The sequence below is a fragment of the Xenopus laevis genome, chromosome 6L (genome assembly GCF_017654675.1).
Source record: "Xenopus laevis strain J_2021 chromosome 6L, Xenopus_laevis_v10.1, whole genome shotgun sequence".
Classification (NCBI taxonomy): Eukaryota; Metazoa; Chordata; class Amphibia; order Anura; family Pipidae; genus Xenopus; species Xenopus laevis.
This window is the reverse complement of record NC_054381.1, coordinates 90,461,597-90,605,775: the sequence shown is the minus strand read 5'-3', so window position 1 is coordinate 90,605,775 and position 144,179 is coordinate 90,461,597. Positions and strand designations below refer to the sequence as shown.

At 39.0% G+C, this 144,179-nt stretch overlaps 6 protein-coding genes across 12 annotated transcripts in view; all 6 read right to left on the bottom strand.

The window, feature by feature from the left end:
• The window catches only part of serpinb1.L (serpin family B member 1 L homeolog), a 28,633-nt gene extending 23,753 nt beyond the window's left edge, over positions 1 to 4,880 (bottom strand). The window contains exons 1-3 of one of the 3 annotated variants that reach the window (XM_018266688.2): positions 4,721 to 4,880; positions 4,409 to 4,465; positions 1,267 to 1,441 (exon numbers count right to left, since the gene is read on the bottom strand). In XM_018266688.2, coding sequence (XP_018122177.1) covers positions 1,267 to 1,441; positions 4,409 to 4,465; positions 4,721 to 4,749 — 261 coding nt within the window. In that variant the 5' untranslated portion in view covers positions 4,750 to 4,880. 3 annotated transcript variants of the gene reach the window in all.
• Positions 4,881 to 12,570: 7,690 nt separating this feature from the next.
• Positions 12,571 to 31,384, bottom strand: serpinb6.L (serpin family B member 6 L homeolog). Of its 3 annotated transcripts, XM_041565257.1 has the most exons (8): positions 31,229 to 31,384; positions 27,291 to 27,467; positions 26,805 to 26,942; positions 25,097 to 25,214; positions 24,838 to 24,980; positions 23,441 to 23,608; positions 21,700 to 21,915; positions 12,571 to 13,020 (listed from the first exon to the last, which is right to left on the bottom strand). In XM_041565257.1, the coding sequence occupies exons 2-8, from the start codon at positions 27,456 to 27,458 to the stop codon at positions 12,832 to 12,834; spliced, it is 1,140 nt and encodes a 379-aa protein (XP_041421191.1). In that variant the 5' UTR covers positions 27,459 to 27,467; positions 31,229 to 31,384; the 3' UTR covers positions 12,571 to 12,831.
• A 31,882-nt stretch (positions 31,385 to 63,266) lies between these two features.
• On the bottom strand, positions 63,267 to 81,510 carry serpinb10.L (serpin peptidase inhibitor, clade B (ovalbumin), member 10 L homeolog). Of its 2 annotated transcripts, none has more exons than XM_018266860.2 (7): positions 81,400 to 81,510; positions 69,689 to 69,863; positions 68,135 to 68,272; positions 66,910 to 67,027; positions 65,264 to 65,406; positions 64,374 to 64,532; positions 63,267 to 63,833 (listed from the first exon to the last, which is right to left on the bottom strand). In XM_018266860.2, the coding sequence occupies exons 2-7, from the start codon at positions 69,851 to 69,853 to the stop codon at positions 63,435 to 63,437; spliced, it is 1,122 nt and encodes a 373-aa protein (XP_018122349.2). In that variant the 5' UTR covers positions 69,854 to 69,863; positions 81,400 to 81,510; the 3' UTR covers positions 63,267 to 63,434. The 2 variants fall into 2 exon arrangements, with proteins under 2 accessions (XP_018122349.2, XP_041422196.1); XM_041566262.1 differs by lacking the exon at positions 81,400 to 81,510 and adding an exon at positions 72,430 to 72,465.
• A 3,682-nt stretch (positions 81,511 to 85,192) lies between these two features.
• Positions 85,193 to 113,834, bottom strand: serpinb5.L (serpin peptidase inhibitor, clade B (ovalbumin), member 5 L homeolog). 2 transcript variants are annotated; one of them, XM_041566263.1, is made up of 7 exons: positions 113,722 to 113,834; positions 105,264 to 105,440; positions 103,285 to 103,422; positions 99,554 to 99,671; positions 90,008 to 90,150; positions 86,877 to 87,044; positions 85,193 to 85,687 (listed from the first exon to the last, which is right to left on the bottom strand). In XM_041566263.1, the coding sequence occupies exons 2-7, from the start codon at positions 105,429 to 105,431 to the stop codon at positions 85,283 to 85,285; spliced, it is 1,140 nt and encodes a 379-aa protein (XP_041422197.1). In that variant the 5' UTR covers positions 105,432 to 105,440; positions 113,722 to 113,834; the 3' UTR covers positions 85,193 to 85,282. The 2 variants fall into 2 exon arrangements, with proteins under 2 accessions (XP_041422197.1, XP_018122601.1); XM_018267112.2 differs by having other exon boundaries at positions 105,264 to 105,434; positions 113,722 to 113,833.
• Positions 113,835 to 115,816: 1,982 nt separating this feature from the next.
• Positions 115,817 to 122,859, bottom strand: XB5740036.L (uncharacterized XB5740036 L homeolog). The gene is made up of 7 exons (NM_001096152.1): positions 122,830 to 122,859; positions 122,086 to 122,175; positions 120,364 to 120,554; positions 119,649 to 119,828; positions 118,628 to 118,739; positions 117,798 to 117,934; positions 115,817 to 116,295 (listed from the first exon to the last, which is right to left on the bottom strand). Exons 3-7 carry the CDS (start codon positions 120,550 to 120,552, stop codon positions 115,945 to 115,947), a joined length of 969 nt encoding a protein of 322 aa, NP_001089621.1. The 5' UTR covers positions 120,553 to 120,554; positions 122,086 to 122,175; positions 122,830 to 122,859; the 3' UTR covers positions 115,817 to 115,944.
• A 2,783-nt stretch (positions 122,860 to 125,642) lies between these two features.
• XB5872372.L (pyrimidine-specific ribonucleoside hydrolase rihA L homeolog) lies at positions 125,643 to 143,359 on the bottom strand. Its single transcript, XM_018267733.2, has 6 exons — positions 143,074 to 143,359; positions 137,859 to 138,049; positions 132,260 to 132,439; positions 128,040 to 128,151; positions 127,778 to 127,914; positions 125,643 to 126,188 (listed from the first exon to the last, which is right to left on the bottom strand). The coding sequence occupies exons 2-6, from the start codon at positions 138,045 to 138,047 to the stop codon at positions 125,838 to 125,840; spliced, it is 969 nt and encodes a 322-aa protein (XP_018123222.1). The 5' UTR covers positions 138,048 to 138,049; positions 143,074 to 143,359; the 3' UTR covers positions 125,643 to 125,837.
• Between the last annotated feature and the right edge of the window lie 820 nt (positions 143,360 to 144,179).

Genomic DNA, 144,179 nt, shown 5'->3' with positions numbered 1-144,179 from the left:
CGAAGCCCAATTTGTAACGAAAAAAACAATATATAATTTTCCTAGTTTCGTGGAGGTTTTCCTACAATTAAACCTTGTTAATCTGAACAAGTACAAAATGCTTAAAAACGGCTGGCATTTCGCGTAACCAAAATGTGAAATTCTGCTGGCACTTAAAGGGTTAAAATGAATAAACCATATATTTATGTTTTTGTCCTTACAAAGACAGAAGGACGGCTTAGATCGTTTGCGTTTGTCACGCGTTATTTTTATTTATTTTTTTGGTCGCTCAGCGCAATACGAGCTGCATGATGCAGTTTTGTGGATATTTTTGCCATCCGAAAAACAAACACGTTTTTTGTGAATCTGTACGTGGCAACATTTTTTGCTCATCACTACTACAGTTAATAATAATTCCCAGTTTCGTCAATGCTGAAGATGAGGCCTTTGAAAGCATTGATTTGTCATTTGGACATTGATTATGTCCTGATTTAGACTGCTGAAGTGTGTATAAGTGACCATGCATTAAAATGGTTACACAGTTGTTTACAGTATGGGCATGGGATGTCCGTCACTGTGATATGATTGTTGTCCTTGGAAGTCTCACAGTGATTTGCAAAGCTTTGTATCAAAACGAACCCCATTTACTATTGCCATGTCAGCACTGGGTCAAAAAGGGCACAAAGTAGCACCCGTTAAAAACACCACGCATCTAAGGGTAGGCGCGATCTGACGTCAAATCGCATGTGACAGAAATAAGGTTAGTAATGGAAATGTCGGATGAAGTCGCAGCGTTGATCCGACACGACTGTCAGATGCAGCGTTCAGCGTCTGCATCCCACAGTCGTGTTGAGTCGGATCAACGCTACAACACCATCTGACAATGCATTCACTTAACTTATTTCCGTCGTATGCGATTTGACGCCGGCGTTTTGTTGCAGCGTGTCGGATCGCGCCGAAAACGTCCATATAGTCCTACCCATACACAGCATCTGCACCTAATTGCATTCAACAATACTTGTCCTGTGCTGTGAGCCGGTTTTCAAAGTTGCACCTTCTGCAAGATGCAGAGTTCCATACACTCAGGTGCAAAGAAGCCCAGCTTTGTGTGTTGCACCTTTAGCTGTCCAGATTGTGCTACATAAATCACATGTAAGTGAGAAGCTGGTAACTACCAATGTTTTACCCATGTGATGCCCCTTACATTACCTTGTACCCCACAATTGGTATCGTATTGTATACTTATCTTTGACTTTAGTTAAACTTTAAGAGAGCAATCTGACTTACCTTGGACATTTGCTCTGCAGTTTTACCTTTCGTCCCCAAAAACACCATAGCCAATGCAGTTGATAAACTTATAGGGGAGAAGAAGAGATTTCCAGTTGAATTGTTTTCATTTATCTTCTTGAACAGATCAAAACAGAAGTGGGTGCAGGCTGAGCTTAAATTCTCCATTTCTGTCCTTGAAAAGTAAAAAAGAAAGACTTTTATTTTCACAGAAATCTAGTTCCCGTGGACGTTTTTCTCCAGATATTCAGCATATATACTAACCACTGTTAAAATGAAGAATTGAGTCCCAACACCGTATATAAGTAGTGTACAAGGATCTTTATACAAATCATGGAAATCTGAGGTGACCAATAATACCATTTTAATGTACAGTACAAGATTGTAAATTAGCAGTTCACATCTGTTTATATTTACCTTGTAGTTTTAAAATGTACTTACTGTGCTTATTTTTAAAATGTACTTCAACGCTGGAGAGGATTTATTGTGAAATGTTAGCTGACCGTAGGGTTATGATTGCATTAGCAAATGTTTCTATCGCCTTAACTGTGAGAGTCTTGAAAAATGGGGTGTGGCAGTGAGTCAGTGAATGTTAGCGGAAGTGTCAGTTCTCTACTGCTCTCAGTTATTTATTGATCAAAGTAAAAAGCACTTTCACAGTTAAAGTCTACTGGGCTCCTTAGAAAAAACTGTTTTGTGGTAGCCTGGATTACACAAATCTACTGACATCCCCTCTGTGCCTACCATCAGCCAATCTGTTAGTTGAGTTTTACACTTTGGAAAGCATAGTCCATACATCCATGTTTTTCTACCTGCAACACAAGCCCACAATGTGACAAGCACAAATTAAATTATACCCCATTCTAGCCAAAAAGAGTGCTGTATTGGGGCACACTGTATGGTAGGAATAAAAGTAAACTTGCTGACTATTCTTACCCCATATGTAATAAAAGGCACTTAGTTTGCCCAGGAGCAGTAACCCACAGTAACCAATAGGATCTTTGCTTTTGAACAGGTGACCAGTAAATTCTATCTTCTGATTGGTTGCTATGGGTTACTGCTCCTGGGCAAACTTAGTACCTTTTATTAAATAGCCCCCTAGAGGCTTCAAAGAGTAGTATTCACCTATATACACACCAGCACAAAAACTAGGACTATTATGAAGATCTAATGGATCATTATTTTGTTTTTTACCTGTACTTTCTTCCACTTTCTTCACATGTAAAGAAGATTTTTAAGAAGATTAGAACTTAGAGGAGAAGGAAAGGAAAGTTGGTAACCACTTGGGGTGTCAGGTAAGTAAATATAATCACTTGGGGTGCCTAACATTTGGCACCCCCCAAGTGGGATATGACTTTCCTCCTCCTTCATTTCTTTAAACTAACCATTTTTTTCCCAGCTTGTATGTGTCATTCCTTCAGATACAGAAGAGTTTATGTTACACAATGATAATTTGAAAAATGTAAAATATCTGCTTCATCTTGTGGAAATAAGGGACATTCTAAATGTAATCATCTAAACATTCTGTAGCATTTCTAAAATACCCAAGTGACTTTCCTTGGTATAGTTTCCCTCAATCTATCTTCATGCAGGATAAATGTGTGAAAACAAGTATGAGGATATTTGCACAATTTGAGTGTTTTACCTGTGGCAATTCTCAGCCTCCACAATGGCAAGGTATAATTTTACTTTTGTATCATATGTTGACAACAATTTGTGGGAACCATTTATTTTTTTTTTGACGTTCCAGTGTTTTGATCTATAGTTCTTCCCAATTTGCAGTACTGGGTGTTTAGGGGTTAAATTATTATAGCACAGCTGACTCTGATAGGCGCTGCAATAAGAAGTGAAGCATCAGATGAGTTGTTATGCAGGCAAGTAATGTTGTCTAACAGGGTTGGTTAAAAGAGGTCACATGGGGTTCATTGGCAGGGTATAAATTTTCAGCCTGTGGGACGAGGGGCTCATATGATGGGGACTGGTCTTGAAAAAATAAAGTTTTTGTAGCAGCTTGGAGGTTTTTTTGTGTTATATTATATAATTACAAATTAAGATGATCCAGTTCAGGTTTTAAGGCAGAGCCAAGTGAGTTAAAAAAGGTGGCTGGAGGATTTGTTATTCTGGCTGGCTGGGTTAACATTTACAGTTATTAAAATGTAAGAGTCAGTATATAGATACATATAGATAATAAACATGCTACAGCTATCATCCACCTAACTCTGGTCTCTGTGTGATTTATTGGTATCTATTACCTCATCCAGCTTACTGGTCCCATATATTGGTTTTACATGTAAAGCCAGTTTACTGCCATATTGCAGAGTTTTACTGCCTTTATTTTGGCAGTAACCTGTATATATTTTGGCCTTCTACATATTGCTCCCTACAAGTTTTTTGCAGTGCAGATAATGAATAAAACATCAGTATGACACATCATGAAGAGATGGTATCCTCACTTGAAAAGTCTGACATCTATGAAATACTGTACATAGAAGATGCAGATATTAGCAATGAGTTAGCGATGGGGAATTGAAAGTGATTATACTCTTTATGTGTACCTCTTCCATAGCAAAGAATTAAACAGTGCAGGTATGATTAAAGCATGTGGCATAATTATAACGTGGCCTAAAAGTATTTTTTTTTTATTTCTACCTACCATATGACTAAACCCAGTTGGACTATTTCAGTGAGTTACTATATAACCAGTACACCCAGAGTAGATTCAGTAAGAGTCAGTTTACTTGCTCTTGATAAGTTTTACTCTCACTCTCTTTAACATTCATGCAGGCTCCGCTACCAATATAATCTTACCCCTGTATTAATCTTCTCAGTGGCTTGTAGCAGGGTTCCAGATGAATGCCTAAGAGGGGTGGGCTGGGGCCAACTGAAGCTGTTACAGGCTCATGAAAATTGTTGGAAGCAGTGAGGAGAGGGAAGGGCTTGAGAGCTGAGTCACAGCAGTAAAACAGCAAAGATAAACAGAATAGAAACAAATCATTGGGTGTGTCTGTGATTTGGTCAGGAAAGGCGCTTAATCCTGAACAAGTCAGTTCATATTAAAACAAATACTCATTTCTCCAAACCTTACAGGTATTTGCATTATATGAGTTTCTTTATTACTCATTATTTATAGTTCTGCACTCACTTGTTACCAGTGTCACATTGTTTCTTTCCCACACAGCCGTACAGATTTCCTCCCTTTCTAAAAGCAAACAGGAATATTAGGGAGTGAAAATAAAAGGAGAGGTGGATTAGAATACAACTCTATTTAAAAAAGGTTTAGTAATCTGAAACTTAACATTTTGCATAACAAAACTAATATATGGTTTCTATTGAATGTCATCTGTCCATTGCTGTTAACTTTCAGTGAGCTTCTTGTCTATGTATACCATTAAAACAAGATAGTAGTAGTCAGATCCCCTCCCAAAATGCCTTGTACACTTTGTAATTAACAGACCTGTAAAGAAGGTAACTGAAGCTCTCCATTGCTGCATTGTTTCAGTAGTCAGGACCAGCAGTAAAATAAAGACAGATGCTGCTGCAATAGCAATGAAGGGTTTGTTTCTCCTTTAAGGTTTTGAGGGGGTTATATTAAACTAGATATTAGGGAAGAACCTGTTTGATGGGATACTCAGCAGGACTCATAGTTGATACCACTGCTTATTTGCAACTATAAGACCTGGGCACTGTCTACATGGATATGTATGCTAATATCTGCCCTGGATACCCCTGAAACTGTTAACTGACTGAACTGTGGTTCTGGGAGTGTAAAATGGGTGTAGCTCATAAATGTTGAGTCTCCTAATTGATTCTCTGGTGGCTCAATTGTTGGGAGGTTCTTCATGTTAGTTTGTTATCATGTATATAGAATACATATATAAGTGTAAAGGCCTAAATATCAGGGCTCACTGGTAGAAATATGGGGCCTGGATGTACATACCCAAACCCCTGCTGCAATTCCAATGATACTTTTAAGGCTACCGACACACCAGGCTGTTTCTTCAACTGCATATAAATACAAGTGAAGAAACTGCAGAAACCCTGGACCAGCCACCACCTCAAAGCTAGTGGTAGCCCTATGGGGTGCCGTTTGTCCCAAATACATTCTGTATACAAAACTATCCCTAATACACAGAATGAATGTCTCTCATGTTATATAAGTATTTGTGACCATACACAGAGAAAAAAAATATACAAAAGACTTATTTCTATTAAAGAATGAAAACAAAATCTGGTTAGTGCACAAAAGCATGTCATTATATCACAAACTCCATTCTGTACAGTTTAACAAGCAATCTGTCTCACAAATGTATAACCTCCATGTAACGGACACACTTATGTGCAAAGTTACTTACAGAATGAATTATGTAAAAACAAAGTTGGACATAATATATAATAGTGTAACTAACTAGTGCTTGTCAAACTTTGTAAAATGAACATGGTAATTACAGGGTGTGGCCACAAAAATGGGTGTGGTCAAAAAAATTTGCCGTGCTACATGACAAAAAAATTTTTGTCCCTTTTTACTTCCAAAATGTTGGCAAGTATGACCACGCATTCTGTATAGTATGATGTGAAGGTTATATGAGCAGCCACTCCTGAGTACTGTGTGTAAACAAAAGGAGGTCATTTAGGCAGGGGCAATTTTAGGGGATCATAATCTATTTATATAGAAGCAACAAGCTGCACAATGCTTTATATTTATTTATAACAAAAGACTCTAATGATGCCATCCCTTACCTGCCCAGTGCTTAACCCTTTCACATCAGAGTGGGTCGAGGGGGGCACAACACTAGAGCAGAGAGCACAACTGTGCCCATGTCACATGCATGTCCAGGGCCGCCAGCAGGGGGGACAAGTGTTCCGGGCCTGAAGGGGGGCCCAGAAGTGCTGCATTTTTCAAAGAGCCGGGTCCCCTTTACGAGCGCCCAAGCCATGGGGCCATTTCGCATATTACAGAATGCGGAAGTGCCGAAAAGACGAAGCTGAAGTCCTGAAGCGGCGAAAAGACCCAAATTCACGAAAGGAGGTGAAGTTGAAGTCCTGAAGCCTTTTGTTTACACACAGTACTCAGGAGTGGCTGCTCATATAACCAACACATCATACTAAACACACTTTAAAAGGGGGTCATTTATCAACACTGGGCACATTTGCCCATGGGCAGTAACCCATGGCAACCAATCAGATTGCTGCATTCATTGTTCTACTTGCAGCTGGCTTTTAAAAGCTAATCGCTGATTGGTTGCTATAGGTAACTGCCCATGGGCAAATTTGCCCAGTGTTGATAAATGAGCCCCAATGTGTGCACATGATCAGTCCCAAGTCTATGGCTAAAGCTATTATGGAGTAGTTGAACTATAGCTAAGCACATTATTAAGAGACTACTACAAGCTAATTGGTGCAAGGTTACAGCTAGGAGGAGACATTGGAGTCTAACTATCATATACAAAACTTATAACTGACTCTGAGAGTCAGGCAAAGCAGCCAGACAAGCACAGTAACTTCTGGTACATTTAATACAACATCACAGGTGGGTGTGGCCTGTCCCATAATTACTCTCAGTTTAGACAGGAAGAGGAACAGGAGTGAGTCATAAAATAATGGCAAAACAGCAGGAATGCCCTTAACCAAAATGGCCACACAAGCAGGTTACTACAATAAGAATAGCCATATCACCTAAAATGATCATATTTATATAAGTTTTGCATTATATATTATATATTGCAGCATTATATTTCTCAGCCATTTGTAAAAACTTCCATTTATGAACCTGTAGTGTTTAACAGCAGCACTTTTAGGAAAGGTTTGTTCATGTTTATTACTATGCAGCACAGGGGACATTAGAGGGCGCCCTCTATAGCAGGCCAGATACTTTGCCTTAGCCATGAGGAGCAGAGCTGGCCACTTCTCATCTTGTTTGTATATGGCAATAAGCTTTGTTCTTATTGGTTCAGGAATGTGACTGAGAGTGTTGCTTCACAGAATGGTTATTTTATCTGTTTTGTGAAACAAAACTGTCATTTTGTGGAAAGAATGAATCCTGTACTATAAAATCTTGCTTTCTGTCACAGATATCTATTTTGTCAGTCAAATCTAGCTTGACAAGCACTAGTTAGTTACACTATTATATATTATGTCTATGTTTTTTTTACATAATTCATTCTGTAAGTAACTTTGCACATAAGTGTGTCCGTTACATGGAGGTTATACATTTGTGCGACAGATTGCTTGTTAAATGTACAGAATGGAGTTTGTGATATAATGACATCCTTTTGTGCACTAACCAGGTTTTGTTTTCATTCTTTAATATAAATAAGTCTTTTGTATATTTTTTTCTCTGTGTATGGTCACAAATACTTATATAACATGAGAGACATTCATTCTGTGTATTAGGTATAGTTTTGTATACAGAATGTATTTGGGACAAACGGCACCCCATATAGCCCCAGGGTTCCTACAGTGGTCTGTATCAATTTATGCAGTGAACTTGATTTGGGTGCAGAAATAATTTTGACCCCGAGCACCGGAAATGACAACTATCAAACGCTGAAGATTTTCATTGCAATTGTGCCCAATATGTGAAGTCGCAAGCACAATTATGCTGGAATTGTGGGGAAAAAACTGCATTGTAGGTGAAAGCATGGCAACATGTCCCTAAAATTGCAATTTGTATACTGCACTAATACATGAGCCTTTTGGTATTGTCAGCTCATCCTTTTAAAACAAGACACATATAAAATTCATATAGCAGTTGGCTAATTTTTAGTTTTAGCAACTTTTAAAAGGCATAAAAACATCCCCAATTAAACCAAAACAGAGTGGCTGTTGGAGAACAATAACTCACTTTTAGGGAGGAACTCCGCAATGCGTTCGGTGCCGACACGTTGCCATGCAACGAAATGCATGCGACGCGTCGGATATTGTGATGAAACAGGAAGTGAAGGAGAATCGCATGTAAGAACTACATTTATCCGACTATCAGATGAAATAATCTTAGGGTTATTGCTTTATCAATTACTTTAAAATGGCATTTTGTGACAAAAAAGTAAGGAGACATTTATTGATTTACACTGCTACTATTGATGCAGGCTACTATTATTAAGGCACAATATATCCCTGTCATGTATAGCTTACAATCCGCTGTTCTACCCCCCTATATGCAATGCACTGCTATCTATCCAGCTTTAAGAGAAATATACTTTGTAAACTGTCAGAATGAGGGGCCTATTTGCACTACCACAGGCATGAGCCTTACAGGCCAAAGTAGGAAATAAGTGCTTGAAAATGACAAAATGTCAGGGAACAAGTCAGGCTGAGGAACATCAGGACCTAACACATGCAGTGTGACTAAACTGCCAGGGTCCTTTGGTGACAGTGGTGCTATACCAAAGTCACTGTGCCGCTTTGCTTCAATGACATCATTGCAGCCAATACATGCAACTGCAACCTCACATGTAACTACTTATTATACCTTATTTCTTTCCCCCAAAATAGACATCAGTAAATAAGGACGTAGCTCTTGCATCCGTGATATGAGAAGTTGCAATGTTGCTGTGGGTTTTTACCTTGAAATATCTTCCATTTCTTGTCCATCTATCCAGGCTGAATAAACTCTTACTGATAATTAACTGTCATCATTAGAACAACTAACAACCCTATAGTTGGTGCACAATGTGTTTCAGTAATTCAGTGAACCCCCCCCCACCCCCAAGAGTGATGCTGCCAACTCTCACACTGGCAGAGATAGCACCCTATGTGCCGTCTGACTAAGCACCAATTACCAGCAGTAATACCCATAACTGTGTCCTCTGTATGCCACTTAAGGGTTAACCTATTTTTCTGCACAAGGCAGTCATTCTAAGATGCCTTCTTGGCTTTTGTTATGTTAAAGAAATTTACTTAATGCTATTCCTTAGCAGTAAGCCTGTCCAGACTGTAAACTTGCTGTTATAGTGGTTGTTGTAATGTTGTAATAAACATGACTAAAAGAATTACACAATTCTTATCAAAATCCGTTTACTTCATGAAAAATATTTGCACACATTTAGCAGATATCCTGTAACTTAGTGCTGTCCAACTTCTGTGGTACCGAGGGCTGGAATTGTTATGGCCTACATGATGGAGGGCCGATAATGGAATATTCGTAGAAACAGTGTGAGCGCACACACTAGCCTTCCTTATTCGATTGCCTGGTGCACTGTCCTCTAGGGAGACGGCACTCCCCGAAATCCAATGGAACGAAACGAAAGGAGGAATCGGCACACAGGAACATAATCAAAATGAGGTAAACCCCTTACGTGTTTATTACATCAAATGATGCACCATCATTTGACGTAATAAACACGTAAGGGGTTTACTCCATTTTGCTTATGTTCCTGTGTGCCGATTCCTCCTTTCGTTTCGGGCCGATAATGGAAGCCAGTGTTGACCACTGCAGGGATATTACTCCACTCATATGCGAAACAAGTTTATTAGGTCATAGCAAATCATACCCTAAAATCCATATGCCTCCTCCTCCCAAGTGAATAACTCAGCACACCACCACCACATAATTAATTGTTCACTTCTTTAAAGAGAACACGAAAAATCAATTGACATTATTTCTAAACACACACATTAACATTCATCTGACAAATGCACTCCTGTGGGAGAACTTTTATGTTCCCATAGAAAGCACACAATGTAATTAGTAAGTAGGCTCCATATGTATTTACACATTGATCCTGGAATATGGAAAGGCTCATTTACTAATCCAATGGGCAATTGCAAGAACCTTTAGGGTAATGGCACACAAGGCAAACCCAGACAAACCTGTGTACTTTCTCTTCGGAAGTAGTAGTATATGAACAATGGCTGCCCTCTGAATGCCTTGCTAGTTTATTTTATTAAATATTATATTTAAAATTATTTTGCAGCTTCCCTATAACATTTATAAAGCACATACAATGCTTTATCATATTCACCACTGAATTTGACCCATGAGCCTCCATATGTAATATTGCCTAGGTGTAATAACCCATAGCAACCAATGTTTGCTTTGAAACAGGTGCCAGTAAATGCTTACTGCTGATTGGTTACAAAACTTTGCACCTTTTATTGCATTTCAATATAGTCGGGCTACATGGTGACTCTTTCATTAGCAATGCGGTTTTGTACAAATTCAGTTTTGAGTCTGCTGACTGGGACAGAGACTGATGAGAATGATCTTTCTGAAGTCCTGCATAGAATGTCACTGCTATATAAACTGTGATAATATAGTGTGATGTAGAGGGTGAAATCATTTCTATTATTTGTGTTTTTATTTTTATTTTTGTTCAGCAGCTCAGCTGGAATTTCAGCACCTATCGGGTTACTAGCGTCTAAATTACACCAGCAACCAAACAACGGTTTGAATGAGAGACTGGAATCTGAATAGGAGGCAAAAATATAACAAAAAGTAATAAAAAGTAACAATAATAATATGATTTTGGCTGTTTTTTTGACTGCCAGGGTCAATGACCCCCATTGAAAAGCTGGAAAGGGGCAGAAGAAGGAGGCCATATCAGGCCTAGTGTATGTGAACATGCCACCAGAGCACAGTGCCTATAGCTAGGGGCATAGATATCAGAGCAGGTCTATACATACCACTGGACAGCTACATATTTATATCATTGGTGTTTACAAATATATGTGCAGATACAAATCATCATTATATCAAGGTTAATATTGCATTTAAACTATAACTAACTTTCAGTAATATTCTGTTTGCATGATCCTAGGCAGCAGTCCACCAAAGGACTCTCCCTATTTGTAAGAAGGCTTAATCTTACAACAATTTGCAAACAATCCATCTTATTCTTGTTTGGTATTGCATTAATTCAGCACCAAACTTATGTTTTATTTATTTATGTAGCTGTTTCCATTTCTGTTGCTAATTAACTTTATGGTGTTCCCTGTTTACTTATTTACATTCACTTATCAGATAAGGAGAGAGTATGAAGGTTAAAGTCTGTTATGAAACCCTTGGTTTTATTGAACCAGTCATCTATCATTCGGGGTTGTAAAAAGGTTTTACATGCATTTGGACTATGACCTATTAAATGACAGTGCTGATAAGGAGCTTGCATTTCACACTGCCCAGTTACCTGCACTGATGAGCTAATCCTTAGATGAGGGCCAGTATTTACTATAAGGATTTAAGAATACATCTAGAATATGCCAGTGTATCACATATATCAAATATGGAATAATGTTGGATACACATATTGTAAAACATAAGTCATGACAACTGACTGACATGTTCCATGACTATATAAATGTACAAAGCCACAGGCTGTGAGCTTCTATAGATCGAATTCTGATTTTAACTGACAATTCTGTTTTTAATGTAGGTTTAGTTAAGCATTACAAGTCACTGAGATATGGGAGCTTCTGCTCCACTACAATTCTTTATATGCCACCCCCCATTTCCCACCTGATCCCTGATCACTGTACAATGGAACCATGCAGCACAATTATATAAATGCAAAACAACGAGACAGTACACAAGGTTTCAGTTATTTAATCAAGTGTTAAAAAAAAAAAAGAAGCAACATAAGACACTTTCGTTGGAAAAAACGTTTTGACCTTATTCAACAGTGGGAGAAAGAGTGGGAATTTTATAGTTTGCACCAGTGCTCAGTGTATGAAATGAATTTCACAATTGTTTTTCACAATTTTTTCTTATTGATGCAATTTTTCTGTTTAAGGTTTTTATTAAATTCTCCCATTTGACTGCTAATTCGTACAAATATAGAACTTTATTATGACATGGGAAATACAAAACAATATCTGCAGGACTGTGGGGGTAAGAGAATGGAGGCTGCATGTGCAGTTTATATCAACGCTCCTTAATACATACTTGCTACCTAATATGCCAAATACATCTACAAAGAATGCCCTTGTTCAATTAGTTCTTTCTCAATAGTTTTTCTGCTGGCCTGTGACATATGCTCAGATGCAACCATGACTTTTTTTTTACGTTACTTTCAGTGAGGGGTACAGTATGGGGGTTATTTATTAAAGTCCGAATGTATCTCAATATTTTCTGCTACAAACTCCGATCAAATCCGCTCTGGTTTTTTACGCTTATTTATTATAACATTTTCGCGAACATTTGCCTTGCGGGTAAAAATCTGATTTTCGGGGTATTGCATGAAACCCAGCGCACATCAAAAAATCATTGGGACTTCTCCCGTTGACTTATATGCAACCACGACAGGTCTGAGATGCCGGATTTTCAGATTCAGACTTTCCATCCCTGGAGTATAATAAATTCTGAAAAATTCATGATTTTTAAAAAGTCAGAGTTTATTTAAAAAAAAAAAGTTTCGTGAAATGTTTAGTAAATAACCCACTACAAGTCTAACTGACCAAATTCAAGGTATAATTAAATAAGATCATGTCACCATTAGAGTAAAATGTCTTACGTTTTTAGTTGCGTTAATAAGTAAGTACTTTTGAGCAAAAGCATTTACCATGTTCTTAAGTTTATTCATAGTGCCTGTATAGAAGAGAACATGAAGCAACATATAAATCGCAAACTGTTCTTTAAGGTGAAGAGAATCTGCCAAAGAACAGAATGCTGCGGGTTTGCTTATGCATGATAAAGAAAAGGAACGGATGATTACAAGTGAATCTGGTGGTAATTCTAGCACAACGAAGCATCACTACAGCTGCAGTAGCTGCTGCAGCCTCTGTCCCCTCCTCATTCACTTCAACAAAGGATTTGTGCACCACCTTCGAAAGCACCAGATCCATATTGCCAGACATCCCAGACAAATCAGATGTGTTCATGTCAAAGGCATCTGGCATCCCCATGCTGCTGAGAACAGACTTAAGGTCATACTGGTCTTCTAACTTAAACTTAGGTAAAGACAATTCCACTTCAGATTTATGCATGTTTTCTGGGTTTGTCCATTCCAAAAACTTCTCATAGGTTAAGGATTGCTCAAGCTGTGAAGCAAAGAAAGACAAATCTGCTGTAAGATTATTATATATTGAACTGGTACTAGTTGTGCTGAGAAGTAAATATTTTTGAATTGGTCAATAATTGGCTATAATAAACAAATGCAATCCAGTTTCTTGACCCTCTGCAACAATGAGGTGTGTACGATCTTCCTTTGAGTTAATTTTCCATACAGTGGCATACTGTGACATGGAAAATCATATAATTTCAAATTATTTAGAATAAAACTATTTGATAAAAGAAATCATTTTCAATTTACCTTTTGGATCTCATTTAGTAAGAGCAGGCAAAAATCATTGGGATTCGCCATATGTGTTTTCCTCATAATGCAGGATTACCCGCCCCAGATTTCTAACATAATTGAGCTTGTTTTAGATGCAAGCAATGAAGGAATAGATACACGTAGGTAAGTTGATTTCACATCATTGTATGTCAATCAGGCAGGGCATACTGTAGGTGTTCTCTTGAAACTAGCAGTGCACCTGCTCTCAGTAAATGAGGCCCTTTATCCCTTAATAGCAAAGGATTATTATAACAGAAAACATGACCCTCAGTTTTAGCAGCCAAGGAGTAATTATAGAGATTCAACTAAAATGAAACCAAAGGGTAATTTTGCAAAACATTTAATTAACAAGCAATAATTTGAATGAGATTAATAATTCATAATTAATAATTTAATAATTTAATATTAACAATTTATACCACACATTGCAATTTTGATTTCTGTGATTTCTGTGAAAAAGTCATTTCTATATTAAGTACTTTCCCAGATCTGATTCATAAACATGTCTGAAATGTGGGAATTCATTGCTGGACACCATTACAGATGGTCTTTATGTTTAATGCCACACTTTCCACTGCCTTTGTTTTCCAGGCATTTTCTTCCAGGCAGTTACTTCTTTCTATGCCAGTCCAACTCTTTTCTAGTCTGTGGTAGTCTTATTTTCACTAAAAGCTTCCCATGCCACAATTCAAAGTTTTCCATTCCCAACTGGACTCCAGCAATGCCTTGCACATATTTAAATATCACAACAAACTAAGGGGGAAATTAGCAATAAAATGACTAATAATTACCAGTAAGCAGGCTTTACCAACTGGCAAATAAATTCTTACCATATCTGTTCTTCTGTAGATTTGCCTTGAGGGAAGCTGAACAACACTCTAGAATTATTACTATTAACAGAAAGTGTTTTGACTATGGAACAAGAGTCTGAATGTGGAGCACACAAAAAAAAGAAAATTATTACATACTTACCGAAATTTTCTTTTCCTGGTTAATGGATGGCATCATTTACAAGAGGGAGTAATCTCCACCCCTATATCTGACTGGACAGAGCACCTTGCAAGCAATTAAAGACTCTTAGTCCCTGCCTATATAACCTCGACCCCTCCCCCTTGATTCCTGTCTTATAATTAAGCCTCACAGGGAGGGTCTTGTAAATGATGCCATCCATTAACCAGGAAAAGAAAATTTCGGTAAGTATGTAATAATTTTCTTTTTTCCCTGGTTAATATGGCATCATTAACAAGAGGGATCTGAGAAGCAATCCTATACAGGGAGGGTTTTTAAAAGACAACTTCACTCTATTGTGCATGTCAACAAAAAGATGCTTTATTTAAGCTTCAAGCAGTTTGAACTGCACTTAGGACTCCTTGTCCAAATCTCGACTCTGACGTTGACCTCACGTCTAAGTGGTAATGTTTCAAGAATGTTGAAAACGAACTCCACGTTGCCGCTTTACATATATCCTCTGGAGATATGTGTGCATCAACAGCCCATGAAGCACTAACCGCTCTGGTGGAGTGTGCTTTAATCCCCTCTGGAACTTTTCTTCCCTTTGCCTGGTAAGCTTTTTGGATAGCTGTTACTATCCATCTACTTATCGTTGAGATGGCTGCCGCTTGACCTTTTTTCATTCCTGCAGGGATCACAAATAATTGTTGGGATTTTCTCCATGTAGCAGTTCTCTGTAAATATATGGATAAACATCTGACAAGATCCAGAGTATTCCATCTTTCTTCCTGACTAGAGCTCGGCTCTGGAAAAAATGAAGGGAGCACTATCTCCGTGTCTAAATGAAAAGATGTTAAAACCTTTGGCAGGAAAGAAGGATTCATTCTCAAAATAACTTTGTCTGAATGAATAACTGTAAATGGTTCTTGTGCTGATAAAGCTCTTAACTCACTCACTCTCCTTGCCGATGTTACCGCAATAAGGAGAACTGTCTTATAAGTGAGTAATGTATCAGATACGTCTTGCATTGGCTCAAACGGTTCTTCCATCAAAGCATTCAGGACTAATGGTAAATCCCATGAGGGAACCACATTCTTTCTAGGAGGTCGCAATCTGAAGATGGCTGCCATGAACTGTCTCATAGCTGATTCATAAGCCCAGGCTTTACCAGTAAAGGCTGAGATTGCTGATACCTGAGACTTTAAGGTTCTCATGCTTAGACCTCTATCAAGACCTCTCTGTAGAAAATCCAGTATATCTGCTACTGATATCTTTTCCACCTCTATGCTCTTTTCTCCAAGATATTCTATAAATACTCTCCAAGTTCTTTGGTAACTTCTATTTGTAGAGTTTCTTCTAGAACTTAGCATGGTCTCTACCACTCTTGCTGGCAATCCAGATTTTGCTAATCTGTTCCTTTCAAAAGCCATGCCCTGAGGGCTAATGCACTCCCCTGTGGGTGCTCTACTGGTCCCTGGACTAGTAGGCGTGAAATCACTGGTAGCTTCATTGAATTGTCCACTGACATCCTCTTGAGCAATGGATACAAAGGTCTCCTCGGCCATTCTGGTGCAATTAGAATCACCTTCGCCTGATCCTGTCTGATCTTCCTTAGCACCGCCGAAATTAGTGGGATTGGTGGAAAAACATATAGGAGACCTATACTCCAATCCTGTGCCAATGCATCCGTTGCTATCGCTTCTGCATCGTAAAATCTTGAATAAAACTGATTTACTTTCCTGTTTTTTCTCGTTGCCATCAGGTCTAAGACTGGTTGGCCCCACTTGCTGACAATTGTCTTGAACACTTCGTGATTCAATTCCCACTCGTGTCTGTCTAGTAGACTTCGACTTAAGAAATCTGCTATTTTGTTGTCCTTGCCTGGCACGTACATTGCTGACAAATCCTCCAGATTGTCCTGCGCCCACAATATTATTGGTGTAACTTCCTCCATCGACTGTATACTCCTCGTCCCACCCTGTTTCTTTAGGTAGGACATCGCTGTTGTGTTGTCCACTCTGACTAGTAGAGATTTGCCTTTTAAGTAGTGACCAAACTTCTGTAGGGCTAATCTCACCGCCCTTAGCTCTCTGATATTTGCTGGAAGCAAAGCTTCTTCTCGGGACCATCTTCCCTGTATCACCTCTTTTCTCCAGTATGCTCCCCAACCTGTTGAACTGGCATCTGTTGTCATCACCTCCCAAGAGATGTCCCCTAATCTCTTTCCTTTTGACAGATTTTTTGTCCTCAACCACCATCCTAATGAGTTCTTTACCTCTTGGGTAACCCATAACTTCTGATTCCAGTCTTGGTCTTCTATACACCATTGATTGAGAAAGCCTCTTTGAAGTATTCTGATGTTCCATCTTGCCCACTGTAGCATTGGTATTGTAGAGGTCAGGAGACCCATGACACTCATATATTGTCTTGCTGTACACGTCGTCCTGTCCATCATCTGGGCAACTTCCTCTTTTATCCTTTGTTTCTTCTCTTCCGGAATTGTTACCATTGCCAATCTTGTACAAAATCTGGCTCCCAAATACACTAAATCTTGGGAAGGGGACAGCTGACTCTTCTCCCAGTTTATCACCCAACCGTGTCTTTGTAGATACCATATCGCATGGTCTCTGTGTTGTGAAAGAATTCCTGGATCTCTTGCCAATAGCAGAATGTCGTCTAGATAGTGATAAATAGCTATCCCCTGTTTCCTCAGCTCTGCTATTAGTGTTATAAGTATCTTTGAAAACACTCTTGGTGATGTAGCTAGGCCGAATGGCAGGCAAGTGAATTGGTAATGTCGGTGGTACCCCACTGCAAAGCGAAGAAACTTCTGATGTGAGGTGGTGATTGGCACATGCAAGTATGCATCTTTTAGATCTATGGAAAGCATCCAATCTTCTGGTCTGATCTGTGGAATAATCGTAAATAGAGACTCCATCTTGAACGATTTTACTACAAGATATTTGTTTAATCTTCTTAAGTCTAGTATTGGTCTGAAGTCTCCTGTCTTCTTCTTGATCATGAAAATCGGAGAGTAAAACCCTGTTTTTCTCTGTTCTTTTGGTACCAACGTAATTGCCCCTTGTGTCTCTAGTTTTTCCAGGTAATCGAACAATATTTCTCTTCTTTTTCTGTCCTTCGGAATTTGAGATATCACAAAATTCTTTCCCTGTGGCAGCTTTTGAAATTCCAGTAAATATCCTCTTTTTATCGTATCCATCACCCAGTGATCTGAAATTGACTCTGCCCAGACCCTCTGAAATGTTGTTAACCTCCTGGGGATGTCTTTGATCTGGGCTGCCATTGTTTCAGAAATACTTTTTAGAATTTCTTGTGAAAGAGCTCTTTCCTCTTCCCGATCTTGATGTAGCTGCCTGACCTCTTCTCCAGCTTTGATTTTGAGTATACTCTCTCCCCGGTCTGTATGATCTTTGTTCTTTAAAGGACGATCTATTACCAAATGACTGCCTTTGTCTTTCTTGAAAAAAATCTGATGCAGAACCTTGCCTACGCTCCTGAGGTAAGAATACGCTTTTTCCTCCTGTAACTTTTTTTATAAGATCTTCTAGTCTTGAACCAAAAAGCATTTCCCCTTCAAATGGCATTCCGCATAAGTTTGCTTTTGAGGCCTTGTCCGCGTTCCAAGCTCTGAGCCATAGGGCTCTTCTAGCTGAAACAGATAGAGCTAAGGCTCTTGAAGAAGTCTTCACCAGATCAATGGATGCATCTGCTACAAAGTCTGTAGCTAACTTCATGTCAGACAAGGATCTTATGATGCTTTCTCTATCCACTCCTTGCTTGAGGGATTTCTCAATATTATGCATCCATGATTGCATTGCCCGCGATAGAGATGTTAGGGCTATTGCTGGCCTGCATGATGCTGCTGTTGCCAAATAATTCTTCTTCAAGATATTCTCCATTTTGCGATCCATTGGATTTGCAAAGGAAGCAATGTCATCCACTGGTAAGACTGTCCTTCTGGAGAGTCTGGCTACCGCTGCATCCACCTTTGGTGGCTTCTCCCATACTCTTTCCTGATCTGAAGAGAACGGGTATAATCTTTGGATTTTGCTTTGTATCGTAAATCTAGCATCAGCTTTACCCCACTCCGTTGTGATGATTTCTTTTATCACTTCATGCAACGGAAAAGTAGATCTGTCTCTCTTGAGAACTTTGAAGGGGTTGCTAGTGGAGGGCTGTGGCTCTTGTATTTCTGGTAATTTTAATTCCTCTCTTATTGCCTTTACTAATGGATCTTCAAATGCAAAATCAAATGTGGAGAACTGTTCAGTAACATCCTCCTCTTCATCTTCTGAAAGTTCGCCCGCAGAGGATTCTCTTACAGGAGATTCTTCCCTAACAAGACATTCCGTTTCTGTCACTCTTTTGCGTGATTGACCTGCAGTGGATTGCTTTGAGGCTTCTCTTATGCCTTCTGCAACTGCCTCCTTGATCCATGCCATAATATCCACTGATTCTGCTGTCTTTTCCCCAGACAACTTTTTTGAACAGGCTGCACAAAATTTTGAATGCCTGACCGGTGGATTGTCACATGCTGCACATCTCAACCTTTCCCTTGATCTTCTTGGGGAAGACACACTAATAATAAAAAAAATAAAAAAAAATTATTTCCTTCCTAACCAAAACACACCCTTCATTTTAATATTAAATTGATGGCCCACCTCCTTTCCTCTCTGCTCACTGCTTCTGGGCTGTGTGAATGCCGAGAATCCATAACCTGCTGCAAAAGATATTGTTACACTATCCGTTGCATGTGCTGACAAGACTGCTCGTTGCTTTAATAGGAAAATACCTGTAACCGCTCCGGTTCTGTCCTCTATGTCACTGCCGTGAACTCTGCACAAGGACTCAGACGCGCAAGCCTGCTACTTCCTATTCACGCAGCGTGCGTCCGGCTCCTCCCCTTAGATGACATCAGCGTGCCGCGTCACTCACAGGCGCGCGTCCTCTTGCACTCCGGCTGATTTCTGATCAGCTACCCAGCTGATCCTTCCTTTTCCGTGCACGCACCCTATACCATCAGGTAAGGTTTTTGCCATGCAGTAATACTATAGCCTAATAGCAAGCCAATCGGCAACGCACTGTAGGCTCTTCAGTAGGAGGAAAAAAGAAGGGTTTAAGAAAAAACCTTCCTACTGGTCTGATTTGTTTTTGGTGAATCACCAGATTCCCGTGGACCATCTAAAACACTCTGCCAGTCTTTGTATAGGACAGAAGAAAAAAGACAGGAATCAAGGGGGAGGGGTCGAGGTTATATAGGCAGGGACTAAGAGTCTTTAATTGCTTGCAAGGTGCTCTGTCCAGTCAGATATAGGGGTGGAGATTACCCCCTCTTGTTAATGATGCCATATTAACCAGGGAAAGTAAGTAGTGCTCAAATCAACTGTTGTGCAATCTATTTTCTTGCTCAAAGTATTATTATTAATATACCAATATACCAAGTGTGGATTTTGCAAAAACATGTTGATTTCACAAAAAGATGTTTATAAAAGTGCCATGTGGTTTTTTTAAACATCTTATGAAATTAGCATGGATGGAGTTTGTTGCAATTGGCATTTTATATAATTAATGATGCGTACGGCATCAATAGTATCAACATTGCACTTTGTTGTACTAGATTGTCCAGCAGACAGGACCAGTAAAGGGCAGCTGAAATCAAAACACATAATATCAGTTGAAGGTTCCAAAGAGTGCCAAATGAGCTTTGTTTTCTTTAGAGATATATGCACAAAGCACTGTTGCCAGTTAGTAATTATGTACACTTGGCTAATTGGGTGTATGCTCCCAACAATGTCTCCCAACCTGGGACTGGGACTTACTATACATTCCCACTTACAATGTAGGTACAATCTCAAATAAAGAAAAGGTGTTGTGTCCATATGAAAATTGCAGCAAAATAAATCTTAACTTACCAAGAGTAGTGTCTGCTTTAAGGATATTTGAGATGGATTATTCCCCTGCTACCCAAGAAAGAGCTTGTTGGACAGGCACTGCCTTTTCACTGGAAAGAATACACGTGGAGGCCTAATTATCAAAATCTGAATGTGTGTACTTTGAGTGTTTTTTTAACCTTAACTAAACTTACATTTTAAAAAAGGATGAATGTCTGCTTATTAAGAGATTCAAATATAAAATGCACTAGCTAATAAAACATTGAACAAATCCAAATAAGAATATGAAAATCTTGAAATCCTTGATTCCAAGAATTATTGTGGGATTGCAAACAAACAAAAAAACCCAGAAAGCCTCGAATAGCTCAAAGTAAACAAAGGATGTTGCAATTTGCAGTGAATAACTCCCATTGACTTCTACATGACATTGCCAGCTTTTAAATGGAGAAGTTTTGTTTTTGAGTTGTGCATGGTATTTACACTTCCCAAAGCCAGTTGCACAATTCTAAATAAGACACACTCTACAATGGCAACATATTGGATGGGGTGGAGGAGGAGAGCAATAGCGAAGAAACCAGTAAAATTAATTTTGGCTTGGGGGTGGTGGTGGTTCATTTAGACTGCTTTAGGCTACATAGCAACCCTCTGAAACAAAGTAAATTTTATATAAAGACTTAAATCAGGACTTTTGTTCCCCTGTAAAAAAAAAATCCAGGCAATTGTAATCTTAGCAGCAGAACATAACTGTTTAGCGTTGTATAACTTATTACCTATAAGAATCAGTGGCTCTTAAAATGGTAACATGGGAGTCCCAATTTATTTATCTTTTTATTTTTTTTTTATTATCAGTTGTTTATATACTGTCGATTCATTTACAGAGACTATACATTATTCACATCAGTCCCTGCCCTAGCAGAGCTTACATTCTTAGGTCTCTGTCACATTCACACACACTATGGTCAATTGTATCAGGAGCCAATAACTTGCCGGTTATGTTTTTGGAGTGTGGAGGATATTTTATTCATGAAAAAGAAGAACGAATTTGTATTGCCCACATACATTTGCACTGGAGACAATACCTTTAAATATATGTATCAGTTAACTGGCACCTTAATTCATGGTGAGGCAAATCTACCACAGAAGAGAATACTGTGATTTTGTCGGTGCATAATATAAAACAGAAAAGGATGGTCACAGACAATTCTTGGTATCCTCATTGCACAACGAAGCATCATTATTGCAGCTGTAGCTGCTGCAGCTTCTGTGCCCTCTTCATTTACATCAACAAATGATTTGTGCACCACTTTAGACAGAAATAGGTCGTTGCATCCACTCATTCCAGAGAAGTCTGCCCTTCCCTGGTCAAAGGCATCAGACATTCCCATTTTACTAAGAAGTGATTCTAGATCATAATCATCCTCCAGCTTAAATTTAGGTAATGACAGTTCCATTTCTGTAATATCCATCATCTCAGGATTTGTCCATTGCAAAAACTTCTCATAGGTTAATTCCTTTTCAAGCTGTCAAAAAAAATACAAAGCAAAGCTCTTACAGTTCTTGCATGTTCAAAAAAGTGGATTCAACCAGCGTTTTTTCTTTGATTTTCGGGGTTTGACTTGGAAATATAAATGCAGTTGCCAATTTGCATTCCACATATATAGGTACAGCCAGTGGCGTAACTAGTTGTTACTGGGCCCCATAGCAAATTCAATTTAGGGCCCCAAAATATTTATAAATCGGCCTATTTTACCAAGATATATTAAAATTGCTAATTAATTAGGGTCTCACTGGACCCCCTACACTCCTGGGCCCCCCTGCAACCGCAGGGTCTGCTTCCTCTATAGTTACACCCCTGGGTACAGCATGAATAAACTCCAGTAGTTAAGTTGGAACACTTAGATCCACAACAATGGTTCTTAGATCCGCAGATCAAGATGCAATTAAAATAGATTTGAACATGGAAGGAAACTGACAGGAGTTAATTTAGCAATATAAGGGGCATCTGTTTTTTTTTTTTGCTGGTTGATTGCTGGATCTACTTTGTGCTAAGAATTCACTTCTTTAACTTTGTTTTCTTGTGAAAGTCATCCAACCCTTTCTTGAATCTTTTTAATGTATCTACAGTACAACCATTTCATAGTGAATTTCACAGCTTCACAAATCTCAGTGTAAAAAAACATTTTTCATATTTTAGGGTGCGACCTTCTAGTCTGTATAGATGCCCTTGAGTCTGCTTGAGGGACCTACTGCTTCATAAAGATTTAGAGAACATATTGTAAGGCCTCATATATTTATATACCTGAAACCTTCCATGTCATTTACCAGCATTTTTACCATCTTTTTCTCTATTTCCATACTAGCACTAGAGACAAAACTTGCATTGTATATACAAGATGAGGCCTTACCAGTGCTTTGTAAAGATGAAGCATTCCCTTCTCCCAGACCTGTCAATTTGTGAATCAGTTTACTTGGGAGATGTGGTCTAACGACTCTTTACTGAGCAAGCACAAACACTGTTCCAACACTGCAGAATGTTTAGTGCCTTTAAAGGAGAATTCAACCCCCCCCCCCCAACTAATAAAAACCCCTACCCCACAAAGTCACCACTCCCTGCTCCCACCGTACAGGTGTTCACTCCTGTAAATGCCCATATCCTGTAATTACCGCTTATTGCAGAGTCAGCACATCAGAGCTTACAGGCGCCATCTTCCGGCACTTCGGTAATCTTCGGGTCTTTTTCCTTCCCTTCGGCAATATTCATCACTTTCGCTGTTATCACGAAGCGGGAGGCTGCTCCAACTGCGCATGTGCCAATACGGCGCTTACTTCCCGAAGATTATCTAAGAGGGGGGGGACTATGTAGGGTAGGGTTTTTTATAAATTGGGGGGTTGAATTCTCCTTTAAGGGTATAACTGCCTTGCAAATTTTTAATACCAAGGTGCATAACCTAATATTTCATGTAGGCATCTTACATTGTTTTGCCATCCCTCGATTTGACTTTCAAAGACCCAGCAGATCAACATTTTGAAAAAAAAATATCTTACCTTTTCCAATCCCGTGGTGCCGTCATTAATATCATCAGGGAGCAATATAATCATAGACAGTTCATTGTCAACATAGGGTATTTCTATAACCTTGGTGAACAATTCTCCTACATAGGTCATTGGGAACTTTGCCTTTTTGTACATCATCTGCACAGGCTTGGTTTCATTCTAAAAAACAGAATGTATTTGATACAGATCATTAGAAATTAAAAATTGCTCAGTGATTGGTTTACCGTCTACATCTTACCAGCAGTTAAGCTCGTGAGTAGATGCTAAAACTAATAAGTAGTACTGGCCCAAAGTTAAGATCGGGATTGTGCACCGGGATTTTCATTCTGATTTGTGTACAAAATTAAGCTGAATGTTGCTAGTAGATGCTATTTTCTTTCTTGAATTGTACCTTAATTACCTGGGAATTAAAAATTATACCTGTCTGCCTTTCTAAAGATATCTCAGTATAGGGTAAATGCTTATTAGTGTATATTTCTGTTTTTGTGACTAGCTTGTAACAGAATCTTGCTCTCTCAAATTGCACCAGCTTGAAGGGCCATGGCTTACTCAGCGTGGCTCATATTCCCACAGTGAGCAGTAATCCATGGAAACCAGTTACATTTCTGCTTTAATTATTATTCTTGCAGCTGACAGAAAAACGTTAAATAGTGCAGGTGCAGATTTGCCTCCTTTACTAAGATGGTTTTGACCACTGTAGTGCTCTCAGGAAGAACTGTGACAGCTAAAGTCCCCTTGGTTGATTGCAACTACATCCTATTTATTTAAATGAAAACTTGTGCTGTCAAAAAACAATTGATCTGGAAACAAAGTTCCTGTGGTCCTTTGAAGATTGTGCCATGGTAGATTATAAATAATGCCATAGCACAAGTATATGACCGGTTATGCAGAATGCTCAGGACCTGGGAATTTCCGTATAAGGAGTCTTTCTGTAATGTGTAGTCTAGTAAAAAATCATTCCAACATTAAAACCAAATTAGATTATTTTTTCTCCAATAAGGACCAATTATATCTCATTTGGGATCAAGTATAAGGTACTCTTTTATCATCAGAGAAAAAAGGTAACCATTTTTAAAATTGATTATTTGATTAAAATAGAGTCTATAAAAGGTGGCCTTTCCATAATTCAGATATTTCTGGATACTGGGTTTCCAGATAACGGATCCCATTCCTGTACACGTGTAATCATTTCATAGCCTAGTGTAGGATTCTTATGTAAAAGGTATTTGCTTGCAAAAGGCAGTATATAAACAGCAATTAGTGCCAACCCTTTTCATGTGAGCCAAACTGTACTCCGTTATGCAGCTCCTAGTTCAAATGTTAATTCCAAAAACTACACGGATTATTCACAAAGCAAACGGCTATTAAAATTACATTTGACCACATACCTTATTGAGCCGGAATGGCATTTCGTGAGTATGCTCCGGATTAAATTTATTTGCCCAGTTTCCTTTAAAGTAAATTGCATTCACAAGAACTAATCTAGTGAGTGAATCCACAGCACCAACAGGCAAGAGGTCATTTATTTTTCCTGAATGGATAAATACAACAGAAAAAGGTTTTCACTATTATTTTCCACCAGAAGTTAAACAGAACATCATAGGCAAGGATGAAATAAATAAAACTTCCTGGGGGGATCCCACTCACCTTCGGTTTTTTGTGCCACCCACTCATTGATTTCACCTCTGGATTCCTCTGCCTTCTTACAAAAATCTACTGCTCTGAGGTCTGCATGGTAATGTTTCTGAGTTGATCCGAGGAATTCCTGTAAATTCAAAGCAGAATTATTTGAAATATGTTTTATTTTGATAATCGTTTTTAAAATGTAAAGTTAATTGAGAACACAGAATAGATTCATAGAAAATTGTCAGAACAATAGGCATATCTCAAATACTTAAAAATAGACAAATAAAATAAAACCAGCCTCCTGATGGAGCTAGGAAGAATGTTTAGTAGGTAGTTATAGACTGGGAGACACCATTCGTTTTAGAGGATTAATTATCTGTATTTAAGTAGTTATAGAATGGACTATTCTAAGCAGCAGTCTTTTACTCAAACCACTGTCTGGTTTCTAGGGTAGATTGGACCATAGCTTACAAATAGCCGCTTTTGTTTCAAACTGAAGAGATTGAACAAAAAGCTAAATCATTTCAAAAACCACAAAAAATAAACCATTTGCAAATTGTCTCAAAATGTCACTGTAAAGATCATACTTAATTTCATTTATAGGTGAACACAAACATATTTAGTAGGCTAAAGTATGAAGTAGGTTATGATACTTCATATACACAGTTAAAACCATACGTCACTTATATTCATACTGGGTTAGAAAATGTACTTCCCATAACCATAATAGTGTTATCCTTCTGCAATCATTGACACAGCATACAGTGAATGAGCAGCGATAGATCATTTGGCAGTTTCTACTTTCAATGTCCATAGGCATATATGAAGTTTAGAAAAGCATAGGCTGTAATAATTGACATAGTCTTAAATATTGAGAATGCCACACAAAATGGGCAAGCTCAAGATTGTATTCGCAGGCATTTTAGTTATAAAAAAAAGTTATACAACCTGTAGTGAAATGTACCCTGATGTAATTTTTTTTATTTGCTTTTTCAATTAATGTAACTCAAGTTAATGCCAAATGCCCAAATTTGTTCCATGATTGGTAAAGCGAGTTCTATTTCTCGATCAAGTCCCTGCCTACATGCCAAATTTAGCTATTTCTTTGTTCATCAGCCTCCGGCTATTGCCACATGGTGTATGGTGCTGCTGTTCAGAATGTCCTTTCACTGAATGCATCTCTGCTTCAATTGGTATCATCACGCATCTCCAAAATACTGGTTGTGGGCCCCAACTCTCCCCCTACAAACACTTTGACATCTGTTTTACCGCCCAACAGGGCACAGCTTTCTCAAGAGGTTTTTGTCACCGGATGTGATCTCCTTTTAAGGGCAGCCTCACAGTTCAAATAATTTCCAGAGAAACTTTCCTTAGAATCTTTACGTTAAACCATATTCTCTCTGGTCAATTTCTATTTTGACAATCATAGCCATTAAAATATTCCTACAACTAGTATGGCAATTGCCTGCAAGCAAATTCACTTGTCAGGGTTTCTCACATGCTGCTGCATTTCTGTGCGGTCTCCTGCCCATCGAGCTACTAATCGCTCTATGACAAAAGCTCAGGATCACTCCATGTCCCAGTATGACTTACAGTTAATAATTCTTCCTTGAAAGAGCCAGTAAGACCAGAAACTCCCCAACATGCATTTTCACAAATTTGCCCCAGTACAGAGAGCAACCATGCTGCAATAAAAACCAGGTCATATATTTCTTCAATTTCCACTTACCTCAAGGAATGTATATGACTTCTCCCCATACAGTCGGTTGGCAGTCCTTAACAGGTAATTAGTGCCTGGCTTGTTGATCTCAGATATAAGTGATTGGAAGTTACAGTGGGCACCATCTAATTTATCAAATTTGAGAACCTGTAGATAAAACATGAAATTTTATTAACAACAAATTGGTTCTTGTTTTTCTATTCGGTTGATGTAGTTAGACAATACAAGGTATATTACAATCATTTTAAATATCTTTTAGATTGTATGCTCTATTGGGCATGGCTTTCTTAACCTCTTGTATTGGTTATTGGTTGATTTTATATGTGTTCTGATAAGTTTAATGTACATGTATATATATATATATATATACTCATTAATTGTAAAATGCAGAATATGTTGGCGTTTTATAAATACTTGTTAATAATATACATACCATTATCCAGAACATATATATTTAGAAGCAAAATAGGTGCAGTAACATGTGATACAACATACCTGAGACATTTGAGTAGCAGTGTTCCCTTTGGCACCCAGAAGCACCATGGCCAGAGCAGATGAAATACTCAGAGGAGACACAAATATATTGCCAGTTTTATTACTTTCATTTAGTTTGGCAAAGAAATTGATAGCAAAGGTGCCATTCGCTGCACTAAGGGAATCCATTGTTCAGTCCTATAATGGTAAAATATCAAATGATATGTTAATGTGACATGGAGAACACAAATAATGAGGGCCTAACATTGAAGGAGCCGATCCATAAGAATATTTAGTAGCTCCACGTTCACTATTGTAGAAGCATAATTAGGAGCTAAAACGGATGCACATTTGTTCCCGATTAAAATTCAATACACAGGAGACTAGATTAAATCTAGAAGTCAGTTATGTGAACAAATCATTGGTTTAGAATTACTTATATAATTTATTTTAATTGCAATTGTAGGAAAAATCACTGTAGTAAAGGTGATCATGGAGATCAATCCAAACAGTCTGAAGACCTCTGAAGAATCCTTCTGCTACAGGATAGCAGCGATTTCCAAGGGACGACAATGCACATTTAAATGTGCACTGCATACTCATAAGAAAGGGCAAATACAAGAAAGAAAGATTTTTGTTACATTTGCCCTTTGAACTAAACAGGGATTCCCTGTGTGATTATAATCCTAACAGAAATATTTTATGGCCTCTGTAATGATTCTGGTTAATCAACAACAGAGGAACAGAAAAGAACAATGTGCAAGTGAGATAAAGAGAACAAGATCACTCATCAGAAATGTAATGAACTCTTTCTTTGCAGAAGGCAATGATCCGTTTATGAATCTCATGCAGACCCAATAAATGTGATAAATCTGTGCATTAGGAGGACATCGGAACTGCTTTTCTGTAAATGGCACACTTGCAGGCTCTGATTCACTTACTGGCATTGGAATGCTCACTATTATCTGCAGGCTGTGCCACACCCTAGCTTTACAATTCTACTTTATTAGCTGCCAGATATAGTTTGTACATTATTTATTCTTAGCGCTGACACATAAAGGGCTAGGTCACCTTTACAAAATGTACCGTTTGCAAATTATACACCACAAATACTTACTTGTTTCAACTGTTTTTTCTTTTCTAGTTTTTTTTTTTTTGTACTGTTTTGCTAAACTTCCCTTCCCAGGGCTTAATGTAAATTGCTAGTCAGAAAACATATGCATTGCCTCTGCTTGTTGTAGCTGCTGCACAAGGCAACTTCAGGCTACTGCACAATGCATATATTTTGTCACTGGTGAATGTCATTAATGCCTGTGGGATGTGAACAATGAACATTTACGTATTCTGTGCTGAAGTGTGGGTGACATGTACTGTGTACCAGTGCCCCAAATTGTTACAATATATGTTACATCTTTACTGCCAATTTTAAGAAGTGCCTGTGTCAGTAACTAATGTATCAAAGGTAACAGTTTTTCTGGAACAGAATTTAGTAAAGTTGCCAATACAGCCAATAAATATAATAAAGTGGGTTTTAGGTCTTAAACAGGGGTCAAATGCCACTCATGGCTCTATTCACAGTGTAAACATTCTCACCACTATGAATACATTATTTATATTTATATATAAAATAACCCACATATTTATTTAGAAATATAGTCTAATTTTGGCATAATACTGTAGCTAACCTCCTGCTTGCTGAAAGTGTTTTACTACTTGGAATCATCTCAATCTATGCACTATGCAAGTGTGGTACAAATCCCATAAAAATTTCCACTCTGCTACCTATGAAACATTTACATATTCTTTCCCCATCTCCTTAACATCTCATGTTCAGCCCTGCACTAAGCACCACCCTCCTTATTGCAGAGGGAATTGGTTTTGACTTCCACCCTGTTACTTTGCAAAACAATATTTTGAGGTCAGAAACCTCGGCTAAAGTGAATAAGTTTGCATGTACAGTGCAACGGCGTAACTAGATGTTGCTGGGCCCCACAGCAAATAAATTTTAGGGCCCCCAGCATATCCAGTGTTTGTCCTGTTTTACCAATATATGTTCAAATTGCTCATCAATGAGAGCCTCATGGGGCCCCCTGTACCTCCTGGGCCCCCCTGCAGCCGCAGGGTCTGCTTCCTCTGTAGTTACGCCCCTGCAACTGCATATGGATAGACATGGCCAGTTTCATATTCTTGTGCCTCCAAGCAACAGCTGGGACTGCTGCCTCAATTGTTTTGTTATGCCTCTGTCTTGCTAAAACTTAACTTGTCTAGAACTAAAGTTTAACCAAAGAAGTAGCTAGACATGTTGTGTATTATGTTTTGTGCTTCTATACCAGCCCAAGGCAACTACAGCCCTTTAGCAGGGAAGATCTGTGTCTCATAATATTCCCCATTAGCTCCCCATCTTCTTTTCTGCTGATTTACTTCACATGTTCTGTGCTGCTGTCACTTACTGAGCTTAGGGACCCACTCACAATATACAGTACACATAGAATATAAATGTCACAATATAAGGCTGATTAGTAATTAATTCAAATATTTACTACTTGGCAACTCAGAAACCAGTGCAACTAGCATGAGAATTTAATAATCAGTCCTGTAGCATCAGTTTATATTATAAGCCAACCTAATTTTCTGCTTGATAATTTGCAACGACCCCTAAGCTTAGTTGCTCAGAGCCCACTGAGCATGCGAGTGTCTCCGACACTTTCCAAGATCTAAAAGTGAGAAGTTTAAAATCCTGGATCATTGCTGCTATTGAGAAGCTGAAACTTTAGGCTGGTGCAATGTTAAGTATATAAAATATGGCATTTTTAGACATATTCATTTTTAGGGTTTAGCTCTCCTTTAAGTGCTGGGATTGTGTAAGAGCTGAATTATGCAAGAGGAATCATAGTGCCCAAAACACTCAATGCTAAGGGGACTTATCAGTTTCAGGATGCCCAGTTACAGAAAAAAAATAAATAAATAAAACACCATGATGGCGCAGCTTTGACTTTCTTGCTGCTGCTGGGGTGATGTACCAAACAAAGAAAAAAAAAGAGAAATTAGGGAGATAAAAGTGCAAAAATACACGTGAGCCATGTTTTTTTAAATCTCAGTGAGGTAAGAAGCTGCATGAAGGTGAAATGTAAGAATGCACTTACATGCTACTCAATTGTTCTGATCAGCTGGTACACCACTAATCCCCTTATGTAATAAAAGGAACCACGTTTGCCCAGGAGCAAAATCCCATAGCAACCAATAAGATATTTGCTTTTAAACAGCTGACCAGTAAAGTGCTACCTGCTGATTGCTTGGTATTGCTTACTGCTCCTGGGCAAACTTAATGCCTTTCCATAAGTTGACCTGTTTTATCAATATAAATTAAAAATGATTAAATAACTAGGGCCCCCAGGGCCTTCTATGATTTTGGGTCCCCCTGCAGCCACAGGGCATGCTTCCTCTGTAGCTACACCCCATCTATAGGTGCGGCATACAAAGGAATACCCAATACTTAGGTCTGTCTTGGTCAGTTTTATAGTACATCTTGCCCTTGTATCTGAGCTGCTGTATACCTCAACACCTTGTACAGATGTGGACAAGGGCTTGTGTTTAAGGGGTTGGTATACTGAGCATTAGGAAAGTCACTGTGAAATGAAGTACAATGACACTAAAACGGTCAGGCGTGAAAATAATACTGACAGTCAGCCAGCTGCCAGTAAAGCACACATTTTTCATAACAAACTTCTTAAACTATCAACAATACACATGGCAATTATGAAATGGCAGCCAGCTATACAGACTATAGCATGATGAACACTATAAACATATGAGTAAGAGTGGCTCGTTTCTGGGAGCTGTAATTCTGTGTTTAGCACAAATTCAAATAAAACACACATAAGACGCACTCACATACCCATTGCTGCACATTTTTTCCATATACATAGAACTGTATGGGGCCGGCAGCAGACAGCACTCACCTGTTTGCAGAGCTAGGCGTATGTATGACAGACACGGAAACTGGTACACCCTATGGCTGCTGTGTGTATATAAGCACAGAGTGGTTTCCTACAGGAGGAGGGGAGTGGGTGTGGGGAGCAGGAAGCTGTCACGGTACCTCTGACTTATTCTGCAGAAATGCTTCTCCTCTGGGGCTGCAGTGAGACCTCGCCTGTTTAACCGTTTCAGGGAATGATATTGTTAATAACTTTCTGTTTCTCCAGCGGCCAGATTTTAGTGAATTGCAGAACTCAATCTATACAGCACAGGTGCTATTACATTATGTGTTTAAACAGCACTTGGTGTAACTATAAAATAAACATTGCATTGGCTGATGAGAACTTTTAGTATGACTTTCAGTATGATGTAGAGAGTGATATTATTGATATTCTAAGTCTGAGACAATTTGCAACAATTATTTTTTAATATTTGTGGCTTTTTATTCAGCAGCTCTCTAGTTTGCAATTTCAGTAATGCAGATTGCTTGAGTCCAAATTACCCTAGTAACCATGCATTGGTCTAAATAAGAAACAGGAATATGAATAGAAGAGGGACTGAATAGAAAGATCAGTAATTAAAAGTACCAATAACAATACAGTTGTAGCCCTACAGAGCATGTTTTTTAATGGGGTCAGTGACTCCCATTTAAAAGCTTGAAAAGAGTCCGAAGTAAATGCCAAGTAATTAAAAAAACTATAAAAAAAATTAAGACCAATTGAAAATTTGCTTAGAATTAGTCATTCTATATCATACTAAACTTCCATGTGTGTATATGAGAATGTTTCTGTGCAGTCATGTAGCCAGTATTTTATAGATGTCCATTTTAGTGTACTGTACAGTCTGGAAGCATTGCAAGAATAAGGGGCGCTAAAGTTTTATTACGTAAATTTACTTGATCAGGTGAAACATCTGTAACATGTTCTTGCAAATCTAGTTAGGGCTGCACTGATTTCATTTCATTTAAATCAATAAATTTGCAATCTGTTCAGACCAAATGTTCTGGTGACCTACCGTATTAAATATTTATATAGATATGTCATAACTACCCCTTCATGTTTATAATGGTCATTAATGAGGGCTATGCACCCACAGGCATTTTGAGGCAGAGATTCCCAAAACTACAAACCTGATTGCTTATTGAGCACAGACGTCAAATTAAAGGGGTTGTTCACCTTTGAGATAACTTTTAGTATTATGTAGAGGGATATTCTGAAATAATTTGCAAATTATTTTATTTTTTTATTATTGAAGGTTATTTATCTTTTTATTCAGCAGCTCTTCAATTTGCATTTTAAGCAATCTGGTAACTAGGGCCCAAATTACCCTAGCAACCATGCACTGATTTGAAAAAGAGAGTGGAATATGAATAGGAGAGAGCCTGAATAGAAGGATCAGTAATAAAATGTAGCAATAACAATACATTTGTAGCCTTATAGAGCATTTGTTTTCTTAGAAGGGAACAGCGGAACCCATTTTAAAGCTGCAAAGAATCAGAAGAAAAAGACAAATAAGTATAAAACTATAAAAAATAAAATAATGAAAACCAACTGAAAAGCTGCTTAGAATTGGTCGTTAATAAAAGTTACTTTAAAGGTGAACCACCCCTTTAATGTTTGTTATTTCCTATGGTAGCACACAGTAACCCACTGTATATTTTGTACAATAATCTTTTATTGTTTTCTGAAAAAAGAAAAGGGAGGTAAAGGATACAGAAAAAAGAAGGGGGAGGGGGAAAGAGGGGAAAGGTATACACATATGAAATCCATATCAACATCATATGCAGCATACTTATGTAGGGTTTTACACAATAGCAATGTAGTCTGAGTTTCAAAGTTATTTTTGCTTATATCAGCCTGAGTAGGAAAACACCTCACAGTCCTTCATACATATAAAGCGTGTCATCATCATGTGGGAAGGCTCAAGACAAAGAACAGTGGGAACCATAATGAAGATCCCCGCCGTGTGAATCTAGGAGCACAAGAACTGACAGTACTCGGCGGATTTCCTATACAAAAACCACCTAAGCCAGTTATCCCTAAAGCTGTAGTGTTGTTTCCCCGTGAATGTGGACAATTCCTCAAATTTAGCTAACTCATTAACTTTTTCTATCCATGCTTTAGGGGTCAGAGGGGCCGAGGATTTCCAGAGCCTAGGGATTAACAATTTAGCTGCATTAAGGAGATGTCGTTCCAGTGTATAGTCGGGGACCCCCTCTGTGTTTTCCGTATCCCAAAACAGAAGAGTACGGGCTGGTGAGACTGATAGATCTCTTCCTAGAACCTGGGAACAAGCCTTCAAAATTACCAGCCAGTAACGTGCCCACAACAGCGTTGCATCTCCAGCAAATATTACTCGTGGCAGGGTAGGCTCGAGGGTAGACTCGAGGCTCCACTGAGGAGTGTTGAGTAGGATTTTGATCCCAGGTACTAATTCCCAGAAGCAGGGACTAAGTGTTAGAGTGCGCTCTACTAAGGGTAAAGACTGAAAGCTGGGAGTACATTCGCAGATGCTGTGAATGCACTGTCCCATTGATGCTGTGAATATGTGCCTATCCACTGTTGTTCCATGTTCCAGTTTATCTCTACTTGAACTCCCTTGTGAATTATTCTCTTCAATAAATAAGTAATATTTTTAAGTTGCAAAAACAACTGGTGCCAAATTTCATGCATTGCATACATTTACAATTGCACAACACCCTGCCTCCACACCGAGGGCTCAACCCCTGAAAATTAAGGTCGCATCCGGACACATTGTTGGGGTAAAGCTACTATAGCCTTACACCTGTATAATGAGATTGGGGAAAAGAACAAGAGGTATTGTATTTATCAAAAGGTGAAACAGAAAAGGAAATTTCACCACTAGCTAGAAAGTGCCGCAGTGAACCATACGATTAACCAGAAGTGGCAAAATGTATTGTTTCAAAAAGGTAACACTCATGCAACATGAAAAAAATCCTTTAGGCATGCTTTTGAACAGGCAATAAAACTGGGGAGAAGAACATAAAGGGGCGAATTAATAAAAAGGTGAAACAGAGTTCATCACAGGTCACCAAATGGAAATCCTATCATATCCATTGTATGAGATTCTACTTTTACACTTTGATAAATATTCCCCTATAAATCACTTAGAAGTAGCCCCATTGAACAACTGAAAATGGTCTGAACAGTCAGTGAGGGCTTCTGAAATACAAAGTTACATGACAAGGATGAAAAATTCATTGTACGAGAAAACTGCCACCGCCACATATAGAATTATTCTATTTTACACCTTCTTGATAAATAAGCCAATCATCCTTGGATGTTTGCTCCAAAATAGTTTTAAATTAGTGCAGTTACATATGAAGCTTTTTTCATGTAAAGACATGAAAAAAATCCCCCAACTGGGTTCTTTTACCTGTACCCTGAAACTCTGACCTTAAATACACAGAGTTCATTGCTATATGATGCCAAATTCTAAAAAAATGGGCAGTTCTATTTAAAGTGTTTCATAAAACCTGGAGCACTGGGCAAGAGACCTGGTACATGTGCCTATGGGTGTTAGGCCTAACAATGCCTCTATGATCTGAAGTTATGTGTTTCTTAGCACTCCCAGCTAGGTCAACACCAGCAAGGTGGCAACCCTAACTGGCAGCAACAATGGTCAGTTTTTACCTTTTATATGACCATCTTGGTGGAATTTCCCTATGGTGACTTGCGGTAAGCTCTTTTTCACCTTTTGATGGCCATGACTGTTCCAAGGCCAAAACTCTTAAGGGGTTATTTATCAAAGGTTGAATGTTAGAGTTTGTTATACCTTGAATGAACAATTTGAATGGTATCTTATTTATGAAAAAACTTGAATGGGAAAATAAACTTGATTCTGCGAGTTTGAGTTGCGAAACCTGAAATTGATCGTGTTTTGACTAAAAAAACTTGAATCGCTTGGATTTTTCGAATTTTTCTGGGCAAAACCCTCAGAAAAAAAACTCGAACATCATGACGCCTAGATGACCCCAACAGGTTAAACTCAAAAAAACTTGAACCTTAATAAATCTGCCTGTTTGTGGCCAAATCCAGCAAATATTCCCATGTTTGGCAGCCCAGCTAAATTAGAGAACCCTTACATGTTTCACCAACTAGCAAGTAGCTACAATCATTTGAATCTAGATGGTTGAACACTGGTGCCTGAAAACTGTAGCAAGAGACGAGTTGGTTATTAGTATCCTTTTTTATTATATAACTGCAAAAGAGTAGACAAAAGGACATACATATCCATCACATAGTAACAGTTTTCCACACCATTACACATATGAAATACAATATGTGTGTGCTAGCTGGATAAAGCAATTCACACCAATACATTTGTGGACTGTGTCTTTAAGAGACATTTTGGCAGGCACTATAGAAAATTAAACAGCTGTATCTAATGAGAAATACCACATTCCCCAGTAATTAGATGAGAAAATGCTATATTTCTTATTTGTACAGAGATTCTTGTCCTAGTGCACAGATAACATATTATTTATATGAAGCCTTTTTTCCCCACATTGTCATTTTCTGGCAAAAGGCCAGATTGCCAAACCAGCAGATATTTGCCAAATTAAATGAATTGCTTAGCATAATGACAGTCAGGCAGAATTAAATGAGCAGCATACACTGCAGAACCAGAGAAAAGTGATTCCCAATGTGAAGATGGAAAAGCTGCTATATTAATCCGAGAGGGATAGACAGGTTGGGATTTGTGGAAAGGGCTCACACCCGGGGGGGGGGGAGTGGAGTAAACTGAAATTCAAATAAGAAATATTATTGGAATTAGATTAGAGTTAAAAGCAAGTGAAAATCACAAAATCCCTGATCCATTTTATGAGTATACAGAATTAGTAATGAATGGAGGGCACACCAGAAAAGTTCAAAGGTTAGTTAGAGGTGCAGAAACAATTGTTACCCCTACTTAAGGTAACCAAAATCACTGACTCATCCACATGTTCGCACACTCAGAGTAAAAACAACTTGGCAAAAAAGGTGGTTTGAAAATCAATTGAATCCCCTTGACAAAGGCCTTGGTGCCGAAACGTTGGGGCCATTCTCATTTTTCTGGTAGGTGTATCCGCTCCCTTGCTGTTCTCTTTCCCTGGCCCTCTCCATGTCCATACTTGCTGGGATAGCCCCTCCCTCTCCCTCATGAAGAACCCAACCCCCTAACTTATAAATTAGGAGGACCTCCCCCACCTCGGTGTCTTTTTTGGGTTCTTTCTTCTTCCTCACTCCTGTATTCAGGAGCTTAATTTTATTTTTCAGGGAAGGAAGCAGGGGCTGAAAAGCGTCCCAGAGACGAGGGTTTTTTGCCTAAAGTTTTTCCCTCTGCAGCGTACCTCATGTATGCGGCTCCCTAGTGAGTTGGCTGGCTGCGTCTCCCTGTACCTGTTCCGAATCGGCCTGCCTCACCAAGGGCGTCCGAAAGGAAAAGGGCTGTTCCTCCCAGCCTAGTCGCATCAGCAGGTATCAGGAGGGGTGGCAGCAGTCCAGGATTCGCGTAGGCGCCGTCTGGCAGAGCACAGGTAATTCAGCGTGTAGGTCGCGCACCGATGACGTCATCCGGTATGGAAACGAGTCTTGACACACATAGCGTTACTTTCCGAATGCGCTCTGCTTCCTGGAGGCGCTTAGCGTTTGGGAAGGCGGAATAGCCTCAGGCTTGGTTCAAAAGTCTCCGTATAGGCCCCTCTGTATTGCAAGGGCGTGAGGAGTCAGGAGGGGAGGGGCAATACCTATTTAGGTGCTCTCCATTTTTGCCTCGTGTTTGATGGCGTCCACATCACACGCTGGCAGTAGAGTGCTCTGCTAGGTAGGTAGAGGGATGTTTTAAAGGGGACCTGCTCAGAATCCTAGAGGTTCTGTTTTGTGATTTTTTTTTGGCGTTCCTTTTGCAGGTATTCTTTGCTCCAATTCATCCCAACTGCCACCCCAGATAAGTCTTCCTTCCCTGGTTGAGGTAAGAAAAAAAAAAAAAAAAAAAAAAAAGGGATCACTGTCTCTTGGCTTACCATAATTTTTGGTTACAGTGCCAACATGCGACCATCAAGGTCAAGAGAGAGTTCTAAGAACATCGCAGAAGATAGAGAGGAGGCACAACAAGCAGGATCCAAGCAATGCTTAGGATGCATGGAACCTCCATTACCCGACAAAAAGCTATGTCAGGCATGCCTAACAGCCGCATCGGGAATAGAGACAGGCACAAGCGCAGGAATTCTGGCTTGGATAAAGGAGGCAGTAGCTAGAGAAGTTTCCAGTGCTACAGCTTCTACTTCAAGAGGTCCCCAGGTGGAATTTGATCCAGAAATGGAGGATACAAGTGTAGGAATGGCGGAAGATATGTCTTTTTCTTCTGAGGAGGAGGAAGATATTCAATCTTCCTTTGATTTTTCCTTAATACAGCCCTTAATTAGAGCAGTAAGGGCTTCACTAGCCCTGGAAGATGATAATCAAGCCTCATCATCGGCATCTTTTTTACCTTGTTCCAAACCAAAGGGACAAACATTTCCTTTGCATCAGGAAGTTATGGATCTTATTAAAACGGAATGGGATATTCCGTCAAAAAGAAGTACCATGCAACCAAGATGTAATAAGCTATATCCTTTCAAAGAAGATGAAGTGAAAGATTTTTGTACCATGCCTAGAGTGGATGCACCAGTCTTGAATATCTCAAAAAACACGTTATTGCCGATTGAAGACCATGGGGTAATGAAAGACCCAATGGACAAGAGAATGGATGCGGATTTAAAAAGAATCTTCTCGGTAACTGGGGAAAGCCTTAAACCAGCAATTGCTAATATTTCAGTGGCCAAGGCACTGGAGGTTTGGCTGGCCAATCTAGAGATAGCATTAAAAGAGGGCCGGGATACATCTGAAATTCTGGAAGGCCTGAAGGAATTGAAGCTTGGTTCATCATTTTTGGTCAATTCATCGGTGGACCAAATAAGACTGGCTTCAAGGTCTTTGGCGATATCAGTCTCAACAAGACGGGCATTATGGTTTAGAGCTTGGGAAGCAGATGCAGCATCTAAAGCAACTCTATGTTCGTTACCTTTCCAAGGACAGGTTCTTTTTGGAAAAAAGTTGGAAGACCTCATATCAAAGGCATCAGGAGGCAAAAGTCAGTCGTTGCCTCAGAAAAAGAGACGTCAGCCATGGAGACAATCATTAAGAGGGAAAACTTCAACTAGAGGTAGATTCACACCATACGATCGGAGATCATTTCGGTCGGGAAGGGAAACTGCAAGGCAAGACAGTTGGAAGGCAGGACAATCTGGTTTCTTTCGTCTGCCAAGGGGTAAGACAGGAGAGAATACCCGCAAACCATTATGAAGGTGGTGCGACCCAGGGGCCTGCCGTAGGTGGGAGACTTCATCTTTTTCAGGCTGCCTGGGAAAAATCCATCGAAGACAGATGGGTTCAAGGAATTGTGAGAGAAGGTTACAATCTGGAATTCTCATCCATTCCCCCTTTTTCAGGATTCCTGTTATCCACTCTACCCACAGAGGTCTCCAAGAGAGAGGCGTTTCTAGTCTGCCTTGCCAAACTGGAACAGCAGCAAGTGATTGTTCAAGTTCCGCAAAACCAGAGAAGAACAGGAGTTTATTCTCGGTTTTTCATAACAAGAAAATCCACGGGGTCATGGAGACCTATTCTGGATTTAGGAAGAGTCAACAAAACATTGAGAATTCAACATTTCAAAATGGAATCCATCGGATCGGTGAAGTCAGCCATATCACCAGAGGACTGGATGTGTACCATGGATATCAGGGATGCGTATCACCATATCCCGATAGCAGCAGCAGACCAAAGATTCCTTCGGTTTGCAGTGAGAAACCATCATTATCAATTCAGGTGCCTACCTTTCGGGTTAGCTACAGCACCAAGAGTGTTCTCAAAGGTGTTAGTTACCCTAGTGGCTCATCTCAGATGGAAGAAAGTGCGAATCTTCCACTATTTGGACGACCTAATCCTATTAGCTTCATCCAGGGAACAGGCAATCTCTCACAGGGATCTGTGTCTGGAGACCTTAATAGCACATGGTTGGCTCATCAACTATACAAAAAGTCAACTCATTCCATCTCAAAGGATGACGTACCTGGGGGCAATAATAGATTCAATCTCGGGGAGACTGTCTCTTTCAGTGGAAAGGCAGAAATCTTTAATCATGATGGTGGAAAGACTAATGTTAGTTACAGAAGCATCAGCAGAAACATTGCTCAAAATCCTAGGAATGATGTCCTCGTCAATAGGATTAGTCCAGTGGGCCCACTGGAGGATGAGGCCTCTTCAATGTTGGTTTCTGCGCCAGTGGGACGGGAAATCCCAAGCGCGGAACATAAAAATGCTGCCTCAAATGAGAACATCTCTTCTTTGGTGGAAAGAACAAGTGAGAAAAAACACGGGTACAGAATTGTTTCAAGAAGCTTGGGTCGTCATGTCTACGGATGCCTCAGGTCTAGGCTGGGGTGCAGAACTAGGATCAAGGGTAGCACAGAATCGCTGGCCCTATCCATTATCAGACGTACCATCAAACGTCTTGGAACTAAGGGCAATTCAACATGCCTGTGTTTTCTTTCAAGATCAATTAAGAGGCACAAGACTAAAGATAAGATCAGACAATGTCACTGCCGTAGCTTACATAAGAAGGCAAGGAGGCACAAGAAGTCTGGACCTCTTGGAAGAAGTGTATCCCATACTACAGTGGGCAGAAAATGTCTTGAAGGATCTGACAGCAGTGTACGTTCCAGGGAAAATGAATATAGTGGCAGATCTGCTCAGCAGGAACTTCGCAGACAGACACGAGTGGAGTCTGAATCAGACAATTTTCAGGACACTAGTGCAGAAGTGGGGCCAACCTTCCATAGACTTGATGGCATCATCCATAAACACCAAGTGTCTTCAGTTCTATTCGAGGAGTTGGGATCCAAAGGCATTAGCGGTGGATGCATTGACACAGACATGGAGATTCCATTTAGGTTACATCTTTCCTCCTCTTCCTCTGATACCGAAAGTGATTCAGAAAATAAGAGAGGATCAAGCGGATGTGATTTGTATAGTTCCAGCATGGCCACGAAGACCCTGGTTTACAGACCTAATCCAGCTGTCAATAGACGAACCTTGGAAACTTCCAACGTCAAGCAACCTGTTGATTCAAGGACCATTTGTCCATCCGGATCCAGGAGCACTGTCCCTTATGGCTTGGAGGCTGAGAGGCAAGGTTTAGAAGCGCATGGGCTATCTAACAGGGTCATTCATACCCTACTACAGTCTAGAAAGCCCTCAACCAGCAACAAGTACGCGAGATTATGGGAATTGTTTAAAACACATTCTAATATGAGTTCCACAGAACAGATATCAGCCTCAAAGATCTTGGAATTTCTGCAGGCAGGTATGGATAGAGGCTTAAGCGTTAGTACTCTAAGAACGCAAGTTTCAGCAATTTCGGCTATCTCAGGGACAACATGGGCCCATCACCCCTTGTTAGTCAGATTTTTTAAGGCAGCCATAAGGATACTTCCGGCAAGACGGTTAAGATGCCCGAACTGGGATTTGCCGTTGGTTTTAGCTATGCTGTCTTCAGATCCATTTTCAGTCAAGCATCCTATGACTTTATGGAATTTAACTCTCAAAGTGGTGTTTCTAGTGGCAATCACTTCAGCCAAAAGAGTGGGGGAACTACAGGCATTGAAATATGGGGAAGATAGTCCTGATATCTTTCCGGATAAATTAATCTTGAGGTTTTGTTCTTCATTTAAACCGAAAGTCGTTTCTTCTTTTCATTTGAAAGACGAGATTGTAGTCCCTACATTTGTTCACCAAGATTTGGATATGGAATTGAAGGAACTGGACGTAGCTGAACATGTGAAGATGTACTGTGAAGCGACTTCAGCAATCAGGAAGTCAGATAGACTCTTTGTGGTGCCTGGAGGAGCAAGAAAAGGGGAAGCTGCGGCCATCTCTACAATTTCTACTTGGATTTGTTTGGTAATCAAGAAAGCCTATTCTTCGGCAAATCTAAAAGAACCAGAAGGAATCAAGGCACATTCAACCAGGGGTCAGGCAACCTCTTGGGCGGCAGAGGCAGGCATTTCACTGGAAATGATTTGCAAAGCAGCATCCTGGTCTTCTCCGAGCACTTTTATCTCACATTATAAGCTGGATGTCAGATCTTCTGAATATGCACAGTTTGGTTCAAGCATTTTGATATCGGCTACCTCAGCCAAATAAAATTTCAGCATAATGGCTTGGAGTCTTATTTACCCACCCAGGGACAGTACGCTTTTTAAGTCCCAGCAAGTATGGACATGGAGAGGGCCAGGGAAAAGGGAAGATTGTATCATACTTACCGTGATCTTCCTTTCCCTGGCCCTCTCCATGTCAGGTTCCCTCCCTTGGTTTTGGTAGAGTTTAGAACTTTTTACTAAGACACCGAGGTGGGGGAGGTCCTCCTAATTTATAAGTTAGGGGGTTGGGTTCTTCATGAGGGAGAGGGAGGGGCTATCCCAGCAAGTATGGACATGGAGAGGGCCAGGGAAAGGAAGATCACGGTAAGTATGATACAATCTTCCCTTTTCTTGCTGTATATAACTAATGGGTGGTTGATACTTATTTTTAAACATTGTGAAAATTATGCCATATTGTAAGGCATTGTCTGTATTAAATGCTTTTTTGAACAAATAGTAAAAATTGATTTTCAAACCACCTTTTTTGCCAAGTTGTTTTTACTCTGAGTGTGCGAACATGTGGATGAGCCATTTTATGAGTATGCCATTAAAATGTCACTTTAGTTAATTTGAAGTACAAAATTCCCCTTACAAATGTTAAGTACAACTTGTATCAATCTAAATTTGGTGTAAATCTTTGGAATAAAAACATAAACAAGCAAGGGTCAAAAGTTCATTCATGGACTATAGGATAAAAATCTTTCCCCTATAAAAACAGAACATTTGTTTTCAAGAAATGGTTTGAGTGTAGATGCTGGATGAACATAAACAAATTTGTGTACACCTCTACCTCTAAGATTCTCTATGTGGCTTTAGATTTAGGGCTCCAGTGTTGCATCAAGGCAATTATCCAGTACTTTTTGGAGGTCAACATATATACTTATACAGACCTAAACTAACATATAAAAATGTTATAAATACATACAGTATCTATACTTATTTTTTAAGGTTCAAATAGTGTGTTCCTCAAAAATTCGAGGTTATCTTTTGGTCAAAACTCAAATTTTCAGGTTAAAAAAAAATAGAATTTGTTCAGTTTTTTGAAAAAAAAAATAGAATTTTTCAGGATTTATTATACCCCAACCCTGGAAATAGCTCGAATCCAAAAATACACGATCTTAAACCTGTTGAGGTCATGTAGAAGTCAGTGGCAGAGGTCCCTTGAACCATTTGAATCTGTTAATAGCCAGCACGATGTTCGAGTTCGAGAATAATTCGAGCAATTCTATTTTTTCAGTGGAAAACTCGATTGATTCAAGTTTTCAGGTTTCGCATCTCAAACTCGTAGAGTCGAGTTTTTCTTAAATAAGATACCATTCGAGTTGTGAGTTCATTCAAGTTCGAGGTATAAAAAAACGTCAACCTTTGTGAATCTATGACCTTGGATATATTGTATTACCTTGCCAAAGCCATTCCACATTCCTCACTGCCCTCAACACAAAGATCTACCTACACTGCTTCAACTGAAAATTCAATTATTTCAAGTCTATAGGGGTGGCCTCTGATTCTTTGATCTTTTCATTGATTTTTGTGAAATACTGTAAGATACCCTGCTATCGGTCTTTATTGTCCTCTAATGTCGTTGTAAAGTGTCATCTTGTTTCCTTGCAAGCTTCTTTTCTCCAGAGAAAAAAACCCCAACCTTGATATCCTTTTCACATAAGAAACATTTTCCTTGAACCTTTTTACATTAGTTTTTATTATTTAGGATCAGTGGCGTAACTAGTTGTTACTGGGCCCCATAGCAAATTCAATTTAGGGCCCCAAAATATTTATAAGTTGGCCTATTTTACCAAGATATATTAAAATTGCTAATTAATTAGGGTCTCACTGGGCCCCCTACACTCCTGGGCCCCCCTGCAGGGTCTGCTTCCTCTATAGTTACGCCCCTGTTTAGGATCTTATATTGAAGCTTTAATTTTTCACCTTTTAATATCTTTCTAAATCAACACTGGGAAAACTGTGCTGAACAAAATCCCTGAGTTTCATTAAAGGACATTAGAGGACATTAAAGCAGATTGCAGGGTAGGGTATCTTATTTCACAAAAATTAATTAAAAGATCAAAGAATCAGAGGCCACCCCTATAGACTTCAGGAACAAAATTTTCAGTTGAAGTAGTGTAGGTGGTTGATCGTGGTGAGTGCAGTGATGAATGTAAAATGCCCTGCGGGGAGATGTTGTAATGGCATATTTTGAAAAGCCTTTAAAGGAACAATTCAGTGTAAAAATAAAAATTGGATAAATAGATAGGCTGTGCAAAATAAAAAATGTTTCTAATATAGTTAGCAAAAATGTAATCTTTAAAGGCTGGAGTGACTGGGTGTCTAACATAACAGACCAGAACACTACTTCCTGCTTTTCAGCTCTCTAACTCTGAGTTCATACACAGGCAGATAAAAGCTGCCGACAGACCAAGTTGGCAGCTTTTTGGCCCGTGTGTGGGGCCTTCCAAGATCGATATCTGGCTAAAAGTCGCATCTGTTCTTTGAGGCAGTCCCGCGATCCAACCGCCCATATTGCCTCCATTCTGATCTGATTCTTGGGCCATTGGGCCCACGATTGGATCAGCCCGATCACCCACCTCAATGTGGGCATATCGGGGACCACATGGGACATAACTGTTTAGTGAGTTTGTAATTGATCCTCAGCATTCAGCTCAGATTTAAAAGCAACAGATATGACCCATGTGGCCCCCCTCAAGTCACTGATTGGTTACTGCGTGGTCACCAGGGTAACCTGTCAGTGGAAACCAAGAGAGCTGAAAAGCAGGAAGTCATGTTTTGTTATGTTATATTACACATCCGTCACTCCAGCCTCACATACATTACATTTTTGCCTAAATAACTATATTAAAAACATTTTTTATTTTGCACAGCTTATTAATTTATCCAGTTTTTATACTGAACAATTCCTTTAAGAGTGGCTAGGATGATTTCTTGGGCATGTTATTTAGGGTTGCCACCTTTGCTGATGGCTAAACCCGAACAAGGGGGGAGGCAGGGCAGATAGCATTGGGGGCGGGGCAGTGATGTAGGAACAGGCATGATGACATCAGAGGTGAGCACAATGATATTGGTAGAGTTATGACCCCGGGGCGAGGCTATTGCATCACTTAGATGCCACTGTCAATGTTAAATTTTTGATGCCCAGTTCAAAACCACACAGCTGGCAACCCTATCTCTATTCTGCTTGATGAGTAAACCCAATCCTTTAATTACAGGTATGAGATATATTATACAGAAATCAATTACCCAGAAAGCTCTGAAATGCAGCAATGCTAATTTAGAAAAAAAAATCTTATTTTTGATTGATTTGCTTTTTCTATAATAATAAGAAATTAACTGCACTTGATAGTAACTAATTTATGTTGGGGGTGAGTATCTAAGTATTTAAATGTTTTTTGTGGCCAGATTATTATTCAGGTTTCATAAGGCTGAAAACCGAACAGAAAGTTGACACCCGAACAAGCCTTCCATAAACCGAACTGTTCGGGTCAAAACCGAACATGTGGCAACCCTAAAGGTATTACAGTATATCCAAGGTCATAGTGATCTCAAGATCCACAGTTAGTATAAAAACCATAACCCATTCTATTAACTTAGAGACTGACCATTTGGTTTATGTGTCCAGTTCTGATTGGCCAAATTTGAGGGAGTTGCACATGGATTCCTGGTGCACTCTGTTGAGGACAGAAAGGATTGGGTTGTACCCTTGATCATTTGGGAGGAAACTTGGCATCTGTATGTTAAATAGGGTGTGCTTAGGGCTTGCATTTGCTGTATAGTGACACTATCTAATGTGTTAATGGCATAACATCATAGCTGTCAACCTGGGCAAGTGAGAAACAAGGGGCTAATTTTTGTGGTGGGCAAGTTATGTAGAAATCTTGAGGAAAACCATGGCAAATTATGCAGATTTTTTGCAGTGTGCTTATCTCTCATTACTAAGTAGAGACAGCAGTTTTGTATAATAACATTTGTTATTTGAGATACTAGTTTTACTAGTGGCAAGTGATCCCTTTATAATAGCAATATTCTATTTCTCTGAGTTTCCTTGATGCCATTGTTATTAACAGTAATGGAAGATAAAAAGCTTGGTATTTTTTCCAGACAAGGAAGCAACCATAATTGTAGCTGCTGATCACCTTCTCACACTTTTAAGTATACTGGTTATATCCACTGGAACGGGGGGGGGGGTGGAGGGCATGGTCCATGGCCCTCCCACAGATCCATTGTTTCAACCGTGTCCACTTTATGAGCTCCACTTTTTACTCATGTTTTTATATGTTCTGATCCCATTTTCTGCTTAATGTTTCTCTCTCAAATCCTCATATACTTGTCTTTACGTTCCTGATTTTTTTTACCACTCACCTTTTATATTTTGTTCTACCTTTTTTATCCATTTTCCATGTTGGCCAATCCCTTACATTCTACTTTTCCCAAATGCTGTATATTTCATTTCCCTCTCTTTTTTATACACTTACCCCCTGCCCCCTTCTCTCAACTGCCCACTTTCTTTCCTTGTGCCACTTACATTCAGCTGTACCATACCCTCTTGTGATTTCTCTGTTCTTCTTCTAATCATCTCTTCACTATTATCCTTCTTAGGCGTTGCCCTTCCTGGAAGAATTCTTTTTAGAAAACCTTAAGGCAATATTTAGCTGCCATGTGTCAGAACACTAGTATATTAGGAAATAAGAGCGCCATAATCTGGAGGACTGCTTGACAGTTGTTTGAATCACCTACTGCCTATAATTGTTGCAGGCAGGAGTTATTCTGAACACTGAGGCGGCTTCTGTGATGCCACGCCCCGCCACCAGCACTTAACTTTCCTGCACCAGACGATGTCCACATCACTAGTGCAGGGAGGGCAAAATCGCTCTCTGCACTTGAAGAGATGACTTTCCTGTTTACAAAACAGAAATTGTGCTCCATTAATCTAGAGCTGCTTTTTGCCACCACATGTACTGGTTTGTTGCTGCTGCCTGTAGCAAGTTCATGGCAGCGGCGCCCCTTGTTCAGGCCACAAGGTACATTGCATACTGTAATATATAGGTTAACTAATGTATTAATTGTATCAGTGTCATCTGTATCATGTGTAAATGGTTTGTCCCCTGCTCACAGAGCTACAAAAGCTGTAACAGAACACCATAGGACCATTATAGTATTCCAACCAGTGTAGAAACATGACAACTTGGAAACAGGTTATGCAATTACAAAATTACACTAAAGTCCCTCCCCACGCCCAGGGCCGGATTTACATAGTGGGTGCCCCTAGGCCCTCTGCCGTTCGTTGCCCCCATCCCCTGCCTGTATTCGTGCAAATTTGCATCATCGGGACCAAAGCAATGGGGATTGGCGCATGGGAAATTTAAAAAACTATTGTATCTCCTGCCAGTCATCACTGTCTCACACTGAATACAATATGCTTGGTGTGTCAGTGCCCAGTGCTTTGGGCCACATTGTGCCATATAATATTACGGGCCATTGGAACAAGTGAGAAAAGTTATGGTTACAGCAGCAGCAGCAGCCACATGGAGACAAACAAAGGCAGGCACTATTTGCTACCCAGCCCTGCAACACTCTGTCTAGGCCAAGGTCATCTGCCTGGAATTCTGGATTTAGCATAAACCTATAGATGAACAGCACGCCTTCTGTTTAAAGTTTAATACCTTTATTTATCCACAGGCATAGAAATTAGGATTACGAATAACATTTCAGTGCTTTTACATGGGGCAAAATCCATAAATCATAGATCCAATCTTATAGGGAGTTATTTACAAGTGAAACGCAGAGTGCAAAAAAAACCTGTCCCAATCCATTTTTTTGCACATTTTACCAAGATTCTGCTCTAGTTAAATTGCCCCAGTTAAAAACATTCAAAACTCTCCACACAGCCCAGGAGCATAACTATTGAGGAGATAGACCCGCTGTTACTTGGGCCTGATGGGACATGGGGGCCTGACCTCTGGGTCTGCATCATCAACAGCTATCACACATCCCAGCATTTCAGCTGGGGGTAAGTAGCTTTAAATGCTGGGTCCCTCCAATCAAAAATATATTTGGGGGGGGGGGCTGGAATGTTATCATTACACTACTGCACCAGCCCCTTGCCCCCTTCCTGCTCCCAAAACTGACTGTTTTGCCAGACAACAACATAATATTACTGCACAAATATGGCTGTCTATTTACAGATAAGCATGTATAATCAGGCAAAGTAAAAGTTTTGACCAAATACCTTCAGGTCAAAATCATAAAGCACATGCTCAGACATTGTTATAATAGTTGAAAAAAAATAGTTAATTTCTCTATCTTTTTAACGCTTGCTATAGGCAAGCAGTAAATACAGGACTTTACATCACCTTGTACCCACTAATGTTCTCTAATTCAGGAAGTATTGTATTCTTGGGGAAGTGCAAGTCCATCAAGAGAGCAAAGACTTGTGTCTAGGATGCTAAGTGCAGGGCAAATTGTAGTATTTAATATGGCATAAAATAAAACCAGCTGCCAGAATCCATTACGAAGATAAAGAAACAATGAAATGTCTCTGCTGTAACTACAACTATTGTTCTAACTGTCAAGAAGGTAAATTTGCTTATAACTACAGAACAGGTGCCCTAATAGGTATCTGAGGCAATTTCTCCTGCTCCACAACTTATACAGTTTACATCATGTGGCATGATGTATGTGGGACAGATTTGTAGAAGTGTTCAGGACAATATCATGGATAACAAATCTGGGATTTACACATACTCATACTCTAAACTTTCTTACTCACAATGCTGCTCTGCATTTCACAGTTTGTCTATAATCACTCCATATGTTCCCATAAAACGCTTGTCTAAAGGCAGTTCACTTCCGTTAGTTTCCTACACCTTCCCCTTCCAACCCTGGGCACATTCCAACAAACATGCACAGTCCAACAATAGGGATGTAGCGAACGTCGGAAAAAAAGTGAACCCCATAGACTTCAATGGGAAGGCGAACTTTAACATCTAGAAAAGACATTTCTGGCCAGAAAAATGATTTTAAAGTTGTTTAAAGGGTGCAACGACCTGGACAGTGGCATGCCAGAGGGGGATCAAGGGCAAAAATGTATCTGAAAAATCTGCCTGTGTGTGCTTGGAAGAGATAGTGTAGGGGAGAGCTGTTAGTGATTTCAGGGACAGATGATAGTAAGTTTGCTGGCTAGTAATCTGCTTGATACTGCTCTGTATTGGAGGGACAGAAGTCTGCAGGGATTTGAGGGACATTTTAGCTTAGGTAGCTTTGCTGGCTAGTAATCTACTGTTCTCTTTAAACAACTGCCATACGTTGACCTTGTAGGCATTGTTTGCCCAGTTTTTTTGGACGCAGCCACTGAAGCACAGTTGCCATAAAAAATATGCCATATAAATGCTGAAAATAGTAATTTTTCGCCATACGTTGACCTTGTAGACATTGTTTGCCCAGTTTTTTTGGTTGCAGCCACTGAAGCACAGTTGCCAGAAAAAATATGCCATATAAATGCTGAAAATAGTCATTTTTTGCCATACGTTGACCTTGTAGGCATTGTTTGCCCAGTTTTTTTGGTCGCAGCCACTGAAGCACAGTTGCCAGAAAAAATATGCCATATAAATGCTGAAAATAGTCATTTTTTGCCATATACGTTGAGTCAACGTATGGCAAAAAATGACTATTTTCAGCATTTATATGGCATATTTTTTCTGGCCTCTGTGCTTCAGTGGCTGCGGCCAAAAAAACTGGGCAAACAATGCCTACAAGGTCAACGTCGTTGACCTTGTAGGCATTGTTTGCCCAGTTTTTTTGGCCGCAGCCACTGAAGCACAGAGGCCAGAAAAAATATGCCATATAAATGCTGAAAATAGTCATTTTTTTGGTCGCAGCCACTGAAGCACAGTTGCCAGAAAAATTATGCCATATAAATGCTGAAAATATGCATTTTTTTGGTTGCAGCCACTGAAGCACAGAGGCCAGAAAAATTATGCCATATAAATGCTGAAAATATAAATTTTTTGGTTGCAGCCACTGAAGCACAGAGGCCAGAAAAATTATGCCATATAAATGCTGAAAATATGCATTTTTTTGGTTGCAGCCACTGAAGCACAGAGGCCAGAAAAATTATGCCATATAAATGCAGAAAATATGCATTTTTTTGGACGCAGCCACTGAAGCACAGTTGCCAGAAAAAATATGCCATATAAATGCTGAAAATAGTCATTTTTTGCCATACGTTGACCTTGTAGACATTGTTTGCCCAGTTTTTTTGGTTGCAGCCACTGAAGCACAGAGGCCAGAAAAAATTAAACCAGTAGGGTTTGCACCCTAGTTTGTAACGGTGGCGGAGGGAGGAGGAGGACGCTAAAGGACAGCTGTGTGTGGAGTCATGAGGCTTGAAGAGAAGGACAGCTGCATAGAAGTCAGAACAAGTCTTCCGGCGTGCAGTAACCCTCCGAGATCCACCCCTCATTCATTTTAATAAAGGTCAGGTAATCGACACTTTTGTGACCTAGGCGAGTTCTCTTCTCAGTTACAATCCCTCCTGCTGCACTGAAGGTCCTTTCTGAGAGCACACTTGAGGCTGGGCAAGACAAGAGGTTCATGGCAAATTGTGACAGCTCTGGCCACAGATCAAGCCTGCGCACCCAGTAGTCCAGGGGTTCATCGCTCCTCAGAGTGTCGATATCTGCAGTTAATGCCAGGTAGTCCGCTACCTGCCGGTCGAGGCGTTCTTTGAGGGTGGATCCAGAAGGGTTGTGGCGCTGCCTTGGACAGAAAAACATTTGCATGTCTGACGTTACAGACTGGCCAAAGGGCTTTGTCCTTGCAGGTGTGCTCGTGGCAGGATTACTGGCACCTCTGCCCCTGGAATGTTGATGAGTTCCTGAAGTGACATCACCCTTAAAAGCATTGTACAACATGTTTTGCAGGCTGGTTTGTAAATGCCGCATCTTTTCGGACTTGTGGTATGTTGGTAACATTTCTGACACTTTATGCTTGTACCGAGGGTCTAGTAGCGTTGCGACCCAGTACAGGTCCTTCTCCTTAAGCCTCTTGATACGGGGGTCCTTCAACAGGCATGACAGCATGAAAGACCCCATTCTCACAAGGTTGGATGCAGAGCTATCCATCTCCGCTTCCTCATTATCAAGGACTGCATCATCCACGGTCTCCTCCCCCAGCCACGTACAAGACCAGGGGTCCCCAAAAGGTCACCACTAGCCCCCTGGGAAGCCTGCTCCTGTTGGTCCTCCTCCTCCTCCTCCACAAAGCCACCTTCCTCCTCTGACTCCACTTCTGGCACCTCTCCCTGCGTTGCAGCAGGTGCCTGGGTTCGTTCTGGTGATTCCGACCAGAAATCGTGCGCTTCCAGCTCCTCGTCACGCTGGTCTACAGCCTCATCTGTCACTCGTCGCACGGCACGCTCCAGGAATAAAGCGAAGGGTATTAGGTCGCTGATGGTGCCTTCGGTGCGACTGACCATATTTGTCACCTCTTCAAAAGGTCGCATGAGCCTGCAGGCATCGCGCATAAGCACCCAGTAACGGGGGAAAAAAATCCCCAGCTGTGCAGATCCAGTCCTACCACCCAGTTCAAAAAGGTACTCGTTGACGGCCCTTTGTTGTTGCAGCAGACGTTCCAACATAAGGAGCGTTGAATTCCAGCGAGTCTGGCTGTCAGAAATCAAACGCCTGACTGGCATGTTGTAGCGCTGCTGAATGTCAGCAAGGCGTGCCATGGCTGTGTAGGAACGTCTGAAATGGGCCGACACCTTTCTGGACTGGGTGAGAACGTCCTGGAATCCTGGGTACTTGGAGACAAAACGTTGGACTATTAAATTTAACACATGTGCCATGCAGGGCACATGTGTTAAATTGCCTAGTCTCAACGCTGCCAACAGATTGCTTCCATTGTCACACACCACTTTTCCGATCTGCAGTTGGTGTGGGGTCAGCCACCGATCGGCCTGTGACTGCAGAGATGACAGGAGTACAGATCCGGTATGGTTTTTGCTTTCCAGGCACGTCATCCCCAAGACAGCGTGACAACGGCGTACCTGGCACGTCGAATAGCCTAGGGGGAGCTGGGGGTGCACAGGTGTGGAGGAGGAGAAGGAGGACCCAGCAGCAGAGTAAGAAGAAGAAGAAGACGAGGTAGAGAGCGATGGAGGAGTAGAGGTGGTGGCAGAACCGCGTGCAATCCGTGGCGGTGACACCAACTCCACTGTTGTTGTTGAGCTACCCATTCCCTGCTTCCCAGCCATTACCAAGTTCACCCAGTGGGCAGTGTAGGTGACATACCTGCCCTGACCATGCTTGGAGGACCATGCGTCAGTAGTCATATGGACCTTTGGCCCAACACTAAGTGACAGAGATGCGGTAACTTGGCTCTGCACATGTTGGTACAAGGTGTGGTATTCCCTTTTTAGCAAAAAAATTGCGGCTGGGTACCTTCCACTGCGGTGTCCCAATTGCTACAAAATTGCGGAAGGCCTCAGAGTCCACCAGCTGGTATGGTAAAAGCTGGCGGGCTAAGAGTGCAGACAAGCCAGCTGTCAGACGCCGGGCAAGGGGGTGACAGTCAGACATTGGCTTCTTACGCTCAAACATGGCCTTCACAGAAACTTGGCTGGTGGCAGATGACTGGGAATGGGAACAGGTGGTCAAGGTGGAAGGCGGAGTGGAGGGTGGTTCAGACGGGTCAAGGAGAGCAGAGGTAGAGCAGTAAGATGCTGGACCAGAAGGAGTGTGGCTTTTAGTTTGCCTGTTGCCTTTGAGGTGTTGCTCCCAAAGTGCTTTGTGCTTGCCGCTCATGTGCCTTCGCATAGAAGTTGTACCTATGTGGCTGTTGGGCTTACCAAGGCTCAGTTTCTGACTGCACTCATTGCAAATTACAATGCTTTTGTCAGAGGCACACACATTAAAAAAATCCCACACTGCTGACTTTTTGGAAGTGTGCGATCTGGCGGTAACAGTAGAAGTTGGCGGCATTGGCGGCAATGGCGGGTGCGTTGGCCGGCTGAACACAGGTGCCGATACATGTTGTTGCCCTACTGATCCCTGCGGGCTGTCCTCCCTGCTTCTTCTAAGTCTTATTCTCCTACTGCCTCTCTGACTCTCCGTCTCTCCATCTGAACTACCCTCCTCTTGCTCTCTTCTACTAGGCACCCACAAAACATCAATCTCCTCATCATCATTCTCCTCAGATGCATCAATTTCTTCTGACACATCACAGAAGGAAGCAGCAGCGGGGACCTCCTCCTCATCACTCATTATGTCCATCTCTATCGTGTTCTCTGCCAGAATTAAATCTGGTGTAAGGTCCTCATCTCCTTCATCTTCTTCTGGCAATAATGGTTGCGCATTACTCAGTTCAAGAAACTCATGGGAAAATAACTCCTCTGACCCAGTGAAGAAGGGGCACCGGTGGTGGAGGAAGTGTTACGTGGGGTGGCCATAGCAGTGGAGGATGAGGAGGATGTTGTGGTAAAGTTAGAAACGGTAGAGGATGGGGTGTGCTGTGTAAGCCAGTCAACTACCTCTTCAGCATTTTGGGAGTTCAGGGTCATTGGCTTTTTAAAAACTGGGCAATTTGCTAGGGCCACAGGATTGCATAGCAGCACGGCCCCTAGCACGGCCTCTGCGTGGCGGCCTGCCTTTGCCTGGCATTATTTTTAAAAAAACAACAACAACAACAAAAACTCAGTTGGTTTTTCTGGAAACGATAATACACACAGCTAGATGGCGGGTTGAAGAAAACAGTGTGCAAATAATGCCTACAAGGTCAACGTATACACTACTACAGCGGTGGATACGGATTACGTAAAATATATGAATGCTGCTTGAAAAAAAGTAACTCAAGTGGTTTTTCTAGAGACGATAATATTATCAATATTTAGACAAAATGTGAACAAGCTCACACAGCTAGATGGCGGGTTGAAGAAAACAGTGTGCAAATAATGCCTACAAGGTCAACGTATACACAGGTGCCGATACATGTTGTTGCCCTACTGATCCCTGCGGGCTGTCCTCCCTGCTTCTTCTAAGTCTTATTCTCCTACTGCCTCTCTGACTCTCCGTCTCTCCATCTGAACTACCCTCCTCTTGCTCTCTTCTACTAGGCACCCACAAAACATCAATCTCCTCATCATCATTCTCCTCAGATGCATCAATTTCTTCTGACACATCACAGAAGGAAGCAGCAGCGGGGACCTCCTCCTCATCACTCATTATGTCCATCTCTATCGTGTTCTCTGCCAGAATTAAATCTGGTGTAAGGTCCTCATCTCCTTCATCTTCTTCTGGCAATAATGGTTGCGCATTACTCAGTTCAAGAAACTCATGGGAAAATAACTCCTCTGACCCAGTGAAGAAGGGGCACCGGTGGTGGAGGAAGTGTTACGTGGGTGGCCATAGCAGTGGAGGATGAGGAGGATGTTGTGGTAAAGTTAGAAACGGTAGAGGATGGGGTGTGCTGTGTAAGCCAGTCAACTACCTCTTCAGCATTTTGGGAGTTCAGGGTCATTGGCTTTTTAAAACTGGGCAATTTGCTAGGGCCACAGGATTGCATAGCAGCACGGCCCCTAGCACGGCCTCTGCGTGGCGGCCTGCCTTTGCCTGGCATTATTTTTAAAAAAACAACAACAACAACAAAAACTCAGTTGGTTTTTCTGGAAACGATAATACACACAGCTAGATGGCGGGTTGAAGAAAACAGTGTGCAAATAATGCCTACAAGGTCAACGTATACACTACTACAGCGGTGGATACGGATTACGTAAAATATATGAATGCTGCTTGAAAAAAAGTAACTCAAGTGGTTTTTCTAGAGACGATAATATTATCAATATTTAGACAAAATGTGAACAAGCTCACACAGCTAGATGGCGGGTTGAAGAAAACAGTGTGCAAATAATGCCTACAAGGTCAACGTATACACTACTACAGCGGTGGATACGGATTACGTAAAATATATTATGGCTGCTTGAAAAAAGTCACTCCGGTGTTTTTTCTGGAGACGGTAATTATTATGGATATTTAGACAGAATGTGAACAAGGTCACACAGCTAGATGGCGGGTTGAAGAAAACACTGTGCAAATAATGCCTACAAGGTCAACGTATACACTACTACAGCGGTGGATACGGATTACGTAAAATATATGAATGCTGCTTGAAAAAAAGTAACTCAAGTGGTTTTTCTAGAGACGATAATATTATCAATATTTAGACAAAATGTGAACAAGCTCACACAGCTAGATGGCGGGTTGAAGAAAACAGTGTGCAAATAATGCCTACAAGGTCAACGTATACACTACTACAGCGGTGGATACGGATTACGTAAAATATATTATGGCTGCTTGAAAAAAGTCACTCCGGTGTTTTTTCTGGAGACGGTAATATTATGGATATTTAGACAGAATGTGAACAAGGTCACACAGCTAGATGGCGGGTTGAAGAAAACACTGTGCAAATAATGCCTACAAGGTCAACGTATACACTACTACAGCGGTGGATACGGATTACGTAAAATATATGAATGCTGCTTGAAAAAAAAGTAACTCAAGTGGTTTTTCTAGAGACGATAATATTATCAATATTTAGACAAAATGTGAACAAGCTCACACAGCTAGATGGCGGGTTGAAGAAAACAGTGTGCAAATAATGCCTACAAGGTCAACGTATACACTACTACAGCGGTGGATACGGATTACGTAAAATATATTATGGCTGCTTGAAAAAAGTCACTCCGGTGTTTTTTCTGGAGACGGTAATATTATGGATATTTAGACAGAATGTGAACAAGGTCACACAGCTAGATGGCGGGTTGAAGAAAACACTGTGCAAATAATGCCTACAAGGTCAACGTATACACTACTACAGCGGTGGATACGGATTACGTAAATATATTATGGCTGCTTGAAAAAAGTCACTCCGGTGTTTTTTCTGGAGACGGTAATATTATGGATATTTAGACAGAATGTGAACAAGGTCACACAGCTAGATGGCGGGTTGAAGAAAACAGTGTGCAAATAATGCCTACAAGGTCAACGTATACACTACTACAGCGGTGGATACGGATTACGTAAAATATATTATGGCTGCTTGAAAAAAGTCACTCCGGTGTTTTTTCTGGAGACGGTAATATTATGGATATTTAGACAGAATGTGAACAAGGTCACACAGCTAGATGGCGGGTTGAAGAAAACAGTGTGCAAATAATGCCTACAGGGCAAATAATGCCTAAAAGGTCAACTTATACACTACTACAGCGGTAGTAAAATAAAAAAAAGTAAAATAAAAAAAAATGAATATTAAAAAAAAAAAATTAAAGTTGGTGCTGCTGAACTACTAGGAGCAGCAGATTAGCACACCAGTCCCACTCCCCAACACTGCTAGACTAATAGCACTGGGCTCTTATAGTAGTAGTAGTAGTAGTAGTAAAACAACAAAAAAATAAATAAAAGCAGTCCTTACAAGGACTACTGTTATTGCAGCAGTCAGCAGATGAGATCAGAAGCAGGACAGCTGCCCACTGCAGCTACATACAGAGCACTGCAGTAGAAGGTAGATTACTAGCCAGCAAAGCTACCTAAGCTAAAATGTCCCTCAAACCCCTGCAGACTTCTGTCCCTCCAATAACAGAGCAGTATCAAAACGATTACTAGCCAGCAAACTTTCAACTGTCCCTGAAATCACTAACAGGCAGCAGCTCTCTCCCTACACTATCTCTTCAGCACACACAGGCAGAGTGAAAAAACGCTGCAGGGCTTCGGTTTTTATAGGGAAGGGGAGTGGTCCAGGGGAGAGCTTCCTGATTGGCTGCCATGTACCTGCTGGTCTGGGGTGAGAGGGCAAAAAAAAGCGCCAACAATGGCGAACCCAAAATGGCGAACGTCGCGCGACGTTCGCGAACTTCCGGCGAGCGCGAACACCCGATGTTCGCGCGAACAAGTTCGCCGGCGAACAGTTCGCGACATCTCTATCCAACAAACTTAAGCCCAGATGTTGTGGCTGTAGAATATGCAAGATTTAAATTATTTGGGAACAATCCTGACAGTTCTGTTTGGAAAATTTGGATAAATACATAGGCTATGTTTACTGAGCAAAAATAGTGGCTAAAGCTAATATATATATATATAAACATTTTCCATGTAATTGGGTGTTTCTAAATCTATATTTTTTTTTACAGATTTGGCTAAAAAGGACTTCCTATAGCATTGACTATAATGTAATGATAATCGATTGTCTCATTCATTTGATGTGTAGTCACTAGGTGGCACTGTAAGACTGATGTATTTGCTACAGAATTATAGTTATTTATATTGTTATTGCTTACTGTGCTGTGGGTATGGTTTTCCTTAATGCTTAAGTCCTCTTTAAGTTTCAACTAAAAGCCCCATTCACCTTCTCCACTGGCCCCCCTCCCTGCTTCCTCCCCACATAGTGTTCAACACATTGGGCAGATTTACTAAAGGGCGAAGTGGCCGCCACTAGCGAAAATTCACCAGTAATCCCATCCACAGGCACAGTGCCAATTTACTAACAAGCATAGAGGACAATTTGCTCACGAAAGAGACAGTCGCTAGCATAGTTTCATGCCCTATCACCAGGTGAACTCCAGAACGTTACCTCTTTCGACCAGAATTCCCTTCACCACCTTAGACCTGGCGAACTGATAAGATGAAGCTACATCTTCCTCAATCAGTGACATCATATCCTATATGCCAAAAAGTCATAAAAAGGTCTTAAAAATGCTGGCATTTAAAGTGGGATTCTCTTCAAAAGTTCTAACTATTAAAGATTTTTGTGTTAACATTTTTTCCAACCATTTGAGGGACATGCCACATTTGTTTTAGGGTGGGCTCATGTCTAGGGCATTAGAGGATCTCTTTTGTCTTTATTTTGCTTCCTTGGACATTTGTAATGTTAGAGGAATGTAAAGGCAAAAAAATAAAATCCCATTTTTACTTTATTTAATGAAAAAAAAATCTCCAAAAAGTCTTCAATATACTTACTGTCCCCCTCCACCTTACTTCCCAGAACTCAAGCAGCTCTGTTTGTTTCCCTGTAAAGCAGCCGGCGACCTGTAGAGATTCGTATCCGCAGACTAAGTGCAGTCTGCATAATCTGATTATTAATCAGTCTTACTGTATCGGCTTCTCTGGCAGATATTATTTGACTTTTGCTGTTTGATAAATTATGATGATCCCTAAGCTTAACCTCCCAACTGAAGCCCAGACCACACTGAGCATGTGCATGGTCTTGGTCTTTCAAAGATATTTAAATGGATACTGTCATGGTAATAAAAAATGTTTTTATCAAAATGCATCAGTTAATTATGCTGCTCCAGCAGAATTCTGCAATGAAATCTGTTTCTCAAAAGAGCAAACATATTTTTTTATATTTAATTTTAAAATCTGACATGGGGCTAGACATATTGTCTGTTTCCCAGCTGCTCCAAGTCATGTGACTTGTGCTCTGATAAACTTCAGTCACTGTTTACTGCTGTGCTGCAAGTTGGAGTAATAACATCCCCCTCCATTTACCCTCCAGCAGCCTAACAATGGAAATTGGTGAAGGTAATGAGATAGCAGCTCCCTAACACAAGATAACAGCTGCCTGGTAGATCTAAGAACAGCACTCAATAGAAAAGGCCAGGTCCCACTGCGTCACAGTCAGTTATATTGAACAGGAGAAACAACAACCTGTCAGAAAGCAGTTCCATCCTAAAATGCTGGCTCTCTCTGAAAGTACATGACCAGGCAAAATTACCTGAGATGGCTGCCTACACACAAGTATTACAACTAAAAAAAAAAGCTAGCTGATTCAGGAATTAAATTTTATATTGTAGAGCGAGTTATTTGCAGTGTAATTACAGAGACGCAACTTCGCATTTTAGTGAATTAGCGCAGTGGTAACAATTTTACGCCTGGCAAAGTGGAATAAATACACACAGGGTATACATCCAAGGTCCAAGATTGCACAACATATACCCAAGGCCCTTTTTTGAGACCGGATATCTGTTATCATGGTGGTGTTCCCAAAAACATCATTCCTAATCTTTCTATTCTCTGACATTTGGGTGCCCTGAATACAATGATAATGCCAGAAGTTATATTGGAGTTGTTCTAAAAAGAGGGCAGTTGGAAGTTGTAGCTGCAAGAAAGTATAGGTCAATATAGGTTTGTATCCATTTAAGTAAAAGGTGGAAAACAGCCAGAGATTAAAGATCACACTTAAACATGTACATCCGGCTATTCAATGGATTTAGGTTTGGCTTTCAAGAAGCAGTAGATTGTAGTTGTTTGGCAAGTTTGTTCACTCTGTTACCTTGCCTAAGTTCGCCTGTATACAATAGTGGGTGACCTTTATTAGCTGTTTTTTAATAAAAACATTTTGTTACATTTTACAGCCCCATTTTCCAAAAAACAGAGTCGGACTGGCCCAATGGGATACCGGGTAATATACTGGTGGTCCCTATTGCTAGTGGGAAAAAAACATGGTTATTTTTTGCTGTGCTCACAACGAACTTGCTCATCGTCATTCTTGCACAAGTGTAAGGAACGTACCTGGTGGTCTAGTGGGGGGACGGCAGGGACGCCTGCCACCCCCTCGACGGTGACGCCCGTCACAGCAAGGAGCTTCTTTTAGGCTGCAGGCGCCGGCGTCTTAAGGTAATTTAAAGGCGCAGGCGCGCTGACGTAGTGACGTCAGCGCGCAATGGCGCGTAATTCAAAATGCTATTTAAAGGCCATTAGGGCTGTGGGAGTTTGCCCGTGATAGGTTTTTACCTGGTGCTTCTGAGCTTTTGCTATTTCGTATCCTGAACTTGTTTGATTCCTGTTTGTGACCCTTGCCTGGCTTTTGACTATTCTGACCTCTGGATCAAGACCCTTGCCTGATTACCGACTACCTCCTCTGATTAACCCTCTGATTGACTTCCTGGTTTGACCCTTGCCTGCCTGATAACGTTTATTCTCTGCCTGCCTCGACCCGGCCTGATCTACTCTTTTGCCTAAACGCCTTGTACTACGATCTTCTGTCCAAAGACTTTGCTTTACTGTCGTGCACCTCTGCTTATCCAGAACCCTCATCTTGCACCTCTCGTTTAAGTCCAGGTGGCATCCAAGTAAGCCGAGGGCTCCTCCCGAGGCCCAAAGGTGGTCACACTACTGGTGAAGCACAAGCCGAGACCAGGGTGCCTGGTGTTTTGTTCTGGTGTTGGGTGCCGACCGTGACAACAAGGCACTGTGATGACCTTAGCTTTCCCCTGAAAGGAGAAATCCGATTGGTCATATTAACAGAAAGGTCCAATCAGATAGCAACTCTTCTGAAAAAAAGCAAATTTTGTCAGTCTTAGCTAGCTATTTGTGAACAACAGTCCTTTGCCCGGGGTTTTTAAAATGTATTATAAATGTCTGATGATGAACTTGTATCAACACTTGTCCTCTCCTAAACACCCATTATTTATATGCAGAGAGCTGCCGGAGAGTTCTTTGTAGTTATTACAAATCAATGTGAATCCTGAGACAAATTTGGATCTGTTGTTTGTTGGAACTATAGCTGATGTAAATTTTTTTCATATAAACTGTAAGCCCGGAAGGACATCTTCCTAAACCCTTATATTTATGGCAGACAACTGCTAGGATCCCTATTTCAGAAATATATACATTAGCCATTTCTAACAATACCGTCCCTTCTAATACACCTTTTTTTGCAGGAAGGAGCAATGTTTTGGCCCTATCCTTTGTATCATGATCAAGTCAGGATTGATATTAATTGCAGGGAAACCATTGATATTTATATATTACAGGTATAGGATCCGTTATCCAGAAACCCATTTTCCAGAACGTTTCAAATTATGGAATGGCCTTCTCCCATAGACTCCATTTTATCCAAATAATCCAAATTAATTAGGGATGCACCGAATCCAGGTTTCGGCCAGGATTCGGCCTTTTTCAGCAGGATTCTGATTCGGCCGAATCCTTCTGCCAGGCCAAACGGAATCTGAATCCTAATTTGCATATGTAAATTAGGGGCGGGAAGGGAAATCGCATGACTTTTTGTCACAAAACGAGGAAGTAAAAATGTTTTCCCCTTCTCACCCCTAATTTGCATATGCAAATTAGGATTCGGATTTGGTTTGGTATTAGGCCGAATCTTTCACAAAGGATTCGGGGGCTTCGGCTGAATCCAAAATAATGGATTCATTGCATCCCTAAAATTAATGAAATGATTTCCTTTTTCTCTGTAATAAAAAAACAGGTTAGACACTTAGGGGGTTATTTACTAAACTCTGAATGCTTACAGGCCATTACTGAGATACTCACTAATTCTGGAAAGTACACAAAAGATTTTATTAATTGCACTATTGTTTTGGAGTTTTTACTCACAAATAATTGTTTCCACTTCAATGGGGGTTTTTACCTCCAGAGGTGTGGGACTGCCATGGGGGTATTTTTTGCCCCTTCCTATGCCAACCTATACATTTGGGTTGGTGGGAACAGCCCCACATTTTTGGATGTGACAACCCCCATTGTAAACATATTGTATGGTACGGTCGCTATATTGACAACCTTCTGTTTATTTGGAACTGAATTCCATTCAAGAATTTCACACTACCTTAAATATTAACAATCACAATCTTAGTTTTTCCTTGACACATAACGCACATTTAATTGATTTGCTGGACCTTAAATTGAGAGGGAATGCTGACTCTGGAAAGATCAAATCTGAAATGTTCCCGAAAATCTACACCTGAAAACATTATACTCAGAGCAAATAGTTACCATCCAAAACACACACTGTGGAGTATACCGTATGGCCAGTTCATTAGATATCGTAGGAACTGCAGCTCAGACAGGGCTTTTACTGAGCAGTTGAAGGAACTATCCAATAGATTACATAGAAGGGGTTATTCAATGAACCTGATTAGAAATTCATATAATAAGGCTAGACATGGGAGTATAGGATTGAGTGAATGTAAAGCAGGAGATAGGCCCAAAAGAAGAAATCCCAATAGTGACAAAGAAGATTTTTTTCGTAACAGCATACAGCAAAGAATTTAACTTAGTTTGTAAAATAGTGAAATAGTGAATTCCTATTCTGTATAATGACAGCCAACTTAAGGAGATATTTTCCCTTAAGGACATTAAGTTTGTATCAAAAAAAGCCCCCAGTATGGTTTCCTCCTCCGTGCCCAATATAGGGGCAAACTGGCTCTCCCTAAAGGGAACTTTCAAATGTGGAGCTACCACATGCAAAACTTGCAAAGCAATCACTGTTAGTCATGGATTTAAATCAAATGTAATGGGCCACATATATCACAACAAAGGCTTCTTCAACTGTAAATCGAAAAACATAGTCTATCTCTTAGAATGCAGGCTGTTCTAAGCAATATGTTGGTAGATCTTGGGAATATGTTGGGATGATAAATCCCCTACAGGAAAGCATTTTGCATCCTTTTCCCATAATGGTGCTCGAGACGTAAGGTGGCCATAGACGCACAGATAATATCGTACAAAACAAATTTTCATATGATATTCGGTGCGTTTATGGTGGGAAAGGCGGCGGACGATATCAGCAGAAGATATCGGTCGGCTCGTCGATCGGGCTGGGCGGAAAATTTTGATTGGGTGCTTTTGAAGGCACCCAAACATCGGCCATTGTTAGCGCTGAATTGTCAGATACATGTAGAATTCTATTGTTTTTACCTGTATATCTGACGATTCAGCTCTACACGTGTGTATTGAAACAAACAATCTTACCTGGAAAGATCTTTTCCAAGAAAGATCGTAATTGTTACGTTTATGGCCACCTTTAGGAGTAAAGTTATAGAACAAGTTAAAATTCCCCTTAAAGGTGGGGATGCCTTGCGCCCCTTAAACTTAAGGTTAGCCTTTTGGATCTTCAAATTAGACACCAGGGTTCCCAAGGGTCTCAACACTAGGAATGACCTGACATACTTATATTAATATTAATTTTGATCTCATGTATGCCTATATGTACTTTTGTCTTTCCGAGTAAAGTTGTGACCCTCCTGTGATGTCCCCTATACTATATATACATCTACACACTTTGCTATACATATTTTTTGTCCATAGTTTGTTAGGGCACTCCACAACTACTTATATTATATAGGGGCTTACTTATACATTTTCTCTGCTACACCTTCCTATCTACAGCTTGTTAGGATGCTGTATGCACAACTATATGGGCCCGCTTTGTTTGGATCCACATTTCCCACTCATAGTTTTTCAACATAATGGATAACTTTTCAATTATGTAAAAAATATTTTAAATTGGCAGGGAAATGGCTACCTAAAAACCCTTTCCCTTTTTATAGGTGGTTTTAAAATATGGATACATAATATCAATGTGACTGGTAATTGTAACATTATGGGCTGTTGATCTATGTATTGCCCAGCAGAGGTCACTGTGAGTTTAACTATTTAAGGAAGTGATGAATATCTTTCTGCATGCCTATGATTAAGGGAGTGCTGTCTGAACGAATTGCTCATTGGATCAATAATAAAGCAGTACCTTGTACTTGATCCAAACTAAGATAGAATTAATCCATATTGGAAGTAAAATCAGCCTATTGGGCTAGTATTTATATAATTTTCTAGTAGACTTAAGGTATGAAGATCCAAATTACAGAAAGATCTGTTATTCAGAATACCCCAGGTCCTGAGCATTCTGGATAACATAATAAAGTGAAATACTAGAGACGCCTGTAATATCTGCAAATCACTGTTGCAATTTATTTTCTTTTTTTTTACAGCAAAATATTTTTAAAATCATAAAACTGTATTTTAGGTTAATATCTAATATTTTATTACAGTATTTTATTACAGAAGAGAAATGTACATGCTCATATAAAAATAGATAATTAGAGTATATGCATTTGGATTTCTAAGCATCTTATTGTCTTTCACCTTCTGAAATTTTTAAGGCTTGTAGAATTTTCCATATAATAGTATGCAATTATTCTTGTTGTGTCTTATGAAAAAGTGGAAAGGACGATCTGCCTTAAACTCCTCATATGCTAAGCTGCGGATTGACATTACAGAACCAGTAGCACTGGCAGCTTCCGTGCCTTTTTCATTCACTTCGAGGAATGTCTTGTGATGGACATCAGATACATAGAGCGTCTGCTGTCTCTCCATTCCTGAGAAATTTGCCCTGCCCTGACTGAATGCACTTGACATCCCTAAGGAAGATAGAACTTTCTTGAGAGAAAAACTTTTCTCCATTCGGAAACGTGGAAGGTACACTGTCATGTAGTTTGGACTCATATTCTCACTTGTCCATTTGTTTAGTTTTTCATATGAAATCTCTCTATCGACCTGCAGAGAAAAGACAAATGTGACTGATAAACAATGAAAACACATTTTTTTGTATCATCTGTCATCTCTTTTTATTATGAAGGTCTTCAATTCCTTTATCAAACATGCATTTTATAAGGAAATGTAAACCTCAAAATAAATTAAAATCTTCTTCAAGATTTCTTGCAATTTACATTTTTTTCTAGTTTTAAAGTTATTAGCAAGATTGCATTTTTACACTGCTAATATAATAATTTGAAACAACAGATATTGAGATGATTGTTATGATTAGACAAGACAGCAGGTTGTGCTGTTATTTCAAATTAATTATATTAGCAGGGTATTGTCTATCCCTCAGATATGAATATACAAATAGGGGTTCAGGAACAGTGCAGTATTCACCTAAATGTTGTGGATATCAGTATTCAGACAAATCAAAAAATTCTGAGTTGTTGCATCCATGCTACAGTGTATAAGGTTACTATAAGGCTTACGGTTGATAGATGGTTTGATAGATAATTGAGAAAGAACAGTACACCAGGCATTGTGCCCTTTGCTTACCTTGGCTAAAACTGTGCTGTTATCAGGTAGCATTATGATCATATTCAGGTCTTTCTTGTCCCCATATGGAAGCTCAAGAACACTCATTCCCAGTTTCTCTATCCTGTTCATATTAAAAGTGTTCATTGTAGCCATCATATTCACCTTGATTTGTTCATTCTGTAATAAATGGAATTGCATCAAGTGAAAATGGATGAATTATGACTTTATTTTTTGCAGTCAAACAATATTGTGCATGCAGGGTCGGACTGGAGCCTTGGGGCCCACCGGGGCTGTAAAAGAAAAGGCCCTGCAGGCAGTCTCCGGGGGTCGCCTCCAGACCTCTGACTCCCTGCGCATGGATGCTAGGATGGGCCACGCAGTATTGTTTCTTTACAGGGCAGCGGGGGAACAGGGCTGAGCCAGCAAGGGCCTATGAGGGCCGAGGCCCATCGGGTTTTTTCCCAGTGTCCCGATGGCCCAGTTAGACACTGTGTGCATGGTATTTGTACATACATGTGATCACTTTTGCAAGAAGAAGTTATTAATATTGGCACTGTGTATGCATTGGCACTTTTTTGGGATTTGTCCAAATCTTTCAGAAAGTATTTGGCTGAATCCCATACAAAATCGGAACCATAATTTGCATATTCAAATTAGGGTAAGGAAGGGGGGGTCTGTGTGTGTAGTGCACAGAAAGTTTTTTGCAATCTCTTTATTTTATTATGTGTCTTAAACTCACATGATTTTAAGGGTTTGGTTTGGCTAGACATTTGGATTGTAAAAATGGTATTCAGGCCCATTTCAATGGTATTGATGTAAAAGTCTAGTATGGCGTACCATAAGTGACATCGGAAAAAGTAACCTTGTATGGTATGAGACAATATATTAAAACATCTTTCTAAACATACCGTTATTAGCGTGAAAGGAGCCTTGCTGGTGGCTTCTTCACTAAATTGTGTTGTCCAGTTTGCTAGAAAGTACAATGTGTTGGTAACCACCAGAGCAGTATTTGATGATATAGAAGTTTCAGGCAGCAGGTTCTGTATCTTTCCTTTTCAGAGAAATACATACATAGATTAATCGACCATTCCATATTCTCCAGTTATATTGACACTAAAAAGCTATTCTTCGAAATATTAATGTACATAAAAAGTTACCTATACTGTATGTCATTTTGATCATATTCCACTAAGTCTGCTTTTATAAGTAATGTTACTTGAAGTTCCGAACCCTGACTCTACCCTTCTCTGCCTCTCAGAGTTTCTAATGCTAACAGACTACTGCTGGTAGCCCATGCATAGAGGAACACGGGGCATCAGGTAATGTACCGTATATACCCAAGTATAAGCCGGGTCAGCGGTACCCAACCCGAGTAGCTGAGATTTCAGTCACTTTTAATCATTCCTATACCAACAGTACACTTGGGGAGAGACTGCAATATCCCACAATGCCCTCTGTTGGTTATATGAAAGAATAACAGTGCGCCCTCTGTTGGTTATATGAAAGAATAACAGTGACTGCAATATCACACAGCGCCATCTGTTGGTTATATGAAAGAATAACAGTGACTGCAATATCACACAGCGCCATCTGTTGGTTGTATGAAAGAATAACAGTGCGCCCTCTGTTGGTTATATGAAAGATTAACAGTGACTGCAATATCACACAGCGCCATCTGTTGGTTGTATGAAAGAATAACTGTGCGCCCTCTGTTGGTTATATGAAAGATTAACAGTGACTGCAATATCACACAGCGCCATCTGTTGGTTGTATGAAAGAATAACAGTAACTGCAATATCACACAGCACCCTCTGTTGGTTATATGAAAGAATAACAGTGCGCCCTCTGTTGGTTATATGAAAGAATAACAGTGACTGCAATATCACACAGCACCCTCTGTTGGTTATATGAAAGAATAACAGTGACTGTAATATCACACAGCGCCATCTGTTGGTTATATGGAAGAATAACAGTGACTGCAATATCACACAGTGCCCTCTGTTGGTTATATGAAAGATTAAAAGTGACTGCAATATCACACAGCGCCCTCTGTTGGTTATATGAAAGAATAACAGTGACTGCAATATCACACAGCGCCCTCTGTTGGTTATATGAAAGATTAACAGTGATGGCAATATCAAACAGCACCCTCTGCACATGGTAGTGGGACAGTGGGACAATGCACACAGTAATCCGTTTGGCAATTCTCTGTCACCATCAACTTTGCAAAGAAGTCCGGTTGATCGCTGGGGGGGTCGCTTTGGCAGAATGTGCGCTGCTGGGAGACAGGGCTGTAGTTGTGTCTAGGCTTATACTAGAGTCAATAAGTTTTCCCAGTTTTCGTAGGTAAAATTAGGTACCTCGGCTTATACTCGGGTCGGCTTATACTCGAGTATATACGGTAAAAGCATTTGGCAAATACTTTTATGGTAAAATTATAAATAGCATGCAAAGAAAATTTTATGATAGGTATAATTTATGGTCTCTTTAAGGACTATTGTTTTTGTCATCTCTGACACTAAACAAATCATATGTATGAAGACTCATTCAATACCTTTAGTCTTCTGCTGAATCCAAGCATTAATGTACTGCCGTGTAGCCTCTGGGTTAAAACTGAAATCAACCTTTTCAAGTGGTGTGCCATAAAACTTGTTGATGGCTTTTAGAAAAGACTTTCAATTACAATATGAAATGGAATAAGATTGAGAAAAACTGTTAATATATTATGATCATTATATAAGCATGATTTAAATTATTTCTACATTATATTCAAAAAGATATCAAGGATGTCAACCAATTTTCTTGAAAAACAAAAGTTTTTATAACTATAGTAGTGCCACCCATCACTCTACCAGATAAGGCAGAATTCACCTCTTACTTTCCGCAAATTGTGAAAGTGAAAACTCAAATACTTAGAGGAAATAAAACTTTTTGGGGGTTTTTGGGCAAAAAAAGAAATTTATTATGATTCAAGTTTTTGCTAAGTTTTTTCACAATTAAATTGAATCAAGTTTTTTTTAATAAACAAGCTAAAATCTGGCGTGGGAGTTGGGTCGAGCTTTTTTAATTAAACTTTATGAGATTATTTGGATTTTAGTAAATAACCCCCTAAGTGTTCAGAGCAGAATCACAGTACTGAAAGAAAAGGTAAAAGTGTTCAGCCAGTATCTCTAAACCCCTTGATACCAGAGGAAAGGCTTTTAAAGTTATATGTATTCCTTTGTTGTACACCTGGCTACTTATTACTCTTTGGGTAGCTTTAGACTAGTAGTAAGTATGGTTGTCACAAACAAACAGGAGTCGCGGCACTGCGATTTCCGAAGTCGCCTGAAGTTGCCTCACAAGGAAACTTCAGGCGACTTCGGAAATCGAATTGCCGTGAGTGCATTGGCACTGGAGTTTTCTCATTATAGCAGGGGGAAGGCAGTTCGGGGAGATTGTCACCCCACACAAGAGGCGATTAATCACCAGTCGACTAAATCTCCCCGAATCTGCCAGTGTGCTAGCTCCCTAAAATGTCAGTCAATATTCAATATTATGATAACATTCTTTCTGACAAAACTTAACATTCTTTTCTGACAAAACTTAAAAATCCTTAAACTACAACATATTTATAGCCTGTTCTTTTACATGCAAGATTATGTCACCCAATTAAGTAAATCCTGTATATTGTACTCGCTCTACACTACACTTACTATAACTTGGTACAGGTAGCTGCAGACACTCGCATCACTGCTTTTTGTATTTTTAAACAAAATACTGTTACCAGTCATACTCACTGGAAGAAAGTTGTATCTTTTTTCACCAAATAGTTTGTTGACAGTGGTCAGGGTGTAATCATTATTATTTTTCATCATCTCTTTCAGAAGAACTTGGAAATGAGTGTGAACATCTTCAATATCATCAAAATGAAGAGCCTTTAAATGTAAATTGAAGAATATGTTTATAATATCTAAGATACAGTTTCTTACTAACGTATTATTTGGATGGAGAAAAAAAATCCTTTGTTGGTAAAGTGATGACATATTTGTTTTTTTACAGCCTTACATAGCTGCTTGGTCATCCATTTTGGGTTTGTTTGTTTAGAAGTTTAGATCTGAATGGAATAATAGTATAATAATTGATAGAGGGCATCAGTGCAGTGAATTCATGTGTGCAATAGGACGTTTCTATGAATCAAACACAATTGCACTCAAATTACCCTAGCAACAATTTACTGATTTGAATAAGAGCCTGGAATATGAATAAGTTTTGGGCTGGAATAGAAGAATAGTAATATAAAGTAGAAATGAAAATTAATTTGTAGCCTTACAGAGCAGAGTTTTTCAGATGGAGTCAGTCACCCATATTTGAAAGTTGGAAAGACTCAGAAGAATAAGGCAAATAATTAGAAAACTATAAAAAAAATAATTAATCAATTGAAAAGTTGCTTAGAATTGATCATTCTATAACATAGAAATGTGTTAACTTAAAGGTGAACCGCCCCTTTAACTATTTTTTTTTTAACCACTAGGCTTTAAAATGACATCTGTGCATGATTCTTTCGGTGCATATCTGCAGCTCTTATTGATGTAGCTGGCAGCGGTAAGCCTAAAATTACCACCACTCTCACAGTAGCAGTAGCTCCAGGATTCCCCTACATCAATCTGCAAATCACAATTGTGTCTGTGTTCTCAAATGAGCCTGTAGGTTCCTAGGGTAGTGGGTCATGCTTTCAATGCATTTATGTGTATAGTGTTTTAGTTTACTTCTGCTTTAAAATTATACTTCTTTGTATAAAGTTTATATTTTTATATAATTTTTATTTTTTTTATTTTTTTTTTTTATATAATTTTTATATAATAAAGTGTGTGATTGATTTGTTTCCTAATGGGACTATCCTCAGGTGTATTCCGGGACCCCATTAGGTGGAGGCACAGCCAGAGAGGAGTTTCCCAGTACCTTTCACTTAGCAAAGGGGACTCAGGATCTGCATTGGTAAGAATTATGTGACGTATCACCATGGCACCAGGGAGTGGATGGGTCACAAGCCCTTAGGGCTGTATTCCAAAGTATGATACCTGGAGATGTATAAACATCTCTGTTTTAGATAGAAATTGGGTTTCTGTCTCCATCTGCTGCAGTCATCCCATAGATAACCTGGTCCACACTTGACCGGGAATGTTGGCTGGGAGGAGATTTTGGTTATGTCTTAAGTAGCTTAAAGCTTTAAATGTATCCATAATTTCCTACATTTTATTCCACACAGTTATTAAGCAAAAACTTTTATAAATACATAATTTTACCAACTTTCATATTATCCATTAAGTGGTAATACTTGATTGATAACTTACCTTCCTCATGTCTCCTGCTGTGTTACCACGAGCTCCCAGATACACCATTGCCAAGGAAATCATGATGCTCATAGATGAAAAGACTACATTTTGGCCAGCAGAATTTTTACTAACTTCTTTTAAAACATCAATGGTGAATGCATTATTTGCTGTACATATATCCATTATGAAATAGCTGCAAAAACATTAAATGAAAAAAAAAAAAAATTACACTGACAGAATGGTGCTAGTTCATGTAACATATTCATATTACAAGCATATACAGAACATACCATGTTCTGGTATGGGGTTGCATCTCCTAATAGCCAGCAATAAAGGTTATTCATATGAAGGGAAATGCAGTTCAAGAAGGTAAATAGTATTAAGCCCAAACTGGTATCTGCCACCTGCCTCTGCTCAAAAGGGCTTTTCACTGTTAAACATTTAACAATAGTTTTTAGATTTTGTGATTTTTCAGTTATTTAGCTTATTGATCAGTTTGTAATTTCAACATCTGGTTGCTAGGGTCTTGTTTACCTTAGCAGCCAGGGAGTGGTTTGAATGAGCGAGAGGGACTAGGATAGACAGGGACTGAATAGAAAGTTCAGGAATAAAAAGTAACAATAGTAATAAAATTACACAGAGAAACTGTTTCTTGGCTGCTAATTTATTACAGTAGGGAACAGTCTCAATTGTGTTATAGCAACTAATTTGCTCAACTCAGCCTTCTGCACCTACTACCACACAGAATGACATCTTGGTATAAAAAGGCAAAAAGGTTTATAATGTGACCGACCTGAGGTACATATTGGTTTGTTAAGTTATGAGATCTATTCTCATGGAACCTAATATCGAGAAAGCTCCAGAAAGTAATTTTTGATTTTTAAACAAATATTCCTATTCAGCAACCAATTCTAATTTATTTAATAGTTTCCTTTTACTCTGTAATAATATAGACACGTTGGTGTTAAAATTATATGTTTTTAAAATATTAATACCATATAGCCCCACTTACAGTGTAAAGGGAAAAGTGGTACGTCTGAAAAAGTGGTATTGTCTGACACTCCCTCAAATAAGTGGTGCGGTTCAATCACCCCCTCAAGAAAAGTAGTATGGTCTGACAACCCCCAAGAATTAAGTGGTGCGGTCTGACACCCCCTGATAAAAGATAAAAGGTCTGTTAGACCATACCACTTTTCTTGAGGGGGCGTCAGACTGTACCACTTTATTCTTGGGGGTTGTCAAACCAAACAATTTTTTTGAGGGGGTGTCAGAGCATACCATTTTATTCTTGAGGGTGTTGGACTGTACCACTTTTCTTGAGTGGGGGGGTGTTGGACCGTACCACTTTTTTGAGGGTGTGTCTGACCATTACAATGTTCCTGAGGTGGTTGTCAACCATTCCACTTTTCCTGAAGGGGGTGTCAGACCATACCACTTTTTTGGTGGGGGGCGTCGGACCATACTTGTCACGTGTGTGCTCAATAACCAGGCAGATCTTTAGTGGATAATGTGTGCTTTATTTTTGAAGTAAATGCAGAAAAACAATGTATTTGCAAAGATACACTACACGCTTTCACCAGCAGGGAGACAACAAGAAGCCTGCAAGACCCAAACTAAAGCTCAATAACTGTCTCATAGAAAGGCTTAGCGCAGAATGCCAAACAAATTCAGTCTGCAGACTTTTATAGCCTCCAGATTGCTCTATGCTCCCGCCAGGTGATCTGCATCTACATTAAATGTAGTAAACACAGCTTTCAATATGCAATTTTCAACACCATTTTGGTTTCAACACCATTTAAATACACTCCTAGCCAGCCGGGCACCCAAGGCAACCTGGCCGGCCACTTCACACCCTTGCCAGCACTCCCTAGAGTGTGCATGCCCACACGCCCGCGAGTATGTGCATGTGTCTCCAAGTATGCGAGCACGCCCTATATAAAAATTTGTGGAGGTGAGAGAGCACGCACAAAAGAGTGAGCAGAGAGGCACGCTGGAGTGCCGGTGGGAGAACAAGGGTCCGGACCTGGGGTAGGTGAAAGAAGAGGTACGTGCTTGGCACCCCTACTTTGTTATGCCCTAGGCTAAAGTCATCTTTAGAGCATTGCATATTTTGCCTTCTTGTGTCTGTATATCAACCTAATCAATCTTAAACTATGCTACCAACAAGTAAGTGTTTAGAATACTTCGGCTGGGTTCTGCCTACACTTGGTGTCCTGTATCTTTACAAACCAAGCAATACAGAAGGATACAAAGGGAATAAATAACACAAAAAAATACATGGTACTCTTGTTAATCAAAAGCAAATACTTTAGTTCTACAAAAATCGAGAAATCACTTAGAGAGGTGAACACCCAGGCACACCACCCCCAAGTGTTTCTCATATTTTGAGCTAACATGGGACTTAGCATATTATTTATGTGTTAGCTAATTTTTAGCACATTTTCTTTGTTTTAACCTACAAAAACAAAGATGAAAAGAAAACCAGGGATGTAGTCTAAGGGATAACCCAGCATAGGTAAAGTTAATAGTCAGTACACCGTAATGATAGAATTACAGAGCTATGTTTGTAGTAAGTAAGTACTGTATGTTCACAGATATCTGTAAGAGTATACACACACATATATATATATATATATATATATATATATATATATATATATATATATACAGGGCCGCCATCAGGGGGGGACAGGGGGGACTGTTGTCCCGGGCCCGGATGTTTTGGGGAGTTAAGGGGGGCCCGGCCGTGCTGCACTTACTTGCATTTACTTGCACAGCCGGTCCCCTGCATCCGAGCTCCGATGACTTCTTCTTGTGTTCTGATTCGCCAGTGAAATGTAAGTCCCGGTAAAGCCACATTCTGATTGGTTGGGAGAAGTTTGAACCTCCCTTCTATTTTATCCAATCACCATGCGCCTTTACCGGGACTTACATTTCACTGGCGAATCAGAGCACAAGAAACTGAAGATACCGGCATCTGAACTCTCTGGCTAAGGTACGTGCAGTTTTTTTTTCTTTTAACTTGTGGGAGCCCTGACCAATTGTTTTTTTAAATGTGTGGGGGCCCTTTCCTAGTTTTTTTTTTTTTTAAGATGTGTGGGGGCCCTGGCTAATAGTTTTTTTTTTTTTAAATGTGTGGGGGCCCTTTGCTAGTTTTTTTTTTTTTTTAAGATGTGTGGGGGCCCTGGCTAATAGTTTTTTTTTTTAAATGTGTGGGGGCCCTTTGCTATTTTTTTTTTTTAAGATGTGTGGGGGCCCTGGCTAATAGTTTTTTTTTTTTAAATGTGTGGGGGCCCTTTGCTATTTTTTTTTTTAAGATGTGTGGGGGCCCTGGCTAATAGTTTATTTTTTTAAATGTGTGGGGGCCCTGGCTAATTGGTTTTTTTTTTTAAATGTGTGGGGGCCCTTTGCTATTTTTTTTTTAAGATGTGTGGGGGCCCTGGCTAATAGTTTTTTTTTAAAAAAAAATGTATGGGGACCCTGGCTAATTGTTTTTTTTTTAAATGTGTGGGGGCCCTTTGCTATTTTTTTAAGATGTGTGGGCGCCCTGGCTAATAGTTTTTTTTTAAAAAAATGTGTGGGGCCCTGGCTAATTGGTTTTTTTTTTAAATGTGTGGGGGCCCTTTGCTATTTTTTTTTTTTTAAAATGTGTGGGGGCCCTGGCTAAAAGTTTTTAAAAAAAAAATATGTGGGGGCCCTGGCTAATTGTTTTTTTTTTAAATGTGTGGGGCCCTTTGCTATTTTTTTTTATAAGATGTGTGGGGGCCCTGGCTAATTGTTTTTTTTTTGTAAAAAATGTGTGGGGGCCCTGGCTAATTGTTTGTTTTTTTTTTTTGTAAAAAAATGTGTGGGGGCCCTGGCTAATTGTTTTTTTTTTGTAAAAAATGTGTGGGGGCCCTGACTAATTGTTTTTTTTTGTAAAAAAATGTGTGGGGGCCCTGGCTAATTGTTTTTTTATGTGTGGGGCCCTGGCCACCAATGTTTTTTTTCTTTAACCACCACCTGACCACCAAAACTTGTAGGAGGGGTCTAGGCACCAAAGTTATTTTTTTAACTTGTAGGGGGGCACTTCATCTTTTAATGCCTGTGTGGCCTTCATACTGAGGGAGAGGTGGCGAGGGGGGGCCCCAGAAAATTTTGTTGTACGGGGCCCCGTGATTTCTGATGGCAGCCCTGTATATATATATATGAAAGTTCAAAGAAAGCACTCACGGCATTGACCACCGGCATTGAGCCGTCGTCAGGATGAAAAACAGGAAGTGAGACAATTCACTAAATAGTCATAATGTCCAATCAGCACATCAATATGTAAAACACATACAGTGAGTACCTGCCCATAAGTGTGTTGGTTAATAAATATGTTCACACCCCCTTGGGTGTCTAAAAACCCATATCATGTGACAATATCTGATAGAAAAAATCATGCATCGAGATTAAAACATATTAGAGTATATTAAAAAAGATTTTTTATACAAAAATGTGTGCAGTGTATTAAATATCAAAATATCTTGCTACAAATCTACCCATATAGAAAGATAAATAAAAACATCATGATCAGGGAACAGTATAACAAAATAGCAACAATTGTAAATTTCTTAATATCATACTGCGCTATCCCAAAGCTTTAAGCTTTAAGCTTTAGGGGAAGGAAACCTCGTCGGCGCTAACCCCCCTCCCCCCTCCCGTGTATTGCCCCCCCTCCCTCCTCCCCCCTGGCCTACCCCTCCCGCTGGGCAAATGCCCCTAACTTGTTACTTACCCTTCTGCGCAGGTCCAGTCCAGGGAGCCGACATCTTCTTCCACGCGATCTTCTTCCTCCTTTGACCGGCGTTTTGGCGCATGCGCAGTAGGAGCATTTCGCCGGTACGGATCTACTGCGCATGCGCCAAAAGTCACGCACATGCGCAGTAGATCGTACCGGCGAAATGATCCTACTGCGCATGCGCCGGTCAAAGGAGGAAGAAGATCGCGTGGAAGAAGATGACGGCTGTGAACTCCCTGGACTGGACCTGCGCAGAAGGGTAAGTAACAAGTTAGGGGCATTTGCCCAGCGGGAGGGGTAGGCCAGGGGGAGGAGGGAGAGGGGGCAATACACGGGAGGGGGGAGGGGGGTTAGCGCCGACGAGGTTTCCTTCCCTTTAAGGGTCGATTATTATATTCTACTAACAGAAAACCACTGAAATCGCCCATTTCAACTTACAGGAAACTAGCTAAAGAGTACATTTTGTTAAGCCCTTTAGGGGCCACCGTGTCCAAAATCCGCATCCATTTGGCTTCTCGCTGTAATAGAAGTTTGGATCTATCTCCACCTCTATTCAGAGGGGGGATATGATCAAAAAGGGCTGCTCGTAGTGTAGGCAATGGATGTTTCTGTCCCAGAAAGTGTCTAGCCAGTGGGGTGTCCGCCCTACCGGTAGCTAAAGCTGTACGTATAACAGAACGATGATTATTCATTCGCATCCGGAATGTCGTGATGCACTTACCTACATAATAGAGGCCACACGGGCATATTATGCAGTAAACGACAAATTCTGAGATGCAAGTCAACCTATATCCAATTCGAAATCGTTTCCCACTATGTGGGTGAGAAAAGGTTTCCCAGTAAGTAAACACCCCCAAGTTTTACACCCTGAGCACCTATAGCACCCATTCTTACTGCTCCTAAGCCAAGTACCAACATTCGGGTTCCTCATATCAGTTCTCATAAGTAAGTCCCTTAGAGACCGACCTCTTCAATATGCATATATTGGGGGCCGCATATGTGTAAAGGGTAGATTGGTGTCCATCTGTGAAATAGGCTAATGTCTCTTCACTATCGTGTTGATATTTCGACTCGCAGGTGTATAATCCGAGACAAACACCATTTTCTCTTTATCAGACATTATGCCCTTCCCTGACTGTTCACCGTCGACTACCACTATCTGTGCCCGATCGAGCTCAGCATTGAGGAAAGCTGCTTTATACCCTCTCTCCAAGAAACGATCCCGCATCTCAAGCGCTTGCTGTCTAGCCGTAATCACAATGGAATTCAATCTAAACACCCTCAAAAATTGTGTGTAGGGTATGGAGTTCAAGGTGGAGGGGGGATGATAACTATGAGCATGTAAGATCGTATTCTGATCCGTATTTTTACGAAATAGCGTAGTGCCAACTCCCCTCTCAGTGCGAAATATCCTTATTTCCAAGAAGTTAACCTCGTCCCTATCACAAAGCATTCAACTCAGTTACAAACGCCTGAATTCCAGCGCGGTCCCCTCGCCAAATCATCAAAATATCATCGATATATCTACAATAAGCTTCTTTAAGCTGTTCAGAATATTTGGAGTAGATGTATGTATTTTCAAACTGATCCATATACAAATTGGCATAAGAGGGGGTGACGTTGGAACCCATCGCCGTCCCTGTTTTCTGTAGGAAATAGGTTTGCTCAAATCGAAAAAAGTTACATGTTAACAGCATCTCCAATAGTGTGCACAAAAATTCGGCAGGGGGGTCCCCCTTGTGAAATTTACACGAGTCCCTACAAGCCGATATCCCCTCTTCAGCCGGAATAATAGTGTATAGGCTACATACAGATGCAGCCACTTTGGTTTGTCTGTTTGACACAGAATAACTAAACACAGATATCCCATTTTTCTCATTTAACACAGAAAACTGTGACATAACATCCCATCTAATTAAAGCATTCACCATTGTGAACAATGGTGCTTTGGTATGCTAATGAAAAGGTTAAATGCATTAAATGAGTTAAGATAACTTTAGATAACACAGTTTCTTCAATTAACTCTGAGTCATGACGCATTTAACTCACAAATCCAAGTGGCTTCATCTGTACATCAAGTGTAGCGAACACAGTATCATCAGGTAAAGGTCCTATACGGCATAGAATGTCCAATAGTGATGGGGTGTCAGCAATGTAGGATGGCATCTTGGTGCATAGAGGTTGTAAAAAGCTATCCAAGAATATAGCCACATTGGAAAACAATGATCCTCTCGCCAAAATTATCGGGCGACCAGGTGGAACAGTCGGACTCTTGTGCACCTTAGGAAGTGTGTATATAATTGGCCGTTTAGGGTATTCAACCATAAGGAATTGGAAACACTTCTCACTGATCCAACCCAAATTGAGTGCCAAGGTCAGCAGGGGATCAAGTTGTAATTTAAAACGTTCAGTTGGATCACTGGATAGTCTTTCATACACCCCAACCTCTGAGAGTTGTGATAGAAGTTCCTGTCTATAATATGAACGATCTAAAAGCACTATAGCACCACCCTTGTCCGTGGGGCGTATGATTAGTTCACTATCATCGCTTCTCTCTCAACTAGTGATAGATTAGAAAAATAGTTACTCGGCTGACGGAGTGTTTCAAAGCATTCATTTTGTACAATTCCACAATACGTTTTAATAGACACAGCAGTATTTGGTGGATCAAAAAAAGGGAAACTGATTTCTTGTTGAATGGTTCCTATCTCTCTGACTATTACAGGCAGCGTAAGATCCCTAGGGGCTTTAGAGTGCGGAACACCCCTACGATAGGGCGTTCGAGTGCAGAATTCTGCAGCTGCTGGTGTGGCATATTAAACAAATGTTCCCTTGATCTTATGCTGCTTAAGGTTGGGGTGTATGAAAGACTTTCCAGTGATCCAACTGAACGTTTTAAATTACAACTTGACTCCCAAACTTGGCTGCCCTTTTATTAGACACCAGTGGGATCACCTGACTATAGTTGCGAAGGGTGGGAACTACAACAAGGAGCTGGTCACTAATAAAAGGGTAGCCAAGTTTGGGAGTTTTACTTTGAATGCAGCTAGTACGTTGCAGGTAAATCTAGTCCCTTTTGTAAAATGCATAATGAAGCAATAGAATTCTTAATGAATCAGATGAAAATTGAGCATAGGAGTGGCCAGATATGGGATGACTTTGATGTAGTTGGCCAGCTTAAAAATATTGCAATATATGGACAAACAATCCCTGTTTTGTTTAAAGGGTAAGGCATTTTTCAGTAGCAGTATGCACAAAATGTCTCTGTCTTAAATATATTGATAATGGGTTGAGTGCAGAGGACCTCTTGTGTTTGTCTATATGTATTTTGTGGTCACAGCCTCATTGCACCCACGCCTAATGTTTTTAAAAAATAGTGGTGAGCACAACTTTCCCTTGTTTTATATATATGTGTGTGTGTGTGTGTGTGTGTGTGTGTGTGTGTGTGTGTGTGTGTGTGTGTGTGTTAATAGCAGTGTTTTACTACATTAAATAAAGACAAAAGGTGTGTGCTATGCAATCCTCCCATATCTGATCATATTTCTCAGGACAACCTCTGGCTATATAGGTTAAAGCTAGTCCTACTGCTCCTATTGACCCCAACCAGCCCTATAAATATGAAACATTGAATGACATCTGTTTCATTACAAGAGCTTTTCTGGCCAAAAAAAAAGTCCTGCAAAGGTTCTGCTTTGGATTGGTTGATACTTCTGCCTTCCCCAATAGAAAGACTCAACTGAAATTATCTTTATAAAGCCCAATTTGCCTTGTTTATCCCAACACTTCACTCAAAAAGTGGAACATTTGTGGACAAGAACAGAGTGTATAGATGAAAGCAGCCATTATCTTTCCACAATAAGTACATCTCATGCTTAACTAATATTATATTAAATCAAGGTAAAGAAATATTATTTTTTTGCTGACATTTGCTAACAATGGTTACAGATTATAGACTGAAACTATGCTGTTGCTTGATTATAATGTAATCTCGCTGAAAATAAATCATTGCAGTGTGTTAAAATTAATGTCAGTCAATGGCCATCTAAGCAGGGGTCCCCAACTTTTTTTTGTTTTACTAGTGAACCATATTCAGATGTAAAAAGAGTTGGGGAGCAACACAAGCAAAAAAAATGTTCCTGGGTGGCGCAAAATAAGGGTTGTGATTGGCTATTTGGCAGCCCCTGTGTGGACTGGCAACTTCAAGAGGCTCTGTTTGGCAGTACACCTGGTTTTTATACAACCAAAACTTTCCTCCAAGCCTGGAATTCAAAAATAAGCACCTGCTTTGAGGCCACTCGGAGCAACATACAAGGAGTTGGTGAGCAACATGTTGTTCACGAGCCACTGGTTTGGCATCACTGATATAATCCCTTGCATTTCATAGGTCTCTCTGTAATATGACTGCCATCTGAAAGTAAAAATTTGTCCAATGCAAGATTCAAGGTAAATATAGCTTTGGCTAAACGTTGTTTTTTAGACCAATACAGTTTGTTTTAGCACAGCAATTAAAGTATATCTGGCGTTAATGCAAAAATGTATAAGAAACATAATTAATGTTTTATTCTGCTCCCTATAAATGGAAAAACGTTTCCCAGCCTTTTCTTTTACTTGCCTATTGTTAAAGAAGCTGACTCAATGGGTTGGGCTGTAAATGCATTTTTCCCATGTTTGGGCAGGTACTGACACATGTGTCCTCACTGCCTTTCATTTCAATGGTGATATCATTGCCATGTGACTTAGGCTGGGAATATACACTATGCATAGTTTAGCTTCTTAGCAGCTTTCTTTTTCAACTAAACAGTACACACTGTATTTGCTTAATAGAGTTTGTAAGATTATTACATTTCTCCAATTGACAACATTTACCATTTCTATATATATTTAGTCATGCTGCAATTTCCTTAGGTCTTCACAAGAAAGAAAACTGGTCAGATGGCCCAGATCACTACTAGGTGTGCACATCTGTTATTCACAAACAGGTGCAATTTTGCACTGGCATATCACTACAGGTTGGTTGTGCATGCCTTGGTCCATGTACTCAGGTTCCATGGGCAATGAGAGTGTTTAGTGCTAAAGTGTCCTTTGCTCTCTGGCATCAGTTTAACTCTTGTCCATAGATTTTCATACAACTTGCCTACTGTTCCCTTCTATTCTCTAGTTTTTCTTTAATGTAGTTATTTACACTTGTGGGCTTATTTTACAAAATATTGAATTTTTTGTAGTTTAAATAAACTCACAATTTTAAAAAACATGTTGGTTTATTTAGAAAGAATCAGAATATAACTCAACTGAATACAAACGTGGAAAAAATACTCAATTACCTTGGATTTGTGAGAACAAGCTAAAAAAACCTCAAAAATCCTGAATTAAAAAAAATGGTTTGAATTCTGTCTAGGACAACTCCCATGACCCATGAAAAGGTTGAATTGTGGAAAAAAATTAGCATGCAAACCTTGGTAAATTACCCCTGTATTCTTTCCACATTATCTGCTGTAACACCTGTCTAGCCCCCTGAAGTCATTTGGAACTTTGCAGACGTTGCAGTTGAAAGCCTCTGCCCCCCCCACAAAAATTACTCTTTTCTGAAGGCATCTGACTATAACTGTGGTAGCTGCTATTCTACAGTACCAGTGCATTGCAATAGTATAATAGATGTCAAATTCCTATATGGGGGTTTAAATACAATTCTGGGTTGGCTATGCTGTAGTGCTACCATTCATAATGTGGAAGCCATCAAAGCTCACTGACTGGTCACCAGTTTTATGATAACTTGACAATTAGTGTTAGAAATAATGTACATATTCACTAGAGATTAGGGCCAACATTTTTATGGAAGCCTTTTAAGGAAGTTGAAGATGTTAATAGCCTTCCTGACATTCAATTTTTTTTCGGAGAAAAAATTTGATTTGAGTTTAGAATTCAATTCGAGTTTTTGGGTCGTTAATATTCGTTATTGTTTTAGCTATTTGATTTTTTTCTTAAATAATATACTATTCCAAATTTCAAGGTCATTCAAGGTCATTCAAATTCAACTAAAATATTCGACCTTGTATAAATCTGCCCCCAAATGTTGCAAAACAATTTTCATTTTTCATTCAGATGCAATTCTGCTCTTTAATAAGTCTTACCAAACAGGATGTGAAACTCATTACCTTATGACCTGGTATGATGCAGGTGCTGAATTATTCAATAGTCCAGCCCCAACCTGATCCATGAATAACTATAACATAACTTTATTATTGTATAGAATGACCAATTCCAAGCAACTTTTCAACTGGTCCTATTTATTTTTTTAAAAACTTCCAATTATTTGCTGTAGTCTTTGGACGCTTTCCGTTTTTTCTTAATAAGGATCAATGACCCCATCTAAAGAAACAAATGCTCTGTAAGGCTACAAATGTATTGTTATTTGTACTTTATTACTCATCTTGCTATTCAGGCCCTCTCCTATTCATATTCCAGTCTATTCAAACCAATGCATGGTTGCTAGAGTAATTTTACAATAACAACTACATTACTGAAATTGCAAACAGGAAAGCAGCTAAAACTCAATAACTCAAAACCAAAGATAATAAAGTTTGTAAATAATGAATTACCTTACATCAACCCTGTGGCTTATATTGCACAAAAATAGTTTTGAAAGGCTGTTTATCATTGGTCCAATTACAGTATATTATACGATATACTAATATAAAGGTGAACATCACCAGTTTATCATATACAAGCACTCTGCTATGTGCATGCACTGTATTTCTCCATATTACACAAGCAAAAGTGCACATGAAATGATGGCTGATTTGCAAATAAACACATTTTCAGAATAAAGGTATTGTAAAAATATGATTTTGGTTGAAAACCTGACTTGCTTATATTTGACAAAAAAGAGGCAAGTATAAAAATTCCAATCTTCATGTATCATTAACTCCAAAACTAGAACTTCAATAAGTAGAAAATAAGTCCTATTTACCTTGTTTGCTTCTTGCTGTTGTTCTGAAGCTCTGAGCTGCCCAAAGTTACCTTAATTATTAAATACTTCACCACTCCCCTGGCTTCTTTCCAAATTTCTGCCGCACATTAAAATTACCCGGTGAAAAGGCGGTGAGACATTACACAGAGTCTAAAAATATAAATCTATAGTTAATAGGCAGGACTTGGGCTTGTACTACTTGGAGGTATTGCAGGTAGACATAAATTAACCATATCCGATTTTTTTCACCATACCTGTTGGTTTAGGAGTAAAAATATTCAAGGTTTGCAAAAATCTCTGCCAAATTTTTCTCAACATATTTTTGCAGCACACCCTTTAGAAAGCCAACTGCTCTGTCTTTTCACTAGCAAAACCAAACAGAAACTCTATCCTTACACCATGACACAAGATCCCTAGTTTTGGTTCCAGGAGTCCTCTATACACCCTATACACCACTTCTTAATCTCCCACTGCTCCAGGTGTGGGGTGAGGAGGAAAAGTGGTGATCACAGGCTAATGGCTGGCTGGTCCAAGAGACCCCTGCTCATGTTTCCATTACACCATCACACTGAATATATGGTAGTCAGATTATTACACTGCAAAACTTACTTGATGTTTAAAAGAAAAATCTCCTCAGTGTCTACCCAGGTTTTTTGTACTAGTGGGTTGTATATTGCATTCTCTACATATAACCATACCTACATGTGAATATTGTGGTGCAAGCAGTGGTGTAACCGTGTAACTATAAAAGAAGCAGACACTGCAGTTACAGGTGAGGGGGTAAGGGGAATGGGGGGCTCAGACCACAAGGTGTGCTTCTTCTGTAGCATAGAAATCCCTCTACCTTGGAGCAGGTGTGGATCTGTGGACATAAGCAGGGTAAGAGGACAGGGGGTAGGGTGGGGAAGTGGGTTGGGGTAGGAATGGCTGTGCACACTGTGAGCCCCTCCAAAGATCTTTTGCAGGGGTGGGGCAAATGCCACATATTTACACCACTGGGTGCAATACCAAAATTTGTTTATTAAAGCAGTATTGATCCAACTAGATTGTGTCAACAATATCCTTACAATTTTCATTTCAAAACCATTTAAAATTATTTACAGCCAGCCCTAACAAGGGCTGTGAAAAACAATAACCAATATAGCGAAAAGACAAATTTTTTTTTGCTGTTCTGCTTCCCTTTATGACAACAACCATCATTCCCATTTTCCTACAAGCTGCATAAACTCCCTGCTCCCTTTAAACTGACATCTGAAGCTAGTGTAACCCAGTCATTTATCACTTATTCTCCATATACCTGTTACAAATGTGATGTCTTTGCATTTAAACATACAGACTGCTTGGTTCCTGGCTCAGATGGTCAAAGAGGTGACTTCTGTGTCTGCCTGACAGATCTACAGGCAAACAGTTTGCCAGTTTTTTTCCCAAAGCATGTTACTGTTTGTCTACAAGACACAATGCTTTTTCTGGTAAATTCCAGAACCCAGCGATCGCTTGGCGAATCATCACCAAGAGGTGTTACTCTGCGACTGCCCTTAATAAAATTGTGCGTAGCATACCAGCCGCTTCCTTAATTGTGAGAATGTTTTAATATGTTTAACTATAGGTTAATCTCTGTAATGGTGTGTACATCAAAGGTCTCGGTCGCACCTTATTACCACACACCGTAAAAAAATACAACTGTAAACAGGACTATTGCATTGCTGCTTCTGGTACTTTTAAGAGCTGAATTTCCAGTTTTTAATTCGACTTTCTAGTGCAAGAAAGCACAATTGCACTCTCTGCACTATTGATGTGCACTGGGGGGCAGCATTGCAGGAGCCAACTCAGGCGACTCCTGCATTAGAGATGGAGCTGGGGACAACATATTAACTCCTTGAAGATAGTGCCCCAGGCCCTGCAAGGCATAAATATGACTATTCCTCAGTTGCAGGGTCCAGTATCCCATTTGCACTTCTGTTATAGGGAAACACTTTCAACCTAACCTCTCTACATAAATAAGGTGTTCTTAGTACAAGGGATAAATATTTATATATATCTAGTATATGAGCTTGTATATACACACAGACACCAGCATATACAAAAATGTGTTTCACACAGCAAATGTTGTATGCATACAATACATACATTGTTGCCACAGTGTTGCATGCACCTTTTGTAAAAGATAAAAGGTCATAAAAAGTAATTTTGGAAGATGGGTCTACAAAGAAACTAGAGGAAAAGATTTCTAGGCAACATCAATGGTACCTGCAACACACTGTTTATTAGGTTGATCTCCCTTGAGCATAGATCACTTAGTGCTGTCATACAAACTTCTACACCCACCGCTGCAACCCTCACTTGTGTGTATGTTGAAATAAAGCCGGAAATTTTGCACGAACGCTGTTGTCCTCATGGTATCCTGGATCGGCGCCGAATATGCGAGAGTACTGTGAGTCCTACACTGAATGCCAGCGTGGAGTAACCAGCGTCTCGCACAGGCTGCGGCTAGGAAGACACAGCATTTCCGGGTGAGCTCCGATGCGAACCGCATAATTTTTTGTTTTGTTTAATTTGCTACTAGTGATGGGCGAATTTATTTGCCAGGCGCGAATTTGCGGCGAATTTGCGTGATTCGCCACCAGTGAAAAAATTCGCAAAACGCCCGCGAAAATTTGTGTAAAAAAAACCGTGCGCCGGCGCCAAAAACGTGCGCCGGCGTCGTTTCGTGAATTCGCCCATCACTATTTGCTACATTAGTTGATATATTTCTCAGCAGCATCTGTGGAATATTAGCAACTATTGTATCAATTCTAACAGCTGCCTTTAATGAAACTCGGTAGTGATGTGCTGGCCGGCCCGATACCCGCGGAACCCACGGGTTCAGGCCAGCCTCACACTTCTATTTGCGGGTCGTGGCCAGGTCTGGCCACGACCCGCAGGTCGGGTCGGGTAACGACCCGCACATCACTAGAACTCAGGGATTCTGCTCAGCAGGGACAAAAATAAGAAAAAATAGAAAATCAAAACTAAAAAAAGGCTTTATTTCTGGGGAACTATCTTAATACAACTGAACTGAAAAAAGTATGAACAACCCTTTTAAAAAATAGGTCAAAACAGTGGCATGTTTCTGGAATTTAAAATTATTGGGTAATTATGGAGTAAGTAATGCAGCAATATATAATGAAAAAATGTAAATTGGAATTAAGCTTTTGTTAGTCACATGTAATTTGCACCAAAATAACCTCAGTCTTGTTATCTTACAGGATTCATAACCTGCATGGAGAGATGGGTAGAATATTTTGGGTCTATGTTGTTAGTGGAGGAGTCAGGGCAAGGCCATGCCGCACAGGTGCCCTAGGAAAGCCGACCGGACGCAGCGCCGGCTTAGCGCGAGTGCACATGTGCTAGGTGGCTCTTGCATGCGCATGCGCGAATTAGCGCAAACGTGCTTTCATGCGCATGTGCAGGAGCGCAAAAAGAAGTCAAAAGCACAGAGAGTTGGGCACAGAGCGGACCGGCCTGGGGTAGGCGACAGAGGAGGTATGTGCCTTGTAAGATTTAATCCAAGATCTTTTTAGATGAATCAACTATTCTAGGAATCCTGAACAGCTAAAAGAAACACCATTAAAGGGTTGGTTTACCCAAGGATGAAGTGGCTCTGTCCCATAATGCCTAGCATCGGATTGTAATTAATACTGCACAGGACTTGGTCAGGTGTATGACTACCATCCTCAATGTAAACCTGACTATACAGAACCGTGAAACCGTATTTGTTGGTGTTAGTGGTTTTTTAAATGACAGACAGAAAATATAATTATGAAGACCTTTTTAATATTTACAGAGCTTTATTGAACCATGTTGTTATAGCCTTTGAAGAGGGCTTATGATAGGTTATAGAAGTTTAATCATCAGTTGAAGGGCCACAATATCTGCCTAACATAATGATTGTGCGTGTTTTATTGTGCCTTAGAATAAATATAAACGGGTGGTTTACAAGGAACTCCTCTTTATTCATTAGTCGCCTCTCCATGGTCACATCTGCTGTCTCAGTGCCATCTTCATTCACCTCAATGCAGGCCTTATGTATAGCTTGAGAGATAGATATGCCTTTACTCTCCGTCATTCCAGAAAAGTCACATGTCTCTTCGTTAAATGCGTTGTTTATTCCCAAACTTTTCAGCATATCCTTAAGGTCATATGAGCTTTCCAGCTTGAATTTGGGCAAATACACTTTCACCTTGCTGTTAGCCATCATGCTTGGATTGGTCCAATGAGTATACTTTTCAAAAGTCATGTCCTGTTCCAGCTAATAATAATAATTATATTCATTAAAAAGTCATTATTTGTACTCATTTGGTCATTTAGATTTTTGTTCTACAGATTGTTATACAGGAAATATATAGATAGGTGTTACCTAGCTTTATGTCCAGGTAAAGTTGTTGTAACATGTTAGCCAATCAAAAAACAAGAAAAATAAAAAACAGGTGGTATACAGATAATACCATTATTGGCTAACTAAGATTATCATAACAAGCTTTCAGAACATTCTAGTTCCTTTTTCAAGATGGATATACAGTATATTAAGCTTAAAAAATTAACTAGAATGTTTTAAGAGCTTGCTATGATTATCTTAGTTGGCCAATAAAGGTATCACCTTTATACCACCTTTTTATTTTTCTTGCTCTAGCTTTAACTGTATATATATATACACACTTAGGGGCAAATTCGCTAACCTGCGCTAAGTTGCGATAGCGCAGGCTTCGCCGCACTTCGCCAGGGCGTCCCGCTAATTCACTAAAATCCGAAGTTGCGCTCAGGGAGGTGAAAGGTAGCAAAGTTGCACTAGCGTTAATTCGTCAAGCAAAGCGAAGTTACGCTAGCGATGCCTAATTTGCATACGGCACCAAGTTAAAGTACAATGGTCGTATATGTAGCAGCAAATACATTACACTAGACAAGCCTGGGAAAGCTTCATAAAATAAAATAGAGTTGTTATTTTGCCCTATACATGTGCCCACTGTATAGTTTAGGTGCCATATGTTATGAAATGTAGGGGGGAAGGAGGGTACCCCCAAAAAAATGTACGATATTTTTCAGCCAATCGCCCTTAAAAAAGGAAAAGCTGCCTGCATTTTTTGGGACTTTTTTCAACTTTTTTTGAAGCAAGCCCTATCTACTCTACTGCACTTCGCCTGGTCTGAGGTGGCGAAGGCAAGTCTGGCGCAAGCGGTAATGCTCAGTAAAAGGCGCGAGTTAGTGAATTAGCGTAGTTACGTCCCTTTGCCATAGCGCAACTTCGCCTGGCGTAAGGGTGCAAAGTAGCGCTAGAGTAGGTCCACTTCGCTAGCAAATTTACGCCAGCGCCCATTAGTAAATCAGCGAAGTAATGAAATGACGTCACGCTGGCTAATTTGTGTTAGCCGATTCGCACTATTGTAAATTTGCCCCTTAGCTGGCTACAGAGGTCTGTACAGAATGATATAACCTTTTTATACCTTTTTTAGACCAGTGGAATCATCCTCAATATCTTTAGGTAACAAGATGAGAATGCTTATGTGCTTGCTGGTAAACGGTAGCTCTAATACCATTGTTTTCAGCTCATTTATATATCCAATGCTTAGACGGGCTTCTAAATGCATCATCTGCACAGGCTTTGTTTCTTTCTAATAGAGACAAAAATACAATATTATTGCCTTTTTTTACCATAACTGTTTTGGTAAAATATGGCAAATATGGATATGTTGTAAAAATTTTACTGTAACAATGTACCAAACAACCTTTTTTTAGATACATAAAATACTGAGTTTTTTGAGTTTATGAACTTTTTAAGTGTTTCACTCTATTTCTTTTACATTATTAATGAGAGAAATTGTTATTCCCTGATTAAAGGGGCAGTATAATGTCCTTTCCAGATCAGTAGAGATTCCTTGAATGCTGTTGTTATTAAATTTCAGATGTTTTTTAAATAGCAAATAACATACATACTTCCTTATTAAAACAGTAAGTTCAAAGTATGCTCAGAAAAGCATGTATTCATTAATCCTGGGGTATACTGTCCCTTTAAATGGGATATCCAACCAAAAAGCAAAGAATTTAATTCAAAGCAACTTTCCAATATTGCAATAATAAATGTAATTGTTATTGAAAACAGTATCTGTCTCTTTATATTCTGTGCACTCCTGGTTCTAACATCTGAAATAGTGTAGTAGAAGCCAGCTAATTAACAGACCTGGAGGAAAACTGACTTCTGCTACAGTGTTTTAAGACAAGGGAAAAGAAAAAGATAAACAATTACATTTACAAATAACTGTAGGACCGTTGAAATATTGTATCTGATGTACACTGGAAAGTTACTTAGAACTACAATTTATTTTCATTCATTGAGTGCAATTGTTTTTGTATGGGAACCCATCTTTAAGGGGCCGATTCACTAAGGGTCGAATATCGAGGGTTAATTAACCCTCGATATTCGACTAGAAATTGAAATCCTTCGACTTCGAATATCGAAGTCGAAGGATTTAGCGCAGATAGTACGATCGAACGATCGAAGGATTATTCCTTCGATCGAACGATAAAATCCTTTGAATCGAACGATTCGAAGGATTTAAATCCAACGATCGAAGGAATATCCTTCGATCAAAAAAAGTTAGCCAAGCCTATGGGGACCTTCCCCATAGGCTAACATTGACTTCGGTAGCTTTTAGATGGCGAACTAGGGGGTCGAAGTTTTTATTAAAGAGACAGTACTTCGACTATCGAATGGTCGAATAGTCGAACGATTTTTAGTTTGAATCCTTCGATTAGTAGTCGTAGTCGAAGGTCGAAGTAGCCCATTCGATGGTCGAAGTAGCCCAAAAAAAACTTCGAAATTCGAAGTTTTTTAACTTCGAATCCTTCACTCGAAATTAGTGAATCGGCCCCTAAGTCTAAAGTTTGCAAGTTCATTTTTTAAAAAGATGTATAATAGTTTTCAGCTTTCACATTGGGATCTCTGTATTTGGTTAAATAAACAAAAAAAGTACAGAAATATTGTAAGATGAGTATGGGAAAGTGCAAAGAAGACATACCGTAGTTCTGTTCTCAGGTTCAATATTTGTATTTTTCTCCAGAGGATCATTTAGGATGAGTTCACTATTCTAATAGAACAACTATTTCTATTAAAGGGCAAAAGATTATGGGACAGTTTTGTTAAGGAAGCTCAGTTTGTTATATGAAAATATAAAAACACATTTGTATTTTGCAAGGACCAAACCTGGCCTATTTTTGTTACCATCTCTTATTAATCAGGTCAAGAGGATTAATGAATAATATCTAGAATATTTATGCATGGGCATTTATTTAGATGTTTCACTAGTTGGGCTGTTGTGATCTCGTGCATCACTTCCCATGGCTGCTGCGCAATGGATTGAAGACATATCAGATGAGTCATTTTCTCAGCCGACATTCTTTCCACCCCAACATCACTGTGTTCAGATAGGTACTGCATTGGAATTTATTAACAGATGGGGCAGATTTAAGAGTGAAAATGCATACTTTTGGCAGAAATCTGTCCTATCTGTGCACTAACAAGCCAGTGCAGTGCCAATATGAGCACAATGAGGTTGGGGCTGAAAGAAGCGGAACTGCTGTCATCTGACATGGCCCTCATACATTATAGGGGAGTGGATTGTGCACACAACCCAAATGGTATGCCTCCTGCTAAATTGCTTTGATGTTTAAGGTTAAAAGCACATTGTATCATTGCTAGCATTTTATCACTTTATCACAAAATCAACTACCGTATGTTGCTGTGTAAGTGCACATTTGTCCTAGAATACTATAGTTAAACTATCCCTTCAATTAAAAGCTACTGTAAAAATGAGACACATACTTCCATATTATTTGAGGAGCCGCACCACACCTTCAGGACCGGACTGGCAATCTGCGGGTTCTGGCAAATGCCAGATGGGCTGCTATAAGGTGCCATAGAAAGTCACCATTTAGTGGGCTGTTTGGGCCTGTATGTGGGCTGATTGGGCCTCTGTGTACCTGAAATGCCAGGGCCTATTTTAATTCTCAGTCCGGACCTGCACACCTTTATTCTAAAATAAGTGACAACTTGAGGTTTGCTTCATACTGCTACCTCCCTTTATTGTTTTCATCGTATCACATAGAACTAAAATCCCTACCATAAATGGGCTAGTAAAGGATTAAGAAATTAGAAAAATGTTTGCTTAAATTCTATAAACAGATTATAAATGAAGGCTTTAATGTTGGAGGGAGAGTAAGGCCTCTTACACATGGATGTTTTGCCCTTCGTTCCCCTGTGGTGGATCTCTCCTAAGTTCACAACCACTAAGGAACCCAGGAATAAACTGCCCATTCTTCCAGATTGGGTTGAACTTATTCAGACACATGCAAGTGGCAAATGAGAATGGGCTGTATTTCTTCTGCATTTCGCAGAACATAGTAGAGATCTACCACAGGAGAACGCAAGGCAAAACATCCACATGTAAGAACCTTAAAGTAATACATTGCATTGTGTACTGTTTCCTATACTACAATTTGTGAACATAGCATATTAATTGAGTACTTGGGATGCCTTAAAATCAACAATACCATTAATCTTGAATAACAGTTCACATACCTTATTTATATGAAAATCCATTTCTTTTGTATCAGATTCATTAAATTTATAAACCCAATTTCCCTTGAAACTGGCTGCACCAAGCATAATGATATTTGTCTTCTCATCACATGAACCCTCTTTCAAGACAGACTCAAAGTTACCTGTAAAACAACCATCAACATTTTATTTTTTTTAAATAAATCTCTTTTTGTGAATTGCACTTCTATATTAATGAGAGCCACTGGGAGCCCTGTCCTGTAAGTTCAATAACAACAATAATAACACTCAAAGGAAGCTCCCCGGATACTAGCATAGCTAAACCTACATCAACACTAATGGAAGGCCTTCCGGTGCCTGTTCCATGCTTATATTGTTTACAGTCTGGTAAAATATACAAATGTAGGTGTTGATTTTGCTGATTGAACAGTTTAGTGTAAAAATAAAAACTGGGTAAATAGATAGACTGTGCAAAATAAAAAAATGTTTCTAATATAGCTAGTAAGGCAACAATTTAATGTATAAAGGCTGGAGTGACTGGATGTCTAACATAATAGCCAGAACTCTACTTCCTGCTTTTCAGTTCTCTTGGTTTACACTGACTGGTTACCCTGGTTACCAGGCAGTAACCAATCAGATACTTAAGGGGGCAACATTGGTCATTTCTGTTGCTTTTGAATCTGAACTGAATGCTGAGGATCAATTGCAAATTCACTGAACAGAAATGTACCATGTGGCCCCCCTTCAAGTTGCTGACTAGCTACTTGAAGCAGGAAGTAATGTTCTGGCTATTATGTTAGACATCCAGTCACTCCAGCCTTTATACATTACATTTTTGGCTAACTAACTATATTAGAAACATTTTTTATTTTGCACAGCCTATCTATTTACACAGTTTTTATTTTACACTGAACTGTTCCTTTAAAGAGCGGGTAAGGAGTGCTTACTAACACATAAATATATATGACAACAGGTTTTTCCATGTGCACAAGAAAGGAAATGTTGCACTATTTTGTTCTATATAAACACTCATTTACACACCTATTTATTAATGCTTAGCTTCTTAAATATTTGCCTGGGGAAGTTTAGTAAAACGAAGGAGAAGGCTATTCTGACAAATACAAATCTGTTGCCATTAGCTGCAATAACACACAACACCAGCTCCTCTTTTCTGTACGTGACACATTTAACGCACAGCCTTTAATCATCATAAGTCATATGCACTAGCAGCGGGAAAACCAGGAATTTTTGAATGGCAGCACATCAGTTTGCAATTAGTAATAATGAACTAAACCATCATTTCATAATATATTATTTGTACAGGTATCACTCTGGTTTCACAACTGTGCTGTGTAGAGTGTCTGCCAATTGCTAATTTCAGAATCAATGCATGCTAACAAATTACAAAAGACTATCAAATCGGGCCAGTTGTGTAGTAAACAAATGAAAGCAGCAAAGATATATGTATAGAGTCTACTTCTTGATTTGGATTGTCTGGTCAAGTAGTTGGCTCGCTTTCACAGTTCAATAGAGTTGGAACAGGATATTTCTCATGATGCAGACTGTCTATCCCATGAGACATATTAAATCCATCAAATGATTGATATAATCAGCTATCTAACCTGGATAATAGAAGTTAGCTAGGCAACCAAGTGTAGACACTTACTATTAAAATATTTTTGCATGTTTTTCACTAGCTTTTGTTCTTTTTCTAGATTGCACCATTGCTGATGTCTCTAGCTTTGTAGTAAATTGGTCTAAGCTAACATTATTAGGCTATCAACATTTCAATGATAAGTCAATGTAAGGAACGCCTGTCTGGGTTGGGTCCTTCTGTGACATGTGAATGAGCAGGCATTGTAGCTGTAAAGGGCTCATATATTAAGCTATTGTGGTAATGCAAGTTTAGCCACAGTGGTTGCATGAATGAGAGGAAAGGGTTTAAAGGTACTTGCATCCAAATTTGTCCTTCTCACCTCCATTTGCAAATTATGAGCATTAATACTACAGAACACCTCATAAGTATTGGTAGCACATGGGTTCTGACAGCAGCCTTCATCAATACACATGAAGAATCAGACACATAAATGAGTGCAGACTACATTTTGTTGTCCCATTAAGTGCAATTGTGTCCAATTCTTTCAACGTGCAAGAGCATTTGCCACAGTTGTATCAGCTACAACACTGCATTTGTGCTGGAATTATAGTGAAAATGGTAAACTCTGACTTTTACCATTACATTTTACATCAGTTTTGGACTGCCATTACAGTCTTTTGACAGTTAAACCTCAATCTGAGATACCCAGTACTGTAAATTTAATCTTTTAGCACTTTGTTAATAGTGGCTATGTGCATTATTTAAATACATGCTTATAGAAGGAGAATCCAGGCCCTGGATGAGATGTTATGAGAGGACTGTAGGGCTGCAAAGAATTCAAGAGATACTACAATCATTTAATTGAGTGTATTTTAAGCAGAGGTGACTGTGAAGGTTAAGGTTAGTAAGAATGGTTATGCCATGATCTATACTCAGAGTAGAGGGCAACCACCAGCAGGTAGATTTACTTGTCTTGGGTGGGGAGGACAGAGCATCACCAACAGAGGATGGATTTACAAATTTAAATCACATTTTATGCATCTACCACTTGAACTGAAACAGCATGAACTGTGTCAGGAAAAAGCTCCTATAGAACCATTGTGAAGCTTATACTGTAAGCAATTTTAATTGTGATGACATGGGTTATTAAACCAATGGATGTGTGATGATTTTATGGCTCTGTCTACCAATCATTGCTAGACATTCTAGATAGAAGCAGATATTTTCACCATAACTAATGAAAAAACTGGATCCCCTGCTACTGTCCAGACAACCCTGCAATATAGCCATCTCAGGTATCAGTTTTAATAATAATAATTATACTAGAGGATATTTTATGTGTTCATGTGTTTAAAGGGGTGATATAGTAAACCTTTCCTAAACAAGCTTGGATTGATGTAACAATAAATTAATGGGTTTCTTCTTTTAGGGTCCCTAAACTCTGAGAACAATCAATTTTTCATAAACAAATAATGAATCTGCAAATATGGCAGTGAAATAAATTGTGAGATATGAATGTGCACAGCTCACAATTCCTTCTAAGTGGAATTCTAGTTTATTCAATACTTCATTGATTTATATTACCTTTGCAACATCCAACTAATTGCCATAATTCTTTATTATTATCTGAGCATTATGAACTCTTTCATTTGGATGGAAGCCCCAACTCCTGATTACATACATACTGTAACTATGGGTTTGTGAGTTGGCAATAGTTACATAGTTAGTTAAATTGGGTTGAAAAAAGACAAAGTCCATCAAGTTCAACCCCTTCAGATGAAAACCCAGCATCGATACACACACCCCTCCATACCTTCACATAAATTATATATGCCCACATCTATACTAACTGTAGAGTTTTATATTATGTCTGTCCAATAAATCATCCAAGCCATTCTTAAAAGCATTAACAGAATTAGCCATCACAACATCACCACAACCTCACTGTCCTGACTGTGAAGAACCACCTACGTTGCTTCAAATGAAAGTTCTTTTCTTCTAGTCTGAAGGGGTGGCCTCTGGTGCAGTGATTCTCTTTACGGGTAAAAGGGTCCCTGCTATTTGTCTATAATGTACGTGTATAGTGTAATCATGTCCCCTCGGAAGCCCCTTTTTTTCCAGAGAAAACAACCTTGACAGTCTACCCTTATAATTTATTTCTGCACTCTCTCCAGCTCATTCATATCCCTCTTAAGGACTGGAGTCCAAAACTGCACTGCATACTCCAAGTGAGGCCTTACCAGGGACCTATAAAGAGGCATAATTATGTTTTCATCCCTTGAGTTAATGCCCTTTTTTATGCAAGACAGAACTTTATTGCTTTTGCGGCCACAGAATGACACTGCCCAGAATTAGAGACCTCGATTCTGGGATGGCAGTGGATGTGATTTACTTAGACTTTGCTAAAGCATTTGATACAGTGCCACACAAAAGGTTACTGGTTAAATTAAGGAATGTTGGCCTGGAACATAGTATTTGTACCTGTATAGAGAACTGGCTAAACAATAGACTACAAAGAGTGGTGGTAAATGGAACATTTTCTATTTGGACCAGTGTTGTTAGTGGAGTACCACAGGGCTCTGTATTAGGTCCCTTGCTTTTTAACTTGTTTATTAATGACCTGGAGGTGGGCATTGAAAGTACTGTTTCTATTTTTGCATATGATACTAAATTGTGCAGAACTATAGGTTCCATGCAGGATGCTGCCAGTTTACAGAGTGATTTGTCTAAGTTGGAAAACTGGGCAGCAAACTGGAAAATGAGGTTCAATGTTGATAAATGCAAGGTTATGCACTTTGGCAAAATAATATAAATGCAAGTTATACACTAAATGGCAGTGTGTTGGGAGTTTCCTTAAATGAGAAGGATCTAGGGGTTTTTGTAGATAATCCCAGAATCAAGGTCTCTAATTCTGGGCAGTGTCATTCTATGGCCACAAAAGCAATAAAGCAAATAAAGTTCTGTCTTGCATAAAAAAGGGCATTAACTCAAGGGATGATAATTATGCCTCTTTATAGGTCCCTGGTAAGGCCTTATCTGGAGTATGCAGTGCAGTTTTGGACTCCAGTCCTTAAGAGGGATATAAATGAGCTGGAGAGAGTGCAGAGACGTGCAACTAAATTGGTTAGAGGGATGGAAGACTTAAATTATGAGGGTAGACTGTCAAGGTTGGGGTTGTTTTCTCTGGAAATAAGGCGCTTGCGAGGGGACATGATTACACTTTACAAGTACATTAGAGGACATTATAGACAAATAGCAGGGGACCTTTTTACCCATCACCGTACCAGAGGCCAACCCTTCAGACTAGAAGAAAAGAACTTTCATTTGAAGCAACGTAGGGGGTTTTTCACAGTCAGGACAGTGAGGTTGTGGAATGCACTGCCGGGTGATGTTGTGATGGCTGATTCAGTTAATGCCGTTAAGAATGGCTTGGATGATTTTTTGGAAATACTTATAGTTAGTATAGGTATGGGTATATAGAATTTAATTAAAAGTAGGGAGGGGTGTGTGTATGGATGCTGTGTTTTCATTTGGAGGGGTTGAATTTTATGGACTTTGTCTTTTTTCAACCCAATTTAACTATGTAACTATGAAGCAGTCACATAATGCTGCCTTGCAACTTCAGGTTTAGGGGTATAACATTATGGCAAACAACCCAGACCCTAAAAACCAGGCCACGGTCTTAGTGATCTCCTTGTTTGAGTCCTTGGCTGCACAAATGTCTTTCCTCCATATATACCCTAACCCACTCTATGAATACTGTCATGGAACTATAGTGGGAAACTTAAACATTGTAGCTTAAACAATCTGCCCAATTGAAATAGGAATTCACACTCCATATTCCGGTACCTCCAACTACGATATACCTTTGATACTCAATTTCACCAAGACCACCCTTGAGCGTTATTTGTGGAAACAAGATCTTATAGCTGCTTAGCTGGTTCTATACCATCCTATTGCAAGGCTCCTTTGGTCCAATTCAGAATTCGACCCAGGATTCCCCTTACTTGGATGAGTGCACCAGGAAGGACACAAATACCTGGGGACAGGAATAATTACACTAAGTTTCTAAACAGCACAGGCTGCTCAGCTGTATGCTTAAATTGTAATGGAAAACTGGGAACCTACAGTATTTCCATGTATTTTGGGAATGCCCTTAGTAACATTTCTGGACTGAAATACTACTGATTCAGTCTGCTGAATATATGGTCCCCTGTACTCTGCCTACTGGGACATACTGAAGGGCTCACACTGGATTCCAGTGAAAGATTGAGCCTTCTACGGCTTCTGCATAATGCCAAAAAAAGCAATTCTCATGACCAGGAAAACAGTGGAGCATCCAACACTGAGCTTCTGGAAGATGCTTGTAACAATACCTTTCCCAGTCAAAAGCTGACCTACATGGCCAATGGAGTCCCAGAAAAGTTAAGGAAAATATGGGGCAGGTGGCTAACAGACTTGAATGGCCCATACCCTTCAATCTTATTTTCCACCCCTTACTCAATGCAATGTTAAAATCAATAATTTTAGTTTCAGTAACATTAACCCTTTCAAGCTCTCTATAGGGATTGTCATCATCCATTTCTACTTCTAACCTTAGTCCTTTTTTCACTTTCCTCTGCTCTAGTTTGTTTGTATATTTTAAAAAAAAATCTCAATTCATATCTTTATCATCACTCTCTTTTTAATTTGGGAATATCTAACTCTGCTCTATAATAATCCCGAGGGAATAAAAAGTCAATAAACAGTAGGGATGCACCGAATCCACTATTTTGGATTCGGCCGAACCCACGAATCCTTCGCAAAAGATTTGGCCGAATACCGAACTGAATCCTAATTTGCATATGCAAATTAGAGGTGGAAAGGGGATAACCTTTTTTACTTCCTTGTTTTGTGACAAAAAATCACGTGATTTCCATCCCCACCCATAATTTGCATATGCAAATTAGGATTCGGTTCGGCTGGGCAGAAGGATTCGGCCAAACCCGAATCCTGCTGAAAAAGGCCGAATCCTGGCCGAATCCTAAACCGAATCCTGGATTCGGTGCATCCCTAATAAATAGCAATTTTTTTGCATGCTGATAGTTAAACATATTGAATTTATCACACCTATTATAAATTCTACTGACATCAGTGAAGAAGACAATGTGATCTAAACTTGGTACCTCCACCCGGTTTTCATAAAACCTGTTATATATTTTTATGAAACTTCAATAACAGTTATATAGTCATGGGAAGGTGAAGTACAAAAAAAATATTAAATAAATAATATTACTGCATTGTTGGACTGTTATTCATCCTATTTAAACTTTAATAGAAAGAAGAGACAACGTTTCTAACAACAATTTGCTACTTGTTAAAATAAAATTGCATATGTAAATATTGTTATATGTCTGCACAGTGATGATTCCTTTCTTTCTAACTTTGTGGCATCACTGTCACTAGCACTGAGTTGCCATTTCTTCATAACTTACAAGGACAGTGTCTGACTTTGACTTTCTCTCCCTGGAAATGTTGCTGTTTTTTTAAAACTGACCAACTTCATGTAGGAATTTTATAAGAAGAAACCAATTCTATTTATTCATACTGAATAACTTATTGAATATAATTATTAAAAATGGGGTGCTAAAATGTAATTGAACTTTTCTATGCATATGCCCATCATGCTATGTACAGAGGGAGTTTTGCTCCATGCCTTTTTAAGCTCCTTCTTTTATGGTACAAACACCCGAAAATGAAAGTACCCAGTGCCATATATATATATATATATATATATATATATATATATATATATATATTTATGTGTATATATATATATATATATATATATATATATATATATATATATATATATATATATAATCTATATATATATATGTGTATAGCAGTAAGTATTAGCGATTGTCCACGAATATATAAACCATCTATCTCTTCTAAGACCTACGAGTGCGATCTCTATTATTCACATATATATATATATAATACACAAAAGCCATGAATATCCTGTAAATTATATCCTTATAAACGGTGAGTTCTGATGTCATCAGTTATAAACGGTGAGTTCTGATGTCATTTCTGTCACATGACTCACTTAAATTTGTGTATTATAATAAATAAAGTACCCCCAGTTGCAAAATATGAGGATATTAGAAGTTACCTCGGAGTTCCATGACCTGTATAAAAACACTCGGCCTTCGGCCTCGTGTTTTTATATGGTCATGAAACTCCTCGGTAGCTTATAATATCCTTATATTTTACAAGAGGGGGTACTTTATTCACTATATATATATACATACATATATATATATATATATATATATATATATATATATATATATATATATATATATATATATATATATATATATATATACACATACATATACACCCCAGGGCCTGTGGCTAGGGTGTCAGGTTTAGGGGATGGCCTTCAGGTGCCTATGTGATACAGGTAACTTAATTTTTTTTCTAGAAAAAAAAAAACTCCCAGCAGCCCGGAAACTTCCTGTGTAAATCTGGTGGCGGAGGGGGTAAGGAGTAATTGGCGGTGACATGCTCTGGCGGATGTGATGTCAAACACAGACTACAACCTAGGGGGTGGCGCTGAAGTCCAGTGCCTAGGATGGCACCAGAAGAAAATACAGTGCTCCGAATCCGAAAACCTGGTTTTCATGCATTAGTCAATGGCAGATGTCCCTTTGTATTTTGTAGATGTACTTGCCTGACTGATGTATTAAACACTGAGCCACAATGAACTAGAACTGTGGTAAAAAAAATGTCAGTTTGTGTCTGAAATTGCACTTGGCCAATTGCCCTAATGTAAGCAAACAACCTTTGTGTATTGCAACTTATTATATATCAAACTAGATATAAATGACAAAATCACACACTCTTTGGTTAAGCATGGTTATGGTTATGGTTAATAAGCATATTTTCTGTGAGGTCTCTCTAGGTCAGTGATCACCAACCAGTGGCTCATGAGCAACATGTTGCTCCCAGCGGCCTCAAAGCAGGTGATTATTTTTGAAATCCTGGTTTGGAGGCAAGTTTTGCATAAACACAAGTGCACTGTCAAACAGAGCCTCCTGTAGGGTGCTAGCCCACATAGGGGCTACCATAGACAATCACAGCCCTTATTTAACATCCAGGGGGACTTTTTTCATGCTTGTGTTGCTCCTCAAATTTTTTTTAAATTGATTGTGGCTCATGGGTAAAACAGGTAGGGGACCCCTGCTCTAGGTGGACATTCAATCCTGTATTCAAAAAGGCCCTTAAAGCAATATTCTGTAGAGTTGGCATTAAAATGCAGTGGCTGTTTATACAGCTACTAGTATAATAATGTCTTTATCTAGACATTTAGCTCAAATAGTCACAATGTCACTTAATTTATTAAGATCATTATCACAATTTCTTAACACCTCTGAAATAGTTACCATGGTGCTGCGTGATTTGTGTGATGTCAAACAATGTTTGTTTGATCTGTAGAACAGCTTACCCTGTTTTTTAGTTCTAGTTCTTTAGTGATCTGAAACTCCCAAAAGTCCCATCTGCTGAGGGTTGATGGGCGTTAAGTTCATTTATGCTGGAGAGTAGACAGTTTCGTATTGGTACGGTGTATTCCCATTAAGACTTTGAATATGTATATACAGAATGCTTGGGACCTGGGATAAGGGATTTTTCTGTCATTTGGATCACCATAAATAAATAAACCCAATAGGTTTGTTTTGAAACCTATATGGATTCATGTGGCATAGTTACCGCATAGTACAGAGAAAAAGGAAATTACTTTTAAAAATTGTAATTATTTTCTTAATATGGGTTCTTTGGAGTATGGCCTTCCAGTTATTTAGAGCTTTCTGGATATCTTGTAAGGAATCACATACCTGTATTATAAAGTCTTCAGATTTTATGGCAACATTATTCCTGTTAGATGGTAGATAAACAACCCCTCTATGCACCTTGTTACTCACCATCAGTTAGCTCTTTTACTGAGGAATTTATTTGACTTCTTGCCTCTTCAGGTCGACTCTTGATATCAATAGTTTCCAGTTCGGATGGGTATGGTTTCTTGGTTGAATTGATAAAATCCTAGAGTATAAATACCAGAAGTGTTACTACAAAAAAGACGTTGAGCTGAATGCTTGCTGTAAACAGGCTAAATTGTTAAATCTCAGTAAACCCACTAAAACCACTAAAAATAGAAAATATGTAAATGGCCAAAGTGCTTTTACATCAGTTCACCTTTTGGGGTTTTAAATGACTATTTATTACATTCTGCTATTGGCTTGTCATTTTATCATTAACAATTTAAATTCATTTAAAGTTTAAATGACATGTAAGGAAAGGTAATAATAAAAAGTTAAGTGGTAGACTGAGTTATAAACATGGCTAATAAATTGCACATATTTAGATGTCAGTAGCAACCATTCAGGTCTCTGCTTTTTAATGTAGCAGGCTGCTTAGAAATAAATAAGATTACACTTGAAAGTTTCAAAGTATCTTATCTGATCGATTTTTTTATCATTTGATTTTTACATTCCATCATTTCATGTCTGCTTGTCCTCTGTTAATATTATTTTTAGTAAAATCAATTTGTTTATATTAAGTTTAATTAAGATTAAATTGTTTAAATACAGACCACATGCATATTTTGCCCTGGCACCTTCTGTAAATAGTGTATTCCATATGATTTGCATCTGCTATGCCCATTCACCAATCACTTATTGACTTATCTGACTTTCAGTGTTGAGCTGTTCCATAGTGTAACATTAATGCTTTAAACCATGTTATTAACACAGTAATGTTAATGTTTAAAGGAAAAATGGATTCATATGTTTATATTTGAATACTTGAAAAGTAGGAAGTAGTGTTCTGGCTATTATGTTAGACATCTGTTCACTCCAGCCTTTATATATTACATTTTTACCTAACTAACTATATTAGAAACATTTTTTATTTACCCAGTTTTTATTTTTACACTGAATTTTTCCTTTAAGGTGGTTGTTCACAACACATTAGTTGATACATTTCTTATCTTTGGTCCTGCTGAGCAAAATTGCTAAATTTCATTAGTCCCATATATGCTGATAAATGTATAAGATAACATCATACTGACTGTTCCAGAGAAAGGAACACTACCTTTAGAACTAAAATGTAATTCAAAAACATAGAAAACAATTGGAAAATGTTTTCATTTCTGGTGAGCAATCTGAAAACAATTGAACTGGAAGGTGAAAAACTTCTTTAGCAATAGCTGCAATGCAGTATGTACAGTATTTGACAGGTAGGTTTTTAAACTATAGAAGTTCCCAAGTTGCTCACTAGATGGCGAAATTGCTGTTTTTATTCAAGAACAAAAAAAGCAAGAGGAAAAGTTAAAGGGTGATTCACCTTTAAGTTAACTTTGCAACTGGTCTTAATTTTTTTTGAATTATTTATTTAGCTTTTTTTTCTCCAGCTATCTGGTTGCTATGATTCAATTGACCCTAGCAACCAAGCAAAGGTTCAAATAAGAGACTAAAAGCTTAAGAAGAGAAGGACTGAATAGAAAGATGAGAAATTAAACCTAACAAATAAATTGTTGCCTCACAGAACAAAAGTTTTCTGGCTGCATGGGTCAATGAACCCCACTTGAAAGCTGGAAAAAGGGAGAAGGAAGACAGTTAAAGGAAAACTATCCCCCCCTGGAACAATGTAGGTCTCTATAAAAAATATATTGCATAAAACAGCTCATATGTAAAACCCTGCTTCATGTAAATAAACCATTTTCATAATAATGTACTTTTTTAGTAGTATGTGCCATTGGGTAATCATAAATTAAATTAAAATTAAATTAAATTTAAATTAAATTAAACTGCCATTTTAAAAAATATGGGCCGCCCCTGGGATCCTAGGATTCATGGTGCACACAAACAAACCACACAAACCATACATGTTAGGTCACATGAGCCAATTAAAAGACAGAGTTCTGTCTTTTGCTTCCACGCCTCTTCCTGTTACAGTTAGAGTTGTAGTATTTCTGGTCAGGTGATCTCTGAGACAGCACAGAAACCATCACAAAATGGTGGTTCAAGGCAAGAGATGTAAAAGGGCAATATGTATATTCCAGTTTGGTAAGATTCTTTAATATGCCACTTAATTTGATATAAATTATCTGTTGCTTTAATATTCATTTTGGGGGTATAGTTTCCCTTTAATTAAAATAAAATTTAAATACATTTTCCAACTTTCTATGCTGTACTTTCTATACTCTGGTCCAATGTCTTGTTATGACTTCTTAATTTTAATGTGTAAAATACTCCAGTTTTCTCCCACATTTCCAAACCATACAGGCAGGTTAACTGTCACTTAATAACATTTACTATAATGTGTGTGAATGTAATAGGGAGGTTAGACTGTAATATTCATCAGAGCAGAGACTGATGTGAATCATTTATATATAATGTATGTAAATTTGCAATGTATCAATCAATATAAATAGCAGGAAATAAATACATACAATTGTATAAAACCCTGTTTCAGCCAGATAGAGACACATATGACAACACAATATGTAGAGCTCCCAGTGTATCATTAAAGAGGAAGGGGATCACAAAAAAATCAATACATTTAAGATTTATAGAGTGGAGAAGAAGGCAATTCAGAGAATAGATTTGCCTTATGGTTCATCTACAGTATATTAGTGAAGAAAAGAATGAGTCTCTGCGAAAGGCTAGGCCTAAGTGACATGTGGGGAAGAGATAGCAACCCTCATTCGCAAGCACAAGGCACTAAACTGGACAAGATTTAATTAGCTTAATTAGATAGCAATCGATAGCATGAACTAGCATGAATAATGAAACAATCTCCGAAGAACTCTATGTAGATATGCCTGTGTTACATAAATTAAAGATAGTATTTAATCATAATTTGATTTCTGAGGTTATGCAAATACCTTGGGCGCTATATAGCACTTATGTCATTTTGGAAATTAAAAGAGAATGTAGGATCCATTATCCGGAAACCCGTTATCCAGAAAACTAAGAATTATGGAAAGGCCATCTCCCATAGACTCTATTTCATCCAAATTTTTAAAAATGATTTCCTTTTTCTATATAATAATAAAACAGTATCTTGTACTTGATCCAAATACATAATTAATACTTATTGGAAGCAAACCCAACCTATTGGGTTTATTTAATTTTTACATGACTTTCTAGCAGTTTTTTAAGGTATTAAGATTCAAATTACGGAAAGATCCATTATCTAAAAACACCAGGTCCCGAGCACTCTGGATAATAGGTCCCATACCTGTATAAACAATATAGGCATCAGAAGTGACGTCTTTACTAAGAGAGATTATTAGGTAAGCCCTTCTCTTAGAAATATACTATATTCTTCTGTGCTCAATTATTGTTGGGTCAAATTTCAGTTTGATTCCCCCTACAAACACTTGCACCTCTTTTTCTACTTGTACTTGCACTGCTAGCAGCACCATCAGTCTCCACAACCCAATCATTTTCACTCCATTGGGTAAGAGATGTAAACAGATGGTCTCCCACTCAGTCCCCAGTGAAGATACAGCCAGAAGGAAGTATGTCTGCCTAGGCCATGGCCTTTGTAACTTTCCAACAAAACTTGATTTGATTATAGTTCCAATTATTTTTTTTAAGCAGAAACAGAATTAAGTTGAACCATTGTGAAACGCAATTACTATTCTCACCTTTTTGCACTCAATGCTGTTGTCCACGTAGACACGTTTCAATAGTTTAAATGAGTATACGGAGCTTATTTTGGAGATATCGGAAGAGAGTAACTGAAATCCAAAATCGGAATCTTTCACTTTTTCAAAATGAAGGGCCTGTTAAGAAAAACGGAATTATTGCAAAATGGAAACTGCTATTTTTTAAAGCTACATTCCATCCCTCTGATTCATAAGAGGCCCTACACTCACACACAAACCATGGGCATATGTTCATTCTAGGTTACATAAGCTAATGAATAGATAGACATGTGTCTCCTGCTCTTAACAGTTAGAACCTGCATTTATTTATTTTTTAAACAATGCAGATTTTTATTGAGTGGCACACAGAATATCACAAAATGACTCAGGGTAAAATACTGTATGTAAAACTGACACCAAATAATAATAATAATAGTATTGATTACTAAGGTATAGAACATAACCATGCGAGATGGCCAGCGATTTCCAAAGTTGTCTCACAAGGAAACTTCGGGTGACTTCGGAAAAAGAATCGTGCCGAGTGCCATCCTGCTGGCGACTTACATTTTAGCTGGTGAGAAGGCAGGGGAGGCAGTTCGGGGAGATTAGTCGCCCCAAAGAAGAGGAGATTTGTCGCCAGACGACTAATCTCCCCGAATCTGCCTGTTTGCCCTGACACCAAACCTCTGAGTTTATCCACCCCTTTAAATCAAGATTGCATTGCAGATCAAAGTCCAATCCTCCAGGTATCCTTTCGTTGATCCAGCTGTCCAGTGTCTCCTTTGTTTGAAAACAATACCTCTATAAATCTCTTTGATGTGTCAACTGCAAGGATTGTAATGTACTTCTATGGCAGGTCATCTATTGTCCTGGTTTACATTTTCACAATTGCCGTCAGATTGAGAATGTATGTGGGTTTACTGTGTAATATTCAAGATGCAGTACAGGTATGGGATCAGTTATCTGGAAACCCATTATCTAGAAAGCGCCAAACTACATGATGGCCATATCCCATGAACTCCATTTTAATCAAATAGTTTTTTTAAATTAATACATTTTTTAAAATGATTTGCTTTTTCTCTGTAATAATAAAACAGAACGTTCTACTTGATCCTAAGATATAATGGATGCTTATTGTGGCAAGACTATCCTATTGGGCTTAATTAATGTTTTAATGATTGTTTTGTAGACTTAAAGGAGAACTAAACCCCCCTCTAGGCAAAATTCCCCACTGGCTCCCCTCCGCTGGCCCCCTCGCTGCCTCCCCCCTGCACAGTGTTACCCCTGAATTGTGTTCTCTCTTGAAATACTTAGCGCACATGCAGAGTCAACACAGAGGAGCATCACTTCTGTATTCTTCGTTACGTCAGCACCGTATTGGCGCATGCGCAGCTGGAGCAATCTTCCAGTTTGTTACAACTGCGTTTGCGCTGAAAGTAACGGGAATTGTTGAGGGGAAGGAAGAAGCCACTAAGAATACAGAAGCGTCGTAAGATGTCGCCCATGAGCTCCGATACGCTGACTCTGCATGTACAGAGTGCGGACAGAGGGGACACAATTCAGGAGTAACACTGTACAGGGTGGTGCCAGGGAGGGGGGCAGCAGAGGGGGGCCAGTGGGGACTTTTGCCTAAAGGGGGGTTCAGTTCTCCTTTAAGGCATGGAGATCCAAATTATCTGGAAAATATCAGGTTCCATTCATTTGGTATAGGTTCCATACCTGTACAACAATATCCACTCTCTCTAACTGACATTGAACCTGCCTACTGGACAGTACGGCCAAAACTTGGCAAACTATAGGACTATAGTATGATAAACCATATTATAGAATAAAGTTCCACAGTCTTGGCCACATCCACATTGGCAATGCATTTGATCTTTCATTACTCAGGGAAAAAGAAACCCCAGAATGTACACTTGTCATATTATAAATGAAACAAAGCCATTATGCATTATTTTAAGATCTGTTACTTCTCTTACTTTCTCTAGTTCACTTGCTGTGCCTCCTTGTGATCCCTTGTGCAGTAAAGCCAGAGAGGTGGAGATGCATAGTGGTGAGAAGACAAAATTATCTGTTGAGCTCTTCTCACACAATTTTTTAAAAATATCTACTGCCAAGCCAGTATTTGCTAGACGTAGCGCATCCATTATCTAAAACTCAAAGAGAATGAAAGTTATTTAACACTTAAGATTTACTAAGGGTCGAATTTCGAAGTTAAAAAAACTTCAAAATTTGACCCTCGAATAGAAATCCTTCGACTTCGAATATCGAAGTCGAAGGATTTTTAGCGTATTCGATCGATCGAAGAATCGAATAGAAATCCTTCGATTTGGATATTAAGGAAAGAAGGGCACAACAGTGAAAATGAGATAGGAAAGAACAGTAATACTTTTATATAATAAATTATAGTTACAAGCTTAGAAAGTAGTATAACACACTAGAGCAGCAGAATTCAAACTTTTGTACTTTTGTAATAGGCGAGGCTCTGAATAGAAAGTAAAGTAATTAAAAATAGCAATAACAATAAATATGAAGCCTTTTTATTTTTTTAGATGGGGCCAGTGACCCCCATTTTAAAGCTGGAAATAAACTATAAAAAATAAATAATAAAGACCAATTGAAAAGTTACTTAGAACTGGCCATTCTATAACATACTAAAAGTTAACACCCCTGAAGCACCCCTTTAGACTTGATGCAGTATCTAAATATACAATTATAAGTGATCTAAACTGCCAGACAGCCACATGCTGTATTTCTCATATGTATGGGATTTCCCAGAGAGCCGCATGTGAAATAATTTTTGTGACAAATGAGTTGTTCTCATATGTTGACTTTCAAGACAGTGCGTAACTAGATATAACTGGGCCCCACAGCAAATTATTTTTCAGGCCACCAAAATGTTTATAGGTTGTCTTTTTTTTATACCAATATGTATTGAAATTGTATATGAATTAGGGCCTCATGGAGTCCCTATACCTCCTGGGGCCCCCCTGCAGCCGCAGTGTCTGCTTCCTCTGTAGTTCCACCCCTGTTTCAAAATAATACAGATTAGCACATGGGAAATGTGTAGCGAACAGGATCCAGTAGGATTGTTCACATTATATTGCACATAAGAATGTCCAAAATACAGACTTATGTTAATCAAATATGCTGCAACACTATTCTGAATATATAGAATATATATATAAGAGTAAGTCAGCTAAAGCCATCTTAAAGTGTAAAGTATATTTAGTTGATACAGTTTGCAACTCTTGTCTCTGTATTTTATCATTGTCTCACCTTAGAGAGATATATATATATATATATATATATATATATATATATATATATATATATATATATATATACACAAGACAATCACAGCCTACATTATAGAACAGCTATAAAGAATATGAATATAAGGAAACAAGACATGTACTGTATACTATGTACCATACCTGCTTAAAATATATAGAATCAGCGGTTATATCTGGTAAGGTGTGACTGTGAAAATCTTTTAAAGTGGACCCGTCACCCAGACATAAAAATCTGTATAATAAAAGTCCTTCTTAAATTAAATATGAAATTCAATTTCTTTTTTTTATTAAAGCATTCATAGCTGTTGTAAACTCATTTAAAAATATCAGCTGTCAATCAAGTATTGCCTACCCCGCCTCTATGCCTAGGCATAGAGGTGGGGCAAGCAATTACTTTCACTTTCCATTCAGCACTTCCTAGATGTCACTGCTCTCCCTACATTCCCCCAGCTCGCTTAACGATTTAATTGTGTAGCCAGGACATGGGGATGGACATTGGGTCGCTGTCCCCTGGTGCACAAACAAGATTCTGAGATGATACAAGACTTGTCTTAATAACAGTGTCCACAAAATGGCTCCTTCCTGGTTGCTATAATTATGAGTTCCTAGACTGATGGAAACAAGATTCAAATAATTTATACAGTGTAATTAAAGTTCATTTTGCTTGACTAGCATGATAAAATAGGATTTGGATAATTTTGTTTGGGTGACGGGTCCCCTTTAAGCATTATTCTTTGCGCAATGTTGGCACACCTATGTTGTTATTTGTTCCTGCCCTGGAGATATCATACACATCACACCTAAAAACTCAAAAATGGTTTGTAGCCTGCTTGATGAACAACTGAAAAATGTCTGCAGGTGGGAGGAAATTGATTTAGTGATTTAGTCATGACATCTTAATTTACCTAATCCCTTGGCACTAGGGGGTAAATTTATCAAAGTGTGAAGTTCCTCCACTAGAGTGAAATTCCGCAGCTCTCAATTCATTTCTATGGGTTTTTGAAAGGCGTATTTATCAATGGGTGAAGTGAAAGTTCACTTCACTCTTTGATAAATATACCCCTAGATGTCAACTGTTATGTGTTTTACCACAATGCAACATTTTCCCAGAATAATAGTGTGAATGCATAGCAGATTTTTGTGCCCAAAGCTAGGGGAAACATATACAGCAAAGCTTGAACATGGTATGAAATTGGAACAGTCCTAGGAGCATTCTGAACATTATGCTGGCGGGTCATGGCATAGCTTTCAAGCCTTTAATGGGTGGTTCACTTTTAAGTTAACTTTTAGTATGTTATAGACTTGCTAATTCTAAGCAACTTTTAAACTGACATAATTTTTTTTCTTTTTTATAGGTTATAGGTTTTGAATTATTTGCCATGATGTTCTGAGTCTAAAAACAAATGCTCTTTAAGGCTACAAATTGCATGTTATTGCTACTTTGTATTTCTTTCTATTCAGACCCTCTCCTATTCATATTCCAGTCTCTTTTTCAAAGCAATGGATGGTTGCTAGGGTAATTTGGGCCCTAGCAAACAGATTGCTAACATTACTGAGAGCTGATGAATAAAAAGCTAAATAACCCAAAAACCACAAATAACAAAAATGAAAACCAATTGCAGATTGTCTCAGAATATCCCTCTTAACATAATACAGGTATGGGACCTATTATCCAGAATGCTCGGGACCTGGGGTTTTCCGGATAACGGGTCTTTCCGTAATTTGGAACTTCATACCTTAAGTCAACTAGAAAGTCATGTAAACATTAAATAAACCCAATAAAATGGTTTTGCTTCCAATAAGGATTAATTATATCTTAGTTTGGATCAAGTACAAGGTACTGTTTTATTAATACAGAGAAAAAGTAAATCATTTTTAAAAATTTGGATTATTTGATTACAATGGAGTCTATGGGAGATGGCCTTTCCATAATTCGGAACTTTCTGGATAATGGGTTTCCGGATAACGGATCCCATACCTGTACTAAAAGTTAGTTTAAAAGTGAACAGCCGCTTTAATGTGTCATTTCAGGGTTATGGTTAAATTGTGGCATTATTTATTCCTCTGCACAATGCATACATATTGCTTTATTCACTCTGAAAGGGCACACAGAGCAATATTGCTGCCATCCTGTAGAAAGGCTTAGGCTTTTTAGTAAATGGGCTAATATTGTTTTGTAACAACTAAAAACTGATATTTTTTACCAAATGGTAACCATGTTTACCAATTGGTAAAAATAATATTGGGTATTTCCTATTTAACAGTTTTTGTGAATATTTTTTCTGAACATGTGACTTGCATCAGGGAGTAAGAATTCAGATGGCTGATAGATGCCTATGAAAAATTAGACCACAGGTGAGTAGGACCACCATACAGGGTTTACCTTACCATATCTGGTAACTAAAAACCCCTGTTTTTGAAAAAGTATGCACTTGCAGAGACTGAAGTATAATAAATAAAAAAGGGGACAGAGCATGTGAAATAAGCAGTCCCCTTTCCTTTGTCTGTTAGTAGTAAACTTGTCCTTATCAGTATTTTACTTATTTTGACCTACTTCATAGTTAGCAGGTCAGCACAAGACCGGACACCAAAATTGTGCAGTTAAAAAAAAGTTTATTCAAAGAAAAAGCATCTCAACAAAATGTGTAAGGCTTACCACTTTGGCTTCGATGGTCCAGTCTTGTGCCAGCCTGATAATTATTATTTTACTTAGACTTGGACTATTCCCATGGTCCTCTTTGGATTTATATATTTCTTTTATTTTCCACGAAAAAATACTTCACTTCCACGAAAATCCTTGTTATATGTAGTATTCTGACTACAAGAAACTTTTATAGTATTCTGACAACCAAAAACAAAGCACGAATGCAGGACAACCCATTATAAATGCTGAGTCTACTAAGAGTAATCTGCACATCACCAGTTCTAGTAATTATAACTTGTAATGAGTGCTGACACCATTGTGAATACACTAGCTATAACAGGTCTTAGCTGTGAATCAGCAAGCAATTCTTGATCAGTTTTAAATGGTGGATGTTTCCTTGAACAAAGGAGCATATAGAATCATCTTCGTCTCCACAAACACTGGTGATTATATTACAATAGCTTTCAATGAAGAGTCAGTTCATAGGTCCAAGCTTATAAATAGTTCTGGGATGCTCAGATTACTACCATTTATGTTGTGGAAATAAAATGTCTACAAAAAGGTTTAATAGGAAACAAAACACTGACAGTTTAATAAACTGTATATACAAATATATCCCTCTAAATATCCCCATATATCCCTCATTAGTCAGATAAGAACTGGTGAGGAGGGCTATGAGGTCTATGAAAAGGCACAGCGTTCACTGCTATTTTTCTCTCATGCAAAGGTATCTCATAAAAACCCAAACATAATGGAAAGTGAAAGTGATTATATCAGCAGCTTAATGGCTGCTCATAGAAGCTAGCCATGGTGACAGTACATTAAACATTTGGTATTCTGAGCATGTAAATAATCAATATCATGATTTAATGATGCACTGTAAAATACACAATGGATGATGAGAGTGTTGTCTCTAACCTTTATAATTATGTTGGCTATGAAATAGCCAACATACTGTTCTTCGAGTTCAGCTCGTTCTTCTTCTTATTATTATTATTGGCGAACCCCATTTTCTAAACGCTACTCCTCCTACAGTTTTAGGGGTGCAAGCGCCAAACTTTCCACACTTATTCCTCTTATAGCAAAGTACGTTGCTTGTGCTTTAATAAGCGATCCCACCCACCCCGCCCCTGTGGCGACCCCCCCCGACGACCCCTTTTTTCCCATTGACTTTGACAGGGAAAAATTTCAAATCGCCGCCACTCGTACAGTTTTGAAGATACAGTCCCCAAACTCGGACCACATATTGTTGATGTCACCCCGAATAAAAATAAGTATTTTGGGGGGGCACCCCAAAGTGGGCGGAGCTACCAACGCCCAATGAAAATTTAGCAATTTTCTATACGCTACTCCTCCCAGAGGTTTAGGAGTACAATTATGATACTTTGCACACTTGTTCGGCTCATACCCGAATAGGTTGCTTGTGCTTTGTTAAGCGATCCCACCCTCCGTGCCCCTGTGGCGACCCCCCGACGACCCCATTTTTCCCCATAGACTTTCATTGGAAAACTTGAAACTTTTGCCACTTGTACAGCTTTGAAGTTACACTCACCAAACTTGGGTCATTTAGTCATGGGGTGAAGCTGAAAAATTCTGTCCTATTTTGGGGACCCACCCCGCCCCTGTGGCGACCCCCCGACGACCCCCTTTTTTCCCATTGAGATTGACAGGGAAAAATTTCAAATCGCTGCCACTTGTACAGTTTTGAAGATACAGTCCCCAAACTCGGACCACATATAGTTGATGTCACCCCGAATAAAAATAAGTATTTTGGGGGGGCACCCCAAAGTGGGCAGAGCTACCAACGCCCAATGAAAATTGAGCAATTTTCTAAACGCTACTCCTCCCAGAGTTTTAGGAGTACAATTATGAAACTTTGCACACTTGTTCGACTCATACTCGAATAGGTTGCTTGTGCTTTGTTAAGCGATCCCAACCTCCGTGCCCCTGTGGCGACCCCCCGACGACCCCTTTTTTCCCCATAGACTTTCATTGGAAAACTTGAAACTTTTGCCACTTGTACAGCTTTGAAGTTACACTCACCAAACTTGGCTCATTTAGTCATGGGGTGAAACTGAAAAATTCTGTCCTATTTTGGGGACCCAAAAAAGTGGGCGGAGCCGCAAACAACCAATCAGATTTTCCCTATTGACTTCAATGAGAAAATGTAAACAGCTGTAATTCTCACAGTATTAAAGCTAGAGCTCTCCCAAACTTGGCACCGTGGGTCACTCGGCTAAAATTTACCTAAAGTGGGCGGAGTCTACAACAGCCAATCAAATTTCAGCCATTCAAATAAATAGGAAAATGTTAAACTGCTGCCGCTCTTAGACGGTTAATGGCAGGGTCCTCAAACTTGGCACAGTTGGTCACTGGGGGACTGGGATTAAAATGAAGAAAAGTGGGTGGAGCCAAAACCAACCAATCAGATTTCTTTGATTGATTTTAATGAGAACAATTAAGAAGGCTGCCATTCTCTCAGTATTGATGTCAGGGACCTTGAATATCACAAATGTGGTCGCTGGGGGTTTCCACTTCAAGTTTAGAAAAAGTGGGCGGAGCCACCAACAACCAATCGAATTTCATTCATTGATTTTCAATAGAAAAAATAAAAATGCTGCCATTTTTACACAATAAATGACAGCATTCCCAAACTTTGGAATGTTAGTCACTGAGTGACTGTGGTTCACAATTAGGAAAAAAAAGGGGCGGGGCAACAACAGCCAATCAGATTTCAGCCATTGACCTTAATTAAAAATGATAAACTGCTGCTATTATCACGGTTTAAATGCTAGGTGTACCAAACTTGGCTCAATTACTCACTGGGTGACTGCGGTCAAAATTTAGGAAAAGTGGGTGGAGCCAAAAACGGCCAATCAGTTTTCACCTATTGACTTCAATGTAAAATTTTTGATTACTGCCGTTCTCACAGTTTTAAAACCAGAGGTCCCAAACTTAGCACTGACCATGACTAGGTAACTGGGGTTAAAATTCAGAAAACTGGGCGGAGCTTAAGACAGCCAATCAGATTTCTTTGATTGATTTTAATGGGAACAATTAAGAAGGCTGCCATTCTCACAGTATTGATGTCAGGGACCTTGAATATCACAAATGTGGCCGCTGGGGGTTTCCACTTCAAGTTTAGAAAAAGTGGGCGGAGCCACCAACAACCAATCGAATTTCATTCATTGATTTTCACTAGAAAAAAATAAAAATGCTGCCATTTTTACACATTAAATCACAGCATTCACAAACTTTGAAATGTTAGTCACTGAGTGACTGTGGTTCATAATTAGGAAAAAAAGGGGCGGGGCAACAACAACCAATCAGATTTCAGCCATTGACCTTAAAGAAAAATGATAAACTGCTGCTATTATCACAGTTTAAATGCTAGGTGTACCAAACTTGACTCAATTACTCACTGGGTGACTGCGGTCAAAATTTAGGAAAAGTGGGTGGAGCCAAAAACAGCCAATCAGTTTTCACCTCTTGACTTTAATGTAAAATTTTGTATTACTGCCGTTCTCACAGTTTTAAAACCGGAGGCCCCAAACTTGGCACTGACCATGACTAGGTAACTGGGGTTAAAATTCAGAAAACTGGGCGGAGCTTAAGACAGCCAATCACATTTTACCAAACGCTATTCAATGGGAATATTTAAATTCCTGTCAATCTTACACTGTTAATGTAAGAGTGCTCAAACTTGGTCCATTTGGTGAAGGGGTGACTGGGATGCAAATTTTTAAAAGTGGGCGGAGCCAAAAATAGCCAGTTTGTTTGAATGGATTTCAATGGTAAAATTGGATTGGCTTTAAATTTCACCGTTTTAATCCGGATTCTACCGACTTTGTGTACTCTCTAGGCACCGGGGGCGACTGGGCAAGACACCTATAGCGTTTCATAGCCAACATCCCGTGGTTTCTTCAGAAACGACACCCTCTAGTTAGTTAAATGGAATTAGTTGTATTATTCTCTGTTGGAGAGCTTTCATATTTTTTTATTTTCTTCAGCACCATCATACATAAACATGATTATAAATTTGCTAGAAACGTAACAATTTAAAATTTTTTATAAATTGTCTGATATTGAAAATGGATAAATTACACTGTAAGCTCCCATCCTAACCAGTTTTGTGCTAACAGTTAAAGAATTACTGTTGGCATGCATTCATATTTCCTAAATATTTTACCATAATGAGACATAGAAAATGATTTTGCAGGGTTTGGCACGCCTTCCATTAAACAGCATGGTAATGTCCCCTTATCTAAGGCCCTAGTTTCATTTCTCTGACCACATTTAATATTTTGTAATTAGTTGCACTGGATAGTACAGTCATTGCTAAATAGTTATTATGAAAAAAGGTTCTCATAAATGGGTCATATAAGATTTTACACAGTTACAGTTTTCTTTATGTATTTACAGTATTTAAAACATATGGGATTCCAGAGTTTGCACATGCAGGGTTAAACTAGAGCCTTAATTATTTAAACTTCTTACCTTGTTCTGTAGACACAATGCAAAATGAGCGAGAGGGCAGAAAGAGCTTTATTCTTACAATGAAACCCTTAAAAGAGCTGAAATAGTCAGCAATATTACCTGCACCACCAGGTGCCCCACCCAGTAATATGTAGGAAGGCAAGTATGAGTCAGTTATTATCCACTGCTCCAAAAATGATTATTGGCAGCTGCTACACTAAAGAAGTTTCTTGATATTCCTGCAGCCATGCAAAGAAGCTTAAATAAGCAGAAAGCGGGATTGTTTTTTGGCTGCATTAATTCACTAGATGCAGCCCACTTTTATCACTGAAAACTGTTTTTGCACAATGAAAAGACAATGAATGTAATTCTAAGCAGCATTCCTACATACGCCCAGTAGATATTTGCAATGGTTTTAAAGTTATTTGGAAATGTAATTCTTATTGAAAGAAGTTTCAATTCCGTGCGCTTCTTCCTCTGACTACTCATACCATTACATCTCTGTATTAGAAGTCATCTCTCTTCCAACCAAAACTCCAATTCCCACAATTCTTTATAAATTTTTAGGATTAAAAGGCTTGAGAACAAAGAAAAAAAGTGGCTAAACACAGGATGATGAAGGATGAAGGATGAAGAATCAAGACCCAGTTAGCAGCTTATTGGCCTGTCTATTGGGCCCTCCCAGCAGCCTGTATGACCAATATGTGTCCAAAAATAGTTCATATATCTATTGGCCAAAAATTGTCACATTACAGTGTTGCCAACTCGCCCACCGACTGGACAAATATAAAGTACATGGTAAGATACTATGGTCATAATCAGCCAAACTGCCTGGCCAAAAATAAAAGTCAATGTCCTCAAGTTATTGAGTGATTATTGTGAAATCCAGCTCCCAGATTCCTCAGCCATCCAGTGCTAGGAGTTGTCCTTTGTAATAGCTGGGGGGTAGAATCTTGATATACATACTATATAAATCATTGTTTGGCTTTGTGTGCCAGTCTGCATATTAATTAAAATATATTGTGTAAAAAAATACAGGCACACCCAAATGATCCTGCCAGAAATCATTTTGTTCTAACTTGCTCTAATAATCCTTTTCATAATGCTTTCATTAACACGATAGCATGAAGAAATTTTAATTACACATCTGTCAAGTTGAATAAAAGTATAAGAAGGGAATTGTAAAATGCATATCATTTATATAGACCATAGTAGCAAATGATTTGAAATGTGACAGGCTTCTCAGGTAAAAAGGAAACTGATGAATATTCTTAACGTGTAAAGGTACACGTAAAGGTAGCTGCTGAAATAAACACATTTATTCAGCTCAATAAATGTCATCCCAGACTAGTACCAGAAGAACAAGGCATTACAATGGACACTCTTACCCAGAATGGGCCTTTACTTTGTGGAAGAGGAAGGTGAGCGTGTTGTGCAACTACACCTCTCTCTCACTGCTAAACTAAAAATATAAGACAGAGGTTGAAGAAAAGTTTATTTAACATCCTCAGGGTTTCTCATATCCTTTGAGGTAGTATTAAACGCGGATCAGGCACAGCAACTCAGAGACAGCACTATGTGACATCCCTGGGAAGACAACTTACTGGTTTCTAGATGCACCCTTAGGATCTCAGGACAATGATCTGGATCCTCACATGATGGATCAAGGAATACACATGACCTATATTCCAATTAGTCTGGGATTCTACACTACAGGCCTTGCCTGTGGGGAGAGCTACCCCCTTGCTATCCATCCTAGTTGGAACACAGGCTGTTCTTGCTAATTAGTTCTGCCTCACTTTCCTAGAAAGTGCTCTTACAGAATCTACCCTACCCTGTCCTGACTACACCTCATTAAATGGGGTCCCTGTATCTTCACCACCCTTCCTTACTGGGGCCTAAGTCCCAGTCTCCCAGCAACATCCACCCTGTAAAAGGAAGGTTAAAGAGGAAGATCCACTCTCTGCCCAACACTATACTGTGAAGTTTCTTTCAGGAGAGTACAAATTCTTAGAGAGGTAGAGGTAGGCAAGGAGACCTGACTGTGCTGCACACCAATTTGGGATGAAATGCTGTTTTCATACAAAATAATGCAAACTGGGAACAAAGTTTCAAAGCTTTTTTTATTCCTGTGCTCCAGTATTATGTGTAAAGCAATCACCTTTATGTATTTGGAAGAAGTCAGCTGTATCACACTTCATATATTGTGCATTGCTTTGTTCATACATTACATAGCATGGCATTTTATTTGATTAATGCCTCCATCAGAGTCTTGAACTTCTCCAAATCACAACCATTCATGATGAGGGCCTTGTTTTTTTTCTTTAAGCTGTCAATCAAATCCAGCACCATCATCCCACGAGTAAACTTTCCACACATTTCCACTGTTACTGCACAATCAATGACACTGGTAACTGTGGACTCATCGATGGCGGCCGCCATAGCATAAGCGTCGCAGGAAACAAATCCAGGTCCAGCCACCAAAGCCTTATTCTCCTTTTCATTATTTCTAGAGTACTGCATGCTGTGGGCATAGATCTTCTTTATAAAGTCTGATTTCTTTGTTCCCCTCTTAACCCACTGATCATACCATTCCTGTAGGGGGTTAGAGTTATACATGATATATTCATTTAGCCTAGGCTTTTATCATATCTGAGAAAATAAATGTTTGAGCAACAATAATCAGAAGCTTTTTGCCAAATATATAACACAGCATTACAAGCTTAACTTTCTGAAGCAAAGGTGAACTCTTTGACTGTGATTGGGATATACCTGTATGTAATCTGCCAATATACATATGTGAATATCTGCTCATCTGTTTTTTGTCTGATTTGTGTGCTGGGCTGTGCTAATCGTTTAGTCCTTGAGGTAGTCCAGTTAATGGACATTATTCAGTCCCATGATGATGAATTGTCAGTTGTCAAGAAAAGCTGAATCTGCAGCTGACATTTGCCTGTGTATGGGCACCTTTGTGTATGCTTAACATAGGCTCAATATTCTGCACTGTACATACCCAAGGGGATAAACAAATGGGAGGGTCCATTCAAAACAATTATATTTGTTATGTATAGCTACAGCATTAATAAATATGCCATAGTTATTAATGATATACATAAAAATATATTTTATTATGATACACATAATACATTAAATGTATTATGTACATCAGCAATGCAACAACTCAGTCTGCTTTGATGAATTATGTGCAAATCAGTGAAGATGCCTAGAATTACAGGAATAGGAATCTATTATCCAAAATTCTTGGACCCTGGGGTTCAAGGATGTTTATGCAACCTGGTTCTCTATACTGTGTCTGCTCAAAATAATTTAAACCTAAATAAACCCAATAGGGTATTTTGCCACTGATATGGATTCATATTGCTTAATAAAGATCAAGTACAAGGTACTGTTTTACTATTACAGAGAAAAATTTGTATTTGCTTAAAATTGGCTCTAGTGGAGATAGCCTTCCTGTAATTTAGAGCTTTTTGGATAACGGGTTATTCCCAGGGTTCCTGTAGAAGCTTGTGTTCAGTGATGAAACTGACTTAAACCAACTTACTCAGAGATGAATGTAAATTTTGAAGAATAACTATAAAAAAATCTGTGACCCAATATTCATGCTATTAAAAAAACAGATGTCGCATTGTGGCTGCATTGGCAAATCACATGCAAACTGTGGTGGATGTTATTATGCCTGCAGTAGGGATGCCACATGTCTGAAAAACTTAGTTTTTAGAAGGGCTGTGCGCGTAAAAACTGCCTGTCGGATTTCCAAATTAAAAAATTTGGCCTCATTTTAAAAAAAAGAGGAAAGGCGTTAAGTGCAAAACAATGGCTCACTATGATCCCAGCCTTTTGTCTGCGGTCCAATTGGTCTGTACTGCTCAGCAATGCCTACAAAGCTACTAGGATGGGGGGGGGGGTTGTCTGAAGAACCTCAGAGCCTCCATGGACAGTATAATATGATTTTTTATATTAAAAGCTTGAGAAAATTGCAAAAACTTAAATACTATAAAATGTATATGTATATTTAGATAAAAAACAAAAACTAGACATGTCAAGCTGCAATTCAAAAACTAATCTATAACACATACCCATGGGAGTTTGGATCGACATGAATGTTCCCAGGTGGCAATGTAAGTTTTACATGTGAACTCATTCAAAACAACATGGGCGGCTTCAGGGTCTGCAAGGAAGTTAAACTCCCCACAAGCTGTAGTATTTCCTCTGGCTAATGTGAAAAAAACAAGAAAAAAAAAGAAAACTTAGAACATCAAAAGGGTAATGTCATAAATGGTCTTAAGTTTGCTACTTGTCTATTAACCCTTAGCAGCCAATCAGCAGTTAGCATTTACTTGTCAGCTAGTTAAAAGCAATCTGATTGGTTGATATGGGTTACCACTAGTGGGCAAACATAAGAGTTTACATTACCACAATAATAATGTTTTAATATAATACTTCGTAATACTATACTTACTGAGGAAGGGGTTATGCAACTTTTTCATTGGATCAAATTATGCACAAATTAGGTTATGTAATAAGTGTGCTATAGATCTAATCAACTATAGAAACCAATCAGCAGGCTGCATCTCCTAGTCACCTTTTTAAAAGCAAACATCTAATTCGCTTTTATGGGTTACTGCGACAGGGCAAACTAAATGTCTTTTAATCCTTACAGGGGTTTATATCTCATGATATACATCTCTGAAATGCATGCCATAGAGGTACTTTGTGGGAAGCTACATGAATGCCTCACCATTCTGCATTGCTTTTAAGTCAGTGAATAAAGATCAACTTTAGACTAAAGCACCTATAATAAATATGTGTTTGAATAGCTGTTATATACAGTAGTTACATTATATTTATTAGACCTGAAACATATAAACAAAGTTATTATGAATACAAAAACCATATCTTAACTTACATTCCATGTTTCCCCCCATGATATACAAGGTTTTAAGTTTCTTAGGGAAGGTTGAATCCATCCTTACAGCCAGAGCTAAGTTGGTTAGGGGCCCTGTAGCAACCAATGAAATCTGTAAAAAGCAACAAGGTTTAGTATATTCTCTATTATAATATTATTGTTTGCCTCTGTAGTAAAATAAGTACAGTTAGCCAAAAAGCAAAAGAGTTGAATAAGCAAGATGTTCTGTTAGTTGTGCAGAGAGAGTATTTACTAGAGGGAATAGATAAGCCTGCACCCCCAATCCAACACCCCCTCCCCCACTGCTAGTTTGTATTAACTTCCAACACACATTGTCCTGCAGCCCTTATGAATACCATGTTGAGGCTGTTGGTTGAACCCTTTAGTTCTGTTCAAATGCCACCTGGATAATAACCAACCAGTAGTACCAAAGTTTGAAGTTAATACATTTTTTATTGACATACCAATTATTTCTACCTAATACAAGTGGAAGTTGTTATTATTCAAGAAGTGGTTTTGTTGAGAAAGTTAAGGTATTACCTTAATGGAAAGTTATGTTTTAAATAAAAAAAATGGATGATGCAGATGATACAGAATTTGTAAAGTGGGCCCTGTTTATAAAGTATCGCCCAGAGCATCTCTTCAGGATAAGCCATTTTTTACTTTGCCCATAGACTTCTATAACACCTAAGATATTTAGCACTTTCTACATTTAACTGCTGAGAGAGTGGGTCTGGATGTCAGGTTTTCTAGTGGGGCCTACAAGGCCCAGTCCAACACTGCCATTGTTATAGCAAAATAAGTTCAATTTTAACAAGTTCTGCATCAGCATCAACAGCACCTGTACTGACTAGCAAGACACTCTAAATGTGTTCTTCACAAACAAGCTCCTATATCTCACCACAGGTAATAAATAATAGAATAGAAACTCCAAGAACCGATTTCTGTTCAAAACAATATTTATTATCAAAGTCAAAACTGACTGGTAAACTGACGCAACTTCTAATTAGTTGTTACTCACCTGTTCGGGATGTTTTGATACAATTCTATTAAGGGCAGAAACAGCATGTTCTTTCTGAATCAGTTCCAGTCCTGGAGCAGTTGGATCAGGGACGTCCCCAAGACCATCTGTGCCATGAAAATCAGACGCATTAATGGCTTCTCCAAGGATTGGTTTGTCTGCTCCACAAAAAACAGGGATCTAAAATGCAAAAATACAAAAAATTTAAGTGTCCTAAATTAATGAAAATAAAATGTACTGTTGTTCTGCACTAGTAAAACTGGTGTGTTTGCTTCAGAAATACAACTATAGTTGATATAAACTAGCTTCAATGCAGCCAAGGGGGCAGCTATTCAAAGCGGAAAAAGGAGAAAAGGCACAGGATACATGGCAGATAACACATTAGCTCTTTATCATACAATGAGATTCTTCAGATAATCTGTTATCTACTGTGTCCATTGCTTGAATGGCTGCCCCCATGGCTACGCAGCAGCTTGTTTATATAAACTATATTTGTTTTTCTAAAGCAAACAAGACAGTTGTGCCTTTGCAGATAAACACTACATTATATTGTCTTTCCTTTAAAACGCTTTAATTCTTTGCTGTTCCTTTAATAACCCAGGTGGAACCTCCTGAGAGAGAGACAAATACTATACAAGGCTAGAATGAATATTACTAAATGCGCTTCATTTGGATATTTTATGTCAATGCAATTCTTTTTTAGAGAATCACTTACATCAAGACGGTTGCACAGCTGGAGGACACGAAGCACATTTTTGCAGACGTTGTCCAATGGGGTGTTGCCTTCCACACATGTGATCCCTAAAATATGAACGTTGGGGGCAGCAATTGCCATCATGATAGCCTGAGCATCATCTGTGCCACAGTCCACATCTATGAGTAGCAGCTTTTTTTTGGATGCCATACCTAATAAAGAAATAATAAGAGTATAGATTCTCCCTTGCACACTGATATATTTTACTGCATCTTAATTATATAACACCCATTTATCCTTGTGTATACAGAGTAAGGAATGACTATTATCCCCCACTTATAATGGCGTTCAATGTACCACCACTCCAATATTGTCCATTCTCTTTATCCCAGCTGGTATGTTAAAGTATTTTAATATCCATCTTTCCAAGATTGGATATTAAGACTTTAATTGTGTTTGTATTTCTAAATTCGGGGGGTTGTGGAAGCACTCTTAAGGCTAAATTAAAGTATATTTAAGTGTAATGGAAGTGCTACTTACAATGCACTTCCCTGGTCCCCTGTCTCATAAGTAATTCAGTATAAATGCAAGTGCATTACAAAACAGGGGTTTTTAGTTACAAAGTTATGATCATAAAGTTGAAAAGCCACCATACCATGTCAAGGTAAACCCTATATGGTGGTCCCTAACTTGTTTACCTTTCGGCCATAGTATAAAAATTACTTAGTTCTCTGCATAATAGCATTACCTGTATTCAGTGTGTGTGTTGAATATTGGTTTCAGTCTGAGGGCTGAATCCTCCCACGCCAGTATGGGCTTTTAAGAGAGAGAGATTGCCCAAACCAACGCCCATATTTAAAAGCATAGGACCACCATTAGTATAAAGGGGTGGGTATGGGGTGCTTTGTAACTAAAAACCCCTGTTTTGTAAACTTACTTTTGAGACAGGGGTCTAGGGAATGTGCATTAAAACTAGCACTTCCATTATACTTAAATATACTATTACTTTAGAGTGCTTCCACACCCTCATTTTGTACATTGTTGTTGGCTGAGCTTCATGTGGTTTTTAATAGCACTCCATATCCCCCCTTAAACTAATAGGGCCCTATACTTAAATTAAACTAAAACTAAAAAATTGGCGTTGGTTTGGACAATTCTTCTCCCTTAAAAGTCACATACTGGCGGGGGAGGATAGAGCCTTCACACAGAAATGAAGGTTCAACAAACACTGATTCACGGATAATGCTATTATGCAGAGAAGTAAGACTTTTTATACTATGGCCGAAAGGCAAACAAGTTAGGGACCACCATATAGGGTTTACCTTGACATGGTATGGTGGCTTTTCAACTTTATGATCATAACTTTGTAACTAAAAACCCGTTTTGTAAACTTACTTTTGAGACAGGGGACTAGGGAATGTGCATTAAAACTAGCACTTCCATTATACTTAAATATGCTATTACTTAGCCTTTACAGTGCTTCCACACCCCATTTTGTACAGTGTTTGTATTTCTCTCTTATTCTTTCCAGCAATGTTTTTGCTCAACCATAGCTGGCAATTATCCGAGGTTATCCTAGATTATACTCCACCCAAACTTTACAACTCCCAGCATACTGCAGCATAGATTCTTAAAGCTTGATAAAACTTTTACCCAGCTCTCCACAGCCAGTAACACAATGAGTGTAAGAGGATCCTCTCATTAATAGCTGTGTGCATCCATTACATTTTTCCTTGTACCTACCTGCTTTTTGCTGTTGATTACAGTGTGACATTGCCAAGCTCACTGGAGAATCTTCATGCACCAAAGTCAAATGCAATTTGCGAACCTGCCCTGAATAGGTAAGCAAATATTAGGGAATGTAAGGGGTTAAGTGAAGAGAGAGCCTGTGTTAATATTTTGGTAGTCAGAGCAAACTCTTCTTGATGGTTCAATCTTTGGCTAGGGCTCCCCATAACAATTAAAAAAGCTACAGATACAAATAAATAGCAGTGTATCAATTATTCAGGCACAGTTCCAGGGATGTCCTGGATGGCAAACAAATTTTACTAGTTATTACCATGATTTATATATTGTTTATTATTAAATGCTGTACTTCTAGGAAAAGTGCATACACTTTTCCAATGCTTTCCAGGGCTCTGATGATTTTAACATTTTATTACATTATAATTATTTTTTTCTGGGTTCACATTAATTTTAAAGGCTATCTTTATATATATAATATGGGGTAGGCAACTTCTAACCCCGCAAAAAAAACCCTTGAAGTGCCCCATGCCCTGAGTCAATCTTACGACCATAGCATATAAGGTTGTCCTGGCACTTTCACAAATGTAAAGTACAGTAGATGAACAAATGAAGTACAACTTAAACTATATTAGCTAATAAGACATTAGCTTTCATTAGTCTAAATGGAGATAATGGAGTAAGTTAAAAAACATTTGAAAAGATTTCTACCGTAAACATAACATTTCTAACAAGTCTCCATACCTTTTTCTCCTTCGTCAAACAACCCAAAAAGAACAAGAGAGAAAAACTTTATATTTATATTGCAGTTCTTACGAAATATTCTGTACATTTACCTGCACACAAAACCGCGCCCAATAACATGTGTAAAGGCACAGTCTGACTCAGACATTCTGCATTCTTTAGAAAAATAGATATCACAATTGTAACAAAATCACTGGAGCAAATTCTACTGTAGTTACACTTCAGGAAAAAAAACTTGCTCAAGCACAAAAGCAATTATTTGTTGTGCAAATCCTATTACTTGTATGATATCTAAATATAATAAATATGCTTAAGAAATACTGATAACTATTTCCAAAGAAAACTGCAGGGTTATCCCAGTCCATGCAGGGCTGAACTGCAAGAGAATATGTTATAATCTGCAATAAAACTGCAACTTTTAGCAGGTCAATGGTCCCAAACACAAGGCCAAAGTTAAGATGTCTATCCATGGGCCCAATGAGGTGCAAGGTCATCTTTGCATCATTCAGCTCATTGGGGCCAACTGCCAATGAGCCAGGAAGATAATACTCTTTATACAGGATAATAGGATTATCAATTTAAACAGCCCCACCACTGACCTTTGCATACATGGGCAGTTTTGTTGACAAAAGCTTTCCAAGCTGTCCAAACAAAATGGATGGCCAGATTAACACCAGGATATCTTAAAGAAACATCTACACCAAAAAATGTAAGTGTTTTAAAGTTATGAAAATATCATGTAGTGTTGCCTTGCACTGATAAAACTGATCTGTTTGCTTCAGAAACACTACTATAGTTAATATAAACAAGCTGGTGAGTAGCAATGACGGAAATTGAAAAAAGGCTATATGGCACAGGTTAAATAGTGGATAACAGATAACATTATATTCTACAGAGTTTATCTGCTGTGTAACCTGAGCCTTTTCTCCTTTGAGTGGCTGCCCCCATTGCTACACAGCAGTTATATATATAATCAATAGTAGTGTTTCTGAAGCAAAGACAACAGTTTTACTAGTGCAGGCAACACTGCATTATATATGTATTACTTTAAAACACTTTCATTTTTTTGAAGTTACTGTTCCTTTAAGAACAAAAGGGTGAATGTTTTCAACAGCTGGTCAAAGCCCTAATGTCAATACAGAGAATTGGTGGCAATATTTCAGAAAACTAAGGTACCAAGTTTCATCTGACATGAACAACCTTGGGCAAATATGTCTAAAAACAGTGTGCAAGGCTTATGCATTATTTCCCCAAATGATTTTAAGTGGTTATTTCTGCTAAAGGAGGCTCTACAAAATATAAAAATGTAGGGAATAAAAGCAAATATGTTTTAAATTGTTTTAAGATAATTCAGTAAAAAATAGAGAATTGGTGAAGGATCTGAATACAATTACTGTAAATGACAGTATCCATCCAACTGTGCCACATTAGCCCTTTCTATACTTAATAAATCTTGTCTGATCCCTGTCAGGCCTGGATTTGTGGGCAGGCCACAAAGGCCAAGCCCTAGGAGAGCATGCTGCTTGCTGGCCACAGGTGCATTGAGCACAGGGCGAAGTCTCCAATGAAGAAGACCACAAAGGCTGTGGGACAGAGAGTGTACGAGGGGGCCACGCATGGCATTACCGCCATCCTATTGTCCCAGTTGTTAACCAAAAGTACACAATGATCAGAACAGCAGGAACTGCCTGGCATAGTGCATCGGCAGATGAAACTTTAAAATCTGCCCAATCCCCAAACAACATAGTGCATAGTACACTGGGGCCAGTGGGCCACAATAAACGCGCTGTTCGTAATTAAACTCTTATGAAATTATTGGTACATGCACAGCCTGTTTAGAAAGTAAAAACTTCAGATCAGTCAGTGTGTTATACCCATTATGTGTACAGCACTGCAATTAAATAGTAACAATATAACATAAACTGAACTAGCAGCCTAGCCTCTGAACTCTCATGCCTCCCAAAAACTTTTGCAGTACTTCAGAAAATCAGCTTTATAAAGGTCCTATTATTGTATTTATAATGCAGTCTATATAAGTATACTGCCACCACATTTTTATCAATCTCTGGCAATCAGTCAAGCGATCTCTTGCTTGGAGCTGTACAGTAACACCCTAATCACATTTCCATTAAGGACAGATCATTTTGTTCTAGCTTGTTTAAGTATTAAAGGTATACTGTCATGATTTTGATGTTGTAGTTTTAATACAACATACTGTATTACGATTTACTATTCAAAAAACATTTTTTTTTTCAAATTTTAATAATGGTGTGGGCAGCCATCTCGTGTTGTGCAATCCTGCCTCAGCTATCTCCCTGTATTCTATGTTTGACTCTGGCTCCTTGTACAACTGTGTGTGTGTCACAGGAGGAGGAATGGTTGTGATGGTGGGGTGGAACTAGTATATGGTTGCTTAAGAATTATATTCACAACAGGCTGGGTCCTCCGGCATTTAAATAGATAATATAAAGAGCCCTTCATAGAAGCCAGTGTTCCATGAGCTTCCCAGACCATTATAAACAAAATTATTGCTTTTTACCCTTCTACTGAAGGGTAAAGAAGAAAAGAAAGAAACTGGTTAAACTGTAATGCAACAATATTGGGTAAGTACAAATTTTAAAATAAAAGCTTTTTTAGCTCAGGCTAATCTTGATCGTGTGATTAAATTACGTTTCTTATTCTGGATCTAATATGGAGTCATTTAATCATTAAATATGACTTCTTCATCCCTTTCTTCACAAGCCTCATTTTTATTGGCGCATGACAAAAGGAAAATTATTTCTTTGGCAGATACAAACAAATTGCAATCCAGCTTTTGTTTCAAAACTCATTTATTTTCCAGAGAAGTCTTCTGTTGTGGAATGGAAGTATTAAACTGAATTGCATTTCAATTGTAAAAACAGAAAAGTAAGTATAAAAATAGATGAATTCTTACCAGGTTAACATTACATTTATATTCAATTGCATTATGCACTTTTTAAAACTCATATATTACAAAAAATGTTGTTTTATTGGACAGAAGACTCCATAAGGACGATAAACTTTTCCATATCACATCCTGTCATGACACGAGCTTTACTTTTTTTCTTAAGGTCATCAATCAAATCTAGCACCATCATTCCACGAGCAAATTTTCCAGAAAGCTCAACTGTCACTGCACATTCAACAAAGTCTGTAACTGTGGTCTCATCAATGGCAGCCGCCATAGCATAGGAGTCGCAGGAAACAAATCCAGGTCCAGCCACCAAAGCCTTAATCTCCTTTTCATTATTTCTTGAGTACTGCAAACTGTGGGCATAGATCTTCTTTATAAAGTCTGATTTCTTTGTGTTCCTATTAACCCATTGGTCATACCATTCCTGAATGGCAAGTGAGAGAAGAGAGCATTGTCATGTTACATCTATCAAAGGAAATGTTCCCAAACAAGCATCAAGCTACAACAGTTTCATTTATTTTCATAAAGGAATGGTAAATTGTATTTAGGCCTATGACATGTTTTAATTACCACCTTGGAAGAACTCATTCATAAAAATGGGAATGTCTTTCTATGGCAAGCATTGCTCTGGAACCCCTGACTTTCAAACATCTGTTAAAAGCACAGTGATTCCTTTACAAATGTATTTCAATAAGGAGCTGTTTACTACCCTAGGAGGACCTTATATTTGTATATTTGCACCAGTTAACGTTGGTGAAAATGTTTACATATTAATGGGAAAAACTTTAAATTAAATCTTAGTCAGAAGAAATGTACATTCTCAAATATCCTCATGTAACCTGAGTTTATTGCTAACATGACAGGTCTTCTATCCTGTGGCCCTCATGCTGGCACTCTGCCAGAAAAGTATAGAGGGCTGAACGATGGCTGCAGGCTTGACAGCCCTAATTTATGTAACTACCTGTCCTAACTAGTCCATACCTGTCTCTTTTGCATTGACAATGGCTCCCATAACTTGTGCCTGACTCTATGCAACAGCTTTTTTCCAATAGTGTAATGCTTTAATCATTGTGACCTAAGATAGCCCAGACATCTGCACTCATCATTCTAAGACCTATGGCACACTGCCATAGGTCCATCTGTGAGAACTGTTGAAATGAAAATATTTTTTCCTGCCTGCAGCTGCTTACTATCTATTTGAATGGGAAGAGGCTTAGAACAGGGATCAGAAACAGCTGTGGACAGGGAAGACACTAGAAACTGGGGGGCTCCATATAGGATGTCATACAGGGCCAGTTGTGCCATACTTAATAAATATTGGGACTGTACTAAATATTGGTTTTCAGGCCACCAGCAATGTCTGGTAATAGTAATTGGGGCTACAAATATCAATCTCTTGAATACTGCTATGTTGTAGTTCTAACAATACTGGGTGTGCTGTCCCATCTGGCAGAAATATTTTTTTTATCATGTAATCATTTATATTGCTAGTTTATACCATTTCAAGGGGTAGTTCACCTTTAAATTGACTTTTACAATGATGTAGACAGATATATTCTGAGACAGTATGCAATTGGTTTTCATTTTATATGTTGTTTTTTCTTAATTATTTACCTTTTTGTTCAACAGCTTTCCAGTTTGGAATTTCTGCAACTATATGGTTGCTTTGGTCCAATTTACCATAGTAACCAGGCAATAATTTAAATGAGACTGGAATATGAATAGGAGAGAGAGAGATACTCCCATTTGAAACCAGGAAAAAAAAGTGATAAAGGGAAATAAATCAGTAGTACAATACTACAGTACAGTAGTAGTAAAGTCACAGAATAAAGAATAAGGCATTCTATAACATAATGAAAGCTGAACTACACCTTTTAGTTACTACCAAATTTTGTTTAGAGTGACATCATGTGATCCATTGCTTGTTTACATGTTAGCTGCCACCCTTCTTAGTAAAAGCTAACTGCTGAAGTTAATTTAGCATTTTCTTACTACAATAATCTCTTTACATACCCATGATAGTTTGTGACGACATGTATGTTCCCAGGTAGCAATGTACATTAAACATGTGAACTCATTTAGAACAATGTAGGCACCTTCAGGATCCGCTAAGAAGTTGAACTCTCCACAAGCTGTAGTATTTCCTCTGGCTAAAGAGAAAAATATTCACTTAATATTTACTTAATATTTAGTAGTGTAACTAACCACTTGCACAAGTTACATTGTGGTAGTCTTTCAAACAGTTTTTGCAACCCAGAACCAACTAGAAACTTACACTCCATATTCCCTCCCATTATATATAAGCTTTTAAGTTTCTGAGGGAAGGTTGGATCCATCCTTAAAGCCAAAGCCAAGTTGGTCAGTGGACCTGTAGCCACCAAGGAGATCTGCAAATAAGCAAGGATAGTATTATTATTACACTCCACAGCAATATCAGTTCTAGAATTTATTGCAGCACTGAAAGTTAGTGCTATGGGCTCAGATACTTTGAGAAGGCTTTCGTTATATGAACCCTGTGCTTTATGTACAGAAGCAAGCATGGGGCATGCACCAGTGATATTCAGGAGATTAAAGAGAGTTGCATCCTTTGAGCAGCATCCTTTATTAGTAAAAGGAGGGACCTTACATGTGGGATTAAAGAGAGTGTGCCTTACATGTAGAATGGGGTTGGGGGGCACTTTAGGAGGAAAGCCTATGCTCAGAGCATACATGGAAGGAAATTCATTAAAACACGAATTTTCAACAACAAAGGATCTGTCACACTTCGCGCCAATTTGCCAGGAGTAAATTTGTTACCACTACGCTAATTCACTAAAATGAAAAGTTGCGTCTCTGTAGCCAAATGCTGGCTAGGTTTCACTAGCGTTAATTCGTAGCACGAAAATTTCATAGCGAACTTTCGCTAGCATTAATTACTGCCTAGCGAAACTTTGTTAGTACTCTTACGCTTAGGTCAATTTGAATAGGGTGGGTACATATAGGTCGTATGGATGTCTTTATTAGAGATGCTGGGGATATTGCTTGTAGTAGCCACTTATTACAAATTAAAATCCGCACTTTATGTAATGATCATTCACCTGAGCAAGAATTCGTCTGGGAATAAGGCACGACACTGCACTAGCAATAGTCTCTTTCGCTAGCGAATTTTCCTCTTCACCTGTTAGTAAATTGCTGATCTCCCTGCGGATTGGATTTCTGGCAACGCTAGCGACAGCCACTTCCCCCTTTAGTAAATCTTTCCCATAGAGAGAGCTGCCTAATTGATGACACTTCATATGCTATTAGACAATTAAAAGATACTGATACATATAGGTTCTTAGATTCAGATCCAACAAAGATTTTCCAACATAAGTTATTATCACTTTTGACATTTGCACGAAGTATGGGAGTAATTGGCTAGACAGAGTTTGACTATATTTATTGCAAGGATCCTGTCATTCCCATATTTCATGTATTGCCTACGGTGCATAAATCCTTAGAAGTTGTAAAGGGGCGCCCAATAGTGGCAAGCATAGGTTCCCTGACAGAGAACCTATCGAAATATGTGGACAGATTGTTATTACCTCTGGTTTTCAAATTACCAACATATTTGAGAGATACAATAATTATTCTGCATGTTTGCACACTCAGAACAAAAACCAAAACAATTTAGAGAGAGGGTGGTGTGAAAAAATAATCCTGGTTGATATTCTATGCTACTTTTTAATATTGTATAAATTATGCCATGTGTTGTATGGCGTTGTTCATGTAAAATGTTTTTCTCTGCATAAAAGTAAAAATTATTTTTTCAAACCACGCTCTCTCTAAATTGTTTTGGTTTTTGTTCTGAGTGTGCAAACATGCAGATTAATTATTGATATAGGTTTCCTGCAGTAGGGGTAACATTTGTTCCTGCACCTCTCGCTATTTTTTGAAAGTTTTGGTGTGCCCTCCATTCATTATTAACTCTATATATTTGAGAGATACAACTATGTGCCTAAACAAAATGGCTAATGTAATATGGAAACCAAGATTTAGATGGTTCTCTATGGACGTAGTTTCACTTAACTCATCTATAGATCATGATATCAGTTTGGAAGCTATACGATTTTGGTTGACAATGACACAAACTTTTCCACAGGCACAAAATGAATTTATTATGGAGGGGATAGATTTCTTGCTCCATTCTAATTATTTTTTGTTCAATGGGCAGTTTTATTTGCAGCAGCACGGGGCCGCAATGGGGGCATCCTTCGCACCCTCCTATGAGAACTTCGTAATGGGCTTCATTTTTGGAGATCAAAATCCCCACAGACATCAGATTATACGCTTTTACAGGTATATCGATGACTGTATAGGGGTGTGGGAAGGGGATGATGCCTCTTTTGCGGCCTTCATTTCATACTGTAATCATACAGTCAGGGGAATACAGTTTACCTATGAGACTAATGAGACTGAGATCCCATTTCTGGATGTAGTCTTTAAAAGTCAAGATGACAGGATTACCACAAACCTATTCCGCAAGGCGATTACACGTAACACTCTGCTCCACGCACGCAGTAGCCATCCAGAGGCATGCTTGAGGGGCATCCCAGTGGGGCAATTTTTGAGGTTACGCCGTGTCTGTTCTTCCTGGGATAGTTTCCATGAACAAGCCATGTTGCTGTGGGACCACTTTGCGGAAAGAGGCTATAGTGTAGATGTTATAAAAGCTGCCTATGAGATGGCGGAACAAGCAGACAGAGAGAAACTTTTGCTCCCGATGTCCAAGCCCAATGGTAGATCAGATGGGCGATCTGTACAGAAAAGGGCAGTCTGGGGTTCGCTTTTGTACTACCTATAGCCGTGATACAAATTCCATCAGGAGGAATATCAATAAATATTGGGGCATACTTCTACAGGACCCTGTACTTGCTAAGATCCTTGGTAAAACACCCTCCTTTGTGTATATGAGAGGAAAGAATTTGGCATCCCATATTTCTAGAAGTTTATTCACTAGCAAGGGACAGAGTGACATTAAGCCTTGGTTGAAATTTAAGGTTGTATATAAATGTGGGCGCACAAGGTGCAAGTCATGTTCCAGAGCTCAGTGGTAGGGACCATATATAATATCAAGCAATATTTTAATTGTATGTCGAAAGGAGTGATCTATTTGGCGACATGCAAATGCGGGGCCCAATATGTGGGTAAAACCATCAGAATGACGAGCACCCGCATCCTAGAACATATGTCAGCTATTGATCGTGCAGATACCAAATCTGCCATAGCAAAACACCTACTTGAAAAACATCAGGGCGTGGAATGTATGTCTTTTCAAATTATAGATAAACCCCCTAGAGATGTGAGGAAGGGGGATTTGGAACAGAAACTACTGAGGCTTGAGGCGTATTGGATATACTATTTATAGACCACTGAGAATTATGGGGGCCTCAACAGAGAGTGGGAGTTATCTTGCTTTTGCAACTGATGCATTTCTATGTATTTATTTGTGTACCATCGTGTATGATATAGGTTGTGTATTTTAATGATGTAATTTACTTGTCCATTTTACGATTGAGTACATGGTTAGTCAGATTCACTTCAGATATTATAACTGTTATATTGAACTTATACTTGTTAATGTAACCCCTACATCGTAAGTTATTCAACAATCGGAGAATTTTTTGTGTCCTTGTTATTTATATAATGTTTCAAGATTGATGATCTAATTTTGGTTAGTTTACTGTTATAGTTGAGTTGCTATTATGTACATAGCATCAAGATAATAACTTTTTGATATATTGGTTATATTTGTATTTGTCTAGCTTAAGACAGGGGCACTTGTTATACATATTTTTTCCCAGACCAGCCTTTACCTGACTTCTCAGTGGAGTAACTGAGACACAGGTGTTACAGATATATATGTAAGTAATCGGTCTCTGATGTCAGTTAAATGTTTAAAGGGTTAAATGTTTTTACTAGGTGGGGCCAAGGTGGTTTTATTAAGGGTGTTGGGGTGGTTTTCCCTATGTTTCTGAGGAAGTGGCGAGACGTGTGACCCGTGGGATAGAAGTGGGAGAGTGCACGCAATTTGAGTTCCTACTTCGCAGTGGATGGCACACAAACAGTAGCCTGAACATCTGTGCGATAATGTTCTGTAATTGTGTCTCTGCTGTGTATATTTGTAACCCTAACTTGGCTAGTTTAATAATTATTTACTTGTCTCTGTACCTTGTGTCTAGTTTTTAGTACTAGGTGAGGGTTTCCATTAGGCTGCCACTTTGACCATAATATTACCTGTTATATTGGCATTATGCATTTGATGAACTATTAAACAAATCTGCTCCACATTTATTTCTCACCTGCATCCAGGCAGTGCTCTATTCCGTGGACTAGCCACTTAAACAGAGCAAGATGCAATGTGCAAAAAGGGCCACTTGTGTCATTTTGTTTAACTTTGCACATTGAGTTGTGCAATATAAATGACCCTTTTTATTTTGTTACACAACAGAGTGGCATATATTATTTGGGGATTACCTGGCCAGGGTGCTCTGATACAATTCTGTTTAGAGCATCAACAGCATGTTCTTTCTGAATCTGTTCCAGATCTGGAGCATCTGGATCAGGGACATCCCCTAGACCATCTACACCATGAAAATAGGAAGCATGGATTGCTTCTCCAAGGACTGGTTTGGAAGCGCCTCTGAAAACAGGGATCTGAAAAGCAAAATAATATGTTAATAGAAGGACACTGATGTTGTGTTGCATAGTTCATCTTCCAAAATATACAGTAATTGCAACTAAAGATAAATACCCCTTGATTTGACTTCTTAAATGGCCATCCAATATTGTCTTTGGCCTTGCCCCTTGCCTACACAGATTTCTCTGGATTCTCTGACTTTTTTAAAGGGGCAGTTTACCTTTCAATTGAGTTTTTTCATGATGTAGAAAATGATATTCTGAGACAATTTGCATCAGAGACTGCAAAATGAACAGTTGAGGGACAGAATAGAAAGTTAAGTAATAAAAAGTAAGAATAACAATAAAATTGAAGCCTCACAGAACAACAGTTTTTGAAAGCTGGAAATAGGCAGAGGAAAGAGGAAAACAAATGATTTAAAAAAAAAAAAAAATAATAATATAAATAAATATATATATATATATATATATATATATATATAGTATCGAAATGCGCCCCAGCACTCTCAGCAGTGTAATCAGTGTCGATCTCGGTGCACGCTCCTGTGGGGGACCCCGTCACATCCCCACTAGATATATTCAGATAAAGGAATGAAGCAGCACACGATTCTTTGCAAAAGTGTATATTACAAATCAAGCATCAGTACAGCAATGTTTCGGGCAGGCTATATGCCCTTTATCAAGCCATAATAAAAATGAACATTATACAAGTGATCTTTAAAAGCAACAAACAGGAAATGACTTCATAATTTGCATAATGATTAGTCCACATCCATCACCACTTAGTTTTAACCCTATATATGCATTCAGTGGATTTAGAGGAATAGAAATAGATCATAGTCCTTATTGAGACCTGAGGGATATAATGATCCAAGTTTTTTAATCCACCACACCTCTCTCTCTGTTTTAATTATAATTCTCTATCACCCCCTCGTTTCAAAGGAGGCACTGTTTCCAACACCATAAATTTCAGTTGGTCTGCGGTATGTCCTTTTACGGGTTATACAGTACAATTACGGGGATATTTCACATGCATTTCAAAATTTGCGATATATGAGACTCTACACAAAAGAGCTATGGACTTAGAATTACATGGACTAACACTTGCGGAGTACCATAAGAGGGCTTGGATCCCATGCGGACTCAGAGTAAGTTTGCATCCTACGTTATTTGCATCTAATACTGATTACTGCACCCAGTTCAAACAGATTATTGATACGTGTTCACTATCTCTATCACCCCCTCTTTTCAAATAGGTACTGTTTCCAACACCATAAATTTCAGTTGGTCTGCGGTATGTCCTTTTTCCAGGAAATGTTTGGATACAGGCAAGGTCATATTACCTAGATTAATGCTGGAACGATGTTGAGAGATACATGATTTGACCATCTGTGTGGTCTCGCCTATATAGATGAGACCACACTGACATATCAACACATATATCACAAATTTTGAAATGCATACGGGGATGTATAAACTCCTTATTTTTCAAAACATCCCCTTGGATCTACATCCCAAAAATGTTCTATCAACTGTTTTGATTTTAGTTTTCATCTGAGTTGAGGTCACCTGTGCTCCTATGGTTTTTCCTTTACGGTAAGATATAAGTGGCATTGTCTTGAACTCTTGTATCGTAGGATATGTATTTTGTAATAAATACCAATGTCTGCGTAATACTTTACTTACAGTTTCACTGTCTGTATGAAATTGGGTGACAAATGGTATCCTATTTGACTGTTTTTTCTTAGTTTGAGGATATTCCACCCTAAATTGGACCTGTTGTATTGTCTTTTCTGGATAACCCCTATCCCTGAATTTCTGGCACATAGTTTGTCTCTGAATATCTCTTTCTTCGGTGTCACTAACTAGCCTCTGTACCCTGGACAACTGGCTGATTGGGATCGATTTTTTTATATGTGGTGGATGATAGCTCGTATAGTGTAGAATCTGATTCCTGTCTGTAGGTTTGGTAAATAGAGAAGTATGTAGGTGGCCACCCTGGTCCCTGTATATCAGAACATCGAGAAAATTCATTTTGTGAAGATCAAATATTAGTGAAAACGAAATGGAGGGATGTACCCCATTAATTCTGTCGTGGAACCACTGTAGGGAGTCAACGTCACCCCGCCAAACTACAAAGACATCGTCGATATATCTCCACCAGACCAAACAGTGCCTGGCAAAGTCTACATCTAGATATATATGCAGTTCCTGAAGCTTAGCCATAAAGGCGTTGGCATATGCCGGGGCGACATTGGATCCCATTGCGGTTCCACGCAGCTGAAGATAGAAGTCATCCCTAAAAGTGAAATAGTTACAGTTCAAAAGATCATGGAGGTAGAGTTAGAGGGGCACTCACTTGTTTCCAATCTCCTATTGTTCCAGGTGCACGTCCCACAGTGTCCCTCCACACTGGAACCACTAGTCACACAGCAAAAGGGCAGCACTCCGTACTTTAGTAAAATTGCCTTTATTTCCACATGCAGGGCAACATATGCAGCAACGTTTCGAGCCTCGCACGGCTCTTTGTCAAGCTTGACAAAGAGCCGTGCGAGGCTCGAAACGTTGCTGCATATGTTGCCCTGCATGTGGAAATAAAGGCAATTTTACTAAAGTACGGAGTGCTGCCCTTTTGCTGTGTGACAGTTCAAAAGATCTCCAACAATTGTAGAAAAAATCTAATTTGCTGTTCAGAATATTGGGCCCTTTCTCTAAGTATCCACTCACATGCTAGCAATCCATCCTGTGTGGGATAGATGTATGTAAACTGGCCACATCCAGTGTGGCCAGTATTACATTTTCATCACCCACTTCACCCAGTCTGCTTAGCTTTTGTAGAAAGTGGCCCGTATCTCTAATATATGAGGGTACCAATTGTATCAGTGGGCTCAGTATTTTGTCCAGCATTACAGCCAATGGGCAAAAGACTGAGCCAATACCTGCCACTATCGGTCGGCCCGGAGACCTAACCGGATTTTTATGTATTTTCGGCAAGCAATACAGTGTTGGTGTTACAGGATTTTTAACTATCAAAAATTGTCTTAATTTCTCTGAAATCACACCTTCATCAACCATATCATCCACCACAATTTTGATCTTACATATAATACTCAAAAGTGGGTCATGTAATAAAGGTTTATAAACCTCCCCATCTACAAGTTGGCTCTCTATCTCAGAGATATAGTAAGAGGTATCCATGACAACTATTGCACCCCCCTTATCGGAGGGCTTTATAGTGATATCAGTACTTGACGATAGTGCCTTACGGGCATCTTTTTGTTGTTTAGTTAGGTTGTGTGTCACATTTGAGGAACTGACCCCCAACTGACACATATCTTTAATATCTGATGTAATATTACTTATATATGTTTCCACAGCAGCGTATGTAGTAGGGGAAACATACACACTTTTGCTATGTAAACCAAAAGAAGAAATGTCCAAGTGGTTAGTATCCTCCCTGACAGTCAAAGGTTCTTGTGGTTTTGAATTGAAGTGTACTTTAAGTCGCAAAGTTCAAAAGAATCTATATAAGTCTATATCCAATTGGAGTGGATCAAGTGATCCGGACAAAAATTCAAACCCAATTTCAACACAGATTCCTCTGTGGGTGATAGATGTTTAGAGGAGATGTTATAAATTATTTGCTTATTGTCCTCTTGTTGTAGACTCATTGTGGCCGCCTGAGTGCGTCTCCTATGCCTGACGCCTCCCCGCCGCCAAGGTCTCCTTGCCCTTTCTTTGGGGATTTCTCTAAAAAATCAGATCCCTGATTTTTATCTTGTTTGGTGTTAAGCCTTGTTTCCCCTCTTGATGCGGACATATGTCTTTTGCTATCAAAAGAAATTGAGATGGCTTCTCTCTCACAGTACCCATCCAAGCATAAACATGCCCCTTCTGGTAATCATAACAATCTCATCATCTCTCAATCAAATTTGGAGCGCTTTTGTCGCTCACCCTTCTTGCGATATTGCTCTAATTTAGCATTTAATTGGTCATATACCTGTGTCAGTTCCTCTGCAGAGCTACACTGTTGTAGTTCTGCATCAATTTTAGTAATATCTTGTTGCACTTGATCCAATTCCTTATTGATAAAATCTAGTGTAAGGAGCATGATGAACACTTATCAATAATCTGTTTGGACTGGGTGCAGTAATCAGTATTAGATGCAAATAACGTAGGATGCAAACTTTCTCTGAGTCCGCATGGGATCCAAGCCCTCTTATAGTACTCCGCAAGTGTATATATATATATATATATATATAATGAAGACTAATTACAAAGTTGCTAGGAAAAGGACATTCTATAACATACTAAAAGTTAATCATATTATGTACTGTAGATAATTAAATCTAACAATCTTTTTATGTTTAGAAAAGATATTCTTAGATTGTTGCATCCAGCCTCTCTGGGATGCTCTTTTTGGCATTACACAACTTTTGCAGTCTTTTGTTGCTCCTGTCCTTTTTGAAAATATGATGGTTTACCTTATATAACTATACAAAAAAAAGTATATATATAGTGCCCCCTAGTGCCTATTCATATACAAATATAGAGTGTACAACACAATGAACACAATGAACAATATGTGACTTGGAGAAAAAAGAATAATCAAAATGACTAAGCCAATTAAAGAATATAATGGTTATCCTTTGCTTGTGTCAGAAAAGTTATTTGACTCCTGATAAAATTGAAACTTGTGTAACAGCTACTAATGTGAATAATGTATAATGTCTGAAACAATATTTCAGTGGTATATGCAGTAAAGCATAGTAATACATACTGCAACTGATTTCAAAAACAAGTACAATAAAGGCACATATTGAAACCCTTTCAGTATCAAGGTACTTGTCCAAACACTTTCCTCAGACATCATGCCCATTAAAAATTCACATTGGTCTTGCTTGCTATTCAGTTGCATTCCTGGGAAATTTGACACTTCTAGCAATAAAAGTCATGACATAATCCCTTTAAGAAAAACTAGTATAGTTTATATAAACTAGCTGCTGTGAAGCCATGGGTTACATAGCAGATAACAGATAAGATCTGTAGCATAGAATGGTGTTTCACTAGGCTTATTTGTTATCTGCTATGTAACCGGTGCCTTTTCTCCTTTTTTCCAGCTTGAATGACAGCCCCCTTGGCTACACAGCAGCTTGTTACATAACCTACAGTAGTCTTTTCTAAAGCAAACACAGAACTTTTACTAGTGCAAGGCAACAATACATTATATTTTAATTACTTTGATACAATTAAATTTTTTGGTGTTTAAATGTGTTATTTTTAAACAATCATTGGAATGACTTGATATCATGTGTGTGAGCAATTTTTTATCTAAGTATGCTGGTATCAAAATTTGTACTAGAGGAATTTTATTCATGAAGAATAATGAAAGCATGTGTTTTCTATCAGCATGTTATTTCTTTAAATAAATACTTACATCAGAATGGTTGCACACGCGAAGGACACGAAGGACATTTTTGCAGACATTGTCCAATGGAGTGTTGCCTCCCACACAAGTGATCCCTAAAATTTCTACATGGGGAGCAGCAATTGCCATCATGATAGCCTGAGCATCATCTGTACCACAGTCCACATCGATAAGGAGCAGCTTCTTCTCGCATGACATGACTAAAATGAAAAGGCAAAGAAATGTTGTGAATGTATACAGAAATGATATGATGTTTATTACATTTGCTGTATTTAGTTATATATAAGGGCATAATAAAAGTGTCAGACTGCTGCCACTTCTGGTTTAGCAAGTAACCAAATTAACTGTTGTGAAAACAAGCTGCTGTGTAGCAATGGCGGAAATTAAAAAAAGTCTATATGGCACAGGTTAAATAGTGGATAACAGATAACATTATGTTCTACAGAGCTTATCTGCTATCTGCTGTATAACCTGAGTCTTTTCTCGTTTGAATGGCTGCCCCCATTGCTATACTGAAGCTTATTTATATAAACAATTGTATTGTTCCTGATACAGACACAGCAGTTTTACCAGTGCAAGGACAACACTACATTATATTTGTATTTCATTTTTTTTGTTACTGTTCCTTTAAAGCAACTGGACTTGCTGAGTAATCCTGAAAGATACTGAGGGTCAGTTAAAAAGACCATAGGCCGAAGTACAAGAGCACTAAGGGTCACAAGAGCATACCCTATAGTGTTTATTTAGGGAGCACTTCTCCCATGTTCTTTTATTCTCTGCAGCTCACACCAGAGGTTGATGGGGAGCAGACAAGCCCTATTGTTATAAAGGGCAGGCTTGGTTGTCGCTTGCATCTGAATGACGCACAAAGACCAGTTGCCTCTGACTCACATCATGAATACAGCACTGCTCAATTCAGGCAGTGATGTATCCATTGGAATTGCCACAGGTCTCTGTGCTCCAAAACAGAGATCAGAGACCTGAGGCAATTCTAGGAGCAACGAAGAGTGCAAACAAATGCCAAATTATGACTTTTTTTGAACTTTGCACACTGATTTCCTCTTCTGAAATGAACCTTCTGAATGAAAACCTTCAAAGACAATGAGAACTTTTCTTCCAATTATCATCATATATAGCCTTTAAAAATCAAAGTTTTGACACACTGCTGGTATATAAAAAAAAAAAATTTTTTTAATATACCAACTTCAGAGATGGGCCAGACTGGTCAGATCGGATTATTTGACCCCAGGCCAACTATCTGATCACCTTGGTGCTGTGTTCAGACCCACTAGAGGAGGCTAGTTTGGATGGCCTGCAGTGTTCCTGGCCAATATTTAGTCTGGACCACGATCAAATATTTGAAGAAGAGTTCATGGTTTGCACCCCCATACACAGGATAAACGAGATGCTTATATGACGGTCTATGTACGGCTGGCTCTGAAGAGAATATTAAGGGAGGAAGTAAGATGTGGGGTTGAAGGTTGTTAACCATATTTACATGGAACAGCAGGTGACTATGTTTGCAAATTTTACATGCAATTTAGTTTCCAGCTGAACCAAACATGTTAATTCCCGTAATTTTGCTGAGAGTAACAGCATTTAAAGGAGAAGGAAAGTCGTTAACCACTTGGGGGTGCCAAATGTAAGGCACCCCGAAGTAAATGTATTTACTTACCTGAAACCCCAGGCCGGTGCTCCTATCAGCAGAAAACTGAACCGGCTCGGGGTTATTCCAGCGAGCACCACGGAACACTTCTCTTCCGGCTTCTTCTGTCTTCTCGCGGCTGCGCATGAGCATTAGAGTGAAAAGCCGAACTTTAACTAAAAAATTCGGCTTTTCAAGATTTGACCAAATGCTGGCCTGAATACTGACTGAACCGAATCCTAGATTTGGTGCATCCCTAGTAATGTGGTTTTACTATGGAATGGAAGTGCTGCAATTCTTATGAATCTAAAGTGGAGGTATGTGGAGGTGAACATACTACTCTATGTACACCCCTTAAGGGAATTGTTCGGTGTAAAAATAAAAACTAGGTAAATAGATAGGCTGTGTAAAATAAAAAATGTCATCTATAAAAGCTGGAGTGAGGAGATGTCTAACACTACTGTGCAGTTCTCTTGGTTTCCACTGATTGGTTATCAGTCAGTAACCAATCAGAGACTTGAGGGGGGGCATATGGATCACAAAAGCAAACTAACTGAACAATTACTGTATGTGGCCCTTCTTCAAGTCACTCAGCATTATAGAGCTGCAACTGCTGCAAGGAATGGATAGCACACCCAATTTGAGAAAACTAAAATTAATTTATTATAAAAGAGAACAAAATCACATTTGACAGTATTCATTATATTTTATATAACCCTTCCTGAATGTGTGAAGCTTTGGGGCTATGGTGGAACGCATGTACGTTCCAACTGGATCTTTAGGAGACGCTGGGTTATTTCTGGAAGTTGAGTTAACCGGAAGTGACGTCAGAGGAGTGATCCGCATCTCTAAATGTTAGACGCAAGACGCACGCTATATTGGAACGCATTTGCGTTCCACCAGGATACTAGGTGACGCTGCTTCACCCCCCACGAGTAGAGGGGCGGAAGTGACGTCAGACGCCGGATCCCTATCGAATGGACTCAGCATGGACTATAAAATGATACAGACAGTAAGGCTCGTTCTGCCTTTTTGATTTTTGTTAATTTTTTGTGCCCCTGATGAAGACCCTTAAGGTCGAAACGCGTTGGGCTCACTATGCTTTTGTTTTGTAAATTATTTTTTTCTGTTAGATTTTTTTCTCTTTTATAATAAATTAATTTTGGTTTTCTCAAATTGGGTGTGCTATCCATTCCTTGCAGCAGTTATAGATTACATGGAGACCCTTATGGGGAGTCACCTATGGATTAGCACCCTGTAATTCACTTTAAAAGGGTGTACGCCTTCTCTCTTTATTTTTTATAGAGCTGCAAAGCAGGAAGTAGTGTTCTGTTTTTGAGACATCCACTCACTCCAGCTTTTATAAATTACATTTTTGGCTAACTTACTATATAAGAAATATTTCTTATTTTGCACAGACTATCTATTACTAGTTTTTATTTTCACACTGAACTGCTCCTTTTAAGGTATACCTCTAAGGCTGGTGGCACACGGTAAGATTCAGAGGAGATTAGTCACCCAGCGACAAATCTCCTCTTCTTTGGGCGACTAGTCTCCCCACAACGCCTTACCGTTGGCAAGAATGTGAATCACCAGCGAGATGGCATAAGTAGCACTCCATTTTCCATAGTCGCCTGAAGTTGCCTCACGAGAAAACTTCGGATGACTTCGGAAAACCAAAATGCTACATATGCCATCCCACCGGCAATTCACATTCTTGCTGGTGGGAAGGCATTGTGGGGATTTTAGTCTCCCGATTTGTTGCTGGGCGACTATTCTCCCCCGAATCTTACCGTGTGCCACCAGCCTAAATGTATAAGTGTGCTGGAAAATTGCTGTGATTGTCTTTGATAATTCTGATTCTCCAGGACATATGAATATTATCTGTTCTGATTACATTGGTCTGTGTGTGTGTTTGTGTGTGGCACTAACCCATCAAATCTTTTTTGTTTCCTTATCTAATTACAAGTGATTACCTCCTGCCATTTTTATCACTTCAGACTGTTTGCTTTCTCCTGACACCAATACATCAGTCTATCACAGGTCAAGTTGTGTGGGGGCAGAAATCTGTGACTAATTATCTCTTACATTCTTCAGTTCACATTATGTGTGTGGTCAGTTTAAATCAATGTTATTTTATTTCTGTTTGTCTTGTTTCTTGCTTCTTTATTAAATGTAATTTAGGACTTTGATGTTTGGTTGTTAAATTTGAATTAGGGTATATAGTAGGCAATCACTTACATGAATCTTATTTAAGCTGGCCATCGATGTTGCGATTTTTAAAAGATCCGATCGTCATTGTGAGACCACGATTATCTCAGAACGATCGTACGAATTGTCCATCAACTAAAAAGACCAATTTGGCAGGAAAACAAAGGGTCCCTGCAAACATAGATAGATTGCACTGGGACCTACAAAGTTTTTTTTTAACCTGGCCGATCAATTTTCTGACAGATGTCGCATGCGCCGAAAGTCACGAAGTGAAATCGGAAAACTTCGTGACATTCGGCGCATGCGCAGTAGAGCCGTACCGGTAAATGTTCCTACTGCGCATGCGCCAGAAGACGCCGGTCAAAGCAGGAAGAAGACACTTCGTGGACAGGACCTGCGCAGAGGGGTGAGTAACAAGTTAGGGGCATTTGCCCAGGGGGACAGGTAGGCCAGGGGGGAGGAGGGAGGGGGGGCAACACAGGTGAGGGGGGAGGGGTTTTGTGCCCAGGGGGTTTCCTTCTCCTTTAAGAAGGCATTGGATGGCTTTTTAGCAAGTGAGGGAATACAGTGTTATGGAAGATAGCTCATAGAACAAGTTGATCCAGGGACTGGTCCAATTGTCAGGGAGAGGCTTCAAATGGGTTTTTTTTTTTCCTTCCTCTGGATCAACTAGCAGTTACGCAGGTTAAAATAGTTGAAAGGTTGAACATGATGGACATGTGTCTTTTTTTCAACCTAACTTACTGTGTTACTAAGTGCATCATGCCCTTGTTACTGCATCAATGAAGGAATTCTGGAAAAAAAATTCTGCATAGTGGTGGTGACTGCACTCAATGTTGTACTGCACTCGCGGACTTAAATAAACCCTATTGTGTTCATATATGGCAAAACCCAATGAAGATCATAACTGTAAATGCCGAACAATGAGTTTCTCTGTGGTATTAAACAGAGAACTCTCTGTTCTGTTTAATTAAACTGTATTTGTCTATGTACCTTTGCCTTAAGACACATTATGAATTCCTTGTACTTTGTCATGTACAGTTACTTATTTATTATTTATTAAAGGGAAGACGCTACAGAGAGCCAGAAAGCATTATTAAAACCTAACTAGCCAACTGCTTTAGGCACACAGCTTTTTACTAACAACTAAAAAGTTAACATTTTAAAAAATACAATTATGCAATAAGTTTCTGAAAGTATTAGAGGTATTTTTGTGGGCATGACTGCTATTAAATTATTAAACAAAGTCAAGAAATGCAGTTTCAGTAGTATTTCTAACCTGACTGCACGGTGTATGCACTTTTGATTTATAGCTTCAGATAAGGATATGGTTTAACATCTCATAGTACAATGCAGTTTCACACATACCTTATTATTAAACGCTGGAACTCAGGCAGTCCGTCAGGGAGAATGTGCTTCACTAGATGTCTATAGAGCAGAATGTTTCCCAGCAGACCTTCCAAACTTGTACTATTGTTCTCACAATTTCCTTTCTTCTCACGTTTTGCTACACTTTTGTCACAGTTCCTTCTACTTGCCTGTTGATTGGTGTTACCTTGTCTGGCTATATCTGTTTCTAATCAGCTCAGTCCACTTTTTGCTCCTCTTCTGTAGGCCACTCTGGCATTATCAGAGGATGCTGTCCAGGGGCTGCTATTTATTTCTTTCTTGGCTGATGAGATAGTGGGGAGGGGCCATTCTAAAGAAGTGCAAAGTCAAACCACTCCCTGACTTCAATTGCTGAGTTTTAGAGCAGAACTATTCTTTTGCCTGCACACTTAATGAATAACAGGTCTCAGAGCTTTCCATGTAAATAAAAATGTTCAATTAATATAGAACTATTTTTATACAGATTTCATATTTTTATGTATGTCTATGCAGTCCATTTTTTTCATAATGTTTTTATCTTTAAATTGCAAAAAAATAACATATTAAAAATAAATGTCATTATTAATATCATTATTTGTTACCTTAAATGACTTGTTATCAATCTGTTGAGGTAATGACTCCTGGATGTTCCACTGTATCTGGCTGTCGTAGGTTCTCCACATCCATAAGTGATTGTTCTGCCTCCCTGACAGGTTCGGTGCCTCTTATTAATTCTGTTACATATTATACATGTAGTGTGATGAAAAGTTTGTATGGTTAGTTGTCTAGTTGTTGAAGGTAGAGTGTTTATGTAGGTTAGCCAAGTGTCAAAAAATATCTCCATATTTTTTTCTTTGTTCATCAGAGTTTCCACCCAATCTAAATGAAAGATATGGTGTAGTTTTTGTTTTACAAGAGATATGGGTGGGGGGAGTGGGATAGCCACATGTGTAAAATGGTCATTCTACTCAAGCTTTTTCCCGTCTTGAAATATTTGTGCTGGAAGAGGATTTACTAAATATGGCCCATGCTGCAGTGATATGTATCGTTTTCCTGTCCAACAAATAGTGATTTCCTCCCACAATTTCTGAATTTGTGGGCATAGC

Excerpts from the sequence above, each read along its gene's own strand:
- serpinb6.L (XM_041565257.1), bottom strand. The coding sequence starts at position 27,458 with ATGGATTCCCTTAGTGCAGCGAATGGCACCTTTGCTATCAATTTCTTT. Across the intron at positions 26,943-27,290 it reads CTGCTACTCAAATGTCTCAG|GTTCTCAAATTTGATAAATT; the intron begins GTATGTTGTATC and ends TTTTATCTACAG. Across the intron at positions 21,916-23,440 it reads GCACCACGGGATTGGAAAAG|CTTGAAAAGGAATTAACCTA; the intron begins GTAAGATATTTT and ends TTTTTTTGACAG.
- serpinb10.L (XM_041566262.1), bottom strand. The coding sequence starts at position 72,461 with ATGCAGGGGACCGGCTGTGCAAGTAAATGCAA. Across the intron at positions 65,407-66,909 it reads GATTCAGCAGAAGACTAAAG|GAAAGATACAGAACCTGCTG; the intron begins GTATTGAATGAG and ends TTCTCTGAAAAG. Across the intron at positions 63,834-64,373 it reads ACAGCACAGTTTTAGCCAAG|GTCGATAGAGAGATTTCATA; the intron begins GTAAGCAAAGGG and ends TTTTCTCTGCAG.
- serpinb5.L (XM_041566263.1), bottom strand. The coding sequence starts at position 105,431 with ATGGATGCGCTACGTCTAGCAAATACTGGCTTGGCAGTAGATATTTTT. Across the intron at positions 99,672-103,284 it reads ACAGCATTGAGTGCAAAAAG|GATTTTATCAATTCAACCAA; the intron begins GTGAGAATAGTA and ends TTTATACTCTAG. Across the intron at positions 85,688-86,876 it reads ATTCCACTGGTCTAAAAAAG|CTGGAACAGGACATGACTTT; the intron begins GTATAAAAAGGT and ends TATTATTATTAG.
- XB5740036.L (NM_001096152.1), bottom strand. The coding sequence starts at position 120,552 with ATGGCATCCAAAAAAAAGCTGCTACTCATAGATGTGGACTGTGGCACA. Across the intron at positions 118,740-119,648 it reads TATCAAAACATCCCGAACAG|ATTTCATTGGTTGCTACAGG; the intron begins GTGAGTAACAAC and ends TGCTTTTTACAG. Across the intron at positions 117,935-118,627 it reads CATGGGGGGAAACATGGAAT|CCAGAGGAAATACTACAGCT; the intron begins GTAAGTTAAGAT and ends TTTTCACATTAG.
- XB5872372.L (XM_018267733.2), bottom strand. The coding sequence starts at position 138,047 with ATGTCATGCGAGAAGAAGCTGCTCCTTATCGATGTGGACTGTGGTACA. Across the intron at positions 128,152-132,259 it reads TATCAGAGCACCCTGGCCAG|ATCTCCTTGGTGGCTACAGG; the intron begins GTAATCCCCAAA and ends GCTTATTTGCAG. Across the intron at positions 126,189-127,777 it reads GTCGTCACAAACTATCATGG|GAATGGTATGACCAATGGGT; the intron begins GTATGTAAAGAG and ends CTTGCCATTCAG.